This window comes from Homalodisca vitripennis, chromosome 1 (genome assembly GCF_021130785.1).
Source record: "Homalodisca vitripennis isolate AUS2020 chromosome 1, UT_GWSS_2.1, whole genome shotgun sequence".
Lineage (NCBI taxonomy): Eukaryota > Metazoa > Arthropoda > Insecta > Hemiptera > Cicadellidae > Homalodisca > Homalodisca vitripennis.
In genome coordinates this window covers 88413740-88557918 of record NC_060207.1, presented here as the reverse complement: position 1 = coordinate 88557918, position 144179 = coordinate 88413740, and the positions used below count along the sequence as shown (strand labels likewise).

Genomic DNA, 144179 nt, shown 5'->3' with positions numbered 1-144179 from the left:
CTATATAATTTTATAAGTTCGTTCTTTTTTCATTTATGCATACATTCACGGCTACAATGCAAGAGTTTCGTACTAAAGAATAGTCAAAGACTTAATCATCCTTTAAAACGTGTAACTACTTTAGAATAACTAGCTCTTTTCAAATTTAAAAAATTAATGTAACAATTTAAAGTAAGATCAACAAGTTCTAACACAGAATATTCCCATGTGTAACGTTCGCTAATAAATCCGCAAAAAATTTCAGAGTTCAAAAAGAATATTACAAATTGACACATGAATTAAAATCTAAATAAGCCGAACTATGTCTCGCTATAATGAACGATCTGGCTACACTAATCACGAGGCTACAGAAACTTTTCTAAATTCTACGCTTCTCTAAAACAACGAGAAAAGAAAAAATATCGTTAAGTCTTAGAAGATTTTTCAGGAACATGACGACGAACAACTTATCATTGAATAATATGAAAAAAATTCCGTTCCTTAGACAGCCGTTTTCGCTATTGGAAGTTCAATAGCGTAATTATATAACAAGTTCAACGTCAAAATAGTACGTCGAAATGACAGTTTTCATCAACTTTGACGCAAAAAAACTAATTATTCGACCAACGGACCTTCGATTGCAAGAGACAAACTGGCAGGTTAATTAAGCTCATTAAATTAAGAATTTAATGTGTTAAAAACTCATTATATATTCTACTATAGACTGATAACAAAATAAAACAATTCATAACAAGGCAATTTGCCTCTGCAATTAACCGATACAATAGTGTAAAGGAGAACCCTACAATACATTACAAAAGTATACCCGAACTTAAAAGCTATTATGAACGCCTTCTATCCGTTGACCGCAATACCAGCTGTCTACTGTATAGTGTGAATTGCATACAAATTAGGCGCATAGCCTTTTGACCTTTTTAGTGAAAACTTTTTTGACGTTTGATCTTTAGATCCCAAAATCAATAAAGTTCTTACTTGGACCAAGAGGAATCTATGTACCAAGTTTCAAGTCTGTGAGATTTTTCCGCCAGGAGTTATGTTTATGACGGACAGATTGAAGGACAGACATGTAACGACACATTAGGAGTTTAATAACAATATAATATGCAACAAACAAAACACATTTTTAGCTGTAAAATTAGTAGTAAATACATATAATACAAATAACAGTAGTATAACACTAAATTAACCTAATGTAGACCTTAGTTTCTTATAAAACCAATGCGCTGAACAGTTTTAGGCTACAAGGAAGGTCATGCACAATGTAGATCCCAAATAATTGATCCCTGTATTGCTAAGTTCTAGGTGAACTGTAAGACATTGGAGCTAAAGTGAGATTGACGATCATGCACCTCGAATTAAAATACTTTGGGAATTTATATTTTCAGCTGGTATATATAACTAAGTAAAACAAGGCACTCACAAATATAAAACAAATACTTGGTTGTTGCACAGTGTCAGCTTTTGATAAATAGGACTGCGTAATGAAGTGTAAAATCATTTTTAAAATTTCTCCCTCAAACAGACGAGAGAAGTTTGACATAAAGTTACACATTGGAAGGGAAGTTTAGAATCGGATTTGAAATTAAAATTATTACAACGGAAACAACTTTCAAGCCAAGTAATTCCCACAAATCAAGTTACTGTCTCCGGGTTGGTTAACTTGTCAAGATAATTGTTGCTGAATGAGTGGGACTTGATTACGCTGTGGGGCTCGTCGAGAGTAGCCTAACTGCTTTACATATTGTGAGTTAGATGCGCTTCATGTACAATAACAGCTTACTTGACTTACTAACTTATTTACTGCAACTTAGAAATCTGGTTCGTTCCGCAATTGATGACAAATGTTTTGTAAGTGTTTGATTTTCTTCACCCAGCCAGTAGAATAATGTTCACAGAAACTTCGAAGTACGCTTTAAGATTTTAGATAGATTATCCACTAAATCTGGGATTTAAAAAATATTATAAGTATATTTACATTACATATAATAAGTATTTTTACATTAAAATTTTGAATTTTTATGAAACAATATTCTACCCGTACGAAATCGTTGTAACCATAAAATACCGGGCTATAATTATATTTAATATGTCTTCCAAGCATACGCAGGATGTTCAATATAATGCAGACAGACATAAATCTGACCAAACTATTAGTTTTTCACTGAAGTGAACTCTTATTTTATTGTATTCCGCACGTTAGAACTGTGATTCATATTCATGTTTAATGATAAATGATTCAGGTTATTCACACTAAAATAACTTTATATACTTTACTAGCATTCTAACTTAAGAAACATTCTCTTGTTTATATTATCATTTTTGTAAGCGATTTGTATTATAACTAAGCTAAATGAGAAATGATTGATTTTTAAAATCTCACAGCATAAAACCAAGTAAAGAATTGTCATGAAATAAACTTAAAACTCACCAAGTGACCATACTGGGGAAATTAAATACTTAAAACAATTGCCTTCTGACAAAATTATTTTCATAATCTTGTGTGACATGGCAATGTTATTGAGCTAAAATATTCCAATGTGATATGTAACAAGGCCGGATTTAAATACTTTCGTCTTCGAAACAGGAGTTATAATATTTTTCTGCATGATTTCTCCATTTTATGGGAATATCACAAGTAATTCTCAACTACACCTCCTCAGCAGTGCGTGAGATGAGATGACCTCACCAACGCTATCCAATTAAGGTCCTTCGTAGCAAGCTCGCTTGCGTTCGGGTGTGTAGAAGCGTGTACTTGCAGGTATGTAGCAATTTTTAGGCCTAGGGCACTGAAGATTAATTTAGAATAATGAAAATTAAAAAGGTTTGATGCTGAGATCAAGTATCAGTTATTCTTAATCTAGGAGTTATGTTAATCTAGCTTTATTTTAAATCATTTTAGTTTTTTAGTCAACAGTATTTTTTGTTTATTTACTAACGATTATTTACAATGTAGGGTTTGTGAAAGTAACAAGACCGTTTCAGACATTTCCCATCATTAACCGAAACAGTAACACCACGTTTCAAGATTTACAATCCGATCTCTACCTCAGGTGGGTAACCACACATAGACTATAATCCAGATTAACACATTGGACAAATCAAGTGAATAAACATAGCAATGTGTTGTGATGCGAGAGTCGGAAATCATAACAAACGTTACATGTATCAAAAACAAAACTTGCATTTATTAAAACTAATACGAATTATATTATGTAGAGCATATGTCATAATAGTTCTGCTTACCACAACCACAACCACAACCAGAGAGAACTGACCAGTGGATAATAGTAATTGGCGAACTTTAAAAAATCATATTATGACTCAGCATTGCTTTTCAACTATACAGAGTGAGTTTTATGTCCTGGCACACCTGGATATAATTTAAACGGCCCGAGATATCCATGTGAAACCTTGAGCCTACCTATTATAACATTTTTTTTTTTTTAATTTTTCAAGTTGTTGAAAATTTTGCCCCCCTTTTCTAAAGGGGGGTAAAGGGGGGCAACTTAAAAATTTTCAAATACAAACCCTTATCATGTGACCCCTCATTTTAAAGGTAATAAAAAAGAAATCCAATAATGTAATCTAGAGGTCTCTACGTTTATTTTAACAGATTTTATGACAAATTTACAATTGAGTAAAAGGGGGGGTAAAGGGGGCAACTAAACATTTTCAAATACAAACCCCTATCATGTGACCGCGCATTTTAAAGGTAATAAAAAATAAATCCAATAACCCAAACTAGAGGTCTCTACGTTTATTTTAACAGACTTTATGACAAATTTACAATAATAAAATCAGTAACTGTCTTGTCTTTTATCGTAACATGAGTCAACACTAAGGCAAATTATAAAACCAGTTACCTGTTTTAATGTAGCAAGTGTTCAAACTGTTCACCTCCGGCTGTTTGACAGTGTGCTAGACGTGTGTAAAAACTTGAGACATGATAGGGTTTGTATTTGAAAATGTTTAGTTGCCCCCCTTTACTCAATTGTAAATTTGTCATAAAATCTGTTAAACTAAACGTAGAGACCTCTTGTTTGCATTATTGGATTTCTTTTTTTATTCTCTTTAAAATGAGGGGTCACATGATAAGGGTTTGTATTTGAAAATGTTTAATTGCCCCCCTTTACTCAATTGTAAATTTGTCATAAAATCTGTTAAACTAAACGTAGAGACCTCTTGTTTGCATTATTGGATTTCTTTTTTTATTCTCTTTAAAATGAGGGGTCACATGATAAGGGTTTGTATTTGAAAAGTTTTAGTTGCCCCCCTTTACCCCCCTTTAGAAAAGGGGGGCAAAATTTTCAACAACTTGAAAAATTAAAAAAAATATGTTATAATAGGTAGGGTCAAGGTTTCACATGGATATCTCGGGCCGTTTAAATTATATCCAGGTGTGCCAGGACATAAAACTCACTCTGTATATTCTGTGTGATATTGAGGTTTTCTGTGTAGTTAGTTTTGTAATATAGGGAACCAAGCGATCAAATGTCCTTACTGCAATTCACTAACAGAATAGCATGCTGTGAACAATTTACTATCTTTGTTCCACATACGCACCCTGTACACACATGCTCTACGCTACAGTACCTCATACACATCTGGAGTGTTCCTAAGTGTCCTCTCCACATCAGTTCTCCCCTCCTCCACTCATGAACGTTATGTTATCAATTAACTGATAAGCGCCATCTCCAGCCTCCTCCTAATGTAATTACCGCATTGTCAGTCAATAGATAACAATCTGTTGTGATGTGAGAATCGGAAATCGTAACAAACAATACATATATCTAAAACATGCATTTATTAAAACTAGTACTACGAATATTATCAAATGTATTTCAATTACATTCCATTTCCTAACTTGTCTGAAATTGTTGAGTGCACTTAATTAAAGATCATGTATTTTAATACAGAAAAATTATCTTTAACAAACATTATCAACGTGAACGGTTATTTTCAGTTTTTTTATTGTGTGTAATTACGATTTATAGAGCTTATTTTATTAGTTTTGGATAGTGAGTAATGCTAGAAGTGATATCTTTTTTTTATATTTACGTAGATATGCACTACTTTAATATAAATATTGCCGATTAGTTATTCCGCACAACTATTTACAGTTAAACCAAAATATGTCATTTATCAGTTCTACTGATAACTGTAGAAAGTCACCCATCTGTTGACTGTAGAAGGGTCTCCGCTATAAGGCCGATATATTTCAAGAATGTTTCTAAGCGATGTTAACAGGAAACTTAGATTTTTGTCTTCTGCATAACTTCCTCCTCTTAGTAAAACATTATTTAATATCCTAAGTAATGATTTTATTTTATTTCCAAATAATATAAAGCAAATTGGATTCAACAAACATAACATTATAGGTTATACACCATTAGTGCATAACTATAATTTTCTTACTAATATCAATGATAGCAATACACTTGTCATTCACAATTTGCAACATGTTAAAAATTTGGCGATATTGCACACGTAACTGTTTTGTTAACAATGAATCAATAAAACAATATGCAACAACACAGCCTGAGCCAGGCTGCATCTTGACGGGTGCAAGTATAAACTGGGGCAAAACCTAGAGATACTGCCGAAGTAATTGTAAACCGACGATGGTTAACCAGTAGTATTTAAAAATTATCATTGCCTTCAAATATCACAACAAATATTTACTAAAAACAAATATTCACTAGATGTATATACACTCTCAGCCCCACGTGAAGATCCATGGTCAGTATATTGACACTTGTTGAGGACTAACGTGGTTGTCTCTCAATACTTGACTAGCTAAAGTACACAATACTAACACTCTCATTCTCACGTAAAAACTCATGGTCTGAACATTAACATATAAAGTTTTAGGTCAAGAAATTAAAAATTGTTTTACAATATATTATCAGAAGTATCTGCGAACTATAACATCAAACTATAGAATATATAAAAATGATCGATTTATATTTTCCGTTTTCTCTTTAAATGAATAAAATTAATTAAAAGTATGTCCACAGTGTTAAAAGTAAACTAAACGTTATAGATTTTGTTGCCTGCAGCCCGATACAACCTGTATATACACCTGTATTTAAATGGCATACCTCCGTTTTAGAACCATACAACATACAAATCTATATAATCCACGCATTGACTTTATAATAACATTGTAAACCTTCAATAAACTAAAAAAGATCTGAACATCTCAAATATAATGTTTTGAAAACTGAAAATTATATCGATAGTTTGAAACGTAACAGTAATCAGTAAGGTGTCCAAAAGCGTGTTGCACCAAACTCATTCTGTGAGCGGCAGAACTTCGAACTCAGATCTCCTCCGGATTGCCGTCCAAAGTGTTTCGATTCATCACTTTCTCACTTCCCAAAGCGAGAGTAAATGTACTTGACCCTTCAAATGACCAGTTCCATCACCAGAGCCGACAACACAACAGCCCTCTCCAAAGATTCCGTCACACGATGAGATATATCTCGACCTCTGTGGTACACGTTTTCTACATTACATTTTATAGTTGCTATTGGTTGTTCTGAAGACCTTGCCGTCAAACATAGGTTTAATGCATTTTGCGAGTTATTATAATATTACTCTTTCATTTTTTGCATTTTGAAGCGGCATTTCAAATAATACTTATATAATACAATCATTATTTATTAATATTCATCAGTTACCCGTGGCCTTGCACACTATTCCTGTTATATAACAGAGACATCACAGGCGCGTCCTTTAAAAATGGCATACCAAATATTCCTAGTTTTTTTAGAGTTGTGTTAGAACAGTAGTTTTTCTAATCTCCTGATTCATTTTAGAATAGTTCAAGTTCATAGTGTTTCAATATCCTAAGAGCCGCTCGTCAGAGAGGGAATCAGTTTTTATAAGCACCCACAATATAGGGCTAACTCGAATTTCTAGCCAACATTTCGTAATATTTTATGGAACATGAAAAGCGATTTCAGTAACACCTGAAACAATTTAGACCAGTGGGGAGGAGTCCTATTCGGTACGGGTGGCTTAATTAGTAAACACATTATAATGCAACACGATGGAACCCTATAATAATTTTGAAATGAAGTAGGTATATTATAATGTACACATAATATCAGTTTCCTTGAAATATTTTAATACAGTTGTAACAGAAACACAAACTTAGAAATAATCACATTATTTACGATTAAGTTTAACTCCTTTAAAGGATACATATGTCTGCTCCCGACTCGCTGCCTTCGTTTGTACCAGTGACATTTTTTGCTCTTGGAAATCATAAATATTTTTGGACCTGATACAATACAGTGTATAATCCTGCTTTCCGACTTTTGTTTGCTATATCATCTTATTTCCTCCTTTTACTTTTAAGTTATTTTTAATTTTCAACTATGCCATCCCACGTACAAAATATTGGGATATAAATCAATATGTATTTTTATAGAAGATATATTTACTTAGTATAGAACTGCACAAATTTTAAGACTTTAATTACTAGTTGTCTTTTTTACCTCCACTGAGCAGTTGACAACCACTGTTGCATTGCGCATAGACGCAGCAGACGCTCGCCGATGAACAAATACAGACATAGAATATATGCACATCAAGTTAAATATTATTTATAAAGCACGATATTTCGTTACCTTGCTTGTCTAGTTTTCAGCTTTCTTATAAGAAGTATGATGCAAACACGTTATAGCTATCGGTAAATAAGTCTCGTAATAATTAAATCGAATGAAATCGACCAGCCAAGGGCTTGATTGTTGCTGGTAGCACCCTTTCAGGGCAACCTTGAAAATTAACTCGTATTCTAATTTATAACCTTCGTTGTCTAAACGTGAGAAAGATGAATTGAAACTCATCGTAATTATCACACAACATCTGCAGGAAATGTTTATAGTTTTAAATACTATTTTTACTGGCAACTCTGTTATATTAAAATCTGAATCCCTTTATTCCAGTAAACATAGCAGTCTTGCCACTGTTTAATTTAAATCTTTAAGCTTTCCCATTATTAATATATTTAATTAAATTTTTCTTCCACAAAATCCAGTTGTATGTATCTCTGGATGCATTCAGCTCTCTTAAAAAGAGTATTTATTACAACTGATTTTTTGTTGTCTTCCTCTATAGTGAAATCATTTTTTTAGCTATCCCCTTACTAGACAGGTTTGTTAAAATCTTGAAGGACTTATGGTGTTTTCCCAACTGATTTTTAAGATTAGTAAAGCTATCGTAACCCTATAAAATTGAAATTTTAACCTTGATAGATTGAGGTACTCTCAGGGAGGCTTTTATGTGAAATATTTGAGTCTACGCTGAGATATGTTTTTTGAAAACTTGTTTTCTTCAGAATTGTAATGTTTTCCGCGTGGACTTGAGGCTCGGACCGCGAGATAGTTTCAGAGAATATTTTCCGTCAGATAGCATCTTACAGAAGGGGGAGATTTATTAATTATCATTGCATTGATTTTCTTTTGGATAACAACAATTTGTATAAAACTGCAGATCATAACTCCAGCAACATAAACTAAAATTGGTTAAAAACTGATAATTTGAAGTTACACATTTATAAAAAATTCAATTCTTTACTTTGGTCCTAAATTATTAAACGTCTCAAAACTAGTACGTTATCTGGTTTGAAAGGGATTTTACTGTTTACATGATGTTCTCGAGTTTATTGTAATATGAGATGAACATTTGCTTTCTAATAACATTTTGTTATTATTATTTATTTATATTTTATTCCAGGCATTTGTGTAAACAAAACATACTCTAATGTGCAAAATAAAACATTAAAAAAGACAAACTCAAGTCGTATATTATATCAGAACAACTAAGGGTTAAATGTGTGTTATTTTATTTTTATACTGTAGATAAGTCTGTAAAAACATAACAAACTATAAAACATGTTTTGATCAGCTTCTAATTTTGCATAGCCCTATATCTTACACAACTTTATTTGAAACAATACCAGATAAATGTAACAGTAACAGCAATCAATTTTAGCACTATACAATTTACAAATTTAATCACTTGTATTTTTATTTAGAAAAATAAAATATTTCTAAATAATAAAATCAGTTTTGTAGTTTTATTTATTTATTTTGTGTTTATTATTACCACTACTATAGGTATTCATTAATAATACGATACACTAATGCACGACTAGCGCCAACAACGAAAGCGATGAGAACTATGTTAAGACTATTACAAATTGGCTGTTCAAAATGACAAAATGATAACCGATGGGCGTCCATGGCCATTACTCCCTGTCTCTCTCGCCCGAAGTGCGGGAAGTGTGGAAGCGACAGTGTCTGTATTATATTAATTGTCAATCCCTATGGGTCACAGACGGACTCGTCATTCCAGAAAATTACAAAGCACGAATATTGTATTTATACTATGTCAGGTTTTAAAGTTAAAGTATCAAAACAAATTAAAACAAAATTGAACTATGATACATTGTTCGACCACGAGTTCACTTTCAGTTTAACGCGAGTAAAAATACACCTTGAATATTTGTATCACTTGGGGAGGGAGTACAACCCTCAAACACACCCCCCTCCTCCGCTGGATACCGCTGGATGGTATGGTGCCCCTATCAGTGCAAAACTGACCTGCTGTCCCCTCGATAATTTTCTTTGCCATACAAAATTGCACGTCGTTTCTAGTATATTGCTTTGTGATTCCATTTGCAATGGTCACAGGCTCACTGCGCATGCTTGTTTTTTAGTAGTTATGTAGTGAATTATTCACGTCAGTGAATGTTGTTAACACCCGGTCCACCAGTCGTTACTACTTCTGCTATTCGGGAATTACTGCATTTAATTATATTTTAACCCTAGGTAAACACTTTAATTATAACATTCGTAACATTTTGAAATCTGAATTCCCTCAAGGTGCATTAATCTGTAATATAATTATGAGACTTGTTGGGTAGAATTTTTATATCAAAGTTACTTCCAGTTAAAAAATGTAACTGGAAACAGAAAATTTAAAACATTTTAATGATCCCTCCCTGAGGATTTATAGGCTTTTACATGAATTTTAGTCAAGAAAACCAGGATGAATATAAAATATGATTTTGTACAACATGTAGGATATATTAATTTTAACTTCAAGGAAAGATACAATAAGAAAGACATTATACATGTTAATTTAATATTACTTAATTAAATTAAAGATTTTGTAAATAAAACATACATTCCTTGTTCTTTCTGACATCGTTGTACAAAACCAATATAAAACATCTTTGATCCGCATATTCAGCCGTTTTTCTCTGGGCTTGATACGATATGGCTGACGTAGGTTTTTACATTTAATGCACTCATCATATGCATATGAGATCACTAAGTGAGATCTGACTCTTATTACTTACAGTAACAACGTACTATTGGTAACTACGTTATACCAGTTGTGTGTTGTACGTGTACTGCCTTTTCGACAGTAAGGAAAAAATTTAACCCAATTTTCTGAACGTCAAGATCATAATCGTCTGAATACTAGATAGAGCACACAGATAGGCAACTACTACCTTAACACCGTATGATATTAGTAGTACTAACAGTGCAGTAACAAATTATAAGAACTAAAGTAAAAATAGTACAGTAACTGTTAACTGACTGTATTTTGTCTCCGAGGTTTTATCTTGGATATGACTTCACTGTACTAACATTAGCATATGTTTGCCATGCGTCGCTGTGCCATGTTCACTGAGATAGCGCACGCCTACCCCTCCTCCCTCCCACCACATTAAACTTGTAAATACTAATCAGTTCAAATCCGCCTTATCAGTCCGCCCCTCTTACAATCAGACGGGTTCATGTCCCTGAATACTTATGAATAGATCATTGAGTTTCAGTTATTGCGATATGTCTAACCATTCATACTACACTGCAATACATATTTATGAAGCATTAATTAATACAAGATTATGACAGTGTGAAAGACCTGATAAGTTCTGATTCACTAACGCTCAGCCTATCACTCTGAGGACTGGTAAAAATTTACTTCTGTCTGTATGTCAAAGTCAAAGTCAAAAAGTATTTATTTCTTCATCAAAAATTATTTACATTTAGTTTACATGTATTTTCTTAAGTGAATAGAATATACTACAATAACTAGTTACGTTGCTGTAAATCTCTATAAGATAAAACTTAGAAATTAATTCCCAAACTAAGTAAGAACTTGTGTTTTGAGAATGAGTCTTTTGTACTGTACCGCATTGTTTACTTATACTTTATAGCTTAATTACAACAAACTAAAAAGGATATCTATCAAAATAATTAAAATTTCTGTAGAAATAAATATAAAAATATTTAACATTAAAATTATTAATTGATTAAGTTTTTAATAAATTTAAAAAGAATATACTACAGATTTGTTTGGTTACATGGAGAGAAGACTATGGCAGTTGCAACCCTCCCACCCCCCACCCACCACCTAATGACACGTCCCCAATCACTCACACTCACATACACCCAATACACACTACTCGAACACCGCGCGCGTACACACACACACACACACACACACACACACACACACACACACACGCACGCACGCACGCACGCACACGCACACCGCACACACTGACACACGCTAGCGCAACAAAGACAACACATTTGTACTACGTTAGGTTCGAAAGTTAAGTTTATAATTGTTTTTTTATCTATAGATTGATGTTATAATTTGTTTTCAGTTTCTGTCCTTCCAACCTCCAGTAACCATGTATTAATTTTCTTTTTATATGTCGTGCTTGTATAAAAGTTGTTGTGCTGTAGGTCTTCAGGTATATTTCTGTATAAATAGTGGGCTATAATGAACGGATTAGTGGTCGAGTAAGTCCTTGAAAGTCTTGGTACACGTATTCCAACATTGTCCGCATTTCTTGTGTTGTAGTCGTGGTTTATTTCGTCGAAGATTTCGTCAAATCGCTTGTGTATATGCATCAACAATTTCCTAACAAATAACTGTCGTATGTCAAAAAACTTTTAAGCTGTCAAAAAACGGCATTTGTAGAGTATCGCCTATTTACTCTTAGAGCTGCTTTAACTATTGCCTTTTGTGTAACTAATAACGGTTGTAGAATTGTTTTGTACGCTCCACCATATGCTATCAATCCATTTTCTAAAAATAGACTGTACATACGCGCAATAGGTCATTCTAATTTCCTGTAAATTTAAAAAGTGACTAATTTGTCTAAATGCATAAATAAGTTTTCTAAGTTTTTTATTTAAATAATCTATATGTTCTGTCCAGCTTAGCTTGCGATCAAAAAAAAACACCCAGATATTTATAACTCGTCACACTTTCAATTTCCTCACAATTACACGTTGTGTTGTCGAAATTTCCACAACTATGCAATTTAATGTTTTGGATTGGTATGTCTCCTCTGTCTCTTAATGATATCGGCAGGAATTTTGTTTTTCGAACATTAAAGTGTGAGTAGATTGTGGTCTAGCCATTTTTTAACAGACTCAATATCTTTGGTGGGCCTTGCCTCTGACTTCCTCCAACTCTTACCATCAAAGAATATCGCTGTATCATCGGCAAAGAGATAAAGCTTACCCGTTATATTTATTTTAGCAAGGTTATTCGCGTATATGAGGAATAATGTGGGGCCGAGCGTACTCCCTTGAATGACGCCGTAATCTATGGTGGTTTCCCTACTATTGACGCCATTAATTGTAACAAACTGCTTCCTATTTTCTAAATAAGATTTAAACCAATTTAATGAATTTCCTTTAACGCCAATTAACTCTAATTTACTTAACAGTTTGACCCTATCTACCGAATCAAACGCTTTTGCGAGATCCAGAAACACCAACAGACAACGCCTGTTGCTACTAACAGCCTCGTTGATATCTTTATTCGAACAAAAAAGTGCATCTGCAGTGTTTCTAGATTTTCCTGAAACCATACTGCGAGTCTGTTAAAAATATTATTGGTATTTAAATACTCAGTTAACTGTTCGTTTACTATCTTCTCAATTACCTTAGTGAAAACGCTCAATAATGATATAGGCCTGTAGTTAGATTGTATATTCATTTGATTTATAAATTTGGTACCACTTTAGCAATTTTGAACGCGTTGGGGAATTTTCCAGAGCGGATGCTTTCGTTTATTATATGTAGCAGCGGTTTCCCCAATACACTTAAATTGTCTTTTAAAAAGGAAGCAGATATTCCGTCATTAGCCCGGAGCTGAGCCACCACGTAGTTGGTTGACGTGCCGTTGTAAGTCATCCTCCGTGACAGTGTGAAGTGTAAAGGTCGAGTAAGTCGCATAGTCAGTGTCGTCTACTACAGGTGGGCCGCTTGAATCAATCGCATTCGCCAGATTAGAACCGACTTGAGAGAAAATATTGATTAAATTCTTCTGCTACCTTTAACTTAATTTCTCCAGATCCTACTGTTTGATTAGTTGTAAAAATGTTCCAATGGAAATATATCTTTTTTGTTTTTTCTACCCGCAAGTTCGTTGACAGTTTTCCAAAAGCTTTTTGGATCATACTTTGCTTCGTTGAGTTTTTCTCTATAGTATTGTATTTTAGCATTTTTAATAATACTATTCAACCTATTTCTATATCGTAAGTAAACAACTTTTATATTATTGTTAAAGGGTTTGCGATTTAACTACCTTACTAAGCTTTTCTCGTCTTCTTATAGATCGTACTATTCCTTCAGTAATCCAGGGTTTTATAGGTCTTAAAAATGCAGGTTTTACTTTCATGGATTTTTTTGATTTTTCTAAACAAACACTTATAGTTCCAAAAAATCTGTTGGTAGCGGTATTCAAATCGGTAGCTTCCGTAACACCTGCCCAATTGCTGTTATTTATCTCTGCGGTTAATTGTTTTTTTATCTATATAAGTACTACTGTTAAGTATCCTGCTAGCATTGCTTCTATTAAATTTTACTTCTAAAAACACTGCATAATGGTCTGTTATGTCTGTTTCGATCACTCCAGTCTGTACATTTGTGAAATTATCGTGATGTAGAAGACGTGGTCGATGCAGGTTTTACTCTCTCCCACTACTCTTGTTGGTTTTGTCAATCCCACACATAAACCCAGCGTCATACAACACATCCAGGTAGCGTTCAGTCTTGTTGTCAGTAAGTATCAAGTTAGCATTAACATCCCCCACTAGTATATACGTCTTGTTATTAATCATGTCCCCCATAATAGTTGTTTAGTGCTGTAGTAAAATTGTCAAGGTCACTATCGTGTGTCCTGTACACTGTAAGTAGGTTGCATTGTTTGTTTAGATAAGTAAAGTCCAGACTCATACCGTACACATCACCAAGCTCTAACTCTCTCACAGACACACTCACTCTCTCACTCACATACACCAATACGCCATCATTTTTGTTTTTTACTTTAGTACTTGAATAAACGTAATATCCCTCTAACTGAATCCCCAACCCTGTTCCGCCAAGCCATGTCTCCCCTAAAATTATAAAATCAAACTGTGTTTTAATTTGGTTTAAGTGTATTAATAGTGAATCAAAATTTTTATTGTAGCTTCTAATATTAAGATAAAAAACCTTAAAACTTTGTTCCTCTGAGGGAAAACACCAGATCAATATTTTGAAACTTTTCAACAGAATAACAATTTAATTTTCTATACTCTTCAACCTCAAGGTCAAAATTGTTCATTTTTATGAATAAAAATAATTAAGAAAAAATGGGGGAAATTAAAGAAATGTTTCAATAAACAGAAATTTAAAATAAAAGAATCATTTTCAACCCACCCGCCCTGTTCTAGTTCTTATATTATCTATGTAACATGTTTTATATTAAAACTGAAATGTAAACTTAATTTTAATTTAAAATACATCAATGAAAAATAACTTGTTTTCCTTCATAAAATTGTTAGACATATTGATAGGAGTTTAATAAGAACAAACGAAGTGTCCTATAAAAATAAAATAAAATACAAAGAAATTTAATTTGTGCATATATGTTTATAGGGTATGTTAAAATAGAGACGTTACAGTAAATAATCCAATTAGCATGAAATTACGAGTTACTGAATTATTAAATATGCTTGAAACTGGGTTAACCATATTATACACTAGGACTTACGAAAATAATCAGATTGTGGCCCTACATATTTATTACTATAATAATTAATATAGGCAATAGTTTCCTATCAGTGATAATAAACATTATTTAGTAAGTTATAACTTTATAATGTTAGGTAACTATTATATGATTACATACAATAAGAATTACAGTACACTTAATAAACAATGGGCAAGATTAAATACACAGTTCCTTTATTAGTAATCAAATCATACTAAGAATGCAAAGCATAATATTGTGCAAACATCTTCCTATTACACTAATAATGATGGAAATAAAATAAGTGTAACCTTTTAAACTAATTTTTATAAAGATTATAACATTAGCTTAGTTTAACATAAACACCATTGTAGAGTAAATAAAACTGATGTACTAAAAATCCTATTTAACTAGATATGTAAATTATTAGTAGCATCCTATCCTTATACAGGTTTTGTGTTCTTTTCAAATTTTGGATAACTGCTACTTGTATTTTGTATATATTCAATCAATAATGTATTCTATTTTTTAGCTGACAGTATTGTTACCACTCTTAATAATAATTTTTTATAGTAAACATGTTTTAGTAAATAACGTTCCAACAATAGTAAAAAAAACACACTAACTATGGTTTAACCTTTATTTTTAAAATTTCCTCTTAGATTTGTTTTTCTGTCACAAAAAAATTAGGGTTTTAATTAGTAATTACACTCTGAACCGTAACACTGGTTTTGCTGTGTATTCAAAATAGTTTGTTTTATATACGTTAACATATATAAGTATAAAAAACCATTTTTCAACCTTTAGTGACCCCCTTCAAAGGTTTCAAAAAATAGTTACACATTTATATCTATATACATTTAAGTTAGGTGACGTTTGAAATTTAAAAAATGTTGATATTGATTTTTATAATTGGTTACTATTAAAATTTACTCCAGTATATTCTAAACATATCTTACTTTTTAACTCTAGTTGAGCTGGGTGATGCGTCCATATGGCGCCTTAAGGTGTCGTGTTCGAGCCACCATACGCCGGTGAGGTGTCATCTGGTGCCGTGTTGTCCTCAGATGTAGTTTGTTCGTGGTCCCAGCAGCTACCATGTTGGCACCCTCGCAGTCCTGCACTCTCACAGCTTGCGAGTCTGCTGTCTTGCGTACCAAAATCTTGCCGTCACTCACCCAGGCGTAGGCGAGCTTCTTCTCTTTGACCAGGGTCTTCGCGTGTCCTAGAAGTTGTCTGTTGTGTGCCGTGAGGTGTTCATTGACGTACACAGGGGCTTGCTTGAGTGTCGGGGACACAGGTCCGTAGTCTCGATCTTCTTCCTCTTGGCTGCGGACAACCACACGGCTCTGGTGTATCTTGATACAAACTGTATTACTATGCCTGGAGCCAAAACGTTCTTAGTGGGTCTCGACAACCGGTGTGCTATAGAGATGTCCTCATTTGCATGATTCACACCCAGGGCCTGGGCGACCATTCTCACTACATTGTAGATATCCTCATTACGAGAGTAAGGGATTCCTCTGACTTCTATGTTTCGGTTTCTCGAATACTGCTGAATTTCGTTAATTTCATTTTGCATGCTGCCAACCTTCTTGTCTAATAGGGCGTTTTTATTGTATAATTCTTTACATTTAACTTTCAGGTCTGCATTTTTCTTTTTCAAGCGTAGTTAATTTTGTTTGTACTCCATCTAGCGTAGTGCTGATATTTTTGAGTGTAATTTCAAGTGCAACGAAACTCTCTTTGCTGTTTTTAAGCATTTCTTGTTGTATAGATTTCAGAATACTCATAGCTGCTGTATCCTTCAGACCGGGGCGTGTAACCCGCAGGCACCTCCGGCTTGCAGTCCTCACACCTCCACTCCTCAATCTGCTTCTCTGTCATACCCTCCAACTTAGCCACCGTTCTGACACGACAACACGCCACATGAAACTCCTTTGCACATTTCTCGCACTTAATAACTTCTTTGCGATTTGATATTAACTGTTTACACTTACCACAAGCCATAGATTACGCCTTTCAAAAAAATAAATGCGAAAAAATAAAATATGTCTGACACACCTCCACGCTAGTCAGTAATACACTTGTTATGAAGAAACAATAAACTTGTTAAAATTATTACTTGTAAAAAAATATATTACTTGTAAAATTGTTATAATATCACTTTACATGCAGTTGCATACTATTCATCAGGAAAGAACGGGCAGGTAGGTTGAGCAAACCTTATCAAAGCGGAGCGGCTTATCATACGACCTTCCGACTCAGTGGCCTGATAAAGACTCATGTATTCCCGCACAATATATTGAAAACAAACTGAACTATGGATAATTTTGCATGAAATTTAATTCTATAAATACAACATTGGGTTCGATTATGATGCATGTACCTACTGTGATGTAGCATTAGAGCAACATAGCTTTCTACAGAATATTTAGAGAATGAATTCATCTCTTGACGCTAAATTTTCCTATCACGATAAAAATTGCACCGTCCCACTTATTTCTGCCTGTATGTTTTTCCACGGAATATCTCGTGAAATAATTGAGCTATAGAAATTTTGTATAGCCTATCATCATTTCTAAAAACACAACATCGACTTTGATGATGAATACATTAAATGTTATACCTCGATAACATTCTAGGTAGCCTAACAGTCTGTAGAATGTCTCAAGAACGATTTGACTTATTGACCTTACATTTTACATAAAACTTCATTCTGTATTGCGAAATAAAAAAAAATCAAGTTTCATGATCGTGCGTGTTACTCTTTTATCTACTGTGTATACAGTTGGTAGATATAAACAATACAATGGAACTGGAAAGGCTGATCATCAACTCCGTCACCAGAAGGACATGCTCGTATTTACAAAAATGTAATCGGCCGACTGTGTAAAGTGGGTAAGTAGATATTTGGATGTTGGAATTGGAAAGGGTGATCATCAATTCTGAAACCAGAATGACGTTATCGTATTTCGAGAACAGTAATCGGCCTACCGCGCACAGTGGGTAGATAGATATTGGGATGATGGAACTGGAAAGATTGCCAGTAGGACGTAATCATATTTAGAGCAAAGACATGCACAATTCATTTTTGTCTCATATCTAATGTGCATTCGAATCTTTGGACTGTTGGAATATGTATTAGGTTAGATGGAGATCTGCGTTAAATAATAGTTATCTGGTTAAATAATAATTAATAAGACGCAAGGAAGAGAGTAGTAATCATAGTAATAAAATGTCGAAAACATGTTATTTGAATTGTAGTAGACAAATTTAGACGCTATTATAAATCAAAATAACTAGGGAAATAATAAAAAGTAAAGCAGCTGATTTGACGAGTATGTTGGAAGTGAACGTGTTCTTGCAGCACCAGATGGTGGCGTGCATTGTACTCGAAGGGTACAACTGGTGTAGAGAACAATAATCCTGTCTCAAGTGCACTCATGGAACAGTGCAAAGCCTTTCTGCAAGTAAGCTTACAGTTTACATCTCTCAAGTACTGAACTTCGATATTGGACTGCCCCAACTTCTTTTATTTGGCAGTGAAAGAACGATCTCTGAATGTGGATTGCTGCAGCAGCCTTGATGGCTCTTTTCTTTGTAATGAAGACCAGTACTTAATGATGATAATGCACTGATGCAAACACGCACTGAAACGAAAATATCACAGTGTGGTCTTAATATGGGTTCTTTATAAAACATCGTCTTACTGAATTTCATTAGTATTCATATTACAATAAAACTACTTGCTGTGCTAATTGCTATAAAATGACCGTAATTGAAGTTCATTATTCATAGCTTTGTCATCAGATCTGAAATATTCTAGAAATGTTCCAAAATATTCTAGACAGGTTAGTTAGCCCTTGTTGAATTAAGAAAGGGGATGCTATCAATTTTTGTTGGGATTCTTTTTTTATTTAATTTCATAGTATCTCAAGGTAGCTTCCTTGAAAAAAAAAAACAGACAATCTTTTAGTTAGATCACTCCAAGAAGAATAACAAGCATATGAAGTAGGAAATTGAGCCAACATTGTAATCCGACCCAAATTAAAATAACTGAAGATAACATTTATTACTGTTTGTACATGATTCATAGACTCAGAAAGATTAATAATGGAAACATTAATACAAATTATACAATGTATTAGATATAATTGAAAAAAGTGTATGCTTAATATAAAGGTTTTTTAAGGAAGCTAATCATTTTATTGAATAAAAAATATGGAATCTCTCTAGTCTTCTTTCGGTTACAGGTAACACATTTTTCGTATCCTTACATTACATCTTTGCGACTAGATAGCTAAGATGCAGTAAATTCTACTTCAACGCCTACGCCTACTAGTCATATTGAAATTATCAAAAACCTATTTTTCTTCTCTTTATGAAAAGGCGTTTTGAAAGTCTGTGACTAGACGTGTGTATTATAAATTAAAATTATTCGAATTGACAAACGGTTTTTTTATTTTAAACGAACAAAGCTACAACGGCAAAATATAACCTGATTCATTTTTGTTGTAGGATAACATTTTATTTATTCAGTCTGTTTGCTTTGTATAGTGTTTATTATATGGAATATTCGATGATTAAAAAAATAAATATAACTAACCACTTAAAGAAAATCCGTTATGATCGTATTTTCTTTGTCTAAATGCGATCTAAATACAATATTGATACAGGAAAAACTTAACGGTTATCCATGGTCAAACAACTCTCCCTATCCATCGTTAGAGCAGGATCAGGTAAAACCGTAGCCGTTGTATCGTATGACTTTTAATACGATATGAGCTATTTGGACACCCCACTCACACAGGATCGCTATGTTCCATTGAACCCGTTGGCACTTGAGCATGTGCCGAACATCGGCGATGGCAACTTTCCTCACTTTAAGACTGTGAAGTTTCTAGCACAAATATCATCGAAGCAACACATGCGGCAATCATTAATAAAGCTGATCTAAAATATTGTGGAGATATCTAACTGAAGTGTTGACGATATGCTTTTACGCGTAATATTCTCTATACACACAAAATTAAACCGGTTTACGTTACGGTACGTTATTAGAGAAATGTAATTACTTAACATAAAATACGATAGATAAAAGGATGCTGTAATACAACGAAATGTTCACTCAGATAATGTTACAATTCTCTGTAGTACAACGAGAACAAGGTTGCCAGTGAGGGAGTGTCACTGTAGTTATCGCTCACAGTGCAGGGGCGTGCCTTATCGTGCGGAGTCGTACGGCAATCTTATGACTCGAGCGTAACCCTGTATATTGTTTACCGTTTATGAAAACACAGCAGCGCAGTTGACTGTGTCATACAGATAATTCAGTGTGCTAGCAGTAGCCTGTTTACCTCGTGAAAGGTTAGCTCTCTCCATGGCGGTAAAATTATATAGAGTTACACAGTGTACACTGTCCCTGTAGCCTCATAGTGTCGAGTGTCATGCTATAATTATATTAGTTCTGGTTCGATTACTCCACCCGATAACAGGCCCAAAAACTAACCTAGACGTAGTGTAATCTAAATGCCTTCATTAACAAAGATAAATCATAATCTAAATTGTTTGTTGGTACAGCAGAACTTTTATTTACAGATTTTAAAACAAATTTATACTCAGTAACTCAAGGTTCGTTACTCAAAAGACACAACATTTATAAAAATATATTGGTTTGTACGATTCGTTGCCCAAACACAACTACCTCTTCGTCCACACGGGCGTGTGGGTTATAAGTTAATCATCGTACAGTCAGTCAATACGAGCAGTTGTACCGTCAATGAAAGCAATATTAACGTAATCAAGTTACAGTAACACGTTTAGCCCCGGAATATTGAAACTCGGCAAATTCGCGGAGAGCTTATTCGAGTAGTTTAATCATGATTATAAATTAATTTCACCCTCTCGCTACTATCGCAATAACCTATCGGCATATGTGTCCGCTGATAATATATGAAATGGTTCTAGATTAGTATTTTCAATTCCAGTTGAATTTAAAAAAATAATGTTCTGAAATTTTACAATTGAGTAAATTTGTTTTGTGCTCAGGTCTGTTCTATTGTTTAACAAATTTATTTTATAAAATAGTGCCTACATTTTTTGTATAAATGAGAGATATGATTTTGTTAGTTAATAAAGCTCAATTCTAAGTTAAGCTCTTTATTTCAAATGCGTGAATAACATGAAATGAACTTGAAAACCTTAAAATGTATAGCAGATTTAATTGAACTTTAAATATTTTCATTAGCACAAAATCATAATCAACAATCTAACACACAATTCAGCATACATACAACACACTCATATTTTCCCACCTCAAACGTGGAAGTCAATCTCCCGATTAGCAATTTAACTCGTGGTCGTATGCCGAAAACTCATGTTCATTACAAAATGCTTGTGACGTTAAAATTCGTTTTAGTCGAGCTTCCTTGGGCGTTGTGAGATTGTCATCCAGTTTAGCATCTTGGTGACGATATGTATACACCTGCCTGTGAGGAAAAATGAATACATCATCAACTTATATTTGTATATGTTACGAATATTTCTATGCCTTATAAAAAAAACAAAACATAGTTAAATATTTTCTTTTCCAACCCCGTTTTCTCATTAGTCCAGGTTGCCATGTGATTGGTTCTTAGTATAATTATTTATATTACTGTTCGTCGTCAATGTATTGTGAACCATACGGAATGCGTCCACTATAGATCCCTTCCCTCTTCCACTGACCAATTTTCATTGTTCTAAAATGACGTCATAAGATTCATCTACAAGATTGACGTAAGGCGATTCGGTTTGCTTTCCATGCAGATAGTTGACTCACTATGGAGATGTTTATTGTCATAGATTAAATGAGCTTCAGAATGAAAACGAAAGCTACTGTAAATACTAAAACAAAACACGTAAGAGTAATTTAGTCCATGTAGATTCCTACTCTTTCTATAAAACATATCAGAGGATCAAATATTGTCTCATATTATGGCGGGCTAATTACTGTCTGCATGTAATTATAGTGATATCCAATAAAGGCTATACAGATCCGGTGAATTGTGAATTTATTGCTCTAATTACAATTGAGCCGCTCTGTCTGGAATTGATGTTATCGTGATAATGATATTGGAACCTAAATTTTGGGATCAATAATTAAAACGTTCAGTTAAAAACTGGGAACTTTCAAAACTTAACTACTTTGATCTTTCTTGAAATTTTCTTTCTTGATGAGCTACCGGTACTTAAATTACGTACAACTGGTACTTTGTGGCCAAACTATTACCTAGTCATTTTTGAACAAATTTGTTTTCCACCTTCAACACACAATACTGTTCATGCTCTCTCTACCTACTCAATACAGCATATGTCCAAAAACATATAATACATATTACTGGTTTCTTCACGCGTAATTACCTGCAGTAAACAAGGACAGCTTCATGAGAATCTCTTCTTTAAATTTTCCTAACATTCCTTTGATAAGTGATGGTCACTGAAGGATTTCCCATCTCCAAATTCACCTGCAAATAGGATGTTCTTGACCAAGAGCGAGAGAACAAACAGTGTCTGTGAACAAAATGTAAATGTCCAACAAACATCTTGAATTTACAGACCAACTACCCATTTCAAAATATACCACGAATTAAATGTGACATTCCAATACCATTAGTGTGAAGCCATGAAGTTGTTTGAAAAGTAAATAGTCCTACATGTTACACACGTGTTTACTAATCTCAAATTCATAAAAACTTGTTCAATTTAGTTAATCGGTTCAGTAGTTTTTGTGTGATGGAAGGACAAACTTTCGTACATTCAAAAGTTCACTATAATATTAGTAGAACTGGAGTATATTGATTTATTATATAAATATTTATTTAAACTGAAAATAAACAGATTACGATTGCAGGTTTAAAACACGATTCATAAACAATTATTCTATTAAACACTACCGAGATAACAGTATTTATTTCGACAGATTTAATCAGTATAATCAGAAGATTTTGATTCCGATTGGAGGAATAAACTCCAAGTTCAAGCTCCTGGTCTGATATTGCTGATTCACGTTGATACACTGAGGCTGTATCAGCACATGCAGCGACTCCCTTCATTACTTCAGCAAACACTGATTACGCGTGTTTAATCAACCACATATCCTAGCAACCTTCCTATCACATTTTAAACACACAACTCGACAGATTTTAATCTACTTTTTCGTGTGTTTATTTTTAATTTAGAAATCGTTTCAACTTTCCCTGTCAAAGCATGCCTCTGAAACATGGTCATTTTTATTTTTTCACAAATATCGTTGAAATTAATATTATATATTATAAGAATATTACAAGAAATAAATTAAGAGGCATTTTTAAACCACCTTATAATTTTTTTTATTTCTATTAGTAATGAATAGTGATTGATTAAAAGTTTACCAAAAATATTAAGCTTTGAATATCACATGAGAAGTATATTAAAAACTGATGTAGTGAAAGATTAAATTACTTCTTTGATGACTAGGGAACTCAAGATTAAATCGTTTTCTAATATTACTGCGAAACATTATTAGACTCACTCCCAACAAAATAGTTTGGGAAAATAAACGAAAAACCTTTAATAACAAAACTTAATCCTACAAAAATAAACATTTTAAAAACATTAAAATGTTCATCGTTATATCAATAAACTAAACTGTTCCGTATAAGTAATATGGTGAAGTATTCCCCACTTAACAGATGTTGGTTGGTTAAGTGTTCCGCAGTGATCGAGCAAATGTTAAGAAATTGTAAAGTTTTCTGCTTTGTATCCTTGGTGGAAGTAAGTTGGTTTTAATGGAAAAGACATATTTTGTATACTTCCACATAAAATTTATTAAAATAGCGCTTTCGCCGGTTAAGGCATCATCAGTTTCTGATGATGCCTTAACCGGCGAAAGCGCTATTTTAATAAATTTTATGTGGAAGTATACAAAATATGTCTTTTCCATTAAAAAATTGTAAAGTGTTACTATACTAAACACTTAGGCACAAATGTTCCCTACTGAACTCGAGGGTGGTTAGCAAATTTTATTTTAACTGCTTACCATTTTTTTTCTTTAGGTAGGCAATCTTATTATGATCTAAAATACTAAAAAAGTTGTTCGAAAAATAAAACTAAAAAACTCCAAATTCTGCAATGATTTTAGTGTGTTTAATTTTCATAGAGTTCCATTTATAATTATGTCTTGTCTTATTATCAGATTAACGTGTCGTGTGCTTTTAATACAATGCAATTCAAAATGAAACAATTCGCTTTGTTTGTTTAACACTTTTAAGAACTCAATTTACATTTCCAAAACAGTTTCCAAGAAATCTTATTCCGTATACTATTAAAATCTTGAAATGTTTCGGCCCGTCATCTTTAGTCAGAGCACCTTCATTCTTACACGATTCAGTTTAATATTTCTTGAACTAAGCAAGGCCAAAATATCTCAAGATTGTAATTGTTTAGCAACAGATTGAAGTTGCTTTACCAGAAAACTTAAGAGGTCTAATATTTACTATTCAAATTTGAGAATTTTATTATTATTTACAGAAAGTTAAATACGAATTAAACTTTTGAGATTTATAACTGAATATTCATTAATCAGACTCTAAATTTGAAGATTTGACTCACTAATATTTGAAGATTAATCCAATGTTGTAAGTTTTTTGAATTTATCTTTCAAACATAAAATGAGATTTTCCATTATTTGATAAAACAAAACTCACAATTATCCAATAATTTTATTTTTCAAGCGAAGCCTTTCGACATGAAAGATGCCATTGTAAGGCGTGAAAGATGTATTTTTGATAACGATTTTTCTTTGATCAAATGATAGAAAATTGTTTTTCCAATAAGAAGAGCTCCTCCTTCAATAAAATGAAATGTTTATTGTTTAAAAGGATGTAATTATTATTTATCAGTTCCTAGAGCTGACATAAAAATAGTTTTTTTATAAGAAATTTTACTTCATCACAAAAATCCGGATTACCACCGTGTACGACACTGTAGTGAATGTTACAATTAAAAATAAATAAGCAGGTTAATACAAAAAGTAAGTAATTAAGATAAATACTGTCATCAATATTGTTCACGAATCTGTGTGTTTTAATGCGCATCACGACTGCCCCTGCCACAGTATCTCTGCATGCAGCAGTGTGTGTTTGCTAATTATCAATAAACATTTGTCAGACTGAGCTCGGAATTCGTGACTCGGAATTAATTATACTTTAGGTAGAAAATTAAAACTCATTAACTGTGTTCGTTACTTTTTATCCCTCGCTATAATTCTGATTTTCAAGATGACTCTAAAATTGCTTTTCACACAGTCTCCATCGCGTTTATTTTGAAAACAGTTTTCATTGTTGTTTCTATAAAAAGAAACAAATACATGATAATCAATGCGAATGTTGAGTTTAGCTCCAGTTCACCTTCCTCTTACGTGCGGCAACTGAAATCTGATGGATCTCCTGACGAGGGGCTACAAAAGTTGCCGGGAGATATAGCACGAGGACGCAGACGCAGAGTGCGGATCAGTCTTGCCTGCATCCACATCCTAGTTGGTACGAGCTTATAATTATAAAATATTATTCTAAATACTGATATAATATATAATATATGTATATAATTCGATTATAAATATAAATATATACCGTATATACATATATATTTAGAATCAAATTTTGTGAGATATTCCGGAAAACTTTACTTCAATGATATTGCCACTAATGACTAACACCTAATTAAAGTCTGGAACTAAATGTTCTTGAATAATGAAAATAACATACAATACGGTTGCACTTCCTGATTTTAATCATCTTTAAGCTCTATGACTGAAGACAAGGTTGAATGCTTACTTAGCTAAAGTAGTAGATTACCAAAACTTCCCCCAATGTTCCAATGTTCTCTTTTGTCAGTCGGTCTTGTTAGTTACGGCTGAAGGAAATAATGATATAAAACATGCTCAAAAAGAAGACAAATCTCTCCACCAACTAACTGCTTCCTCCTCTCTCCTCACAACATCGCCCAATTCTGATCACGTTTTAGTCCATGATGATTGTGTGTACCCGAACTGCATAAGAAAATTCACGACAAAAATCTACTTAAGTTACATCGAAAGTACATCGAGAAGAGAAAACAAAGATATTTGTGATAATTTACGCTTGGTTTCGAAGGAAGTGGTAATAAATATACATAAACCTCTCTCGTTTCATATATAGGGAAGAGAAGATGGAAGATGGTCACTGGGACATGTTCAGTTTGATAAGTTGGGAAGAGACAATGGATGCACAGGAACATGTTCGTTTTGATAGCTTAGGAAGAAACAATGGATGCAAAAGAACATGTTCGTTTTGAAGGGAATCGACGATCGATGCAGTGGAACATATTGGGTTTGATGGCTTAGGGATAGACGATGGGTGCACAGCAATATAATCGGTTTGATGGCTAGGTAAGATAGGATGGATACACAGTAACATGTTAGATTTGATTGCTATGGAAGAGACGATGGATGAACAGGATTATGTTCGATTTTATGGCTAAGAAACAGATGATGGATGTACAGGAACGTGTTCAGTTGGATGGCTAACGAGAATACGATGGATGCACAAAACATCGGTTCCTAATTCTACATTTTAGTGAGATTGTTCCCTGCCGAACATTGAACACATATTCCCACTTTCCCTAAGATTCTATTAACGGAATATGTGCAATAAATACATGATTGGTAACTTGCCGAATTTGCTCACGGTTCTTCCCAACGTAGTCAAAAATGAGGGGGCAACAAGCCAGTATGTCTCTACATTACGTTTGCCTGTTAGTATCCAGTAAAATGGCTGGGAAGGAATGGCGCAGAAACATTTCCTGGTTGGTCGCCAGACTTGACAACTTATAGTAAAGGATTACGAGCATTGTTTATCTCGAGAGAACAAAAACAAGAGATGACATGATAAGAAGGATAAGATAAACGATATTTACTATTTCTGAAGAAGAAAATCAGCGCTACGGTAGTTTAATGATATTAGCATCCAAAAAGAATTGTTATATTGAAGTTGAAGGTAGTCTCTTCAAGCGCTTTTAAACGTTCGAGACCCATGTTGCATCTGTTATAAGGTGTGTGTACCCAGTGCTTTGGTAAAACAGACAAATTTAATTTTCTCTCTTACTAGTTTTTTTTTTGCAAATGATAATTGATTATATAAAATAATTAACATTTCTTCACAGTATTTCTGTCGCCATCTTTAAAACGTTAGCTTAGGTAAGGAAAGGGTTATCGTTTAGGTTACGTTAGGTTAGATTAGATTTGTGTAGGGTAGGTTATGTTGGGTTAGGTTAGGTAGGAGATATTTATTTATTATGAATGTAGCGTAGCTTACATAATAAATATTTGTTTTTATTGTACTTTAATTTAGTGAATATCTCGGCATGCGTTGCCGTTTGGAAATTTTAACTTAAAGAGTTTTATTTTCTCAATGTTGAAACTTTTTCAGAATTTGAAATAAAAATAATAGTCCCTTAACTCTATAATTTGGATAAATTGAATGTCATTAGTAGTTCAAGAAAAAACATTTATTTATTTACAATGTACGAAGGAGTTATATTAAAATTTAAGTGTTTTAAAGGTTTGGTAAATACTGTAGTCAGTGGCGTAGCGACAGAGGAGCGAGTGGAGCCACCGCTCCAGGGCGGGGGCGACAGGGGGGCGCGGCGGACGTGCAGTGTCTTTGTGTCAGTCAGTCTGTCATTGACCTTGGCTGAGGCAAAAGGCGTCCGTACAGACCCACCGAGTGATTGACTTACTTCAATTTACCTTTGCGTAGTGATTGCAGATTTAGCGTTAGTGCAAAGTATTGATTATATTATTTATTTTGTTGTGATGTGATTTGTGTGGTGTTGATTTATTACCTTTGGTATATAATGTCAAAAAAAAACTAAGTGGTGCTGGGTATCGGAAACGAAGGTTAGAGAAAAGTCACGCAGAAAAATCTTGAACTTAAGAAAGTAAAGAAGTTATCTACCTACTTTTCGAGGGACCCTTCAGTAGTTGCAGTTTCTCAAGAACCCACTTGTAGCTCACAAGTACCTACAAGCGATGAGGACTTGGAGCAAACACCTGTAGGCTTACCTGAAGATGCAGAAGACCACGCCCTTCTTCAGGAACCTTTTAGAAAATGTAACAGCTGTTATAAGTTCTTCTGATAAGGGTAATTTTGAAAACACTCTTACAGCCGAACAAAAACGGCAAATAATAAAATTAGGCCCTCATCAGCCTAAAGGGCCATTTCCAAAAGAATCAGAAGGGAGAAATAAAAATAGGGGATTTGACGAGAAATGGTATTTTCAAAAGAATAAAGAAAACCAATTGAGTATAAAACGTAATTGGTTATGCTATTCAAACATCCTCAATGTTTGCTATTGTCAGCCATGCTGGCTTTTTCAATATGGCCTATACTGATGTGGGATTTTCGAAAGGTACGTCTGATTGGGTACATTTAGGTCGAAACATAAAAGACCATGAAGAAGATTCGCAAAGTCATGCAATTGCGTGTGAAATATACTATCGCTGGCAGTTAGGCCTAACAGTTGATAGTGAGAATCTGGAGGAGATTAAAAAAGCCACTGATTACTGGAGACAAGTTTTAAGGCGAGTGGTGGACGTCATTATTACGTTAGCTACAAACGACTTACCACTGAGAGAGCACAGATTGTGTAATGACGATGAAGATGCAACTAAATCGAAAGGAAATTTCCTTGAGATAATACATATGCTAGCAAGATATGACCAGGTCCCTGCAGATTTAATTAAGTTACCAAAACGTAGTGTTAACTACCTTAGTCCTCAGATTCAAAATGAGCTGATCAACCTGATTTCCAAAGAGATAAAAAAAAGAAATCAAGGAAGAAATGAAAAAAAGCCCCTATGTGTCTATTATCTTTGATACAACTCAAGATATAGCGAAAACCGACCAGCTGAGTACAGTGTTTCGTTATATAAAGATAAAAACTGACGCAGGCGACAGGCCAGTACAACTAGTCATAGAAGAAGCGTCCGGGGGATTTTTGGAAGTGGAAAGCCAGAAATCAGAATACTTATCAAATGTTGTTTTTAATATCATAGAAAAAGTATTCAGATATATCTAAAGTTCGAGGGCAAGGCTACGATGGAGCCGCTAATATGAGTGGTATATATTCAGGCCTTCAAGCAAGAATAAAACAACAAAATCCTGCAGCTAAGTATATTCACTGTTGTGCTCATGCCCTTAACTTGGTAATCAACGATTCAGTATCAAACATTCCTGAAATCAGAACCTTTTTTGATAATGTTCAAAGTCTTTATGTATTTTTTAAAACTATGTCAAGATGGGCACTGTTGACTAAGTCGGCTATGTTACAAAAAAACCAAGAAAGTGTGTGTCCAACAAGGTGGACTTCAAGAAATCAAGCCGTCGACGCTCTTCGATGTGGTTATTTTGACATAATGAAAGTACTGACTTTCCTAACGTTAGAAGGTAAAGACCAAGAAGAAGTACACCAAGCTAAATCACTTTTGAAATAATTTTGAGCAGTTTCCTACAGTAATATTGATAGTTATTGAAAGTGTGTTGCTTGAAACTATGGACATCATTTCTAAAAAACTTCAAAGTACCGAAGAAGACTTGGAACACGCAACAAAAAATGCTCTTAAATCTCAAAACAAAAATTAACAAACTTAGGAATGAGTGGCCAAACCGTTAAAGCAGATGCAACTAAGCTTTGTTTGCAATGGAAAGTTTTACCACATTTCATTGACTCAAGAACAAAAAAGAAGGCAAGAATGTTTGATGAAGTGCAAGTTGATGACCCTATTAAAGACAATGAGAAACGTTTCCGGGTTGAGGTGTTCAACCGTAAGCCTTGACATAATTCACAACACAGCTGACAGAGCGAGCGTTTTGAGGCTGTTACTCACATGAGTAGTTTCCAATGTCTGAAGCCTTCTTTTTTAGTTGGAGCAAGTGATGAAGAAATCTTAGAATCAAGCAAAATTTTGATATTAAACTACCAAGATGACGTCTCCCTTAACTTAGGTCCACAGCTTGTAAGGCTAAAAACTTGATTTTTTAAGTCACGTGGAAAAACTCAAAAGTATAAGGGATCTTGCAGATACTTTAATAGTGCTTGCTCAAATTGGTTCCAGCTTTCCAGATGTTGTGAATGCTTGTTTGATTTTTTGACACTACCTGTTACAACTGCAAGTGCAGAGAGATCATTTTCAAAACTTAAACTGATAAAGAACTATCTTCGCAGCACCATGTCCCAAGAACGTCTGAGTGCCTTAGCAACCATATCTATAGAGCGCAGCAGAGCCAGGCACATCAACTTGGACGACACAAATAACACAGTTTGCTAGCATGAAGTCACGAAAGAAGATTAGTTAAGATAAGTAATATGCGAGTTGGTTTTGTAACCTACTTAACTACTATGTTCACGTTTTAGATAATGTACTCAAAATTTAAACTAGGGTTTTCAATACATATTTATTAAGTATATTGAAATTTGTACTTTCATTCCAAACCCTATGGAATTGAATTGAGATTTAAATACATATTGCTATACACGTAAACTCTTACAATGAACAAAACTTTATAAAGAATAGTAGACTGTAAGTTATTATAAAAAATGTTTGTTTGGTCAAAGACGCCTTACACTGCTGATGAAATGATGGGCAAGAAACGTTTGTTACGGTAGTGAGGTGAACTGTCGGCACTGATTGATCATGTAGGTAAAAAAGTCGGGGAAGGGGCGCTAGGGACTGAGTCGCTCCATGGCGCCAAAATCCTCACTACGCGACTGACTGTAGTTATGGTTAATTGTAATTAAAATATTTTGTACTAAGATAATAAGGGTTTGGAGACCGTTTTAATGCGGTTTACCATGTTACCAATGTTTATATTTTACAATTTTCCAAATCCACAGCTATCTGCACCTAAGTGCTATTTTATTAAAAAATGTTAAAACATATGGGGTTACAGTTCGAACCAAAGATTCTACTTAAATCTTTTAGCAGAGGTGGTCTGATAAACTTGAGTGTTGATGATATGAATTAACTATTAAGAATTATTATTTATTATTATTAAGAATTAACTATCAATACTTTATTTTTTATCAATGCTTAATTTGTAGTATTCTATTTCTTTATTATAGTATCAGATCAAAAATATGATGATGATGGATAAAAATAAGTTTAATAAAATCAGCAATGTTAACAATGAATGCAAAGTTGTGCACATTAATAATTAACATCTGTTTTATTTACATATGTGTTCAACCAAATGTCAACAAACTCTTTTTGTTGTATTGTTCCTCTCTAAGTATTTCCATGTAAATGAAATTAACTCCTCAAATGACTGCTATGCATTTTTCTTCTTAATAAAAATCAGTTGTAAAGAACGCAATAATTAATAATAATAATAATCAATTCAATTATTACTCCCATTTTAATCCTTAGGATAGAATAATATGTTTTGAGTGATGATGTGAAATGCAGATTAATTCATATAGATGGAGAACCTTTTACAAATACACTATTAATTAAAAGTGTTCAAAAGTATATTGTTAATAGTTATATAAACGTAAAATGAAATGGGAGAATCTTTCGAGTTTCCAATAATGTTGATTCCACTACAGTTAACCTGATCCTGTATGAGAACACGTCAGCAGAATCTCCGTTAGATAACAGAATTGTAATTAAATTTCAATTTATTCAAATATAACCCTCCAGTACGTAGTAGGTTCCCTACACTATATATTTTTCAGTACACACAAAATTAGGAAAGTAATTTGTTAATATGAGTTTCAAAACTACCAAGTCGTTTAGTTTTACTGCCAAATTTCTTTTAGTTATTGATCAACTACTTAAAATATGTTCCAAAACAGTTTTGTTCGTGTTATTCTAAAATAAATAAGGATTTTTTTTATTTTAAAGCTTTCATAATTTCGTTACTTTTATGTCATTTGTTGCTTTTGTAATATTTTGGCATTATAAATTATTTAAATTAATTACCTGTATAAAAAGTTTGGGAAGAATTAAATAAAAACATATTTATGAGCATAGTTATTACGATTTTATATGCTTTGGAGTTAAAAAGAGATAATTTATTATCAAATTAAATACACATTAGCTTTCATGTAACACAGACGTTAAAAGAGGTAACGTAGAAAAATGTTTTTGTTTGAGTCTAGTCCCATGTTTTATCTAAAGTTTGTTACACCACGCGTATGTTTAATTAATTACCAAAGTCATATAAAAATAACAAGCTGTAACATACGAAATAGCTTAGCGAAGATTCATGTTAAAAGATCGCATATCATCTTGTATAGGACTAATTTTGATGATAATGTGAAATAAATTTGAAATAATTAGTGATTGGAAAATGCATTTACTTTTATATCCACACAATGGGAGTGTGCTGACCAATAGTCTAGCTCGAAATGTTGTTATGATGCTCATGGTTTAAAGTAATATTTTACACAAAAAGAGAATCAAATTCCTGAATAGAATATGAAGTTTTGAACTTTATGGTAGTCTCATCCGTTTAGTGCATTATGGGTTTTAAATTAATCTACATTATTAGACCTTTTAATTTCAGGCGAAAATTCTCATTATTTTGGATAAAATTAATATTTTATTAACATTTAAAAGCTTTAAGTTATATGAAAAAAATAAAACATAATATCAAAATGTTCATAAATTAAACTTACATCTCAAATTTCGTCACAACTAGATCATCGCGGTGTCTACAAAGTATTAGTTGCTTTTTACCCGATATCTAAATATTTTTATTGTTTTGGGCATCTAAAGGTGTATAAGTAGTAAAGAAAGTGTTTTTACAGTTGTTTTGGATAACGTTCGTTTTTGGCAATTACTAATCATCAATTTTTTTACCCTACTAGAACTTTCTCTTTTAATAAGTATAAATTGACCATTATCAATAATCGAAGAACTAACTATAATAACTAAAGATCGATTTAGTGATTTCTATCATACTAGGAATGAGGTGGAAAATAAAACTTATCTTTAAATAGCTTAAAATACTACCTGATAAGCCATCCACTTCAGTTGATGATTATTTTTTTTTTATTTTTTTTTTTTAAGGAGAAGCCGATCCTCCTTTTATGCCTTATTCTGCCCGTCCTCATGGGCCACTGGCCTGTGCGAGGATCTTATCAAACAGAATAAGGGGGAGAGTCGATACAGTACAAGGTCGATGGTACTGATAAAAAGTGCAACGGTCACAGACAGGATTCGAACCTGCGCTATCTCTAACTCAGACTCAAAGTCCAACGTCTTAGACCACTCGGCCATCGGCATTATGGTTCAATATAACAGGCTTTATCGATATGCACGTATTGATCTGCTAATATAAAGTGGCCCCCACATGACAAATGCTGCAGGGATAACCTCAAGTGACTCAGCAGCAGATAAGGCACGTCAGCGCCCTCTTCTCTCCCCTCACCCCCACTTACTCATTACATGTGTAAACAATGACCTCTCGCTCTTTATCAGCCCCAGTTCTGGACCGTCAGCAAAGGGTTACGATCCTACAGAATTGCGTGGATCGAACTAGTTGCGAACTCAAAATTTGATTATCAAAATTTTAAAAAGTAATACGTAGACATCCGCTATTAATTGCAATCATTCTTGTGAACCACACTAACACGCAGCACTATTCCTTTGTATTTTACCGGTCATGACCTGGTAGTACTTTAATTCTAGAATTTCTTACTTATCGAATTATACCTAATCTTGTTTTGGTAGGTAACATAAAAATTCAAAGATATTAAAAACCCAATTCAATTATAAGTTATGAGCCACATATGTGGGAAATATCTTTTTCACCATTAACCACTGTAAATCAAGGGTAAAAACCAGAATTCAGAAATATAAAGAAAACTTTTTTTGAAAGAAATTAATAGTTACCACGGTAGGTTTAAAGGAGACGATTTTTAGCAGTTTTATAAAACGTTAAGCAACAGACAAAATTTAGAATTTCTTATAATAAATTAAAATCTTGTTATTTCGTAACTCCTTATCAATCAAAATTTTCAGTGGATAGAGGATTATGGTCACTCAAAGCTTATAAAATATCATAATGATGATACGAAATGAATTTTACACATAGTTACATATCTCTCCCAGAAATCACAAATTCTAGAATATCGAGAGAAAGCATTTCGTTATCAATCCCCCCTTAAAATTTAAACAACTCTTATACAATACTATCCTATACCACATGAATAAAGGCCATTTTATTTATTTATTTATTTACCACCACCCTCGTCTTGTTTTGATGAGATCCACGTACAAAGTGCAAAGACGAATAGAATGAAAATAAAACAAATCTTCCAGTTATTGTAAACCCTTCACATAAATATAAATACTTTTCACATCACTATTTTTAATACACTGATTATCAAGCACAGTATAATTAATTATGTCTGGATGTAAAGATATCTTTCACATAAATTCTTCCATTTTATTATCTGGTAAAATTCTGTATAGAACAATTACATTGGAATGGTTTTAAACAAAAAGTGTTACTTTTATGCGCTTTCAATGAACACAAATTCCTTACTCAACATTTACATATACATGCAATCCAATTAAATGAGTCATTTAAATGATAATGGCACAGAGCCATGGAGACATGGAGTTAACAAACATTTTTTCCGGCATCTTGAAAAAAAACTTTAACCGGTCTTGATTCTAATAATATATGGACACCGAAAGAAACATTACTCTAAGGCACATTATAAGACTGCAGCATTCTTCAGTTTTACTGGGACTCTGCCAAAGATTTTCTACACTTCGAGACTACCAGATTTCTGCAAAAGTAACACGCATGATCTTCATCAGCTTCATCACTGTAATTCTAAGAAAGGTATCCTGTATCCCGATAGTTGGCGACTTTCGTGTATGCAAATCACTCATCAGAAACTCTACTGGTAAGCTGAGTGATAAAATAGAGATTATTCCGTCTTTTGCTTCCATATCGGAATTATGGTGTGGAGTAACTCCTCTGCCGCAGTCCTAGTTACATCAGATAAAGGTACAGTCACTGTACCACGTGACAGTACAGATACCATTTGTTGTACGATAACTTCGTTTTACACGAAGAGCCAGTCTCCGGTACGTAATACCTTATGCCTGATTGCCAACTTTCTCATATAATAGTTTACGTATTATTTTTGGGAACCATTTGATTCGATAGTGAACTAACTGTACATAATTCGAGCCTAGAATTCCAAGGACAACTGAAGCAGTGACATACAAACCGTCCACTGCACTGTGAAATATTCTGGCTCAGTTCATTTTCCGCAGACACATAATACATAGTCCTCCACAGTCTCCACGAGTTCAAGCTACTATCCTCACAACCCAATCCCTCTATAACGTTTGGCAATGTGACGTTTCGTACAAGATTACGTACCTGTGAAGGATGAGGTATAAGTTGTAAAGTCTGGAACTGAGAGAGAGAGAGGGGGGGAGAGAGAGAGAGAGAGAGAGAGAGAGAGAGAGAGAGAGAGAGAGAGAGAGAGAGAGAGAGAGAGAGGGAGGGAGGGAGGGAGGAGTCTGGCTTTATTTTCATTTAATTTCATTATTTCAAAGAGCAGGTACGTAACTATTAAGGTATGCTCCTTCTGTTGGCATTTCAAACATTTTTGTATATTCTCAAACCAACACGCAAAACCTTGAAAAAGATGATTATCAGGTTTTGTTGGAATTCTTATGAAACGAAAAACTTTGTAGTTCAAAAACTGCAAGATAAATTACACTCTTGCACCACCATCAATAGTACAAATCGGCGACAAGGTTAGATTTATAAAATCAACATTATTGCATTTATCAAAATTATATTAAAATTTCTAGAAGGGAATATCATGTACACATGTAGCTTAATACAACAAAATACTGATACAGAATCCGCTGTCTTCATTTATTTTGACTGAGCAGGAAAGCAGTTTAATTGGACCAAGAAGAATGTTCTTCAGCTCTATTATAAACTATTAATTTCCCGTCACTTTTAAGACGTCACTTGAATTTCTATCAAGATTAAAAGTAATATACAACACCTAGTGCCACAACGGACATGCTCTATACTGTCAGCGAGACACAAAATAACACTGCATTCCATAACTCATGCTGATAAACATCTACGCGCTAACATTACTCTTGTATTGGCTGTGTTCCTGATATGATGTGTAAAAGAATTGTGCTCGCCTTCAAAGAATTGTAATACATCTTGCGCCACACGGGGACCAGACCATCTCGTGGTTCACTGACAATATTAGTCGAGTTCCGGTATAGGGATATCCCACCTCAGTCCGTCTCTCGCTGGCAGTTGTTTGATTGTGTTGACGACGACAGCTGGTCTGATTGATACTATTCTCCTCTAGCTCACTATTTTGCTACAGACAGACTTTGATGAGCCATTCGTCCACGCACAGAATACAGTATGCATCTCGAATCATTACGGATGTTTTGCATTTCCATTCGTGGAAGACGTGATGACTCCCATCCAATATGAAGTTGCTCTAGCTCAACATCTCAGGAACTAATGACTACCATATGGCAATTTGTTTACCTATAGACCTCTTAATTGATTCCTTGTACTTCGATGTTACCTTGATTCGCTAATGCGGATCATTCTTGGAGAAAATGAAAACACTCAAAAGAAACTGTTCTGAAAAACACTGCGAGTAAAATTGAAAGATTTATTTGTTTACAAGCATAATGTTTTGTAAAATGTTATTACTTATTTGTTATTAAATAAAGTTTAAATTAATTTTAGTTTAGTTTAAACAGGATAGGTAGTCATTTTATTGTGATTATTTTGTGTGGTAAGTTTGTCACATTTGTTAAGAAAACCACTGTTTGTAATGTTTTCTTTTCTGCGGTTTGGTACGGTACTAATGATAGATGAAAGACAGAAAAAAAGTTCAAGGATCGCCAACCTTACCAATAGTATGGTCACCAACTACCTTAACGACTGGTTTTCATAATTACTCCTCCTCCGCATGTATGACTTTTGTGTTTTTAAATTAAATACAGTTCGTTTATAAAACACTTTTACTAAAACACAGCTAAACGAACTCTTTGTCAATTTGGTTCTCTCTTCCAAAATATTTCCGCATACAACAATACCTGGTATGTTCCTGTCGTGGAAAGAAACCAATTAAGTCTGAATTGAAATAGTTGCTCTTTCACTTAGTTACGCTTTCTTGTATGAACATAAAAATTTTCTACAAACATATCGATCAAAAGTTATATCCAGCTTTAAATTGCATCACGTGTATATCGGTATCTGCTAAGTTGTTAAGGAAAGGAAATTTATTTTACTGTTTCAACTTGGTTTATTAACATTGGTTTCACAAATTATTAAGAGATGCTGATGGAAGTTGTTTACTCATTTCACTCTCAGTGTAGTAAAAAAATTCAAAATTTTCAAATTTTGGTTTAATCAAAAGATTTTCAGTAATATATGGCCGATGGACCCCAATAATGGAATTAACAACATATATGAAAATTTAAACAATTCCTTATATATTTCTAATACAAAACTTCCTTTTGATAGTACTTTTGTAAAACTGACTACCTACCTTCAAACATATATTGTCCAACATCAGCTGCCCAGTACTAACCACCGACAAGTTATCAGTGATGTTTATTTTATATTAAATTTAATGCTCCACAAAATTCTGCTTACTCTCAAAATATCTATGTTCCTAAAAATCTGAGGTTATTTCTCAGCAGTAAAGGCGAACGGCAATAGTAACGGTCGGATTGAACTGTGGTGTATGGGCCGTAAAACATTAATAACGTCTGAGTGCAACCGAGCGGCAAAACTGTACAGTAACTTGGCTTCAGCAAAGGCATTATTGTTCACGGAAACAGCCTGAGATCACCAAGTGATCGTGAAGTTTTATCCTGAGAAAACGACTACAGAAACTTAAATTAAAGTTAAATTTAAATGTAACTGAACCATTGATGTAGGCCTAATTTGCTATACATACTACTGACTGTATGTCCGCATGAAATATGGAAATCGAGGTAACTCAAACTTGACGTATTGAGTAAAGCTTAATTTCTATGTTACCAATACTGAGTTCGATGTGGTGCATGTCACTCCATGGGATTTGGCTGAGCGTTAGCGAATATTTTTATATTAGTATTATGGACAACTGAGATGACAACGATACAATAGTTGACTAAATCAATTTGTAAATAAACTGAGTACAATTACTTGGACAGACAGAGAGTGAAATGAGCTATTGGCTTGAAATTTTGCATACAACTCAGCGAAGACTGTTACGTGATATTGTTTAATTTAAGACTACACGTACATAGATTTGAGGTTCTACCACATACGTAGTTTGCGATTAATAACGTTTCATTGAATGGAACCAGAAGGTAGGCAAAACTTGGCTCTCTATTGTGAATCGTATAATTACTAATTATTTTGTTTCTATACTAATACGAGTATAAGGTTTTTCGTATGAATTAAAACACAAAGTATATTTCATGTTGTGTATAGGAATGTAAACTATTTCAGTTGTTGAAATAGTAATACGGCAACTCCGGTGGTTAATACAAGAATTTAATACTATCAATTAAGAGTAGATAAGTAATCAACTGAAGAGCAAGAGACTTGGTGATTCATATTTGGAGCCTTGGGGAAATCTTAAATCGCCAAATATCTGTCATAATAGAAACTACACAACCATATTTTAAATTAACTTCATAAAAAAAGATTTCACGTATCATAAGTTTCTAGTTTTGGAAGAAATTCAAATAGTTGCAAGTTTATTCATAACGAATCAAATCAGTTTTATTGTAGCAACAATAGTAAATTGTATAGCAAACGTTATGGATTTTAATATAAAATTTTTGTATTCATATCACAAAATTCTCATTCACACATACAATTTTATAACTACGCCCCTTTCCCCTTTCATTCCTCGGAAATATAACCCGCTTTAAAAAGCAGAACCAGTCGTCTAATTGGGCGGGTTCCCAGTTAAATGTCCAAATCTCCCCTGCATTATAAAATGCTTGTGACACCAAAAGCCGTTTAAGGCGCATTTTGAACGCCTTGGGCGTTAGGGAATGTTTTATTGAATTTGGCAGTCTGGTAATAAAATTAACACCTGCCTACAAGGTTTCTTATGAGAAAAATCTTTACAAAAATGTTGCTCAATACTGGCAAAATTCAGACAGGCTGATAGTTATTGATTGAAAATGGGTCGTCTTTCTTGAAAAATGGACCAACTTTTGCAGTTTTCAGGGGGGAGGGAAAAAGTCCTCTTTGGAATGAAGAGTTTACCAAGGGGTCTCACCAAATGTTCCAGCATTGTTTGATGAGCTATGTGGACATTAGATTAAGATCGTTTGACTTTTTGGCTGAAAGCAGCTGCTGCTTATTATGTAGAAGAATCTATTTCTGTCTTAACAAAATCTTAAGATTTAGGATAGTGTCTCTCTTCCCTGACTAGTTGAACACTACCAGGGCAGAATACTATATTGAATACAACTTACATTAAAAATATTTAAAAAATTAAAATAAACTAAGAAAACGGTTGTTTATATCGAATAGTATTAAATATCTCTTGCTGTTAAGTTTTAAAAATTTGTCAAGCAAACTAATCAATATTGAATATAATAAACGGAATTGCGAAAATGAAATCCTAAGGGGGAAACAAAACCATAAATAATTTTGATGTAGATTCCCTTCCCCAGTTCGCTGATCCCCATTATGCTAAATACCTCCCATTTATACCGTTCAAGTGATTTTACGGATACAAATATTTTCGCAGCTGTTCTTTCAGGAGATAAATTGGATATGAATCATTATCAACCCCTAAAGCCACTTAACCGTCCCTATGGCTAAAATAACGTTTCTCTGTAATACATCATTGAAGGGGAGGAAAAAAGGGCGGCAAATTGCTCCTATATTTTATACAATATAAAGTTTGTGTTTCTTTGTATGATTTGTTTATTGTTAAAAACACATTTTTATAATTTCTTTAGTAGTAGTTAGTAGTAGTAATAGTTTTTTTAAATAGTAGGAGTTTTCTCTACTTCTTGAAAGTACGGCAATCAGTGAGAGAGTAGTGAAATTTACATTCTTAATTTCAGCTCGTGCCAGTCCACATTTCATCTATGGTATTTAACTCAATAATATTATTGCACACATTAATATTATAATTCTTATATAACGACTTCTAACTTGATATATAATACTATGAGGCCTTTCTTGGATTGGTTGTTATTCTTTCATTACATCACATTGCAATAATAGTGTGTTTTTCGGATTTTTTGTTTCGTTTTTAGTTTATCACATAAAGTTAGTTCTAAAACAATATGTATTAAATAAAGATTCTTATACCCTACTAGGATTAAACTGTACCTTTCATTTTACACCAAAGCCTTCTTTAAAATGATTTCACCTTGCCGTCCGATTAATACATTTTTAAATATGAGGGAAATGAAAATTTTATATTTATTTACAGTATAATAACATAATTGAAAACCCCTTAGAAACGATGTAAACAGGAATATTTATGTCCCCGCAATAATCCTACCCCTGCCCAGAGTACACAAGCTTCTGACGAAAACACCTATATCGATTGTGAGATCGGGCCCGACTCAGCATCCGCTGCTTATATCTACTCTATAAACAATTTCATTTTATCATTTATAAAAGCAATAAGGTGACATGAAGCCAATGATCATATATTTGTATGTCTCAATATTCAATCACTCTTTCAGTAAAGAAACCAATACATTCTATAATATCATAATTAAAGATGTAATTTTATAATTGATAATGTGGTATCAATTTACTTTCCTATCGTGTTGTGTCATTTCCAAACTTCTCAAATCAATGTTGCAAAGGACATCTATATGCAGTTACTATATAATCAATATATGTATGAGATTAGCCTTGAGCACAAATAGTTAAATTTACATAATCTTATTGACAATATATAAGTTGGTTTAACTTCTTACTTGCATTAATGTTGTATATGAGTATTAGGATGCTACAATGTTATCATTTTATTTAAAATGTTCAAAACTTCATTTATGCTAAGCAAATATAAACACCATTTCCGTTATGCCAAAACATTAAATGATCAAATCACTGCATGATAAAAGAAAAAAGCTTTGAATATTGAAAACTCAGCAACGAGGCTATAATGTTTAAGACTATGAGGAAAAAACGTCACAGTTATAATTGTTGTATCGTATAGGAAGCTTTGTAATGATATTTTTAAAGACCAAATCGTAACAATTTTATAGAAAACATTAACGGATATATAATATAGCAAATAATTAGTACTTCCGGATTTCTTCCTAAGAAATAGGTAGGATTTGTGAAAACTGAAATATTACTTATTTATTGTCTTGGAATATACATGCAATCAATATCACGAAAACAAAAATTATTTGTTACAAAAGCTTTAAAAATGCTATGATCAACCCAGAGCACTTTTTATTTAATTGTTTTTTCTACATATTTTTTCCTCTAAAGTCATAAATAACAGAGCTGTGATTTTTGTAATGTTAAAGCCGCCGCCATATTGAAACGAAATGGGATGACAAGCTGGTCAATGAACTTATTCGAGATATTTATAATATCAATATTTGTGCAAAAATTGGAATTGTACCAGCATTCCTGTCGCCAGTACTTTATTATAGAAAAATTGTTGTGGAGTTACTTGCAGTGGATATATAAAAAACTGTTAAGTTCATGAAAACACTGTATGTACGAACCGGAAGCTGAGGACTTCGACAACTCAGCTGCCAAGCTATCAGGAACAATATAATCTCAAGCGGGTTGTCGTCAAGAACTTTATTGGTGATAACGATGTGGTTTATGAAGATACCGTATGTACGAACCGGAAGCTAAGGACTTCGACAACTCAGCTGCCAAGCTATCAGGAACAATGTGATCTCAAGCGGGTTGTCGTCAAGAAAATTATTGGTGATAACGATGTGGTTTATGAAGATACCGTATATACGAACCGGAAGCTAAGGACTTCGACAACTCAGCTGCCAAGCTATCAGGAACAATGTGATCTCAAGCGGGTTGTCGTCAAGAACTTTATTGGTGATAACGATGTGGTTTATGAAGATACCGTATGAACGAACCAGAAGCTAAGAACTTCGACCACTCAGCTGCCAAGCTATCAGGGACATGATGATCTCAAGATTGTTGTTATCACACACATTATTGACGATAACGATGTGGTTTATGAAGATACCGTATGAACGAACCAGAAGCTAAGAACTTGGACCACTCAGCTGCCAAGCTACCCTGGAAGAGATGGTCTCAAGCGTGTCGGTATCACTCACAGAACAGCCCACAGAACGGCAATAAAAGCCAAAACCTGGGGGAACGGACTGATGAATACGGCACATTAATTATGTAGATTGCGGTACAACCGAATTGGATCGGTCGAGCGCGAGGCTCGGCAGTGGCGCGGCGTGGCACAATAGGACCAATGTTCGCGTAAATTGTGTTGTATTTCATTATGCAAATAAAACAATCCCGTGCCAAAATAATCAAACTACAGTTTTCATTAGCCCTGAGTGACCTCCGCACCGGGCAGGTATGGAGCTGGCTTTGTGTCACACATGTGCTGCTATTTTGAATGCTAATTTTTATCACCGATTTTTACAATTCATGTTAAAATACTTAATTAAAATTATATGTTGATCGCCATTTTAATAATATCCTCCACCATGTTTCATGTCGTCTGAAGGTCTCAGTACTCATTACTAAGATAACCGAATATATCAAGCTACAGGTATGGCCGCTCCTTGGCACGGAAGAGGACTCGTAATAGAGGGGAATTCTTAGCTCTAATTTTCCTAGTTTTAGATTTACTATTTACTTAGTTTTTACAAAAATAAGAAAAAGCTTTACTTAAATATGGTACTAATAACCACTGTGATTATTTATGAAATAATCATCATCTAGACCTTATCCAATATTGTGTAATTTACTTCGATATAAAAAACTGTACGTTTATATTTGAGTTACTATATTTAACCATGGTTGGCACTGTTATAGGGAATACATTATTAGAAATAATATGCTTGATATTTTCATATTCATTCCAATTCGCTGTGTTCATTAATTATTAATGACTTACTACCTTTAAACTAGAATAGAATTTAGAACAGCTGTTAAATAAAACTGCACTACATTGAAACTTAGTTAACATACCCGTGGTCTTACGTGTCTGGTGAGCCTAAGTTCTATTTGTGGATCAACTCAATAAAGCTGTAATCAGTTATTGTTTCATTAAGAAAACAATTAATTATTAATGAAAATTAAAAAAAATTATGGTTGCCTGTAAAGTCGGTTTTACGGGCGAAGATTTTACGTGACAACGTCTTTTTCTCGGTAGAATATTTATTGATATGAATATTATTAAATTGCACAATAGGAACAAGGAATTGAATGAAAATAAGAATTGCACAAATTTTAACTATAGAAATATATTTTGTTTACTAAAACATTGTACATAATTTGAAATTAATTAAAATTTGTTATTGTAAATGGTAAAGTTGAATAAAACATTTACTAAAATTGGAATTTGAAATTCTTGCTAAACACAGTTAAATTCTAACTCCGCGCGTGGTGATTGGTCGGTTTAGTTCGTTTGTTTGGTCGCACTGTTATGACAGGTTAGAGGTTATAATTTGTTATTTTAAATGTTTGACTAGCAATACGCGCTGTTTCTTCTCAATCGACTGAATTACGATTGATTGCAGAGTGATTTAAACTAATAATTTACTTAACACTATCAACATTTGTCAATAGTATGACATAACCTATAAACTCAGTTTCTCAACTTTTGTGTCAATCTAACCATTAATCAATCAATCATAGTTTACGATAATGAAATATCAGTGTACAATTATTTACCTTTATTGTTGTAGTTGTTGTAAATGACGAATCTAAGCACTCCACATTTTCACGAATAAACATAGTTATCTGCTTTATCCCGTGCGGCGGACCCACAGTTATCTGCTTTATCCCGTGCGGATCCCGTGCGGCGGACCCACTGGACGGGCATCGTAACGTTACCGGGCGTTACACTTTTTCATGAGTGACTCCGAGCCGCAACCTAATTTAAGACGTTGTCACGTGAATAGTTAATTTTTAGGTCTAATACATCTAGAACAAAAAGCAATTCATATTTTCATTATAAAAATTGTAACACGTATCTTATCGTTACCTGACACTATGGACGAACTCACAGTACAACAAAAGATGTAATTGTTTTTGAGGAAATGTAAACTTAAATTCAGAAACTATTTATTTACAATTGAGATTTAAATACAATATCCCATTAAAACATAGTAGAGAGATATTTTCTCACGGCCCTTAACCGGCTTGCGTGTGGGAATTCAGCATGAATGTTTAGATATTGATATATCAAAATTAATACCATTGATATAAACAATTTAACAACAATTTACAAAACAATGTCACAAGATACATATATACAAAATTTAAGTCTATTTCAATTTATACTAGGATCAAATAAAATTATGTTTAACATCTATCATATTAGCGTATTGAGTCTTTCTTTATAACATCTCGTATTCAATTCCTTGCCATAGAGATGAATTCCTTGGTAAACAATAGGATAAATACAATGTCCACTTTGACCATGAAGGAGAGGAACAGTGAAGCCGCCGCAGACTAGTACGTTGCTTGATTGTTGCATGGAACACCACATCGCCAGATGTCGCTCCCTCTAATACTAATGCTTCTACTAATGCTAATGCCTCTACTAATGCTAATGACTCTAATGGAATTCCATTGTCTCAACCCTGAGTCGTGTGTAAGGCCCCCACAACAAAATCCTCACTGGTAAGCTGTGTTCCTTATGCGTCTTTCTTGGCAATCTAACTTTCGATGACTAATCGTATGGAAGTTTGTCTGCTCATTTTTTCAATGGTCTGAGATGAAAACCCCATTATAATAAATAAGTAACTTCGAATGAGAAAATCCAATTTTAATTTCCACAGATTGTGTCCAAGAAATTCAAGAAAAAGCTCAAGTCAGACAGTAACTGGCTGAACGTCAACGAAACCAATCAATCACTCGACGGACTGGAGAAATATCATTTCTCATGATCTATTTGTCTATCTGTCTGTCTACCCGCATGATATTTTTGAATAACGTACGTGGCTTTAGAGACCAAGATGGTATTTTTCTTACTTAAAAGACCAGTGGGGCGTAGCCCGGAGGGATATTTAAAATAAGAATAGGCTTATATTCATACAAAGGGCTGTAAAACTTTCAGTACAATCGGTTGAATAGTTTACGTGTAAAAGCAAAACAAACAAGGCCACTTTCGTATTCACAATATTATTAGGTTGGTCGACGGATGCTGATCATGATGGCAACGGGAAAATTGCAGAATAAATACGTTTGTAAACAAACTGAGTACAATCATACTCATCCTAGATTTTAACTGTGACATATTAACGCAAGTAGCCGAAACACCAATACATACATCATATTTTAGTAACTTGTTGTTTAGACGTATAAAACCGTTATAACACCCATCTTAATGAATACAAATGGCAATGTATCATCCTGAAAAGGAATTCATCTGTAAACTTGAAAAGTTCCATGAATCTTTTAAAAATTGCAGAACATATTTTTTACAAAACTTCCTTTTAATAGTACTTTTGTAAAACTGACTACCTACCTTCAAACATATATTGTCCAACATCAGCTGCCCAGTACTAACCACCGAGAAGTTATTAGTGATGTTTATTTTATATTAAATTTAATGCTATACAAAATTCTGCTTACTCTCAAAATATCTATGTTCCTAAAAATCTGAGGTTATTTCTCAGCAGTAAAGGCGAACGGCAATAGTAACGGTCGGATTGAACTGTGGTGTATGGGCCGTAAAACATTAATAACGTCTGAGTGCAACCGAGCGGCAAAACTGTACAGTAACTTGGCTTCAGCAAAGGCATTATTGTTCACGGAAACAGCCGTAAACTTAGAGAGATCACCAAGTGACGTGTGTTAAGTTTTTGACGTGACAACGTCTTAAATTAGGTTGCGGCTCGGAGTCACTCATGAAAAAGTGTAACGCCCGGTAACGTTACGATGCCCGTCCAGTGGGTCCGCCGCACGGGATCCGCACGGGATAAAGCAGATAACTGTGGGTCCGCCGCACGGGATAAAGCAGATAACTATGTTTATTCGTGAAAATGTGGAGTGCTTAGATTCGTCATTTACAACAACTACAACAATAAAGGTAAATAATTGTACACTGATATTTCATTATCGTAAACTATGATTGATTGATTACTTGTTATATTGACACAAAAGTTGAGAAACTGAGTTTATAGGTTATGTCATACTATTGACAAATGTTGATAGTGTTAAGTAAATTATTAGTTTAAATCACTCTGCAATCAATCGTAATTCAGTCGATTGAGAAGAAACAGCGCGTATTGCTAGTCAAACATTTAAAATAACAAATTATAACCTCTAACCTGTCATAACAGTGCGACCAAACAAACGAACTAAACCGACCAATCACCACGCGCGGAGTTAGAATTTCAAATTCCAATTTTAGTAAATGTTTTATTCAACTTTACCATTTACAATAACAAATTTTAATTAATTTCAAATTATGTACAATGTTTTAGTAAACAAAATATATTTCTATAGTTAAAATTTGTGCAATTCTTATTTTCATTCAATTCCTTGTTCCTATTGTGCAATTTAATAATATTCATATCAATAAATATTCTACCGAGAAAAAGACGTTGTCACGTAAAATCTTCGCCCGTAAAACCGACTTTACAGGCAACCATATTTTTTATTGAGAAAATTATTACACAAACTTAAATTAAAGTTAAATTTAAATGCAGTCGTACCATTGAGGTAGGCCTACTCTACTATACAGTACGTATACTAGGCATGTACTCAGTCACAGGTATAGAAATTGAATGAATTTGGGAAATTAACAAATAGTAACAGCGATACTAATATTTATTGGCTGAGCATTTGAAGAGGCTGGAGAAATTTAATTTCTTTCTTTCTGCATGAAATATCGAAATCGAACTGACCCGTAAACTTGAAATGTTGCATAAAGCTTAATTTCTATAGCGTTAAAACTGAGTTAGATATTGGTGCATTTGACTCACTGGGATTTGGTTGAGTATTAGAGAACATATATACATTGGTCTTATGGGTAATCATTATGGCAATGGGAAGTAGGAGAATAGATTACTTTGTAAAGAACATGAGTAAAAGATTAGAGACTTCAAACATGTGACATTATATCACACTTGGCATAACTACCCCAACAAATAAAACATCATCTTTTGATAACTTTTGCAGACTTATATTATTTAAACATTGTTGTGAAGCCGAACTTAATGAACAAAAATATGTCGAGGAGGATTTCACCTGTGGACTTTAATTTTTGCATGTAGCTTCATTTCTATATGGGCAAGAAAGAGTGCGATGGTGCATATCCAACATTCAGTAGGCTGACTCAATTTCTTTTTGGATGCAGGGGTGGTGTAAACATGTTCTGTATGTGATTATCTGTTCACAAGACATTTGAGTATTAAACGATCTACAGACTGAACTTTTGCAAGCAACCTCGTTGAAGTCTTTTAGGCGACCTTAGCTTTGGCTTATTCTTCTCGTACCTTAATTTTTTAAAAACATTTATGTATTATCAAAAGATCATAAGTATTATCAAATATCAGGGGGTCGTCGCCCTCATGTGAACCGATTATGATAACAATCACTCACTGTATTGTTTATGTAAAGATATATAAATATTATGGACATTTTGAAACAAAAGGTGTTTAATCGTATTTCTTTGAGTCTAATCAAAATTCATCTACAAAGAAGCAATTCTAATCAAAGTAAAACTGTATTAGATCAAAAACCTAATTCAAAGCTCAGGTAGACTAGACGAAACACTGGCAAGGGTATCCCCTGCTCTCATTATACCGATGAGCCAGCTAATCATCATCTACGATGAGTTTCTCTGCCAAGGGCCTTACAGAGGGCGGCTAATCAAGATCGGCAGAGGGAGTGATAAGGCCTGCCCTAGCTGACCCGGTGACCGTCCGCCCTAGGGCTTTGTAGCGAGGGTCTTTTTGTGCGTGGGGATCGTATTCTCTCATTAAGTCCATCCGTGTAATTTGAGATAAACGCAGTCATTATTAAATTTAGTCTACATTTCCTACTTTTTCCCGTTCATTTTTATTATTAACAATATTAGTTCATCAATCTGTTATTGTAAGTTTGAAGTAAATTACAAGTTTTACGTCAAGTAAAAACTCATATTAAAAAGCATTAACACATACAGTGTTTATTTCAGTATAGCGAACGACTGAGGTAGATTTTGATTCAATTCGTAACTGACTGTATGGCCATTCTGCCTATAACCACTAGCACAAATGGCTGTATTATAAGTAATGTTAGTCCTTTATTGAGTTTCAAGTACCGGTACTGCTATTCTGATCTATAAACAAACTGAGGAGAGAGGCTGGTATTCCTCTCCTCTTTCTCTCCAAATTCCTCAACGCCATGCTTGTCACTACCTAATATTGTCTGTACTGAAATGTATCGTTCCATTTAGATTTAGTTTGACCTAATAAAAGCCGAGATATAATCTTTTGAAAATTACAGCCCTCCTCCAATCCATGGAACTATTAAAAACCCTTGCCGAGGTTTTAGGTCTATAAACAATATGTAGTGATATTGACTGCAATTGGTGGAATTTTCATCGAAATCTACCAGTATTGCACCTCGAACAAGCTTCACATTAATTTGCACAGATCACTAATAATATTTAATAAACACACACCGATTTTGATTCTTTATAAAAAATAATTTGTTATGTAGGTTACACACACAGCCACATTCACAATTAAATGTGTCAACGTAACAATTTGGAATCTTATTATAACTATATTAACTTCGTACGGGATGTGTTTTTTGGTGCTACGTAATAGTTCTCCATTGCTCCACTGTATTATCTTATAGAAATGATACTAAAACAAAAATAAAAAGATCATAATGTAAATATTACAATATTAGTTCAATAACTAAAGATTGGACCCCCTTGATCAAGCTAATTTAGCTCATTTACATATTTTGGACTTTTGGACGACCACAACAGACCCATTGGTCAATTATTACCGGTACATAATTATGGCCGATAAGGGAGGTGACTGTAATGTAGATTATAATCATTGTCTACTAGTAGTAGTACTAGTATGTTCACTACACAAGCCCAGAGAGGGCAGTAGTTTCATTACAAGGTACGAGTATGTCACACCACGTGTCACTTAATAGGCTTTGCTGAGATTTAATGCAAAATGTCATCTATAGGTAAATTACAGATGAAATGACAGGCAATCATACGGAAAAGGAATTTTTACATCTCCCGACAAACAAAGGAGTAATTGCATAAGTCTACTGAGTGATAGGCTTCAACTACGTAGTTGAACCTGCACCACCATAACAATTCAGTCCTGTCTATGTAGACACTAGGGTATAGTATTAAAAATACTATACCCTAGCAAATACTAAACTCTTTTAGTCTACAATATCTTCTTCATAGCAAATGAAATTAATAGAGTTGGTCGATTAAATAAACTTGCAGACATGCAAAGGCATAATTACATTTTTAACTGACGATCATAAATTTTCACTTACCCGGGAAAAATACTTAAATCAGTTTGGTAACGACTTTAGCCACGTTCTGTAGGGTCCTTCGTTACTCCGTTTATTTTGACAATTTCTATACAGTGAGCATATGGTATTAAATTAATGAAGGTATCCATTGAGCTCAAGGATTAGCAATAGGATAAACTATTAAAGATCAAACTATGATTACGGAGGCATCAAGCAATTGAAATCCTGTTCTGGCAGAGTTCCGACTAACATGGTCGGGCGGGCGTAATGACAGGGGGAAAAATTCCCGTCCGTGTTATTTATCCACTGATTTTGTCGCCTACACAAATCGTACATTTCCCAGCAGACAGTTTGTGATAATTGTTTTAGTTAGTGAATATAATTTCTACTAGACAAGGTTAAGTATCTTAAGAGAATTGAAATTATATTTTTAGGAAGACAATCGTACAATTACTGAAGAAGTGATATAAGTGGATACTCAAATGGAAAGACTTAAACACGCTCCAGTTTGCACCCGTCCGTTACCGCGGTACAGTGTCGAGAACAAACTTTAATCGGCCGACGTTCACCTAAATCTTGCGAAACGTGTTTGGTAAAGAAGAGAGGATCTCGCGGCAGACGATGTTCACGGGTTGTATATAACAAAGGCAGGACACGCCGGAGTGTGCAGCAGAGATTGCGGCTCGCAGGTCAATCTGCTGGAAAATTACCATATTGTCAAACACACATACGGTAGCACGAACGCTTTGTCCGCAACCCCCTTTCAATACCTCTTTACATGCGTTCTAACAAACCTTTAGCAAATCTGTTTGTGATCCCATCGCCGTAATTTTTCTGCTTTTAGCACTCAACTCGTCTTTATTATACCCGTTACAAATATAGAGAAAACTTTACTAAATTCATTTAAATTACCGAAATTGTATGTAATATACAGTAAATATGACATAGATATCATTATTTGTGTGGGAGTTATGGCCTGTAAAGACTTTCGGTTAGACTTTTAAAAACCATATTAAATTACAAGAAATAAATACCTCCTACATAAATAAATATATTTTTAAATTGATTTCACATTGTTGTCCTAAGAATGAGACAGTTTAAAATAATGTGCTACTTACCCCATCCCTTTCGAAAAATTCTAAAAATCCAAGATGGCGGTTTCAGAATGGTCACCGCTGTTACTATGGCTCTTAAAAGTTACACTTTTCGTTCATACATGCCGTACCAGACGCTATTATAATGGCTCGCACAATTAGACTTTTTTAATTGTTGTCTTTTTATGTGATGTAGACAACTTTAATGTTTACGTAAGCTATGTAATGATAAATTTCATGTAACAAATGCTATTGATGAAATACAAAGCATTCTATTTTATTCTAGTACAGAGATATATCTAAAATATTGCCTTACTCTGTTCTTTAGACTTTATCAGGTAATAACTCCTACTAAAATAAGGATGTGTTATAAAAATTTACATTTGCATTTCTGAGTATTATGTGGTTCATTGTAATGTGAAACATTCCTCCCTTCCTATGTTAAAAATTCTACTTATATGCAATATGACGTACGATGCCGCTGCCACCGTAGCTCCTAACAGTTGCGCGACCCCATGCAGATATCCATATCTTGCTCAATTACAATTCATTCTACTCTTCGACTTGTATCCAGACTTTTGTTGAATCCCGTACATTGATTGTCTGTAATTGTCTATCCAGTAAAAAGCGAATCGAAAACACATCTAACTATTTTCCAAGGTCGTAGCCTATAAGACCTGAATATAAGAAAATGGCCTAACGTTTAAACCACCAAAGAGCACGTCCATTTTAAACTTGTCACAGGTCCTCTTAATTTTGCACGAAGTAGTTATTACGACTATTTTACTGTAAAAAATCCAGGGAATCCCAATCCTAAAGAAATTCCTATCTGCCTATAAAATTTCGAAACTAATATAGATAAGGAGCTTCTATCTTTACCAAGTAATCACCCTGTTGATGAATTTACTTATATAAGTCGTTTCAAACAATATAGCACCTTATTCCTGCTAACTGAAGTACTACCAATTTTCTATTTAAAAGTTTCAGTAATCAATACACTAATCAGTAAGCGAAAACAGAGACAATTATTTTACAAACACATAATTATTTTACCAAGTGATAAGGACTATTTTATTGTTATTCTAAACACTTTAGATGATTTATTGAATCATAAAGGTAATTGAATGACACTTTGTACTAGATAGCACAATTACGGGTTAACTCTTTAATTAACATGTATCAATTTAGGTAGATAATCCTGACTATTTGTATGCTCTGTTATGTGTCACACTCACTATAACCAGCTAAATAAATAGTTAACATGATTAGATGAAACTAATCTCGTCAACGTAACGAAATAATCAAAAGTTATCCCATTCACAACGGTTCTGAAGAGGGATTGGCTCAATAAACAATTCAACACCTGACAACTAGATATCCTAGAACGCCAGTGTTTCACACTTTACCGACAGATTCATCATCACCAGATATGGATGACCAACAGAAATGAAAACAATCTGAGGTCAACTATATAATTAGACATTACAATGTCCTTTTAAAATGAGCTATCCTAAAAAAAGCTTTTCGATAAAAAATTGCAGCATATAAAAATAAATTAAATATTATCAACCCAAATGATTTATAAATCAGTATTTACCTGTTCTTCGTAAAGTCCACATCATTTTAAATGATTCTTTTCCCATTTTATAAGCTTTACTAGAGACGATAGAAATTTATTTTCTAAGCCCTATAAAGCAATTTTTAGAAAACCTCTCAATTTATGAAACATTCTTCAAGGCCGAAATTAAATTATTAAGGTCAGTCTAAAAGAATAACAATAAATATAACAAGTACAATCTTTATAATAAACCTACATGCGATACTTGTATAATATTTGGAAATTGTAAAGCTTCCAACAGTAATAAAACTGAATAAGAATATCTCATTAAAGGTAAAATCGACTGAACAAAAAACATAATGTATCAGTTAACCTGTACATCTTACCACAAAGATTATTTTGGCAAAACGTCACCCTTTTGAATCACTAATCATCGCATTGAAGTTGAAGTCAAAATTCTAAGACTACACATAAATCTGCAAATGCGATTCAATACAATGGAAAATAATCTTGAAAACTGTTTCATCTTGACAGAATTGACCATTATCAATCAAATCGTGAACATATTACAAATTTTATTAATTTGAATAATGTTAAAATTGCACATAAACGAATTCTAAAATCAAGACAACTAGACCGGTTTTAAAATAATCCTAATTTAAGGTTTAGTTTTTGGCAAATATTACAAATATATTTGTATAGAAGATGTTGGTAAATTTGCTGTTTACGTTATTAAACTCTTCGGCAATAATTTTCTTGGGTAAATAATTGTTTGAGCTCTGTTTTATGTTTTCCTCTAAGTGCTATTTATATAAATTTAAAGTATTAGTCCATTTTCAAGCATATGGCATGGTTTTTTAACATTAAGTTTAAAATACAAAAATGCGTTCATATGTCAAGTATTGTACACATTTTTTTCAAATAATCACATTTATTTGGTATAAAGTAAAGAAAAAACAAATTAACTATTTCATTTTGTAAAGACAGTTTTTTTACTGTCAGGGCAAACAATTTTTCATGGGGTATAATTGTTTTTATGTATTAATGAAGATTTCAGAATATTGCAAATTGTTTAAAATGTTGTTCTAAATAAGATAAATCTTGCACCACAACACGCTACGTTGACTGATTCAGTTAACTTTAATTTCTCATATTTCCCATAAACCTCCTAAGTAGCAATTACAGTTCTGTAGTGTACAGAGGAATCTTTCTTACATTTTACTTTACAAATAACGCAGGTATTGGATAAACCATTCGTTTGTAACATAGCGAAACAAAAATATATCACAAAAATGAGAGCATAAATTGCTTGGTTTAACATTATGGTTGTGGGGTGAATGCAAAGTATATCACTTATGCAGGCTCGAAGTGGAATTAAGAGAAAAGAGCAATTAAAACCTGGATTTTGTCAGCACCTTCTATATTTTAAGCCGCAATAACGTATACTTTACAATAATTATATAATATAAAAACATTGTAGGAACTGTCAACAAATTACAGTAATATCAAATTGTCATTAAACGTCCTCAGTTTTGCGACACCGCTAAAATCTAGGAACAAACGCCAAGCAATTGCCAATCAGTATTCAAGTTTGTTTCACTTCAAGCTTTGACTCTGTATCACTTCAAATTCACACAAATAGTTTTTTTTCAAATTAATTCTTATTGAAATATAGTCAACTTAAAACAATTTCTCAAACACATTTTTTAAACATGACATTGAATTCTTAAAATAACCATTTATATCTTTTATTGTTTACTATAATATATTGTAGTTTCATAATGCAATGGTAAATCATTAATCTATTATTTTTCAGACTCCTTCTGTATCCTATAAACTTTAACTGAAGAGTTAATTTTTTACTCTGGAATAGGCAACAATAATAAGTATACACGATTAGTCATGTTTGTGGTTGCAATAACACTTGAGCATATGTTACTTTGTGGTTTTAATTTAACAGTATTCTTGGTTGCCGGCAACCGAGAGCGCTGTACTTACAGTCTCTTCCAACTGAGACCACTGTTATTGAGTGTGAAACATTCTTGTCTATCATCAGAGTACCGCTGCAGTAGTTTCTTATCTTATCGAGAACAGTAAACATCCCTGTAGTTATTGCGTAAAATTACAATTGTCAGTTCTGACAGGGGTTGTTCAACATCGCATGCCATCGATGCGGTGGTTCAGGTGCACGGTGGAGTATTAAGCCCTAAAACGTGGCCAAAATTACTTCTTTTCTGAGTTTTGGTGAATATAACTGTTGTTTACTTATAATGTATGAACTTGTGTCCTATGTATGTACACACACATAAAGACATAAACCATGAAAAATGTACTTTTTGTAGTTTATCGTAACAGATTTGGAGTATTTTCGTTGTTAATCATTAGATTAACAGTAGCCCTATACGGCTTATAATCTAGAGACGAAAGCCAGTTTGCATTGTATTTGTACAAAACTTAGTTAAGAAATGTAGTAATGAGACAAGAAAGACTGAAAGTTGTCATTTTCAGCAATATTGTCAGTGCTCATGTCGTTATCTGACCTTAAAATAACAGAACCTGATATCCAGGTTCCTTAAAGGTCATAAAAGCTCGTAACGTATTTTTTGTCTAACAAAAATGAAAGACTAAAGAAAAACTATGGATTACTGTTTAGTTATAACCATACCGAATTTAAACCGTGTGGATTTTATATATTTTCAAATTTTTCTAAAACATTTATACTTACAAGTATTCATTTGTACTTTATACTGCCTAAAAATAAGAGATAATAAAATAAAGTCTTTGTATTTTTAAATATAAATTTAACCCCGAAGTATGTACATAATGGTCGGGTACGTTTGAAAAAGTTCTGTTAACGATTACAAAAATAATCCAAGAGTCTTGGGCGGTAATCTCAAAATATCTTGATGTGTTACGTGAAATCGCAAGAAACGTTGAAAATCAGATCAAAATTGTTCAAACCGTCCGACCTGTATATAGTAAGCTGGAAGCGAAATCTTTTTTATTTATAAACATTTCCATTTCCTTTTTATTGCTGATATAATATTAATTTCATTTGAAAATTATACAATTGTCTTACACTACATTTAATTTTCTTTAAGTTACAAATTGTACAAAGAACAAAAATATGTAAATTCCTAACGTCATAAGTCATATACATTATTATATGAAGAAATTATATTTTATCTTAATCCGTTTTAACTTGGGACTGGTTACAAAACTGTTAAAAATTCTTATTGTAAGTGTCTATAAATCATCGCGTACTGGCCAAAATATTAAAATAGTATTTTCTGTTGTCAAATCTGAAGAGAATTTACTCTAAGATAAAATTTAAATCAAAGAAAAATAAGTGCATCACCAGTCAGTAAATCTCGTTGTAGAAGCCAGAGTAATATTGATTTTGATACTTATGGAACAAACGTGATCCATTTCTCTTGCACTTATTATGATGGTGGGAAGAAAGATACCTATTTGGGATCAAATATTATAGTTTTGTCCCATGAAGATGTTCTCTTACTAAATGCCTAAGTTAATATAATTATGTTATGTTTGGAAATCGAAATATATTCTAAGTACTTTCCATACTATTGCATCTTTATTCCTGAAGAATTTAATATATACTCTCCGTATATATAGAATTCAATATTAGAATTAAAAGTTCATATTAATACTCGATGGCAAGTTTGATGCCATGCACTGGTACACTGTGGTATTATCTCCAGCTCTACGGAAATGTCGAACCTCATTCGTTTCCGGGATCAACCGAATGGCACCAATGTAAAACTTATGAATACGATATTGATTCGGATATGAAGTAACGATTTTGCAGATTTTTATCTACATACCTTCCGCTTCGGATACGAAATTGTTTTGAATGTTAATGCTGTTTATGTTAATCAAATAACTATGTGTTGGTAAGATACGGCTGAAGTAAAAAATAAATTATGTATAGCAAAAATATAACGTTCCATACATTAAATACAAATTGAATACTAGTAAATCAGGCTTACAGCTTAAAAATACATTAAAGGCGTAAATTACGAATACTAACACAATTTATTCGTAAAATGTATATTTTTAAAATTAATAGTTTAAATGGTTAAAGTTAGAACTATAAGTTATAAATGAAGTATCCGAACTTGCGCTTGTTCGGTTTAGGAACGGTGTTGGTAGAAGAAGAAAACCGAACCTTGGACTGGTCACGAAAATATCTTCTCATTTACCTAAAACTGTAAAAGTATTAAGGGCGTTTTAAAATCTAGAGTAAATGAATGTATAAAACTCTAAGGATTTTTGTTCGATAGTTAATGATAATTAACTATCGAACAAAAATCTTAACATATGGATCTTATATATGGATCTTAAAATATTTCCTCATATTGAACTTGATTTGAGTAGATTTGTATCCTTTATAAGAAATCACTGATTCATTCTGAAGGCAAGTTCAGTTGTACCCGTTTATACCCAAATATTAATATTTTCAGGTCAAAATGTATATGAAATGATCAAATGTTTTATTTACCGTTCTAATTATTTCAGTCCGGTTTCATTTAATCCTCGAAGTGGATATCTGGGCGTAATCTTTCACTAGCCTTATATTGCTAACGAAGCATTTTCAGACATATGTTTATATGAACTTTTTGTCTTTCATTTGGGTCCACAATCACCAGATAAAATGTTTTCTTTTCCTCCCGTACCGCCCTCTGTAGAACAATAGGCTATACCGAGGGTTCATGCAAAGACAACGAATCGGTTGCTCGCGAAGTATGCACATGTTTTAGGGAATGCAACTTAATCATGAATATTATTTATTTATGTGATTGTTTAGATGTACATGTGCCTGTCATGCAAAACCTACTATGTACTATTGTGTCAAGATTTCGCATAAGCACGCCTGAATATTATTCACCTTAAACATTCTATCTCAAAATTGTAATCTTAGAGCTTCTCTTCATACTAAATCATAAGATTTGTCATTAAGAAAGCTATGAATACGGATTTCTCAATTCACATTGGCCTGAAACAGTTGAAGTGTTACTGAAAACGTTGTAGCTATTCGATCAAATAACATGAAATTTTACATATAAATTCCAGTAATGTCATTAGTGCTTATAAAAACTGTTTCACTCTTTAATTCAGGGTACCAAAGCACTACTCTAAATTTATATTAATTGGAAATAATCAGGAAGTTGGAATATCTTCTGTTGACCATTACTCATGAGTGTTTTATGTTCCATTAAAAAGAATACGTTTAAGACGTACCTATTTATTACTCAACAGGAATTCGCGTGTGAAACCACAGGTAACTGCTAGTATTTTAATAAATATTTATTTCAATTGATTTATCGCAAAGTTACTTCAAGGAAATATGTTAAGCATTAAAAAGCAATACTATCACAAAGACATCATAGTTTATGAATTGTAATAAATTGGGAAAGAGTTTTGTATGATTATGCATTACCTATTGCTGCTGTACTTCGTGTAACTTAGCTCTTGAGATTTGCACCAAACCGAGGAAAGAGCAGAGAGTCTAATCTGGTAGAGAGTGAAATTGGGAAATAAACTGATAAGAGATAAACAATAGAGGATGAGAGATCCGGAAATCGGGTGAAAAATTCAGCGGCTATCCGGAGGAAGTGAGAGGAGCTGGAGGGCGGGAGAGGTGAGGCCAGGTAGTGGGATTCTATTCCCGGCCACATACATGTTACATGAACGTATTTCCGCTCTCCAGGCGTGCAATATTAATTTTCATTCACACGGCGGCCATGTTTTATTCAAGATGGCGCCGCCTCGTGCACTTCCCTGGCGGGTTGAGGCCCGTGAGCGGTACTGGAGACTCAGAAGGGAACTAAGAAATGTCGTCCGGGGAAATCCATATTTTTCCTTCTTTATAAAACTTCCAAGGCGGAGTGAATGGTGTATATACAAATGCGCACGTGCCACAATAAAACTACTTCACTTCCTCGACAGTGGGCAAACCACGGAACATACCGTCTCAACTAGTTCCTGAAAGTGATTTTGAAAGATTTTTCCAGGAATAATTTTAAATCCATACAGTATGTTAAAGTTGGACCAAAAGTAAACTTTACTCTCACCAGTTTCCTTTCAACCATTATTTATTTTAAAATAACTTATTACCCTTAGGCAACGATTTTAATTATTTTAGATAATACAAGGTAAGTCCATGTGTCGTGAAACAGGCTTCTCCGATATTGCATGCTAAACCTCAATATTATAGCCAATTCATTCTCGTGACGTTCTGCGGCCAGATAGACAGGCAGACCATCAAACAGAAAAGGAATTTTACATCCATTTGAATTAAAAAAAAAGAGAAATTGAAACAACCTACTGAGTGATAAACTTCAATAACGCTCAGCAAAATTCCATGGTTAGACACGTACCATTACACTCTTCCTTGGCTATGTAGAAATGTAGTTTCGTACTTCAAGTCAATAGATTAAATCTTTCTCAGGATATCTTTCAACAAAACACATTGAATTTTTTAATTAATTTAGGACCATTGCGGTATTTAAGTAATACAATTTTCGGTGAGCTACGGAGTATACTACAACGCAATAACACTCTGAAATGAAATCTTGTCACCGAATTGTAACTCTGACTTTCAGCACTAATATTTTAAATTTTACTCTATGAATAGAATTGTACATGGACTTGCTAATGTGTCACATGTTAAATACCACAGATGGTTGTACTCAGTTTGTCTACAAATTAATTTATTCAGCTTTTTTCTCGTGGCCATCATGGTTGCCAATAATACCAGTCAGTGTAAAAATATTCGCTAACGTTCATCTATAGGTTGATATGCACCATAATAAAACTCAGTGTTGCTTTTGTAGAATAAAAGCTCAATGCACAATTCAAAGCTCTATAATCTATAAAAAGGTTCGTTTTCGAGATATCGTGCGGACAGACTGACAGATAGAGAGACAGAAATGAAATGTTTTCATCCCTATGAGTGATAGATAGGCTTTGCTAACACTAGCCAATTAAGAACTATTTTATATAGGCTACTTTGACAACCAAGCTCACCTTCCACATTAAACATTATATACATATAATATAATTGTAAAAAGTAAGTGCTCTATGGTGTAATAATACATAACAATAATAAGTAACATTCACCCTGTAAATGAGTGATCCGGGTTCGAGTGCCGGCGGAACAAGTACTTTTTGTGATTCAATGTTTATTGAAATTAAATTCGGCTATTACCATTTATAGAAATTCAATTAATGTAAATAAAAGTCGTTTTACAGGTATTTGGTCTTCCGATCATATGTTAGTTTGGTTATTTAAACGCATATGTGACAGATACTGCCAAATACAAAATATTGAATCGTAAAAAGTAAGGGCACTGTGGTGTAATGGTAGCACATTCACCTCCTACTCCATGAGGATCAGTACAGCAACATCAGCAGCACTCATAAACACTGGGCGCTTTCAATTCACCCAGGTAGGCTGATAGGATAGCCACTACCGCATCCCTGCCTACTTCATGAGGGTCAGTACAGCAACATCAGCAGCACTCATAAACACTGGGCGCTTTCAATTCACCCAGGTAGGCTGATAGGATAGCCACTACCGCATCCCTGCCTACTTCATGAGGGTCAGTACAGCAACATCAGCAGCACTCATAAACACTGGGCGCTTTCAATTCACCCAGGTAGGCTGATAGGATAGTCACTACCGCATCCCTGCCTACTTCATGAGGGTCAGTACAGCAACATCAGCAGCACTCATAAACACTGGGCGCTTTCAATTCACCCAGGTAGGCTGATAGGATAGCCACTACCTCATCCCTACCTACTTCATGACGATGCTTCTCAGCTTCAACAGAAATATGCACTTGATTAGCACCTCTGGACATAGCAGCGTCGTAGACATAAGGTTACTAAGTGTTAGACCTGGTGATGGTCCTCTTAGCTTCAAATGTACTCAGAAATTATTCTCTCTTACATATAAAGAAATCCACGTTTTGTTCACACCCTTCAATGTCTTCGGTTCTGGAGATCCGCACACTTGGTCCCACCCAATATGTTTACAAACTATCCTCGTGCACGATAGAACAGAACGTTTATTAAAATCTATCTCATTAGGCATCTAAAGTAGGCATTTAGGACATTTGTGCCTCTATCACGCACAAAACTACTATTTATGTATTAAAAATGTGCATTATCAGAATGGACAATGCCATTATGTTTACGTAAAGTATGTGAACGTACTTACGTTTCAAAATATTGATTACATTAAGCCTCCATCACAATACAACATAGGTTCTCGCTAAAAAAAGGCTTTGGACCGTGCGACGACGTTAGGAATTTGACCAATTAACCTTAAATAATTCAATACAACTGTAAAAAGCTATACAACGAAATGCTGAGAAGTTTTGCTCTAAACGTTGTTATCTTATTGGTGCCCTTAAAATCCTTTGTCTCTTCATATTTATAAAACTATTCTACTCAAAACTAAATTAAAACTTCAACTACTTTAAAATATAATATGTCTTGCTATACATAAAACGGTTATGGTAGGAAGAGTTAATTCAATGCGAATGTTGAGTTTATGTAAGACAATGAGAACAGCTCTTCATCTAAGTGGCACTAGATTTCTATTGGAAGAACCAGATGGAGCTCTACAGTGGCCAAAATAATAGGAATTCATTGTTTTGTTGAAAGTAAGTTTTGAATGCAAATAAAAAGAAGTATTGCCAAGGTACTCAACTGATTTGGCCGAGCTGGATCTCTTCAGACGGACGTGAACTCTTGGTGAATCTGAGCTCCAGATGCTTGTCACGAGACAAGTACTATTAGCAACTTTCTTCTGCCCTAATTATTTATACCCACATCTCATACAGAATTCCACTTTGGAGAGGCTGTGCAGACACTGCATTCGAAAGGTTATTTAGATTTCCAAAAGAGTTGTTCGAGTTATCAAAACTTTAAAACATAAAGAGTAATACAAGCCAGATTTCAGAGTTTGAGATGTTTAACTTACCATGTCTCTAAATACTAGAAACTACTCTGTACTGTATGGCTAAAGGTAGCTTCATACGTGGGCAAGACGTACACACTCGGGAAACTAGATGCATGGATAACTTACGAATTGGACCCTACAAGACGGTAGTCTTTACACTTTACACCTTTCCTCTCTCGGGCCGGTATTGTACTACTCAACACTCTTATTGATTCTTTAAAGAGAGCTCATATGACAAAGACATTCGGTAAAAAGTCAATCAGCTTCTTCTGCAGTCTTCTACTGAGCAAAGAAATTCTCTGCTAACAACTGGGAAACGGGTAATACGTACATCGGTACGGTGTGTATCTAGCTAGGGGGGAGGGGGCTAGTGGAGAAAGAGTATGAAAAAATGTGTAAATGTTAAAATTTGTATATCTGATTAGGGAACATTTGTCTATCGTTTTTACAAATAAAAGGTTCGTGTTCTATACAATGCGAATTGGCGCTCACTTCCGGACTACAAACTAATGTTTCGGGAGCGGATTTTTGACGCTATAGACAATATTGTCTCTGTACTATACTCTGTACTTTGAACCATACATTAATAGACATGACTGTATCGAGCAGTAGCAGCTGTGAAGTCTGTCAAGCTCTGCATGTTCCTTCCCGCCCGGGTGCAAGCTTGAGCGGACGAGACAGCAGGCACATGTCGGCAGAGCATAGCAAGCGAATGCTCCGGATGGTACTCGGACTGTGTTCTTGGTTGCGATGGTTATTTTCATCACTTTGTTTCATCAAGGGAAGTCAGATTTAAGAGTTTTAGTTAAAAATCATTTTAAAATGGTCGTTTTTAACAATAGAAATATCATGATCTCTTCGCATGAGTGCTGCAGATAGGCCTATAACTTAGGCAGGTATAAACAGGCTCAGGCCTGTTTAAGTGATTGAGTACCACTCGTATAAACACAGCAGAGAGTCGCACCAAACATTCCACGCATAAAATAGTCATAACCGAGTTTTACGCGAACCAGAGGTCCGTTCCGCCGGACGTGGCATGGCGCCATGCACACTTCGAGACACATTGTTGATGCTATAAATAAACAACAAGGAAAACCATTTATGTGCGCTAAACCCTTCCGGGGTAAATGTTTCATTAGCCCTTTATATCCGCAGAAGGGCGCAACTGTGCTAACACTGTGGCTGAAAGGGCTTACAGTCATTTATCATAATTACGTAAGTAGGACCCTTATGTGTGGGTGTGGGGGCTCCCGCCGCGAACACGATGTGATGTGCTTTGCAGAGCGAAGCGAGTTGATGTATTGTTATTTGTTATTTTTTCTCCCCTCCTCACCATCTTATGGGGTTTCACCCCTGAAAAAAAAACACATTGTCACATAAACTGAGGGGATTCGCTAAATAGAGGATTTGTTGAATTATTGTACATCCTGCATCTGGATCTTCTTCTAGGTCAAGCGTTTCATTAAATGATTTAGTATGCAAGTTCTTATGAAGAGCAAGTAAGTAAAATAACTGTTTTATTAGAATTTTTATATAATTAGTAGATTATGTCTAAATTAAATTAATCATAAATAGCTTTTTCTATCTCAACTAATTAATTATGTCATCAATATTTCGAATTATTTTTGATTTTTCTTCGTTTTCATCTTCCTATACATTTATGTCAGATACTGCCATCTCTATATACGAGTAGAAAGGCAAAGCTCTCGCTAACTCTACTTCACGATATCTTAGAAAGTTGAGATTAGGCACGCGTATGACTTAGTTAGAAAAACAACATGTTTATGAAGATCAAATATCTAGGGGTTGGATTACGGCTGCAACCCCAGAATAACTACAAGTTTCGTGTTTTTAACTTCCAGATGCCCTAAAGATGAATTTTGTTACATATGTGCCTTATGTTCTCAAAAGACAAAGTACAGATATTTCATGAAGATAAAAACCACCCATGGTGGAATAAATGGACTGTAATTCCTAGAAGACCTATGTATTTCTTTCTACATCTGGATGCCCTCGAAAGATAATAGTTAACGCACATATACCTTATGCTCTAAAACAACTAAAGCATTCTCTTGAGGAAGGAAGTATGGTATACAAGGGCAGAAAGTATATACTTGATCGAAGTAGGTTTCTAAGACCCACTTATGTATATATTCTTGATCAAAATGTAAACTGACATGTGGCGTCAAAAATATAATTAATTCAAACCAGAAGTGGCGTTACATGCACAAATTCTTAAGTAAGAGTCAGTCGAAATGTCGATTAACCTCTGACTCTCTTAACTGTAAACACTGGAATAATATCAACATGTATATTTGATATTGATATGTATTGATATATGTATATTTCCGTAAACTCCATCATATTACATTATAACTATTTTCACTAAAAATACTATGGATTTCAACTTTATTAGTACTCCTTACTGGCCAAAATATTTCAAATGTCACAGAAATCTTTGGAGCTATTATATAAAATATCATGGAATGTTGCAGAGAAATTCCAGTTATATCATTATTGTTATACTTATAAAAATTGTTTCACTCTCCGACTTCAGGGTCTCAAAACAGCAAAATCTTAAACACCAATTATTCGAAGATTGTTCAGAAGATTTTAATATCAGTACCATCACTAATCACAGGTGTGCTTGGTATGCCATGACTATGACATCCCAGTTGTTCAGCAGGAAATTGCGTGCGAAGCTATGACAAACTGTTAGAAGGATATAGCCTACAAGAATATATGCAAAATAAATAGTATACAAATATATTAAGAAATCCCTGCAACAACTTTAAAATGTTTAACATGCAGTGCAATTTATGGTAATAGACTCCATATAATTCAACTAGATTTGAGATTTCATGACAAATACGCTGACTGATCAATAGCATACCGATATCGCAGATCAGCTTAGTCTATGGCGTATTTTTATTGAGACTACAATAAATCCTCTCATTAAACTGATGACTGATAGGGTCAATTACCCTTTAGCCTCAATTAGCGTACTGAAACGACTACTGATAATAACAAGATCTGGAACTCGGCAGTAATATCTACGAAATTAAGCCAAAGTTTGTGAAGTTTTTTTTTTTTTTTTTAATCGGAGTCTTGAAGAGGAAGATGACGTAGGGAAGGGTTGATTCAATGTGAATGTTTAGTTTAGCTCCCAGTATGAGTAAAAAAACTCTCTACAGTGGTTAAGAGATCGTGTCTTAAACATCGATCGTAGTACACTCAATTGTGAACCTGATGAGACAATGAGAATACCTCTTCACCTAAGGAGTTTATTTTAGAGTTGGATTATATTAATGTTTAAGACTGCACATTTTTTATTTTATAATATAAAAGGCTAACTTTGAACGAGTTTTGGTTTTGGTTTATACATTAAGTGGGTTCTGGTAAAAAACTAAAAACTTAAATTACGAGTAGGCCTACATGTGTCATCTAAATGACTCAAGACAATGTAATGAGAAATGTGTTATCCATTTTGTTTGTTAATAATATATTACTCTTAAGGCAACGCAGCATTAAAAACGTTTTGATGATACCTGAATGTGGTTTTCGGGTGGATTGATGTCTTAAATTTTTGTAGTCTTAGCTCTCTAAAATGCCTTTTTACTTTCTCACTATGGTAGGAAGGTTAGGCAAGTTAGTTATTCCTGCCATCTTGAAACCAAACCCAGAAAAAATTAGTATACAAGTTTTTGATTGTTTTCAATATTTTAATATTAAATACAATAGAAAAAATAAGACTTTTTTGTACATATAGAAAATTTCATCCAGTTATATTTAACTAAAAATCTTGTAAATGTCTTATACTAATTTATTTATAAATATGTAGGCCTACTTACAGCAAATCATCTTCAATTCTATAAAAAAAATTCAAATCCATTATTTTCAGACATCTTCGTAAACATGATCACAAAATTCCCCAAACCACTTCCGAGTACTTAAAATGCCTATGATTCAACATAGAATGGCCAAAAAATAGTTTTCCTGAGTTATAGCACTGTTCCTAATGTTAATTTTATCTGTTATCAAACAAAACATATGTCTTGCTGATATAGTGATCATCATCTTTGTCTGTCCACAATGTTGGCTTCAATACTGAAATACAAATATCATAAATCTCGAGAACGGTTGGACTAATTTGATAATTTTTTTTTTATATTAATTTTTTGAAGTCCAAGGAAGGTTTATAAGAAAGGAAAGATCGGAAAATTGTTCCCGGAACACTGTATAATTTGGAAAATGATGATAATATTTAGGTCTCACAATACAAATTCAACTGACAAACAGCTGTTGAAATTTTAAAACTTTCTTTGGTGTTTCAGCTGAAGTTCGTCAAAAGGGCTAGAACATTTGTTAACATTTTAATTTTATAAAATATTGAGTACACAAAGCGTTATCAATAACGGAATGCAGAAAACAAAGACCAAGATACCCTATACATTTTATTCCAGATTGCATCAATGACGTAAAAAACCCCGCTAATTCATTATAAACAATTAGGTTAAAGTTAGTTTTTGGAGATGCTATTCAAATACTGTTATAGGACCTACCTTAATCAACAAAGATGTCAATGTTTTCACGTAAGGTAATCAAAACTAGTTGGCTTTCTTGACATTGTGATGTGGCATTTTTAAGTTGGCTTGAAAGAAAACAAAGGAATGAACATTAACATGTCTCAACAACCCATTCCTTCCCCCCCCCCCAGAATTGTAGATCCAAAAAATAGCAAAACCGATAAAACGTAAAACCTATTATATAAGATTATTTCGAAGTGTTTTATGAACTTGGTAAGGATTTCCCCTTAATCTGGAGTAGATGTATTTCGACCGTAGTATGCTTCTCAGTCCTAAATATGCATGTATATTTTCTTCATCGGGTCAATAAAGCAAACACAACAATGACACTGAATATATCTTAGACCGGAAGTAAAGAAAGCTGGAAATGAGCGATTTTTAGCGAAGAGTGTTTAGGAGATCTATGTTTATATTTTCTCAGGCAAACTCAGCTGTGACGTCGGTTATGTCATTCATTCGAACAAGAAATGCCCATATACGTGCAAAACCTGATACAAGGGTTACTCCCTTAACCTCTGATCGTCTTAATCATGAACACTGAAATAATAAATACCTGATGTATGCTTACTTAGTTTAAAAAATATAGGAGACCATCATATTACATCATAAATGCTTTCTCCAAGTAGGCTAAAGAATTCGATTTTAAAAATTGCGTTCAATGCCGCTTGTAACATGTAGAGCTAGACAAAATTGAAACACACACGAAACGAACACTCGAAATCACCTGTTGACAGTGGATGGGTGCCGGCAGATCATATCATTGATATACTCGTACTTGTTACAGTTTATTTCCTATAACCTTTTTAACGCATTATCGATAGATTTTACTATGTTGACAGTTTAACAGAATACGATCATTAGGTACCGCACCAGGTAGAATCACCGTTTTATACATTTATTTCAAATTAAACTACTTTATAATTTTTTAAAAGTTTATCTAGAAAAGAGTATCTTTCGAATTATGTTAGTACGATATTATGATTTGATAACCTACTGTTCAATCACTGGTGTTTGATTTTGAAAATAGAATGGAATAATTTGTAATTAAGAACTTTATAGTGCAATATTTTATACATATTTTGTACATAGCACAGGGACAGATTAAAATAAATTAACTAATTACAATACAAATAATAACTAGTTATAGTTTCGCATCACAACAATTGTGTATAAATGTAGTTATTTTGTTGCACCTGCACAGCTAACCTGCAGTTTCCTTATTATTTAACATTTTCATATGTTTTTTTTTTTTTTATATATAAAATTGGTTTCTTATCAACAGTTTATAGCTATATTTAAATTAGAGCACTACTCTGCGTTGTGTGTTTTGGTATTTGAAACTGGAACAAATCCCGCCACAAGCATAGCACATGGAGTTACTGTAGAACTACTGACGGCAAAGTTTGGAACTATAGGCCAACACAGTGTTGCTCCGTTCCACCGCAAGGTACCGGTATGGTAGTTAAACAAAGCTGTGTGTGCAAGTACATTTGATTAATTCTGGTTACACCGGACTAAAGTTTCAAATCAGTCGCCTTTTATTTAAATAATAATACACTTGTAACGATAATATGTATGTTCTTCACAATAAGCTATTAATAAATATAATAAAATAAATTATCAAAGATTCAGATGATTCTCACGGGAGTAAAAGCATGTACATTAGTAGTCTAGCCTAGCCTGGACTTGTAGCAGTTGTCAATTGTCATCTGTATGGTATTTACTTACCTCAGATACCGTGATGACTGTGCCACCCCATGATCTCAGTGATTAAGGGGTTCGGACCTAGCCTCTGCAACAGGCTAGGTTTCGAGCGTCTGAGAAGACTAGGAAGTTAGTCATACAGATGACCATAATATTATATTAGTGATGAGAAGAACGGGTCTTTGGAATGATCCGGCTCGAGCCGGATCTTAAGATAACTGTCATCACTCACTTCGTCTGCTCCATCCTATCAGATCATGGAATAAACTGATTAAAAGTAAATTTAGTAAGTTATTTTATCTTTATGCAATCGATTGTATTGGTTGGTTAAAATCATCAATTTGGTTTTCATTATAATGTTAAAAAAAATTTGTTTTTCATCCTGTGAACCATGAAATACAGTATTACTTACAAAATAATCATCATTAATATTATCTGTACAATAAAATAAATGTTAATGGATCAAAGGCTTTATAAGTTAAGTACAGTACAATAGTTTTCAATGAGGTGTAACTGTCCTTCATAATAAATTCAGATTTTAAACAGTTTTCTTCTATCTCTAGCAGATTATAAAGAACTAAGAGAACCGAAGAATGTGACGCTGGCTGGGGAATCTCATCTCAAGGGTCGCGACGCCATGGTTCAGATTATTTTAATCAGGAATCGGCTCACCAAATGACACGGTTCATTGCATCACACGATCTGACGGATCACATATCATTTCGTGACCCGGTTCGCTCATGATCTGAGCATCACTACCACTTATACATGAAGAGAATGATTGTAATACGTGATCAGTAAAGTAATCCTCAATAATGTTACTAACGGCTAGAACAGGGGAGACAAAACGTAAATTTCTGCAGTTGGAAGTTCAATTTCGATAGTTAAGACTATATTTGTCTATATCTACTTTATTCACTGAACAATGGCAAAGCCTGTGACTCCTGGCAACAACGTAGCCAGCGGGGGTCCAGACCAGAGAGTGTAACACGTGATATATTAACATTATATAGCCTAATTATTCCAAGACATCTAAGGCTAACCTAAAGCAAACCCAAGTAACATTTTTTCTATGTCAGGTAAAATCAGTCTTTTCAAGCATGTAGCTTGGTCCAGTATTATATTTATAATATGTTATTACTCTTCAACCAGTAAACCACAAAACCAAATACATAGTAACAATTCTAAGCTTCCCAGTTTCAAGGCTATGCTGAAGGTGATAATTTTAAATGCTTATTTAAACATGATAGCTGTAGAATGTAAAAACTCTTATGTATAAAATTTATTTTATATGTTACCTTTATTTAATATATATATACACATTACTTCAAGTGGGCTGATTTTTTAAAATGTCATGGTATCATATATACATAGTTATTGTTATAATTTCCTAGGGACTTGTCTTATTAGGGTTTATGGAGTAAATATTTAAAAAATCTTCACAATTCATAAATTTTTATATTAGAGTACCTAACTAATTTCCAGATAGGCTATGATAAATCATTATTCATGAAGAAGCATTGTCAAATCAGATTGTGTTTCCCTTTGGACAACAATGAGTACCTACTCAAAGAACTGATATAAACAAGGATTGTTTAAACGTGATATATTTTAGTCACAGTTATGTTAAATATGGAATTCAAGGTAACAAAAGGTTGGATGGTACTAGTAACACAGTGTATGAAGTATTTAGACATTAAATGGTGGCAATAACTTCCTGCTCCTAGTCATACCTAAAACCCTGGATTGATTACAGGGTTAGGTATCTTCCAAGTTGTTGAGACTCCATGTTAAACTAAATGTCCATTCAAATGATTCCCACTTTTACTGGACATATGATGTCCTTATTAAACCTATAATTGGAGTTGCATAGCAAACAAACTCTTTACGGTGAGTTCTGAAACATATCTAGGTTGATAATCAATTAACCATAGGTATTGTCGAGGCTTTTCATTTTGTGTTATCAGAATACTAAAAGCAATTGAGATCTCAACATAATGATATTTCATTGAAGTATTAAATATGCAAAATTAAATCACAGCCTAACTTTTTGTATCAGCCTTTTTTATACAAACTAAGTTTTATTAAAGAAACCTAATAATGTTTTGTAATGAAAAACAATTTAAGTTACTTGAAAAGTAATCCACAATAAAGATTATTCCAGTATTTTCAAATATTTAGTGTCAAAACTATTAATAAATCCACTTCTAAAGTTAGGAGTTTCAATTTCTCATGCAAACCCCTCCTTTATAAAGTACAAAGTTATTGAAAAATGAAATTTGTCAATGCTCAGAACATAATTTAATTTACATATATGAATCCTATTTTATATTCATTAAACTGATGACTGATAGGGTCAATTACCCTTTAGCCTCAATTAGCGTACAGAAACGACTACTGATAATAACAAGATCTGGAACTCGGCAGTAATATCTACGAAATTAAGCCAAAGTTTGTGAAGTTTTTTTTTTAAATCGGAGTCTTGAAGAGGAAGATGACGTAGGGAAGGGTTGATTCAATGTGAATGTTTAGTTTAGCTCCCAGTATGAGTAAAAAAAACTCTCTACAGTGGTTAAGAGATCGTGTCTTAAACATCGATCGTAGTACACTCAATTGTGAACCTGATGAGACAATGAGAATACCTCTTCACCTAAGGAGTTTATTTTAGAGTTGGATTATATTAATGTTTAAGACTGCACATTATTTATTTTATAATATAAAAGGCTAACTTTGAACGAGTTTTGGTTTTGGTTTATACATTAAGTGGGTTCTGGTAAAAAACTAAAAACTTAAATTACGAGTAGGCCTACATGTGTCATCTAAATGACTCAAGACAATGTAATGAGAAATGTGTTATCCATTTTGTTTGTTAATAATATATTACTCTTAAGGCAACGCAGCATTAAAAATGTTTTGATGATACCTGAATGTGGTTTTCAGGTGGATTGATGTCTTAAATTTTTGTAGTCTTAGCTCTCTAAAATGCCTTTTTACTTTCTCACTATGGTAGGAAGGTTAGGCAAGTTAGTTATTCCTAAAATAAAAATATGCATTGCAGGATTTAATTCCTATAAAAACTATACACCTAGTAGTAGTGTACACAAGGTGCAGCTATATTTTATTACTAAAATACCCTTTTAGATTGTACTATAAAATATTTAGTGCTTGAGATTGGAAATATAGTATCAAAATGACACGTTCGATGATGGCATCTGTAATAATGTTCCAAAGTGTCTTTACATTCTTGAAGGCATTGGAAATAGTTTGAATTTGGGATATGGTAGGAATGAAACAAAAGTAATAATTGCAAATGAATATATTAGCTATGCATTTTGATTGCGTCCAAATTTAAAACTATACTACAGAGAAAGCTGTTGTAACACAATAGTATTGCGCTGTGTCTAGGACACTTATTAACTAACTAATCTAATTTAAGAATTCAAGTTCCTTTCTAAAATCATATAAATATATTCAATTTGATAATAAATATACATTTTCAGATTTTCTAGACAGGAAATAAATATTAAGTTACCTAGCCAACATGAGCTATATTACATCAGTCTTATGATAGAAGTCAACAAGAAGCACTGCCCACTTGATATCTGGTTCAAGGCACACCTCGCAACAATCCATCACTTCATCACAATAGCTTCTAATTATACATTAGCTTACAAATTAGTTTCACAATATTTTACTATATTCTTAATTATTACGAAAGAGTAATCAGAAATATAAAATATACTTTTTCCTATTTTGTATTAAAAATAAAATTAAACAATGCTTTAATGGCTGAATCTGTCACAGAGCATACAAGGTTAATGAATTTAATCTTAATCTTGCTTGTCGCACATGACCTCTCATTTCTATGCTGAGAAATTTATTAAGGGTTGTCAGTTTGCACTAATATTATCACAAGTTTCAGAACTCCTTTCCCCATAAAAATAGTATTTCAATTAACATTAGGCATTTGATTTTGCTTTGTTCTGTATTTGTTATTGTTCATTAAATCAAAATGGTATTTTAGTTCATCTATAAAACTTACCTTGTTCATATTATAAAGTGCACATATTGCCTTACAAATTTTGTACTTACAGTTTTTCATGTTTTATGAGTAAAATCATTTTTCCAGTGACTATTCAAACACAGTGTTTAAGACACAATGTTTCAATCCACGCTCGACACAAAGCAGGAGTATAAATGGATTTTATTAGCAAGAACATCATACCTGTGTAGTATGATGTATGCTTGGATGTAAATGTATACACAAGTGTGAATGTTATCACTTTCACTGCCGAAAGCGTAATTTGACGCTGCGCATGGAATGCTATTGACTGCCGACGTTTTTTGACAGTGCCAACTTTTACAGTAATAAAAATGCATTTAAACGTATTTGGACTACGGCATTGATAGCCATTCACTATTTCCATGTTTTTATTTCTTTCTGTATGGATTATGATCTATAAAATGTTTGTTGTTGGCAGTCATCTGAAATATCAGAAAAAATTGGTTTGTTTATGAACTGGTAGTCGCGTTGTATCGGCCGTTTGTTGTCTTTCTGCTAATTTGTCATCTGCATTGTTGTTCTGCTTGCTATTATTACTTTAGTTTACGATTGTTTTGTGAGTAATAAATGCAATGGATCGTGGTAGCATTGAATACAATCAAGTGCTTCAAGAATTACTCAGATTTTCAAGTGACAGTGATGATTTATTCTAAGATGACACATATGATGATCCTGATTTTACTACTGATCGACTTGTTGACATTGTTTTTTCACTCAAATAACAAATATAAGCAAAACAGTAATAACAACTTTTATTCTTGTTTGTTGCAGAATTTTATAGTTACATACAAAGCTAATTGTTGTTTCATAGTTAATTGTTTTTAGCTTCTGATGATGGTCCTGACACAAGTAGGTTAGGCCTCCACATAACGTAAGTGGATTCCAATTGTAAATATGTGCAGTTATAGTGAAAGTAATTACAAAGCTAAATACAGCAAATAATAATGAGAAAAATATTTATGTTATATACTAAGTGCATAGTGATGTTTTTTGGTCAACTTTTTATTTTTTGTTTTAAAACAAGACTTACTGTTTGTAAATATTTATGCATGAGCATTTATGTAGAAAGAGGAAGAACTGAGCTTAAAAAACCTGAGTCCCATGGTTTTATTATAATTAGCTACAATATAATTGGAGTTGCATTATTTGAGTTTGTTTATTTCTAAGTTTTGATGTATAAAGCAAATAATTTACAAACAATAACTTCAATATTTTATGTTTAAAAACAAGCACCAGTTTTTGATGCTTTCCAACTAAACTGGAGAAACTGCTGATCAATTAAGGCAAAATTTTTGTGCACGATACAGTAGTTATAAGTGTACAGTTTTTGAGTATGTAATTTAGAATTATATGAAAACAAATTGTTATTAAAGTACAATATTAATTTTATTCTTGTTAATTTGTAAACCACTATCTAAAACATTCAAGTTTTAACATAGATTTTATTGAGCATATTTTTGTTAGTTAAATGTGACTGGCACCTGCTCGCGTACACTACCAGAACACAATGGATGGGTCACTTCCTTTCCATTATGCAATACAATTGACCAGAAATGCACCTATTGTTAACTGATGTCATATCTTTGAACTCCGTTAAACCTACATAACCTGTGTTGTACATGTTCATATCAGCCAAAATGCCCAAAGCTCCTCAATGATCAGATTTTTAAGTTTCAATAATTATCATATATAATATATATATTTATGTATAAAATTTCATCAGTGAAGGTATTAAATGAAATCATACAAAGTACCTGGTGTACCACAAAATGTTTTGGTGTGGATAATCATGTCTTAAATTTAGCAAGATCACTTTTAACACATTCAACTACACTTCAATAACTATGAATAATATTCAGATTCTAGTCAACAAATATTCAGTTGGAGAGGAAGATTCACAACACTGCCAGAAGCAGAAGTTATATAACGATCATGGTACAGTACAGGTTTTATAACCATAAACTCGGCCAACATGTACTAACTTGCTTGATAATATCTCAAGCACAACCACTGGACCTATCGTGAATGTCAGCAGTGCATTTCTCTGTTCAATGGCTATCCCGGCGTGCTAGTGAGAGGTTACTGTTGCTCCTTGTTGAAGTGATTACTTCTTTTGGCGGGATATGGATGTATGTTTTGCACTGGGGAAAAAAACTGTTGATTTTGGATCTCACCTTACATCTATTTAAACAATAAAATACATAAAAACAAATTTTAATACAAATTTTGCTGAAGAAAAGTCAAAACTATTAATTGCCTTTCTTATTCAGTTATCATAAACCAATAACTTCTTTTTTAGAATATAATGTAACAAAAATGAAGTAATTATTTCGGAAATACAAGATTTTTACTGAAAATGATAATGACCAAATTATAGAATCTAATATAAATTATAATAATGAAAATGTATAAATATATCTTACTTTAATATTTAGACGTAAGTGACTATTGTAATATATGAATGTAAAAAAATTATAAAAATATGTAGAAAATTCATAGAAAATTTAAATCATTTTATGGTAAAAGTGTTTAGTTTATCTTATTATTTTAAAATATAAGAAATAACCATTTAATAATTATGAAACATACTTTTTTAAAGATATATTTACAGCCCGTTATAAGAAGTAGCTACTTCTAATGGTCAGTCCCGCAACTGATTATTAATTTTTTTGATCAGGGAAAATTTGTCAGAGAAAGTTTTTGGAAAGAGATTCATTCATTTGTAATTTAATTTGTTTTCATTGGATGTTTATTTTAACCTGTATGAGCTGTAGAATTAATAAGTGGATGTTCTTCTGGGTCTGGGAACAAAGTTGGCATATCCACTTACTGATCCCATATTTATTCAAGAAAATGGTTTTTATGTAATAAAAATAATTTAATAAAATTACTAAGTTAATTTAATTAGCCCCCACTCTTAATAATTGTGAATTAAAGTGTAATTCATCTGTATATGTTATCTATAGTTAACTACATTATTATAAGTAGCATTAACTTGTATTTTAGGTTTAACTGTTTATTATTGAGCAATGAAGACAAGTGTAAAGTGCATTACATTTTTGATGTTTAAAGTATAATAATTTCAATTACAGTGGAGTTTTGAGGATTTCCTCTCCATCACTATCCTCTTCACTACAGCTGATTTCAGACTCACTTAGTCATTGATGTTTATTATGAACTGCTCAGTTACATCATCTAATACGTGTTCCTTTTCAAAGTATTCTTTTCTACTTTTATAACTACATCACAAACTTGTTTCCACCCTTCTACAAATATACCTTTAATTTTATTTTTATAAAACTGAATTGTATTGTCTATTTTAACAGTCACATTTTTATTTAGTTACAAAGTTTTTAATTATTTCCTACATCATCTTGATTGGATTAAGGCCAGAATGGTGTGGCAGTAATCTAACAACATACTCAATGACCCAATTGGTTGAGGAAATTGTAAACAAATGTTATATCTGTCTTTGTAGAGTTTAATTGGTCCATACAATTCAGGTTTTGTACATCTGCACGTGTTCAGTTATCTTCCTCCGACTACATGTCTCTACTAGTGTACGATTTTGAGCTTATGTTTAACTCCCTTTAAACCACCCCCTTCCTCCTCAGCCTTATGTCTCGATCACCACTGCTCTTCAAGCATGGTTATAAAGATCTTACTGTATCACACACAGTCCTCTGCACTTTGGTGGAGTGCCCATTCAGCCAAGCAGGCCATGGTAAATTAAAAAAAACCTGCTCACACATCAGTATAAAAAAGAAAAATTTTAAATAGTGGTTTACAAAATTACATCCCCAAGATAAGATAATGATTCCATAACATGACCAATACTGAATATTTTAATATTTTTAACTGTCCAATCAAGACTTCAAGTTATTGTTTGTAAGTTATTTTCTTTATTTTTCCAAATGCAGAAATAATCAAGCTAAATTTTAATTTAACTCCTGTTATTGCAGCTCTATAATGGTTAGTTTATGGTTAACTTTCAAACTTGTGCATCTAACTTTTTTGATCCGTAAGTTGATTTAAGAGTAGACAATTTTCAATAACCTTTTTTTCTTTAACTTCATCCAAATTGTGTTCCTTGGTCCTGTAACTACCAACCCAACTCTTTTTACTTCTTTGTTAATAAACACATGATACCAAAAATAAAATTTACTATTACAAGAGATTTTAAATCATAAATTCTAAACTGTCAGTTCAAGGTGGTGCAATCAATATTTTTTGGGTACATTTTTTGTAAGGTTACAACCTCTTAGGATATCTTTTCTGAAGATATGAAAAGTAGAACAATATTTTTTGGTTACACCATGAGATGGGTATTTAAGGTAGGAATTTTACAACCAGTCCTCAGTAAAAATAGCTGATGATAAGAATGTGAATATTTTTATACTAAATAAAGAAAACTAATCAAAATTACAACTTTGTCACTATAGATTTAACAACTGTTTAAAATTTCAAAATGATTATATTTAATTATATTTATTTTGGAGGTTATTCGAATGTACAATGAAGATGGTTTAACTCCATACACTTGAAGGCAGTTGTTATAATTTGTCCTTGGAGCTTGTATGGCCACTGCCATTTTGTTGGAAGTGCGGATTAAATTTTGCTATAAAGTTATCTCAGCTCATATGTCCAGCTGTATTGGTCAAGATATAATAAATCTGTAGCTCATAAGGCCAACACCATTGGCCACTAAAAAAAGTTATGTTCTATTCTCTTTGTTTTATAATGAATGGTGACTGCTGAAACCTATCGAACAGCTTTATTTTAAAGTAATTTTTAAGTAAAGCAGTAAATTTTATATCAGTTTATAATTCTCTAAACATTGACTGTTCAAATAAGACAAATGACCTATACACTAAAGTGATAGAAACCTAGAAAATTATATTTATCTTTGTTAACAATATACGTAAAAGAGTTAAATCCCCCAAATGTATGTTTATCTTTGTATAAAAAAATTCATTAAAAACAAATTTTTAATTTCTTCTTTAAACATTTTAAATTACTATGCATATAACACGGAGGGTATTGAAAAATAATTCTGATCTGGAAAGACAAACAACAAATCAAGCCGCCTAGGTGTCAATGAAAGTATTGCGCTCATCTACACTGGCCATTCAAGCGCAAAAGGTTAAGACCAAAAACATGTTTGTACAATAAAATGCTTAAAAAGGATTCTAGTTTGATATTTTTATACTGGAATTTTATACAGTGAATTATGACTTCAGTGAGAGGCATTTTTTTAATGAATTATGATTTCAGAGAATTACATTTTTATTAATAAAACCATGTTCCTTCCTTCAAGTAATATTTATATATGTATACATTGTGTAAAACATGGAATGATCTAAACAAATCCCCTTGTTCTATCTAATAAAAGTTTTTTTAATCAAGAACAAAAGGCTGACTGCACCACCTTTATAAAAAATCTTGGCTTTCAAGAAAAAATTAAGACGGAGCAATTGATAATGATAATTACAAAATCATCAACACTAATAACGTCTACTACAGGATAAGTCTATGACAATGTGTACAATGAAATATATTTGTCATTTATCCTGAGTATCTTATATTACAAGCTGAATGTTAACTGCTTCTATAATTGTTGCAATTTATAAATCAATATAGACTAAGACACAATAATAGCTCCTGTAATTTTAACAGCTGATATTTTATTATTGTTTATAACAACATTCTCTACTGACAATGTCAATGCACAATTACAATACTGTAATTCTTGTATCCGGCACACATACAAATTCTACTAAATTTCAATATACAAGTTGTTTGCATAACAGTGAATTGATGACTACAATAAATTTGTTTATTCCTATAAAATATTGATGGTAAACAATAAGTGTAAATTGTAATTCTTTTGTTGGATAATTGACATATATTATTATCTCTGTAGGAATGAAACCTTCAATATTTTATAATTAGGATAAGATTAATTGATATTACTCAGCATATAGCTAATGTAACCAAACAAAAACATGAACTGAAGACTGGAATGTTAGAAGCTGAGCTGAAACCTTTAGTATGACACAACAGTCTCATGATAGATGTTTCACAGAACACCTGTAGACTTCACGTAAAAACAAGATTTTATTTACAGCCAATATCAATAATTTTCTTTGCTTCTGATTTAAAATTTATCATTGCTGAAATAGATAATCATTTATATGTTATGTTAACTATATATGCAAAATATTTTAAACTAAATGTTTATTACAAAAAATATAAATTAAAACAATAAAAATCACTTAAACCAATGGTTTTTATGCATGCAGTATATGTATTTACTGTTATACAAATCCAATGTTTAGCAAAATGATAAGCCCAACCAAACCATATTACTCCAAAATTACTAAACATATTAAATAACTGTGGGTTTTAAAATAAAAGTATTAATAAGAAAACAATAGTTTTATAAAAATAATTTAATATTAACAGATTTACAGTTTTCCCTGAAGCATTTTATTCTAATGTGGTACATGTCTGGATCACAATATTCATCATTTTACATCGCTTCATTAAACAGCAACAAAATCAACTAATATTTCACCAAATTAATTAATAAATTCAAAATAATATAACAGGATTATATGGCACAAAAAAAATGTCGTTCATTGGTCTTAAGACCAATGCTTCGTAATTGTACAAAGCAAGTGTAACTATTTTTATCAATAAATTTTACACAAGATTTCATTACAATTAAAACTTCTACTTTTAGTACTATGCATTTAGTTAAATAGAAAAAAAATTAAATTTTTATTTATCATTTATAATGTAAATAACGTAATGAAACAACTAATCATATAAAATCTAATCAATAATGTATCTTATTTAGCACGGTTATACAAAATAATTGTGTGTTCCAAAACAATAACCACATCTGATAAAATATTTGTTGTTTTGCTGCTATTTATTGTTTAACACTGTTAGTAACATCTATAAAATATTCAGTGAATTACAATTTGGTAAAGCAACCAAAAAAATATTTTATGCAATCCCTGTGATTTGTGAAAATATTTTTAATACTGTTAAAATTACTTATGATTCTTCATATACAACAAATGGCAAAGTTTTAATTTCACACGCTTTTGTGCTAAACTCCAAAAACATAAATTACATGGGAAGTATGAGACAGAGACTTACACTACACTTAAAGTTACTAAGTACTTTACGAACCTTAAAGGTTTGATGAATATAAATATGAAATGTACAAACATGAAATATAAAATTTAGTTTATGTCAAAAAGACAAAAACAAGTTTATATTTTTTACAATGGATACGTAAAACAATATACATAAATAAATAGATTCAAAATACAATAGACATGGTTTTATCACAATATTAATATCTACAGTTAGTTAAGGTAACTCACTTTTATTTTATCATTGGCCAAATTTAAATCTCATGAACCCAATATCAAAATTAAGAAGACACTGAACAGTAAAAAGCTTTAGTTCCTAAACTGGTTTCACTCTTCAGTGTCTCATAGAAATTGTCAATTAACTGTTAGTAAAACTTATTTGAAAACGGTAAAGTTTCAAGTCCTATTTTTCGAGTCTAATTTTCTTTTACAAATTAGGAAGAGAATTTAAAATGAGAAAATTGTCATTCAAAACTATTACAGAATGCATCACACATTTTTGGACAGTTGTCTACTTGGACAATAAACAGAACTTGACAATGCATTGTCAATATTTTGCCAATGTAGATTCCTCTTCATGTGTTAAGATAAGTGTTAAAAAACACATCAAAATAATTTTACTTTCTCTTCTGTACTTATGTGGATCTATTAAGCTTCGTTACTTACTATCCTGTCATGACATGCATGGATTAAAATCAACTTATACATGATTTGAAATACTTCGATAGATAATAAAAACTTTATTATGATCATATCAATTCTTTAAAATGGTTTTGTACGCATGTTTTACACTGAACAATTTTTTTTTTATATGAGAGAACATTTTACCGTTTCTATGATAATAGGATAATAGACTAGCACCATATTTTTTTGTAATAAAATGAAACATAAGACTACATGTTGTGTATAACTGTCGTTGAGCAAATAAAACTACAACTATTAGGATATACTTCTATGAGAAAGTACACAATACTAATAAAACCACATTCTTTCTTGTTAAAAAAAGTACTATTTAAAGCTTCTGTTGAAAAACAATCCAACAGATTCTGTAACTGATCATAAACTGTCACAAAGACTGATGCTCTGATTTTAACTCCTGTGCGATCGAGTGCGGCTAACTGTATAGGGAAATTCAACATGTTATAGTTTGTACTACTATACATTTATAGTAGTAAACATATGATAAGGCTCACACTAAGATACTTTTAAATATTTGTGTTTGTTCACTTTACTATGACAACTCCTGCCCACTCTTGACGCAAAGTTATTTCTTCATTATATCTCTTCTGAAAGAGGATTAAATCAGAGACACACTCATTTGATTGGGTACCCATATTTGGACTGGACTGTGTCATCAGCATTTTTTGTAATGTAATAGTGTACTGGAATTTTATGTCACAGAAAAACATTAACCCACTGACTACCAATTAAAATTTAAATATTTTATTCTCAGGTACTGAATTAATTTTTAATTTTGTAATAGAAATCGTGTTAGTGCTTAGGGTTAATTAAAAATATTAAATGACCATAATATAACATGTTAAAATGTTATTTTTCTATTATATTATATTTTAAGTATTTAGTTGCCTAGCAACAGTTGGATTTATACCAGATCTATCACTAAAAATAAAATTATTAATATCAATTAATTATAAAATTATTATGGATCATTTAGCTTGCCTTAGCCACTCCAAAGTGTGAAAGTTAGGCCTTGTCACATAATTTTCTAAAATTTCTTCATTGCCAAGAAATACCTCTTACTTCCACTACTACTTTCAATCAAAATTCATTATTAAAGTTACAATCACACACTTTTTACTTCATTGAGTATGTTCTTCACAAAGTTACTAAAACTCTTAAGAAAAGAAATGATCTTACAGCAAAGTCATTTCAGAATTCAGACAGCAACTAATTAAAACAAACAATCAATTTTGAGTCAACCAGCTTCAAAAATCACCAACAAGTTATATTTTAACAGACCAATATAACAGTATAGGCAAATGCCAAAATAGGCAATATCAAGGATATGTTTTGACTCCAAAATTACGAACTTAGCATGACATGCTGCACCCGATATTAGTAATTACGCTGATGGTAACTGATGACGGGCAATATGTAGCCAGTGGGTTAACAAGTAGTTTTAAAATTAAGTAGAATATTTTGTGTCCTCGTATTGTGTCTATGCATGGACGCTATTAAACTAGGCCGCTGAGAGGCGCAGCCTTAAAAAATGTTGTGATACTGAATTAAATTGACTATGACTAGGGTAGGGTGGCCAGCATTACTACTGATTTTATGAGATTTTGGGCAATTCATAATGCATATATGCAGTGACAAAGATAGAGACAACAGTGTGAGCTATGGCATTGCTTATTAAGCTGACAACAATGTACAGGGAAAATCCAATTTAGAAGTTTAACGTGATGACAATATAGTAGTCTTGACAAGCATTGGGCCCGACAACTGAATTTTGATGCTGCACCACCGGCAGTCCTAGTAGCACAACACAGCGGCGCCACTAAGCGGACTAGTGTAAAAGTGGCCAAATGATGCCTCTCTGATGACAACAGCCAAACTTAGAATTCCCCAATCCGTCCCAAACTGAAACATGGATCTCAGTTCTGACAACTTTGTAGTTACTGTTGTATTGTTATTATAACTTAATGAACTTGTTTCAACTGTTTTTACAAATTTTAGATTTGATTGCATTACTATAAAGCTAAACAAGAACTTCTGATACTTGTTACGAAAATTATACATTTCACCATACTGCAACAAATTCACATTAACCAATAAAAATTTGAAAAAATTATTTCATAGTGCACTGCACTGATATGTTTAGTTTGATAAATGAAACTAAAAGTTAAAATATCTGAGCAACCAACTCGTTGACATGTGAGTAGCCATACACAACATTTTATTGTATCACAACAATCGGATTTGAATAAATTGGAAACAAAATAAAAACCATGTCTACAAAATCTTATAGATAAAAATTGAATTGCAGATACTCTGCAGAATGCCAACTTTAGGTAATTTCAAAACTGGTTTACAAGAAAACATATCACAATGACAGCGGTAAACTAAGGATCAGTCTGGGCAAAAAGAGGAAGGGTAAGGTAGGTTAGTTGTTATTTTCTCCATCACACAAGGAACTGATGATATCATTACACTCTAGTACGTTGGTCTCCAATGATTCCAGTTCCTCGCTGATGTCCTCCCTGTCTTCGCTGTAAACCTCTGGCTTGTCAATCTCTGTGAACGACTTCAGTGGTGGTGGACGTTGACAACGTCTGAAGAACAAGCCCAGCTCAATTTCATCTAACGGTCCAGCAAAGGGCACTACCTATAACAATTTACAAATAAGTCACATTTCTGCCTTCAATCACCATTTCCATTTTTCACCACTCTTGTTCCCCGAAATAGAGTGTAGACTCTACAATCGGCAGTGCAAACTCGATACCTCAGGTCTGCAAGATTTTTCAAGCCAAAGAGGGGGTGGACGAAAACACTACATTTACCCATAAGACCTGAGATATATTCAGGTAGTGCCAAGAGCTGCCCCGCAGTATTTCTTGTTCTGCCACTAAATTTCGATCATACTTCATCGTGCTATTAAATGCATGATGTGTACTTTATTATTATACTATAACCTTATTAATCAATATTTATATCATAGGCCTACATCAAAATCCCTTTTTTATATGACATAATGTACCAGGTGCCCCACGAAGAGGTTTAAAAGTTCGATTTTATATTACTTGCCCATTTACGCACTGAACATATTGAAAATTTTACCATTTTGCTTCCTACAAAAATTCATTTCTTGAAACTACCTGATTTGATTACTGCATTGCAGTTTTAAAGAACAGCTGTTTAATAACACTCATTGTTGAAAACAGCTGTTTGATTGAAGAAATTGCTTGTGCTATAAAAACAACCTAACCTCCTCCATTAGAGATTTACTAATATTGAAGTTAGAGAGAAATGGGTGTTAATGTTGAACAAAAAGTGAAGCGTTTTGCGTGGGCTATTGCTTTTGGCAACATTACAGAAGCAATTAGATAATTTCAGATTGCCTACCCAGGAGTTGAACCCCCTAGCAATCCAACATTAACTATGTGGAAAAAAATCTTTGGTTAGAGACTGGAAGTGTCGTAAAAAAGTACTCTAGAAGATCAAATGAGGAAAGAGAAGTACTAGTATGCGCATCAATGCTCCGCTCTCTAGGTAAACCGAAATCACTAAGGAAGGTTGAACTTGAAACTGGTGTTCGAAAGTCTTCAGTACAGAGAATAATTCATAAAAACAAAATGAAATTGTACAAAAGACACCTAGTCCATAATCTTCTTGAAGATGATCCGGACATGAGAGTGGAATTTTGTTTTCGTATCATTGAGTTTCATGAATTAGATCCTAATTTGGCATAGTCAAATTGTTTTGCTGTGAGTGCTGTAAATGGGCATATTTGTAATTTTTACAACACCGGTAGTCCACACATTCTTGAACAGACTCTACTCAAATCAAAAGGAATTACTGTTTGGGCAAAAGGAAATAACAGAGAACACCCGGTAGGTTGGCTGGCCATGCATGTGACAACACATCGTTGTAGCTGTGTAGGTCGTACATTTCGTTTGAGAAGAGCACTCACAGGTCGGTTTGTCATGAACAAAGCTAGTATGGCCACACTCAAGACCCACTGAACTACGTTGCTATTATTTGAAATACAAAATTAATTCCTCGACCTATAGGGTTCAAAATCGCTGCTTTCTATTGGGAAATGTTGCAACTATGTAAATCAGTAGTTCACATTATTTCCTATTACCTTAGTTTCATTCTGAAGCCTTGTGTAGTACAACGTGCTTCTACTGCTAACTGCTAATGATATAACAGCTAATTTTATATATTTACTAATGTTATTTTAATAATAAATGTGTCATCATGGTTGATAGTAGTGACCTAGGTTCTGAGGGGATATGATGAATTATTGAAACCCTCAAGTCTGAAGATAGTGATGGTGATTTTGACCATTTCAATGGATGTGAATCTGAGCAAAATGGAGAACAAGAGATGAACGTTGACAATTTCTTCTACAGTGACCACGAAAGTAATGTTAGTTAGCTTAGATGATTCCTTGGTACCCGAACTTAACATAGACCTAGAAATTTCCGAAAATAGAGAAGAAAATCTGCACCAGATCACTCCACCACAATCGACGAGTGGCGTGAGCGGAGAGATAATAAGTTTTGAGGAGTTTTCTTATAAAAACAAAAAAATCAATGTGGCAGTATTGAAAGAATACAACACTTCTAGAATTGTAAGCATTCCTAGGAGTAATCATGGGGTTATATCTAAAACCAGAACTAGATCATTTCTCAAATGACTGGCTAGATTCCCAGCCATTTTTCAAAAATGTTTTCAGCAATAAGTACTACATTTGTGCTCTCCAACGGATCCAAATTCTTTAGGTGTTTTTTCACTTTCTTCCAAGGTAAGATATGTGGTTTAATATTTGGAAAACAAGTTAGAGAGTATACTGTCCTGGAAACAAAATTAGTATCAATGAAAGCACAGTAGGCTTCAAAGGAAAGATAATGTTTAAAGTATGCTAGGGCGAGCCCCAAAAGTTGGGAATTAAAATGTTCATCCTCATTGATTCTGCAAATGGTTACATTTGTGCTCTTCCACCTTACTGGGGGCAGCTACAACTAAATTTCTTGTCAATAATCCTGATTTGCTGATGACAAGAGTCGCGCTAACATTGTTAGAAAGTCTTAAAAACACATATGGAAGCATAGAAGTTTGTGTTTTATGACAGGTGTTATTCTAGTGTTGAACTTGCCACAGAGCTAATTAAAGAAAAGGTGCATCTAATAGGAACCATTGTTAGGAACAGGAAGGGTTTAGCCGTAGATGTAAAGAAAAAGAAGAAAATTGTAAAAGGGGCTATCACTGTTTACAGGAAAGATGATAAGATTAGTATCTTACAGTGGAAATACAAACGGAGAGTTCTTATGATAAGTAGTCTCTATGATTCATCTACGGAAGAAGTGAGATGAACAGTTAAAAATAAAGTTGAAGAGGTGTTGTCTGCAGGTACAACGAATCGATGGGAGGTGTCGATATTGTAGATTATTTTAGCTTCAGATACATTTACAAAGAAAACAATTAAGTGGTGGCGCAAAATTTTCTTTTGGTTGTTGAAGGTGGGTGTTGTGAATGCCTTTATATTATACAACAGCAACAGGCCCCCTGGGATGAGAGCAATATGCCAGCTCCAGTTTAGAAAAAGTTTGATACAAAATTCATAAGAGGAACAAGAAATCTGAGAAAGAGAGGGAGACCCGCTAGTTCTGATGAAGATGAAAGGCTTAATGGGAAACTTCATATTCCTTATGAAAGGGAACAGAAGAAAGACTGTGCCATGTGTAGCAATCTATCAGTACCAGGTGGCAAGAAACGGATAACATTGTACTGCAAGACATTCAATATTGGTTTATTTTTTCAGCTTATATTGCACTACACCTTTTTATTGTTCGTAAGGTGCATATATGTTTCTCTAATATTGAATTAATTCTCAATAATGAAACTCAGTGTAGATACATTTTTTAACTTTATTAACTGAATTAATAGATTAAATTTCTACATTTTATACTATACTTGTTTTTTATATTTATTACACTTATATAAATACTTTTCTTCACTCTAAGCTACACAATGTAGTTTTTACTTTCTAACACTAAAATTATTATTATATTTATAATTAATCCTAACTTCACAATTTTTGACATTTATATTTTGTATTATGTTATAATGCAATTATAATTTGTAAATAAAGTTGACCATGGTCATTAGCTAGCTACAAGGAACATGGTGGCGGAGTCTGTGAATGTAGCCTCACAAAAAGGGGATAAAGAGGTTAATATTGCCTCAGATTACTTCCCCAAGCTGTCAACACACTACCCACCAGTGGAAATACACAGGCTACTGCAGCTCTGTGGAGAAAGAGGGGCACGCCTCATCCTCAGCTGTGACTGCAACATTCACCACACCTTCTGCGGCAGCACCAACATCAACCCCAATAGGTGAGGAGCAGTTTTTTTTTTCTCGAATGACTTAGTTCTAGAAAATAGAGGATCTAGTCCCTCATTTATTATTAGAGAAAGACAAGAAGTTCTGGATATAACTTTATCTAAAGGACCCAAAAACATAAACATAGAAAGGTGACGTGTTTCACAGGAAGCCTCACTATCGGACACCACCACCCCATTAGGTTCGACATAGAGGCAGGAGTTGAGGTGAACGTGACCCACAGGGTTCCAAAATCCACCAATTTGGAGGGGATACCGAGGACATCTCTAGCTACAATGTTGGAGGAAATAGAACCTTACCAGAAAAAAGTATTGCCTAAATAAACAAAACACAAGAAAAAATGCCTGCTTAGATAACATCATAACTAATGAGTTGCCAAATAGAACTAATTGCGAAGTCTTTCAAGCTCATCTGTCAGACCATTCTAGTGTTATTGCTACATTTAATAATAAAACCTTGTTAACCAATGAAAAAGAAGTTATGTATCGTAGTATTAGGAATGTAAAACCATGTGCAATTGCTGTATTTAAAAATCATCTTGAATTATTGGATTGGTTAGAGCCAAGTTCTTTTAGTAATGTAGATGAAGCATTTAGTTATTTTATAAAAATAGTATCAGATACTTATAATTATTGTTGTAATGTTAGAGAAATTAAGTCTACATCCTTAAAAAGAGAACAAAAAGTCAAATGGTTTACTCCTGAACTTAAAAAATCAAGAGAGATATTGTTGTTGTTGTATGATAGGTTTCTGAAATGCAATAGTGATTTAGAGAAAAATAGGTTTAAGAATGACTATATGGTGGCAAAAAGATCATATAGATTTAAAATAAAGCAGGCAAAAATAGCAGCAAACAATAACTACATTGAAAAGTCTAATAACAAGTGTAAAGGAGCATGGAACATTATTACAGCTGAAACTTGTCAAAATGGTAAAGGAGGTGAAACAAATAATATTGAATCAAAACAACTTAATTATTTTACCGATGCTGCTTATCTTTTGAATAATAATGTCATAAATGATGAGACCAGAGCTTTAAATTTTTTAAATCAGTACCTTATATCTAGTCATAATAACATATCTTGTAATTTTAGATGGCGCAACATTACAGAATATGATGTCTTAAAATGTGTAAAAGAGTTGAGTTCTTCTTCTTGTGAAGACATATATGAATTTTCAAATAAGATCTTAAAGGAAGTAATTCTATTTATATTGAAACCCTTAGTATACTTATACAATATTATGCTTCAGCAAGGTATTTTTCCAAGAGTTTTGAAAGTTGTTAAAGTCACCCCTATCTATAAGAAGGGTGACAAGTCTAATCCTGCTAGTTATCGTCCTATATCATTGGTTCCAATTTTTAGCAAGGTATTTGAGTACTGCATTAAGAATCAATTATATTTTTATATGTTAAACAAGGGGTACATTTGTAAAGAACAGTTTGGTTTTATACCTAGCCGTAATACAATTCAAGCTGTGGAGTCAGTGGTTTTGGATGTTTTAGATGGCTTTTGAAAATAAAATGATTTGTTCAGCTACCTTGATAGATTTATCTTAATTAAGATAAAGCTTTTGATTGTATTCCACATGAGGAATTGAAGCTCTTTTCATCATATCTCTAGAAAACAAATGGTAGTACAAGATAGAGACAAATCGGATCTTAAAAATGTTACAATAGGGGTACCACAAGGTTCAGTGTTAGGGCTTTTTCTGTTTGTAGTGGCTGTGAATGACTTTGCACACAATATACCATGTTTTTCTGTACTATATGCTGATGACACCACCCTAGTGAGTAGCAATGAAAAAATAGACCAGTTATTGATAAATCGTAGGAGGCTGCTAGATGATGCAAATGAATGGTTCAGATCTAATTCTCTAGTTGTAAACCGTGATAAAACAGTGAATATATGTTTCTCTCTTGATAATAATAATTATGATGATTTAAATTTTAACCCTGTAAAACTTTTAGGAATATATTTGGATAGTAAGCTAAGCTGGGATGTACATGTGCAAATGATGTGTAAAAAATTGGCAAGAGTCATCTACTTACTTAGAAAATTAAGATTCTGTGTTAGCATGGATATGCTCATGACAGCCTATTATGCCTTCTTTAATTCACTTTTAATGTATGGAATTTTGTTATGGGGAAATAGTAGCGCTGCTCAAAAAGCTTTTATATGGCAAAAAAGGCGCTAAGAGTTATTAAAGGTTTACCTGACAGAACTTCTTGCAAGCCCCTTTTCAAAGAATTGCAAATTATGACTCTGCCAAGTATGTATATATATTCATGTTTATTAAAATGTAAAGAAAATTTAGAAACATATCAGCTCAAACAAAATATACATAATTATAATACAAGGAACAAAGGCAAGCTAGATATGGTAAATTTTAGGCTAGAAAAAAACTAAGAAAAGTCATTTATGCATGGAAACTAAACTTTTCAACAACTTGCCTGATAACGCATGGAGAGTTAGTATTGTCAAGTTTAAAACTTCTATTAGTAGTTGGTTGAAGGACAAAGCCATTTATTCAATTGACGAGTATTTGTCCTGTGGCACTAGTGAAATAAAATTTTAGTCTACTGTTTTTATCTTTCTTGTTTCTTTTAAAGTTTATTTATTATTTCTCATTGGACAAAGCCTTTTGATGAGCATTTGTCCTGTTTCAATCTTGACGCCACCGTTACAAATTTGTTGAGTTGTTATTTGTTTTATTCTATGTTATTACTTCTTATATATTCTATTTATTGTTGTTATGTTATGAACTTATTTATTGTAGTTGTAAATTAGTTTTTAATTATTTATTTATTTTATTATAGGCTTATTGAACAATTTTGTATACAAGAAATTAAGGAATTTGGTATTGGCTAGTTATATGAATATTCTGACGATGTCAATTGCATTTATATATGTTTAAAGACAAATAAACAATATCTTGAATCTTGAAAAAAGAACTTGAGGTCAGCTTAAGTAGTTGTATCCTTAAGGCCTATGAGAAGAACTGCTCCCTCAGACAAAACAGGCTAAAGAAAGATGTGCCTTGGTGGACTTGGAGGTTAGAAACACTTGGAAACAAAACCCAAAAATTATTGAAATGGGCAAATGGGCAGATGACTGGATCTCTCATCTATATGTCCTAAACGAATATAAAAAAGAAATTAGAACAAATAAAAGAAGGACCTAGAAGAATTTTTGCAAAAACATACCGGAGGCTGCCAGATTTTAAACTCCAAACAGATCACTCTAACCCTCTGAGGTCCCTAGAAAAGGCCAATGAAGGCCTTACAGTGAACAAAAAGGAGACTGGAGGTGCTTTTAAACACGCACCTTCCAGGTGGTCTTTTGAATCGAAATGAGGATCTTTATTCTCTAGTTGGGGAGAGATCTGGTCGGGAGGTAGCTAAATCCAGACAGCAGGAAAAAAGAATTTTTACACCTGAAAGAATTAAATGGGCAAGAAGATCCTTAAAGCCATTTAAAACTCCTGGGGCAGATGGAATTTTTCCGGCCCTTCTCCAAGATGGGTTGGAAATGTTATTAAATGCGCTGATTACGAAGCAGCTATGCCCTAGGATTCATTCCAAAGAACTGGTGGATGGCACTTATGGTGTTTGTGTGGAAAAAAGACAGGGATTCAACTCAACCCAAATCGTACAGACCCATAAACATAACCTCTTTAATGGTAAAAACTATAGAAAAAATAATTAATAGACATATTAGGAATTACAGACACATACTCAGTCCATATCAACATGCGTATGTAGAAGATAAGTGTCCACCACCACCGCTCTCCACAGTCTAGTGGAAGTGGAAGAGGACTCCTACAAAGAAAAGGAAGCCCTAGTCAGTGTATTTATGGATATTAAAGGAGCTTTCGACCAAATAGCATATCAATCCATGGAGGCAACTCTGGAATGGTTTGGAGTTCTCCTGAATGCTGTCAAGTAGATAGTGGCCCTCCTAAAAAGCAGATATCACGGACCGAAATGGCTGTCCCCAGGGGGAGTTTTGTCCCCCTCCTTCTAATAAAAGCAGAAAAGAGGGGAATAAGTCTACTATGTTACACTGACGATCTAGTGCTTATGGTTAAAGGGAAAAACAAAGGTACGCTGGAACGCCTCATTCAAGAAGAAATCAATTTCATAAGCAACTGGTGTCATGGGGAATGTCTTCGGATTAACACTAAAATATATATATATATATATATATAAAAATAATAATAATAAACTTTCCCAGGAAAAGATAGTTTCAGCTAGTACAACCTGTCCTGGAAGGAATCAGGATAAAACATTCAAAAGAAGTCAAATATCTAGGTGTAGTCTGGATGATAGGTTGACTTGGAACCCTCATATTGAGAACAAATATCCAAAGCGACAAAGGCCTTGAGGGCCTATAAAAGACTCTGGATTGAAATGGGGATTGAAACCCAAAATTATTTACTGGATATATGAAACCATTATAAAACTAATGGTCACATATGCTGCATTAGTGTGGTGGCTGAAAGTAGAAAAAAAAACAGCTGCCAAGAGGCTACAAAGTCTTCAAAGGCTAGCTTGTGTAAGCATCGCAGGAGTAATGAGTTCCTGTCCAACCCTGGCACTTGAAACAGTCCTGGGATACACTCATCAAGTGCAGGAGATAATGAAGACAGCAATTAAGCTTCTAGGCACAAAGGTGATAAAGAATACCTCCTCAGAAGGCCATATGAAAATAACTCAGGAATCTCCTGAGGCTGAAATGTTAACCAACGTGTCAGAAGCAATGGTTAAGAAATACTGCTTTGAAAAACCATATACAGTCTCTATTGAAGAAAAGGAGAAATGGAATAAAAAGGAGGCCTACCCTATTAAAGGAATCCAGAAATTTATACAGATAGTTTGCGCCTTGACTCTAGGGCGGGATTTGTAATATATAGACCAGGAGTTAGTCTAGTTGTACCACTGGAAAACATACCATGGTCTTCCAAGCATTGGCAATAGAATCATGCACCAGAAGACCCATACAAATGAGGTCAAAAGGAGCAAAATATTTAATACTCTCCGACTGCCAGGCTGCACTAAAGAAACTTGACACCTGCATGTTTGTTGCGATGCAGTCTGGGAATGCAAGAATGCTCTGATAAAACTGGAAAAAAAGAATAGTTACACGTGGTTGGGTACCGGGCCATGAAGGCATTCATGGTAATGAAATTGCGGATACCCTTGCCAAAAAAAGGAACAAAGTACGGTAGGGCCAGAGCCAGACTGCGGGTCCAGAGACAGCAAAGCTCTTGTAAAAGATTGTGAAAAGAGGATAAGATACATTAATTGGAGTAGGACCTCAGGGTTAAGACAATCAAAAATGTTTATCTCTCCTTATGCTAAAGGGTAGGCATCTCTCCTAGATCAGAGTAAAGATGATATAAGGAAGATTATAGGAATGCTGATAGAACATGGCCTCCTTAGAAAGCATCTCATGAAGATGGGTCTTAGCCAGACTGATGTATGCAGACTCAGCTGAGAAGCAGAAGAATCAGTGAAACATATATGGATAAATTGCCTTATCATAGCTACAAATTTGGAAAAGATTTCTAGGAGCATATCTCCTCAGCTCCAAGCATATTATCAGAGAACAGGAGCCCTCAAATCTGATTAGGACTAAGTGCAGGGACTAAAGCATCTTTCCCTCAGGATTTGTGTATATATATATATATGTAAAAGGAATGATCATCAGAAATTAAGGCAGGTGAAGCAGATTTTGAGCTACTCAGGAAAATAAATAAGCAGAGAATTCTAACTTGATGGGAGAACATGCAGTGGGCCCTGAGCATGGCTTTCCAAGCACTAAGGGTTAAATAGTAAAATAGGCCAAATACATGTTTTATCACATTTATGATTGCCCTTGATATATTAATAACAACAAATAAAATTAAAGAGAAGTTTTTACTACACAAAGGTAGTAATGGACGATTTGAAAATATGTTTTAAGTTATGTTAAAGGAACTAATTTATAATAATAATATGACGCTCATTAGATATAAAACAATTAAAAACACTGAATTAATTTGTTTGTATTTCCAACAAAATAGATGAGTCAAAAATAAATAGTATGTACATATTTAGTATCATGCATCCTAACCGACATACCGGCACGACATCATCCATACTGAATGGCTCCTCATACTGTGAGCCCAATGACCCAACTTTTGGTGTGACATTGCCATTCTGACTGTCTGCGCTGTCACTGCAGTTCTTGTTTCCGTTGACCGCCACGAATGAGCCATCATTATCAACGCTCTCGTTACCGTTAAGAGCTGCATCTTCACCATCATCCTGTGTCGGTGGTGATTGCTTAGACTTTGGCTTGGGTAAGAGGTGAGCAAAGGGGATTTCTACAGGCTCAGGCTCTTTCCATCTCAAGTCCCACCGATCTGCAAAGGCTGGCAATTTCACCATCGGTAGCCCATTGTTTGCCATCTTCGTATCAGAACTGTAAAACACACAAACTAGTTATTATACCGATACAAAATCATACATTACAAACAAATTTCATTTTCTTATTTGGCTACCATGAAAATTACCAGTACATATAAAATCCCTTATTGAGGCAAATTTTAAGTAAAGATTCTTTTGTATAGGCCTACTTGAGTGTTACAAATTTTCCGGCTGTGGTGCACAAAACTAAATTAAAATATTCATATTAATACAGTAAACATTACATTTCCAATACATTCTAGAGCTAATAAAAACTGTAGAAATAATTTGAATTATATAGCTGCATTGCACTAACAATTTCTCCAGTATTCCCTCCAATATCTCTCAAGAAAAATCTTTCATTCTCTTCTGATTTCCAATTTCATTTACCCCCTTTAAACCAACACTACTCCTTGTCTGATCACATTATTGCTCAGCTGCCCTTGGAACATTTTTTCTATGAATGGATACCTAATTTTAACAACTACACCATTCTTCCTTATCCAGCTTTAACAAATTGTTCATTTTCAAAGTTCCAGAAGAAATTAAATTCAGATCAGGGGTACAATTGTGTATACCAGGTAATCCATCCATGGGTAGACTAAAGAAGCATTTCATAATGAAAAACCCATCCAATCTCTTGCTGGCTTAAATTTCATTTACAAATTTATCAAAATTTGGACTGACACCAATAATATAAACATTGAATTTTGTATCCCCCAAAAATTTAAATTCACATCAAATTCACAAACTAAAACTAATATCACATTTTTCACTTGTCATCCTGAAGTTATTTACCCTTGTTGATGTGGATCCAATATGATAGATTAACCCTTTGATAAGTTACTTATTTCACCTCGTTCACTCTCTCCTGCAAATTTAACTGTGCCCGTAGATCCAATATTGGAGCAGCAAGAAACTCCAGAAAATTGTCAGCGGCTTGTAAAATTCTCTAGGTCTTGGGTTGATATGGGTTAAATGGTTTAGTACTAATCAATGGAACGGTAATATAAACATAACCAGTACAATTCAATAAACAGACAACTATGCAATAACATTGTTTGGGTTCAATCTCTCCAGTCTGGACATCAAGCAGTTTGTCAGTTCAGTTTTGACGTGTCTGTGCTCTTGGTTCCTATGCAATAACATCGATTGGGTTCAATCTCTCCAGTCTGGACATTAAGCAGTTTGTCAGTCAGTTCGGTTTTGACGTGGTTGTGCTCTTGGTTCCTATGCAGTGACATCGCTTGGATTTATTCTCTCATCTGGACTTCATACAGCTCGTCAGGTATAACTTAATTATTTTAAGTTTTAGAGGCAGTCCCTTGCCAAATTTTTTAAACATCTTTTATACCTGAAGAAGATGGTATTTTTCAATCCTCAAAACGTTATACATTTTGGTAACATGTAATGATGGCAAATGTCCGAAATTCTATTATCCTTCCTAGCTTCCAACGTCAATAACAAACTTTAAACAAAGGAGTATGTAATTGTTTTAAAACCAACCAAATATAGTGTTGTTTCAGTATTCTAGGCTAGTGAAACTTCAGCAAAACAGTAGTTTTCTTTTATTTACTCTGTCCATTTAAAAATTAATTGTAGTGCATAAACTACTGATTTTTACACAAAGGATCCCCTCTTTCCACTAGCACCAAAAACACTGCACCATTCATAAGATTATAAGGCCCTTTGTAAGAAAGGGCCATGAGGCCCTAATTTCGCCTCAAATAAAGAAATATTTCATTTCATTGTTTCTTAGCTGTTGAACATAACATGTGGCCACACTAGACCCATGGTTAGCCTTCTTTTCATTGTTTATTCAAGATATTAAATTAAGTATACTAAATTTAGCAGACAAACAACTTCTTTATTTACAAATTCGTTGTGAATTGTAATTAATCAATATTACAGAAATAAAAATTAAATTTAGTTTAATGTAGTTATAACTATAATATATTGTGTTACGACTTTGTATAATATAGTACATATGGCCTATCTGTGAGCCTTGTGTTAGTCTGTGGTAAACCTCAATATAGCTTAGTGCTGGTGGCTAAATGTTTCTAAAAATTATGGTAATATATTTTTCTGAAACTTTTTAGTTACTTAAGTTTAAATCAGAAAATCTGTTCATAAAAGTCAAAATGTTTAATAAGGAATGTTTTCAATTACATTCTTTTAAAACTAATGAATATAAGAGGTTTTGTATTGCTTGTTTCAATTTTTAATTGTAAATATTTCTTGCATACAATGTATCATAATTTATCTTAGTCACACCATTTCAATTGCTTCATAATAAAATAGAACAAGTAACTATACTCCCTGATAAGTTTTTTTTAGGTACGAGAAACTTACCATAGTTCCATATTAACTAAGTATTCATAACCCAAGTCAATAAACCTCTAACCAAACAAGAATACATGTGCACACACACACACACACACACACACACACACTCATTTTATTACAGTTAGGCGTCATCCTTGATAGGTAGAAGATCTTATATACTCTTCACTCTATCACATTCTCTATTACATGTTGTGCTATATTGGGTAAATAGTATTTGATTAAACCTAAAGCAATAAAAATTCGTGATATGCGAAAAAACTTCAATATGGTTTTATTCATGCTTTCAGCGAAAATATACCACACATTCACTAATATTTTAGAGAAGTTCTGAAAAAGCCTGTTTCAATATTTTCAATTAGGAAAGTTGATCTAGGAACTGACTTTTTTAACTAACTTTATTTAACCCTTTGAGTGCCACGCGAAGTGGTGGAGGTCATGCAGCCAGTGCCAATCATTTGTGACAGGCCGTTCCCCTCAGTGCCAAGCACTATTTTTATGTTACTGCAGTATTTTACTAAAAAATTAACACCTTCCATAAAAATTAACATAATGGGACTTTTTGCTTTATTATTTAGGGCAAGATACAGGCTACAAATTGGTATATATATATTTTGACCATAAATAAAAAAAAAATTTTATATAAGTGTAAACAAAAATACGAAAAAAACCACATTTTTTTGTTTAAGATACAAAAAGTATTTATTTATTTTTGTTTTATTACGTATATGTGCCAATTTTATGTTCCCCATGTTAGTTGTAATAAATGTACGAAGTTTCATAAAAATACATTTATATATAACTGAGTTTTGATTTTTTTTTTAATATTGCTGCAAAATGCTGAAAACCTGCACCAACATGCACGCTTAGTCTTGTTCATGTAAAATATATTTTACAAGTTTTAAGAAATTAAATCAAGGTAGATTATACAACTGTTATTTATTTATTATGAACAGACTTAAATAAATTACTTTGGGCTTATTTCATTAGGCCTATTATACTAAATCCTTCAGATGAAATAACTGTGCATTTTATCATATAGGCTAAGAATGAATTAATGTATTTTCACGGTCAGATTCCGTTATATGCCCCCAACGCTTAAAACTTTTTTCAATGAACTTAGAACGTCATAAAACGATGTAGTTGAGTAACAGAACTAACATTTCATCAATCAACAAGCATTTCCAGGTATTGCGATCGGTATTGTTGTCGCTGTTATCTTATCTTTCTCGAGAATCCCGATTACGGCAGGCCGCGCGGCATCACATGACGATAAGATTTTTGCACGGAACATAACTGCCTTTCCATTACAATTCAATGTATATTTCTGATCAGCCCCTCTAGAATTTGATATTTTACTGATAGGTATATATCGTTATATCGTTAGTTTGTCTTTTAGACTAAAAATACCAACTAACGATTTATCAGTAGTTTGGTTTTATGGGTATAAGAAAATAATTAATAACTTTGATTCAACCAAATTTTGACTCCACATCTATTGATAGTTTCTACATTCACAATCGTCTTTGAATTTAGTAAAATTTTAATCCACGGAGGAGTGGGAAATGATAAATTGCGCAGTTGGTAGCGCTAGCTCTCAGCCGCGGCCTGCCGAGTTTGTTTACGTTTTGTTCATTGTGTTTAGACGATTATCGTGCTTCAAAATGACTAAAAGACAAGATGAAGAGATCCAGAACTGCCTGTGTCAAATGTAATAAAGGCTTACATGGAGTGTGCCTCATGTTTGTTAGACTTGTCAGCAGTTCTGTAACATTTCTTCTGTGTGCAAAATAATTTATTTTTAGTTTTTTAGTATGAGTAAGTTTTAGAATAGTTCTCATGAACTTTCAAACTTAATAAGACCATGAAATAACTGAGTTAGAGACAAAATATTGTTTCATTACTGCTTAATTGGCCTGTTCTCTGTCGTTAAGTTATCTTTTTCTGCTTCTATCTATTTTCTAATTTTTACCATTATTATTATTTTTCCTCGTATCTCAGCCATTTATTGAAGAAAAGTATTGAAATAAGTTGCAATCTCCTAAGCAATAACTTGTACATACATGTATCTATATGTGTGGACTGTTCTATTGTTTTTAGAGTACACAATATTCCTGTAAACCAAAAAATTTTTTTTTTCAAAACCCTTTTTTTATTTATAGGTGTTAACAAACCTTTTTTTGATTTGCACAAAGTAAAACCTATTTTCTTATTGTTAGTCACTTCATGCAGAAAAATTGTTGAAAAAATTATTGAAATATCTCCACTACTTTAGAATATACAATTTTTTCCCCAAACCCTTACACTTTTTAAAAATACAAGGCGGTCTTTTAGGCATAGAAAATCTGAAAATGCGCAGTCCTAAAAGGGTTAATTTGATACGTTTTACAAAATCATACGTCAATATTTAGCAACAGGATGACCAATATTGGAAAGGCCGATCTAGTCGGCCCTTGGCAATTTTTGTCAATACCATCGGGCCGATTACATCGACCCTTGGCACTATGCGGAAACGTTGCTAGGCCGATTAAATCGGCCCTTGGCACTCAAAGGGTTAAACATCTCTAAACAATAAACAAGTTATATTATGTATATAAATTACTATATGAATATAAACATAAAAAAGCTGATACACAATTGGCAAACAGGTGAATCAGGACGATCAAGAATTAAGAAAGAAGAATAACAATTAGAATATTCCTATTAATTGTAAATTTTAAAACATTTAGTGGAACTAGATTAATAATAAGAATGATCAGTATAAATACATCATAAGATGAAAGGAAAGTGTCCATACCAATTTTTAGTGTTGTTGTCTGATGGACTGCTATCAGATGGAAAATGATCACTTTTGACCATGATGGCTGATGTTTTGGTGTGCTGAGGAGATATAGTCAGCTTTGTACGATAAGCTACAGACATCTGCAGGGTACCCAGGGATGTGCCGACCTGACCAACGTTCATCTGCGTGTAGCCGGAACCTGTCAACACAAAACAACATTATTATTTGAAGCAATGAATGATGATATATACAGAGTATCCACTCATGGTGATGGCTAGTAAGTTAAATTTTTTTTGGCATTAGGTAACCCTAACCAACAATACCATAAATACCTTGGTTGTATACCATAAGTTTAGTGCCTCCAAAAGTGAAGCGAGAAGTAACTGTTGTTAAATATGTATTGACCTAGATAACAAATAAACAGTCACTTTGTTTGTATTCAGGGGATGATATTACAAAACCATATCCCTCTAGACTAACTAAGAATTTTAAATTTATTAGTTAACTAATTAATTGAGTATGAATCTGTTTAGTTTGTTATAAACATGAAATTGTGTGCAGAGTCGCAGGTAAGTACTAGTAGTGAATCTCATTTGAACACTACATATACACTGTAAGAACATCAATGATATTTTGATTTTTTTTTACTTAAATTTTCTTATTTATAAATAACCATAAAACTGTTGCTGTATTCTTACAAGATAAATATGTCTACAGAAATATATTATATGTGACACGTAAAAAATTACAAATATACTTCATAAATTAAAATTTTAAAGAAAACTCTAAACTTACTTTGGTTTTCTAACATTAAAATTAAACAGAGGCATACAAATTTCATGATACATATAAATGTATACAAGTTAAAGACGAACAAAACAGAAAATAGTCTACTGTCTAAATACAGCTATTCTTGAAGTGGATTTATGACTGTTAACAGATGTCAGCAAATTAATGATAAAAATCACAGCATTTTTCAGTCATTGTCAAGCCGGTAACCTTCAGAGGCTCAGCTGACCGCCCAGCGGCCACTGTAATCCGTGTTTAATATGTCTGTGATGATAACAGGGTTAAACCATTCATAACACTACATGACACCCATGAAGTCCTACACATATACTTGATTTTGTAAGAAATGTCTCCATAACAATTTTGCAACATTCATATCAAAGTTTAATAATTACCTCGGTTTTTACTCTCTATAATTCAGTGGCTGTACCTCACCAACTAATGTGGTCACAGAAGATGTGAAAATGGCAATTTCTTGTCAAAACCAACTACTTGGAGCACTCGCTGTACGCATTACTATGAAATCTCGGTTTCTTTAAAACATACCTTATGTATTCAAACTCAAGACAATGAATACTAACTCATCTTTTAAAATTAGGCAATTGAAGACTTATTGTTCTTTACTTATTGAAATTAGTGAAATTAAAAAATTGTACTAAACCTTCCTTATTTAACTACTTTTTAAGTGGCTTTTTTTTAAGTGGCTGATTTAAACATGTACTTAACACTCATAGTGATAACCATGTGATATCAGTGCGCCACCTGGTTTCCTGCCATTGCTCTTCATAAGGTTATTTATGTTGACTTCTACCGCAAACTACATAACACCCACAATTGATATTTCTCAGTGTATTTTTTATAGTGATAAACTAGAAAACAGCACTATTAACCCTTTTAGTGCTATAGCGTCTACGTCGTAGACACTGCGTTTATGTCGAAAAGTGCTAGCGTCTACGTCGTAGACGCAGTGTATTTTTATATATATTGGTTCAGTTTATGCAAGTTACTGGCTGCAAACGATGACAGTTCATCCAAAAACCATAGAGTAACGATATTTGTATATTTAATTGCCGACGACCAGCTGTTTTACGTCATTGACGTGAAATAGAAAGGTCAGTTCAGATGTTTATGTTGTGAGCGAACTGACGCTGTGCTTTGTTTACTCTGTTTTATCTTATTTTATCCATTAAATTGTGAAGTACTACTTCATTAGTATTCCAAATCATTGCATTACTTCATTTTTCATTTGTGTTTTCCGTGTGTATTATATTTTACTAAGTTACAATGTCTAATAAGAACATTGCAGGTTATGATGAGCTACTTCACCTTTTTTATAGTTTTATTACTGAATAAAACAATTATTTAGGTAAAATAAGTGTTAACTGTACTTGAATTTCTTCTTTTATAAATAATAATAAAGTTAGTAAAGCATTTATGCTAATAATAGTAAGTGTATTACTTTTTCTCTTGAGCGTTTCAAACATTAGGCCTATATGTAGGGCAAAATTTGGCGCGCGAACAACATATTATATTTTTAATCCACACGTCTTATTTGTTGTGTAAAAATAAAATCAAATATATGTAATTTGTTTAGTTTTAGTTGCTCTTTCCGATGGTAGCCTCAGAAAAATAATATAAAATTGTTTACCTACTAAAATTGTATGCCAAAGTGAAAAACAATTATAAAAAACATTTATGTTATAAAGATAATTTTTTTTATAACAATCCAAATATGTACAAATGTATTTTTTTTATTTATTTCTGTTTACTGTTTATTTATCTTCAATACAAAAAAAAGTAATAAGATATGACCTCAAATAAGGAAATAGTAAGGAATTTACTAAAACTCTGCATTTATGCACTAAAATGCTTAGCACTCTTGGGTATGGCAATGCGCCAGACCCCTCAGCACTAAAAGGGTTAATAATATCCATACGCTGTCTTTATTTTATCTTAAATGCTGTTGCTAGACTACGGATAATTTTTGCGTTGCATAGCTTGTTTGTTTCATATTGGAGTGGCTCTTTACACAAATTATTTTATTGTTGTTGATAACTAAAATAGTTTTGTCTTTCCTTTAATGTTTTATTTATGATTTGCTATCTTTTTTGTTAATCATAATACAGGTCAAAAATATGTAAAATACCAACAAGGACTCTTTTTGGATGATATACAACTCATCTGTTTAAGTACCGTAGTTGTTTGACTGCCAGATTTTTAAGGGTTTCAGCTGGTACAAATAACACAATTTTTATTTTTATTTAAGTAAGTTTAGTAGAGTGCTATCCAGTGCTAAATGTAAAAATCGTTTCTCCAAAAACAGTTAATAACTTTTTAACATGTAATAGCAAGTGATTGCAATTATTATTTTGTTATTCTGTATCTTTTATATATATATACATACATATATATATATATATATATATATATATATATATATATATCTTATATATATAAAAATCTTGAGTCACGATGTATGTTGCCAATAAACTCCAAAACGACTGAACCAATTTCAATCAAATTTCACATGTATCCGTAATTTAGTCTAACTTAGAAGATAGGATAGTTATTATCTGAATTATTCGCTTATGTCGTGAATATAAACGAATAAAATGAAGAAAAGTTTTCAAAGCGCCTGCACATTATAACCTGCAATTACGAGATAGATACGTATATTAAACAGTGAAACACTATTTGAAGGCGCTAAGTTATGATGTATAATTGTCTAAACTAAATTTTTGGTTGAACTTAAAGGTTGAGTGGTAGACCACTTTGTAATAAAATACATTATGCATGTACAATACATTTTTGACATATTTTCTTGATCGTGACATCAAGGTAAAATCTACATCGGGGTTGGAAATATAATTTACTTCAACCAGAAATGCTCATACACGGGCAAAACTTACGAAAAGCGTGCGAAGCCGCGGGAAACAGCTAGTATATATATATATAACTTTATAATTTTTATGCACTTGTTATGTACTTTCAACATAAGCTTGCAAACTTCCTAAAGACCAACACATAACATAACAAGTAAATAGAGTCAGCACTTAATTGGGTCGGCACATATAGAGGGTTGATCTGTTAGACTAAAAATTAGCCCTCTCTCAGTCACAAGTCAAATCCTGTGAGCTCTTGCCTCTACCAAATACAACAAAGCTGGAGTGGAGCCACAATACGGGACTTCTAGTTTATTCATTAAATTGAAAAATGCAATCAACGGAAGTTATTATTTCTAATATTAATGGAGGACATAGTGAGAATTAGTTGAATTGTTCATGGTTAAAATTAGGTTATAATGCCAGGGCATTTAGAAATCAGAACATTTAAGAAGTCAGTGGGATTTGAGTATCATGTATATAAACAGTATGGTGTAATAAAAAATTATCATAAGCTCTGAAAAGGCAAAGTGTGAACCTCACAACTCGGTATGCTGTTTAGGACTGTAAATACAGGAAACAGCTGATATATATAACCCTATTACCTTGTAACAAATATATTGGGAAGAATATTTCAACAATACTAAATAATTCAATAAAAAAAGTACATGGGTCAAGTATAAATTTGTATTTAAATCAATTGAACTTGTTTTGATATAGAGTAACTAACCTGAAGATGTTGTCTTGACCAAACAGAACTAGTCTCACCTACCCTTACTTCTACTACTGCCAGTCTGGGCAAGTTGACCAAGGTCTTAGTCACTGCCAGTAAACCAGGTTCATACAGGTCATTTAATTGTTAACTAACCGCAATGCCAGTAGACCAGGTTCATACAGGTCATTTCATTGTTAACTAACCGCAAACGGCCAGCTGTTAAGATAACAGATGCATTTTCTTCATTTGCTACTGTTAGATAAAACCTGTTCTTAGTTCACACTACTTGGACTGAATAAAATTTTAACCAATGTACAAATAAATAATATATGCAAAACTGGTTGTGGGTATTAATTGAAATAGAAACATAAAATATTCTGGACAATAAATAATAATATTGATAAAAAAACTCTTCGTTATAAAGCATTTAACTAAGAAAAAAACCAACTCACATACGGAAAACCTTCCACTGCGTACTACCAAAGAAATAAAATATATGTTAATTGAAAGAGATTTAACTCAATCAAAGCACATGACACACATGTACAACACCGAACAATGTGTGTTTTGTTTAGCATTGTTGTTTTACTGTGAAATATGAGTTTTAACCCTTTGAACCCCAGACCAAAATATTGATGGTGGGAAAAACATACCAAAACTATTTGATCTAAGAACTACAGAGAATCCCCGGAGCAGAAACAGCTGTATTGCATACTGCTCGTAAAAAATTAATATTTTTGCTATTTTTTATGCTATTGTCTTGTATTTACACACCAAAATGGCCAGAATGAAATTGTGCACACAGAAAAAGTTTAGTCTGAAGTATAAAAAATTGTTTAACAACATTAAAATATATGTTTATAGATTTTTAGTTAAAAAAAAAAAAATAGATTTTAAGATTTTTTAATTCAAAAATAAGAAAAATTTTTACCATGGGCACCCACATTTTATTCTTTTAAATTTAGTTTTATGTATGTACAAAAACAATTATATTGATATCTCTAAAGATAAAGATTTTGCAACCGCGATCTCACTGAGGCCGGTTGGTCATTGTCGGGAGTAGGCCTAGCGGCGGCATTACCGCGAGAAGTAGATAGCTGACTAAATGGCATTTCTTCGTCATCTGAGTCCGAGATAGTTGGCCTATAGGTAGGATCAACATCAGTGTTATCACTGAAAATTGATGAGACGTCAGACCAATCGTCATCTGATAGGTCAACATCCAGTTGTCTGCCCAATTCACTCGGGTGATTTACAATGTTGTCACTCATTGTTCACAGAACTGATTATTACTATAAGATTAAAACTAAAGAAAAAGTGACTAAAAACAGTCCTCAATTACAACATTTAACTCAATTCACACACACAAGACAATATACGTAACATTAGACCGCTTTGTAAACAAATACAGCTGTAGCAACAAAGAGTAATATATTTTTTGGAGCATAGATGTTATTTTAACCCTTTAAGCGTTATGAAAAATTGGACCTGATCTTTGATTACGTTACAATTTTTTTTTATTTCCAATGTGTAAAGTCAAATTTTTTTTTGTTTTTTTATGTCAAAATAGAGATTTTTAACGGTAAATAAAATTTGTTTAGCCCTTTTTGGCTCTGCTAGGTAATTTTTAACTTTTTGAGAATATCGTAGAATAGCAGTATATTTGTCACTAATTTTTTTTATCATTTATTCAAGATGTACTGGAATGAAACACAGTTTTACAGATAAACATATACTAGCCTTTATTACAAACTAATAAAATTAGAAAAATACAAATTAGACAAAGAGTGTTTTTATTTTTATTAAAAGTTTTTGTTTAGTATGATTAATGTTCAAAAACACTCATCTGGGTGGAGAGCAGGTTCATTAGGACAGGTCTTGCAGACGTAGGTTGTTTCTCGACGTAGACCCTTTCTTCTTACAAACAACACACCTGTTCCATTTCTTGTCCCTTTGTTTGAGAAAATGCCTTCCGGTTAGCCGTTCCTCTTCCGGTCTTTTTGCAGGGCGCCCCGGGACCGCCTTTTGTTTGGTCTGTGAGCCATTCGCTCGGATACAAGGTCACGCACAAGGCTGCGTCTAAAACTCCACATGTGACATCGGCTTCAAGTCTTCTTTTTTTTTGAACTTCTGTGTACATTATGTACGAATTCACAACTGATACCTCCAATAGCCAGAAAAATACTTTTCTGTACCATTTCCTAGTACGCCTCATGAATTGGTACGAGGAAATAAAAATGGTCACTTTCGATCGACCCCTCCCATATGTTTTATGTAGTCTAACACTACCATCTGGTTTCTTTGTCGGGGGTTATGTTAGGCCACTTGCTTGGCACTTCAGTCATTTCATTTACGCTTCCTTTTCCTTTAGTGCTCAACATGTTCACTACTCTTTTGTCTCGCCAAGATAAGATAAGTAAATTGTCTTTCCTTTCCGATAAAATTTTGTCCTTTTTCTAGGTGCTTTCCTTTTTCTTTCGTGTTGTTTGGCAGTCCTAGACGATTTGTCATAAACCGTTCCAGTTGTGTAGCACTTCATAGCTAACAGCTCACTTGCTAACTCAGGACTGGTGTAATAACGATCTGTATATACGTGAAGGCCTGTAATTGGTTGTGCTGGATCCTTCATAATAACAGATTGAGTTAGGAGTTTTACTATTTGTGTGGTTTTTGAGCAGTGGACTGTTGGCAATCAAGTCTTCTTTTCCAAAGTATGGAATGAAATCATATATGTACCCATTATTTGAATCTGACAAAACAAACAATTTGATTCCAAAACTTAACAGGTTTTTGGGGATTATAGACCCTGAAACTGATTTTACCTTTGAAGGATATTGTAGATTCATCCACGGCGACGAAATCCCCAGGCGTGTAAAACAACTTGCAGACATCTTTCATATGACTTACTATTGTTGTATAAGGTAACTTTTTTGGGTCTATTTCGCTCTTGACTGTGGTTTGAAGTGAAGGCATCCAAAATATATTCAAAAACTCACGTTGCGAAAAGACATCACCGAAGAACGGAATCATTGCCTCCCAGCTTTTGGAGAAATAGGATTCAATGTTTGGAAGGGAAATAATGCCCATGTTCAAGATTGTACCTAAAAATGCTTTTAGTTCAGTGTCGGTAATTGGGGTCCAATGTTTCCATCGAGATAAAGGTGTCAAAGGTCCATTTTATTCGCTTGGTAGCAAAATGGTTTGTTTCGTCGCAAATGTACTGCCTGATCTCTTCGTTAAAAAACAAAAGAAAAATAATCAATTGGAGATGTATCAGAGTTGAAAGATTCGGGTAAAATTTATACCTTTATTTCATGTTGAAAATCGGTATAGATGTCTTTGGACCTGGGTCGTTGTGAGTGACATCCTTGTAGCCATCATCTTCTGGTTTCTTCTTCCCTTTTTTCTTATATTGACGTGTGCGTTTAGGTGCAGGGCCCAGGTCTTGGTTGTATAGGTTGGGTATGTCTACGCCGTTTACATGGTGTGGATGTGGTAGGTGCAGGTCTAAGCTAGTACAATGTCTAGGCGGCGTGAGCGGTACAGGTGTGGGTGGAGTGTGTGTCGACAGTGCGGGTCCCGAGTGTGTGAGTGTAGACGGTGAAGGCGGCGGGGGGGTGGTTGGAGTGAGTGTGAGCATTGCAGATGTGGTTGGCTCAGGCGCCAACTCTTGCTCGGGCAGCTGAATAGGACTAAGAGCCAGATTCTCCGCCTCCTCCATACCACTTGATAGATGTTCATCATTATCACTTTGTTCACTATCAGTTATATTATGAAGCAAAATGTCTTCATTGTCACTTTCCATCCGGTCTCCGTATTCACTTACCAATGTCTTGTCCATAACACGGGTAACAAAATCTTCAAACTCCGAATCGTCTGGATTCACCATTGTACACGAGTAATGGTAAAAAACACTAAATAAACACTGGACACTACTGTATATAATACTAATAATTTACTTTAAAAAGATTAGGACATAACAGAAAATTAGCGATAACCGAGAAATACATGTGCGAGTACCGGACGCTTCTCGCTAACTAACTGGCTAGATGCCTTGACGGAGCTCCCGTCAATGACTTTGTGGATGCCGCGGGGGCCACGCCCACTAGACAGTGTTTGGCCAATTAGAAGCCACTGCCACTCCCATTGTAATATAATTCGAGGCGGGGCAAACCGTCTGTATGTCGCATGAATACTAGAAACATCTAGCAGCAAAATATTCAACTAACATAGCAGTAAGAAAATAAAGAATGCAAAAACGCGGATCCACGGCAATAACGTTTCGAGCTTGTAGTGGCCCTCCGCGGATCCGCGTCAATAACGCTGGAAAGGTTAAATACACTATATTACTAACAAATAATTTGTATTTTACTAAAATACTCATAAATATGTATTAATACTCGTAAAATAAGTATTTTACGGTTTCAAATAAATATGTATTAAACGCATATTTCACGGCAACGATATTACGTCGCCTGGAGATTCTCGCATCTTCATTGGCGACGATACATCGTCGCCGCGGGGATCATCGCATATTTACTTGGCGACGATATTTCGTCGCCTGGGGTTCAAAGGGTTAAGATATATCTGAGTTATGGACACACTTGTGCCAGGTTTGAAATGGCTTTTCTGATGGCTTTACCAATAGAAATGGTTTGATTAGCTTCTACTGACTGCAAGTTGTTATCCTTTAAATAAAATATTTTATCAAGTATAGTATTTTATCTTAAAGAGAAGATTTCTGTTCATTTTGATAAACACAATAGTGATAAGAAAAACTAAACAATGTTCTTGCTTTAAGGCTGTTTGTAATAAGTTAAAAAAAACTTATATTTCAACCAAAATTTTCCCAATTTATGAGACATACTAAATTTACATATATTTAAATTTTATCCATATTTGTCACATTACATATTTTATACACATGAAGCTATAAGTTCCAACAGTATAATTTAAGAAACCTGTTAATCTTCCGACATATACACTTAACCCAAACCTGACATTTTACAAAATGTTAATGTCTGTGCAGAAAACAAAAATTTCTCAGGAATATAGAGATGTGAATAGCTTAAGTAGTTTAGGTTGTTCATATAGATGGAAAGAGCCAGATTTAGTGCTGAGAAAAATCAGAACAGATTATCAAGTTCAAGAACTTTGAACTTCGATATACATCAATGTCAACAAACATTTGTGACCTACAAATATTACATAAATTCCTCAATTTGTTCATGTACTTCGATCACTGTTCACTTGTACTTATTTCAGTTACAGTAAATTTATCATTAACTTTAGACCTTGTTGTGACCAATACCAGTGCAATATATAAATGAAAAATGTAGCATTAATTCCACTCCACCTAAAATTTACCTCTACATACTTACTTACTCTTACTCCCAGGGCCATTTATATCGGAGGTGATATTTAGCCGCACCAACAAAGCTCCATAGCTACATAGCTTGTATTATTAAATACAAGGGCTGTATAGAAAATAACAAGACGATATACATTTGTATAGCCATAGTATCTAATAATATAGTACGTTTGACATAACATGCATAAATCAGTACTAATTAATTAATTAATTATATAAATATGTAATTAATTATTTATTATTAATTATTTATTAATTATTATAATTATATAATTAATAAACTAATTAATTAAATACAGTCAATAAATGGTTTGTACTTACTGCAAGAAAATATTGAGAGCATAAATAAAGGCTTTTGGCACATCTGAACTTGTCCAAGCCTAAATATAGGCTCTTAGCATTTCACCACCAACCTAGCTTGAGCCTAAATAAAGGCTTTTGGCATTTTATGACTTAAGAGGTAGAGCCTATATGCATATAGGCTCTTGGGGCTAAAAGGGTTAAACATTTTTATTTCTTTGTTATAATGAACTTCAATCAGACAATAAAAGGTTTTCTCTAAAATTCTTTATTAGAAGAAAATATTTTTAGTTTGGTAACCATAAAAGTCTGACCAGTGTGGCAAAGGAAAGTAAATGGAGGAGTTGATATTTTTTACAAAGTATCAGAGATCCAATCATAACAGGCTGAAGCAAATAATGTTCTTCAATTCAAATCAATTGGGAATCAATATTAGCATGGCTTATCCAACTAATCCTTCCACACCAACTTTTTTATACCTTCCATTCCTGATTTTAACTCCCATTTGATCCCACTCTTTACGGTTTCAAATGGTTACACAATAAGCTAATTCTGTTAAGTTGGTATCTAGACTCTACAAAAGAAAAACAACAGCTTACCAAGTCCAAGAAGCTGTGGCTCACCCACGTAGATCCGGTAGCACATAACGTAGTCGGACTTGTTGCGTGACAACTTGTAAGCTGGCGTGACACGCGTCAGTGTGACCAAAGACTTTAGCAGTATACCCATCCTAGTATACAGTGGGTATGTCACTCGCATTGTTGGATCCACCAGATCAGTGCGTATTCCGATACACCACGTCTCAAGCATCATAGTTTCCTAGACACATGTGTCATCAGTTGTGGGTGCAGGTAATAGATCAACTAATATTACCGTAATTACGCTTTTAAAGTTGTAACACTATATAACAAATTTCAATTTATTACAAGCCGTTCTTAAATTAAAGATATGTGAAAAATAAAAAACAGAAGATGTTTGGGTGATTATAGAGATTTCAAAAGTTTGAATATTATATGATGTGCATAAACATCTCAGGGACAATGAGCTCCTGTCATACTCTGGCACTTGAAGGGGTTCTGTGATACACTCCTCTGGTTGCAGAGTTAACGTAGCAGTGCTCCTGGGAAAACACGCCATGGTCTTCCAAGCAAAAGTCATGGCAATAGAATCGTGCACAAAAAAACTCATACAAGAGGCCAATAGGAGCAGAATACGTAATCCTCTCTGATAACCAAGCTGCACTAAAGGCACTTGACGCTTCCTCGTTAGACTTGAAAGCAGTATGGGAATGTAAGAATGTTCTAGTGGAACAGACAAAGAAGAACAGAGTTACTCTCGGTTGGCTGCCGAGCCACGAGAGCATTCGTGGAAACAAAAAATCAGTTATCCTACCCTAAATAGGTACATAATCCTTTATGGTAGGGTCTGAGCCAGGCTGTGGAATATCTTTCTCGTATAGCAAAGCTCTCCTAAAAGATTGGGAAAAGAAGACTAGATCCTCAAGATTAACCTTTCCCGCGCCATAGATGGATATATTAGAATGGTAAGACTTTGACCAAAACACAAAATACAGTTATATCCTATATTATAGGTTATGTCTCTTGGAAATTTTTTTCAGTTCACAACAGGCCTTTGAATGCCCATTGCATGCTCTGTGCTTATCGCAGTTGGCAAGGAAGTATTTATAATCGACCTCGACTCTGCTGCCCTTTGTCCAACTCCGACCACATGCTCGTCTTCTTCTTCTTCTATGGGGCAGCCTATTGCCATGTGTTTAAGCCTGAAAGGCCTGTAGCGCACCCCGGAAACACACCATGTGGCCGACCAGTCTATGGTTTCAGCAGTTTTACAAACCGCTGAAAACAACCGATCAGATCCTTATGGTGAAATTCGCCACCCTTGTCCAAACTACCAAATATGGCATACCGCTCCCTTGCTATTGCAGGGCACTCAAAGTGCAGTTGTTCAGCAGTTTCCTCCTGCTCGTCACACATTCTACAGAACAGATCCTCCTGAAGGATTACATACTCTGTGAAGATGCTTCCTCAGGTAAGCATGTCCCGTAATCAGACCCACAACCCGAGAAGACACTGATCTACTTAGTGAGAGAAGGTCAGACGCCTCCCTAGGGGAAGACGACTGTAGAACCATTCTGCTCATTCTCAGACCCAGATGCAGCTTCCGTCTCCTATAGACGGAATAAACAAACATATCTGTGGCAAGTATTACTGCTTTTCAGTTTAATTACATTTTAATAAAATTAAAATTGATTTTAAATAAACATTTTTTTTATATAGTTCTTTTTTATTTTTATCAATAAATATACTAATTTTAGTAAAATACCCTGTTTTATAATTTTGTTATAATAAAAATTATCTTTGAACTTAAATAAACAAAATTTTTTACTTGTCTTCATAGGACAGTTAATGGATTTATTAGTGGCGTGCGAAGAGTTAAGACAATCTAAAATGTTTATCTCACTATTATAGGGTGGGCAGCTCTCTCAATAACATCATGTTTGGAGTTATTATCCTAACTCCATTAACTTGTAAGCTTTTAATCAATCACTTATCGGAAACATATTAGTCATAATAGTCACCTTTAGCCAGACTTCCACTGCGGAAGCTCAATGTTCCAAGTGACGGTTTCGTTATAACACAAAATACAGGTTTCCCTTGTGACACTTGTTATAAATCATGCCACTAATAAACTACCTTGAAATATTAGTTTTGTAATATCATTTTACATTTATAATGTAGTTTCATTGTCATATTGTTATACAAAGTTAACTTTATTGTTACAAACTTTAAACAGACTACCTACACTATCGTTTGGTTTTTTATCATATTTGCTCTTGTCAGGTAATAAGGTTTATTTATCTAGTGAGGAAGCTAGTAGGTGAGTCATTAAGGAAACAGCTACCGGCGGCTGAGAGTGCCGGGAAATGGCCTGGGCCAGTCACAGGTAGCCGAGGGTCCAGGAGCCAGGTTACATCATTCTGATTATACTGATCAAGCACTCTAAATGTATTTAATATTTTCTAAAACTTAAATATAAAAAAATGTATAAGCTTCTTTGAGAGACTTCACCTGAAACGATCATTAGCTGTGTATTGTTAGTTAGGTTTGAATTGTTTTATGAATATTATAATTATTTTCCTAAATTCAAAAATATTACAGAACAATTTTTCAAAATTTTCTTTATAAAACCCTTCCTCCGGCTTCAACATTGTTTTTACTAGCCGAATTGGTCAAGCCATTCTCAAGATAGCGCTGGCAAACCATTTAGCAATGAATTTTAATCATACACAAGATAAATATAGGAAAACAAAGAAAACATTTGGAATAAATAAGAAGAAAATATGAAAGGGTCATGAAATAATGCAATAATTATTTTTGTTACCCTTTCTGGAAGGAAGTAATGATAAGCTGTTTGTAGAATATGATGACTAAGTTTGCCACATAAAAATTGTTGGTTGCCTTCACTTTTTGAAAACAAAGGAGTCTCTTTCCCATTTAAATAATAATGATATTATACCAATAACAGAAACTGGTCTAAAGTTTGAAGGGACTTATTCAGAGTCAGCATAATATTACAAAAATAAAAGTAATGTGAACTCTATAAGAACAATGATACAAGTAAAGTAGCAACAATACAAGATATACCTTTGACAACAAACATAGAAATATCAATAATCTAACAGGCTGAGAGAATGTTACGGTTCTTGATAGTGACCTATTAAGTGACAATGATATGGGTGGAAATTTCTTGAGATATGAGATATGTGAAAAAAAGCTTGAGATATGTTTAAAACCTCAAGTTCCTCTTGATACTGCTTTATGGAAGTAAAGTATTCTTCAAACTTAGAACTCAGTACAGCCACATTAGTTATAAAACCACCATCAATAATGATAGCTGCATCCAAGGCTGCTTGGGCTTAATAAAGAAGATAGGAGTTTTGTAAAACAACAATTTTAATAGACTTATGACATTTACCTACACCACTTCCCATTGATTCATCTGTTATACTTTTACAACTCTGTTTGATGAGAAACCTGATATACATACTTGTTCATTGGTTCTGAGAGATATCTCCACACAGAGAGGCAGCCGAGAGCCAGAACTACCCATCGCCTTCTTGGCCTCAGCTAACACTTCCGGCAGGTCTTTGATGGCCAAGTTAAACTGAAACAGAACATCTTCATCCGACCAAAGAAATACAAGAGCAAAATTATGTAATCTGAATGTGAAAAATCAGTTAATATATGATAAACTTATCCTGAAAGGTTAGTAGTGTAAAGAACACCTATATTGTGTTTACACCATAACATAATAAGCATTGACAGAAAGTTTATTACGCATGTGAAAAATGAGGTCAGCACATAATTTATAAATAATAATGCACTGCCTCAACTGACAAATAAATTAAATACATTCTTGCCTTTGTCCTAACCAGAATTGATCATTTGGAATGATCAATCAAACTTCCAGTGCTGATTAAATGTTTTCCAGTGCTGAGCCATTTTTGCTACCCCATGCATACTTGCATATTTTTTCAATATTATTAATTTTTTACCTAGTGCCTTAAAGAGAGGTTGCATGACATCTTAACTGATATCTTGGATATGAGATAATTTTCAACAAGATGGATGCCACAACAGCTGCTTCCAGACCAAAAATATTAAACTATTTCAATATCACAGCATTGCTAGATATACTGTAAATTTGCCTTTTGAGAAACAATTGATGATTTACCAGACCACTCATGTTGATAAGACATGTTTGCTAAGGTTTTCTGCCACCTCAGGTAGTTAAGAAAATCACTACTTGACGTGTTTACCTAATCACTTTATTTTTTGCACTGCTAACGAAACCGTTTACTCCATGGTATCAAAATGTTATTTTATATGTCTATGTGCATTATATGGTTTGCGTGTTAGCTGCATGCAGTTTATTGCTATGTTGGTGTCATGTTGTTTTGACTTGTGCTTTGTTTATAAGTTAGTGTTTTAAAACTATTATTGAACCAGAAATAATAGTGGTATAAACGTCAACAGAAAGTGTATTTGTGCTTTACAAGTGCAAAACCGACTGACTTGCTAATGTTGTCCATGTGTTCTCTTAAATGTAGCCTAAATATAGCCTATACTAAATGTTTTTGCCTACAAACTCAATTTGTTGGTGTTTTATATAAAAACTGTGAGTATTATTCAATATCAACGTTTGTGTTTATATAGTCAATAGTAAATATTATAAGAAGTGCTTTGCTTGGCCTATCTTATGTGATGGTAGGCTATTGTTTGTCACATGCCAATAAAATGGTTTTTCTTATTAAATTTTAATATTTTTAGAGAAAATGCTCTTAAATGTTGTCCTTACTTGCAATCACACATACAATGCAACACAAACTTAAACCAAAACAAAATTGTTTACAAACGTTTTGTCTACATATTATTAAAAAATAAATTTTAAATTAGGTTTTAATAGGCCTTAATTGTACTAAAATAGCTCTATTCTATTGGTAATATAGTAAAAAGCATGTTAAGAGTATATCTTTTTTTTAAACTTTACACAGGGAAGAGTGAACCAACAATTTTTAAACAAAAAATGAACGGTTGACAGAATTCAAATAAAAGAAGAGTACCTAAAAACCACCTCAATACATGACACAAAATCATATCATCTAAAGTATAACTTTACATGATCAGTAAAGAAATTTAAATAACTGGAGACCATGTTTGTGAACAAATTGTGATGAATAATAAAAAAAAAGTGTAACCTGAAAGAGTAAGAAATTTGAGGCAGAAGATTACTGCAAACACAAGAACAACTTAAAAAAAAATCATCAATGAAGATAGATGAAAAAGATCCAGTCAGAAACTTCCAGAGGAATAATTTCAATCTAAAAGCAGCTATATATAAGGTTACTGCGAGACCTCAAGAATAGATGAAGCCATAGCGAAACCTTTAAAACAGTGTACACTCAAGAAGTAATAATACTTGCAAACAAGATAATACAGAACAAATACAAATTATGCTAAAAAAGACACAACACAGTTTTAGTCTCAACGTCCCAACATTTAACAACTGCTTAAAAGAAAATTTTGTTTATGCTGAACAGAAAGTTTTCAACCTTCTACCTCAAAATACCAAAACCCTTAATCCCATCACCCCTATATTGAAATTGTGACCAACTCCCAAGTTCAATCTGTTCTTTTTAGTACATCTACAACAACTTTTTTTAAATCAATTGATGCAATCATTACAATTTATGCTACATATTTCATAAAGAACTCTACTTGTACTAAAAAAATATTCTTGTATATTGTGTATTGATTTAAAAAAATGTGTGTATATATATATATATATATATATATATATATATATATATATATATATATATATACCATTTGTTGCTTAATGGTATAATAAAGGTATAATCAAAAGTAACACAGCAGACATTAGATAGAGTAAAGCCTGCAAGAAGGCAGCTTAGGAAGTGATAATTCTTCACTCAGATAACCTTCAAGTATTTTCAACAATAGATAAGCATATCTCAAATTTAATCTTAAAAGTGCAAAACAAAGTATTTCAAAAGCTTCTCCACATTTCCTAATCAGCTGTTATTTAAGTCAAAAATATCTATCAGACATGACCTCTCCTATAAAATGATAAATTTAGTCAAACAAATTACTTAATGCAGTGTCAACAAAACATTTGACCACAAAATAAAAGTCAAACAAAGCAATGAACTATTATGACATATTTTTGTTGCAGTTTTAAGTTTACTAAAAATAAACTTAATGTTTAACATTATTTACAAAAATTTCTCAGAAATTTAGTCCTCCAAAAGTCATGGCATGGAATCTCCCGCAACCCAAGTGGAACTACCAAATCTTGATGTAGTGCCAAAACTAAAAGCCAGTTCTTATTGCAGTGTTTTTGTTTCAGCTCATAAAACAAGAACTAGCCAAAATAATATTTTATTTACACTTAGCTTGTTCTAAAATAAGCTTTAGCTTATTTGGAACAACTGTGTTAATGGGGATTTGGAAACAGTTTATTACCCTATTACTAACAATATATATCCACAGCCATATAAATTGTATTAGTAATAGTTTAGTAAAATTGTAAAACATAACAACAGAGGTTACAGCAAGGCACTCAAGGGGTTAACGGAAGCAATATCATAATTGGTTATCTCTTAAAATTTGGTTAGTAAATGTAAAAGTCCTAGTAAATATAAGTTAGTATTTGGTTAGTCCTTTACTTATATTTGTCATAATTAATCTTGTAGCTAAAAGTAGTTAAACATGAATAAAGGAATTCTGTTGATAACCCGATATGCATCTGCATAGTTATGTCACAAATCTGTATAAAAGAAAGCTATTTCTGAAATACATGCAACAAAAAATAAATCTATAAATCCAATTTTAATGTAGTTAATAACTATGAGTGGCACACACATAAGGAGTATTTATTGTAGAGAGAAGCATCAGATGGCAAGTATTTACAATAATTTTAAGAACAGACGTATAACAGTTATCTTACTTTTCACTTTAAAGGTACATAAACCATTACAATGAATCTATGTTCAATAATGGACTATGGATGATGACGTGGTTACAATATTGAGTAACTTGATCAAGTTTTAAGATAAGATACATATGAGTCCATTTTCTGATTAAATCTGACAGGAAAAATAATGATTTTTTTGTGTCAATAGTAGGCCTACATTGACAAATGGATCAATCCAAACAAATTTTCCAACATAAAGTTTGTTGCTTGACTTAACTTTTTAATATATAATATTTATCCAACAAATAATTTTAGTCTATAAACTACACAAAACTGCACATATTTGAATTTTTATTTTATTTTGCCAATGGCAGCTATTTGTACCTATTCAATACCTGAAAAAGGCATATCTGCAAAATATTTGTTTGGAAATAAATGGTATGTATAATACAGTAAAGTAAAACTTAAGTCAGGTTGGATGAAGTCCATGTGGGTTCTGCACCAACATTGAAGGCTCACACTTTTCAGGCACAACCACTCATAATGTTTTGTGTATACACTTCATAATTTATTCTGACGGTGAGTTTGAGATGCCTTTACACTTTTAGTGCCAAGAAAGCAAATAAGAGCATGTACTTCACAGTTGGCAAGATTCTCAGTTTACGGAGACATTTTTAATATTCATTAATAGATATAAAATGGTTGATTTTTACCGAAGTTGTGTCAGTGACTTGCTAACAGAAGGTAGACAGAGTGGACACTGACCGCAGAGGCAAAATTTTAAAAGTATACTTATAAAAAAAAGGTTAAGATAATAAGATATAAAAAGCATACGATTATAAAAATTACTGGAGAATAAAAACTTCCCATTTATATAATTTTTATTTACAATCCCTTATCATCAAAATAATAAAGTTGTTAAAACTGACTTTGTCAAAAACATATATACAAGGATAAAATCTAGAGATTAATAATCATCTAGTTGGGGACACATTCCAGATAGTTAAATCTTTCTTACCTTAGGACCTATAATTAGATATAATACGAGTTTAATGTTCTCTAATCATATTCAAAGTTATCAACATTGTTGAAGAGGTCACTTGATTTACTAAATGGATTTATCTGTAAACACTTTGATACTACTAATGCTAAATTACATTCAGTACAAACAACTTCAGTGTGACCGAGTTAAGCTATTGTACAAGTTACTTTAGCCCACTCATACTACACCCATCAACATCCTTGAACAGGAGTTACATATTTTTCTAAATGGATTCATCTGAAACACTTTGATATTACTAGACTACTGCTAGTTTACGTTGAACATAAACTACTTCAATGTACACATTTTACCAGCTTCTTCTTATTGGAAACTAAATGCTTAATATTAAGCATACTTCAATGTAATCACATTAAACTAACATACAATTAACCCATTAATATTTCACATAACATCCTGAACAGGATTGAAGTATTTTTCTAATAATTAATGAAAGAAAAGTCTCAATTATCCAATAATTTTATTTTTATACACGAGGCCTTTCAGCATCAAAGATGCCATCATCAGGTGTGAAAAACCAACTTGAATAATATAAATATTTAATATTACAAATTAATTATCAGCTGAGTAAAGCTTAATACAAGATTTGTTTAATATAAAGTAAAATAAAATAAATAAGAATATACGTATAAAAGTATGGGTCAAAAAGAATTTTATTATATTTTAACCCTTTCAGGGCCAGGACCAAATATGAGATGTTGCAAAATTTTTTCACATATCATATCCCTTGTGACTAGTCAAAAGTGCCAGGCTAAAATTGGCGATTTTGCAGTCTCTAAGATTAAAATTTATAACTTTTCATAACAATTAGAGAATGACCTAAAAGTTGCACCAAATTACTCGTATAGATGTATACTATCAACAAGAAATATATAGATGTAGTTTTAAGTAATTTAAAATTAAAAAAAAAATAGTGTTTTAATAGATTACAATAAATTTTTTTATATTTTTATTTGTAAATAACTAAAAAAGGAAAAATAATTTTACTGTGGGAAGCTATTTTATTATATTGTACATTTAGAAAGGAGCAACCATACAAAATTTTGTGTTATTTCTCTCATAAATAAATTTTTTATGACACATTTTGTATAAATACGCATAATTGTACTTCGCAACAAGTGATAAAGCAACTGACTCTTACACTGCAAGAAACTTAAAATAAATATTCACATTATGGATTTACCGGTAAACAGATGATTGTAGGATCCATAAACAGTTTCAATACAGTTAAAAACACTATTTACCAAGAAATATTTACACAGTTTTATTTGAAACTTACTTACACTTTTTCTATTTACAAATATGCTACTTACAATCCCGTGAGATCGCAAATTGTCAGTCATTGTAACTACTACACACAATAGCTAAGCACGTAACTACTAACACTACTAATATTTACAACCACAAAATAAAATAATAAAGGAGAATCCAGCATAAAATAGTACGATTACACTAAAGCATAAAGAATTAACAACAATAGATCGAGTCAGCTGATAATGTCACGTGACAATTACGAAATAAAAATGCATAGACCTCCAAAATAAAAATTATATTCATATTAATTATCTATAAATATACCAGGGAATAAAAAAACATAAAACTTTAATCATTTGACGTCGTATTTATTTAAGAAAACGACGAATATCAAGGCTGGCGCTTTTCGCGTATGTCACCGATGGCAATATATTGCCGCCTGACACTTTTCAGACACGATCTGTGGCGGCAATATATTGCCGCCTGGCCCGGAAAGGGTTAAAGGAAGGGTGAATTTTGAATCGGTCCAAAATCATTGTTCAATATTTTATCTTTATGTTTTGTTATGTATAATGTTTCATAAGCGTCAAGTTCTTCTTGCTTATGGACTTGTTTTAATAATGTTTAAAAGTGTGATTTGTTTCTAATGCATGTTTGGCAATAGCTGGTTTTTGAGTTTGTCCATATTTATAATATCTTTCGTGTTCTTTAAATATTGTTTTAATGGTTCGTTTTGTCTGGCCAATGTAAATTTCATCACAATCTTCACAGTTAATTTTGTAAATTCCTCTTTTATTTCCATTAAAATCCTTCAATGAAAAATCAAGGATTTAAGTAATTTATTAAATAGATTTACATTTTTACTTTGGGACAACTGCTGCTAACATACTTTCAGCTTAATCTACTACAACAGTGTGATAGTGCTAGCGATAGATTGGTAATTATTTCATCAACTTTTCAGGACCTTTCATATAGTACTTCTACTTTAATAAGAGGAGATATATTTCTTTCATATTTATTGGCACACAAACTAAAAAATTGTCATATACACAATTCTATTGTTATTTTATAAATATAAATAGAGAGACAAATCACTTAGCACAATATTAACTGTTGGAGAATTAAGTTTGTTATCCACTATATGTTTACATTCATGATCCTTCACCAAATTTTGAGTATTAAGATGAAGTTTGAGGTCAGATAAGAGGTGGAAGTCCCTTGGATCACAAATAGTCAGTCACACAGATTCTTTGCTCCTGATAAGTATTAGGCACCAGATTACTGTACTTATATAACTTACATTTAATGAACTTTTATATGTAAATATCAGTTTCAACAAACCTGACAACACAACAAAATGTGTTCAATACTGTATTGAAACATATTAACAAGCTATTTGTAGCTGGTATGTCACATAACTCAATTGGTTAGTGACTCACAACTGTAAACAGAAGCCCCATTCATAGAAAAACTAATACAAATATTCCATTGAGATTGATGGTCCTATCTCTGTCGGATTTGTTGGATGATGTCATCTTAGATTATGCCATCATCACCTATATGCAACGAATTGAGCTGAACTTTCCTTAATAGTAGTAGCATCAATAACATATGCTATTAGATGAGCTAGTTCATAGTGTGCTATCAGTTTTGTAAAAGCTTGTTAACCCTGCAACTGGCACACAACTAATACCAGCCGTTTCAGTTGCTCTTGATAGCTGCACCAAATATCATGGTCTACGGTTTTTGTAATTACAAATATGCTAAAAGAGTATCAGTATTGATACTAACCGAATAAAGACATTGACCATTGATGTTGATGGATGTTGAGCACAATTAAATATATTTTACAGTACAAAAATATCTTTTTACTGAAATCTGTTTGATAAATTATTGACTATGAGTAGGCTATTGAAAAATCACTTGGTTAACATTCATTTCACATAGTTTGTTATTGTTTTTCACTTACTAAACATTATTTCCAACACTTAGTTCTGAAGTAACAATTTACCTTGGTAAATAGATAGTTTTCACAAGAAACATATTTACTGTAATTTCTTTGGTTATATATATGATAACCGTTTGGATCATCCTAGGATCATTATTTGTCACTTATAAATGGTTATTTAAGTAACCAATGTAGTTGGAATAAACATGTTGTCTTGGTCAGATTATAAGAAATTAATTTTTTCTAAAATATTGGTGATAAATTAGTGATTTATTGTAGACTACCTTTACTGTGATGGATTGTGCTATGACCAAGTGATTTGAGGGAACTGGCAAAGCAGGTTTCAGAAAATGAATCTAGTGATGGGTCAGATGTAGACAATATCTTAGTGAAATCATATTATATTGAATATACCTGTTTGATTTTCTTATTAGGCATTCCAATTTAGCAATGTTCAGGCTGATTTACATAAAGATTAGCTAATTTAGGAACACTGTGTATGCTATCGTAGATTAAAATTTTTCTTTTATTCTGTAAATTTGGTATTATTCTATATATTTAGACATAGTTAATGTAGTAAAACTACATACAATTTCCCATCAGTTATAAACCATAAATTTATAAATTTTGATGTAATACAAATTTAAAATACACATTATACTTTGCGGTATACAAATTTTTCATGGCATAATGACAAAATGTAACTTTTTTTATACTTTCAAAAAATGAGTTATGGAATTTATATTATTGCTGTTGTATACATTTCATTTTGACTAGGAACATATGCAGTATAATTTATATTCATTAACAATTGTATTAGCAAAACCTGTATTACCAAACTTCTATATATGCACCCGATTTGCATAATTTATATACATAACAACTTTTTGTTTCATACCTTTATTACGGTTTCATATATGTGTATAAAGTTTATGGTTTTCTGAACTAGATGAAATTTGACACAAAATGGCTATCTCACATTTACATTATTCTCACAATGGCCGATTTCATAGGCATGGTCCCCCCAAATTTTATAACATTTTTTCAAAATTGTTATTACATTAAAAATTTGTTTCAACTAAAAGATGGTATGGCCAATTTTGTTATATGTTAAATGCAAATATTATTCTTTTTCTAGTTCAGAAAAAAATATATTTTTATACATATAACTATATGGTTAGCTTTATGTAAATCAGCCTCAACATTGCTAAATTGGAATGCCTAATAAGATAATCAAGCAGCTCCTAATTTATATTTTCAATTAATAAAAAAACCTTGTGTGCTCTAAAACATCTCTACACTACAGGATGAAATGACCGCCAGTTGTAGGGTTAATTCTTCCAACAACTTTCCATCTGATAAAACCTGTTATACCAAATAAAACAAAACCTTTCTCACATAAGGATGTTTTAATATTTTATAGTTAAGAAAAGTTTAATCAAAATGACCAAATTTTAGTATACATTCAAATAAAAAAAGAAAAACATACTAAACTTCCTAAATACTAGTAATCATTTAAATGAATATTCTTGTAAGAAACTGATTTGAAATCGAACTAAATACAAAAATAAGATTTATAATAATTTTACAACTTAATTTACATCAGTAATATCTGAATGTATAATATATGAACTGGCTCTTCTGTTACTTGATACTGGGAGTGTGAGAGCTGTGAAACATACAAGGCTCTCACATAACTCTGCAATAATGAAACTATCTCAAGTTGACCTTGGCAGTCTCAGTTCAGACCTTATCTATCATATGAGTCAACAATTCAGAGGAAAGCAAAAGGGTTAACTTGGTGCATACAATCAGAAAAGTCTCTGTATTCCTGCAACATTAGCCAATTATCTTTTTAGAAGCATATCTTATCATTGCACTTTGACAAATGAAAATCACTGATAAAACTTGTATCTACACCACAACTCAAGGTTATTTTTTGTAACGTTGGTGCTGTATTTTTAAATTATTGCAGGCCTAATTTAATTATTTGCTTAGAAGTAACTAATGTTAAAATGTTCTATTAAGTAGTGATAGATCAGTAAAAACCTATAGTTTTTATAACTTTGAGTGACACTTAAAGAAATTATAATAAATACAAATAAACAAATGAATCACTTGTGACTCTCTTGTACAAAAAGAATGGAGAGAAAACAGTTTACAACTGAGAGGCTAAAAGAATTAATTGAGAGTTAGAAATATGAATTTAACCCTGAAGCTGACAGCTAAAAGTCCTGTAGTGTCAGCCTATTTTTTGTCAGTTTACAAAGCACTTATTCTAAATTATCTCTACACTTCAAATACTATGTCTTTATAATGATACTATTAGGTATCTGCGGCTTCACACACAATTTTGTTGTTGAAAAATAGGACTATATATTTTCACATATTCTTTTAATATGACATTCAAAACACTCCTAAGATAATTGAGTCATTCAGAGCTATTCAAATTTCCTGATATTCAAATTCTAGTTTTATATAATCATTCATAACTATTACATGAATTTTTTATATAAAACCCTGTAAATGTCTCAGACATATCACTGAAAATAATTAATTGAGAAAATAAATTATAGTGATTAGCTTTTCTAAAATTAATTTGTTGCCAGAATGGTTCATTTGTTTCACAATCAATTACACTTTAAAAGAAATCCAATTAAATTTATTATGTAAATAGAAATGTTTTGTAGAGTAATATAAAAAATATGTCAATTTAAATTAGACTGGAATGTAGTTTGGAAACAGAACAGTACAAATTATTTTATAAGAATGTATTTCTTCAGTCCAGTATAGTTGATCACTGTCAGAGAAATACAGATGTAGTAGACACAGTCTGTGTTATGTAATATAGCTTGTCTGTGATGCTCATGTCCGTCCTTGGTTACGCAAGTAGTAATGGCTGCAGTGGGAGGAAGACAGTCAACTGACTTACACACCCACTCACAGGCTGTGCATCTATAACCTTATCAGGTCAAGTTTGCACAGTCACTCTTTATAGTCACTCTTTATTATGTAAGATTGTGCATCTACATCATATCAGACCAATAGTTTGCATACTTGTGAGACATAACTCATTAAGTTATACAATGTTGGTATTTCCTCCACACTTACAGTGTTTCCTCCTCATTAAAATACAAAATAAAATAAAATTACTTTGAAAGGAAAGTTCTAAATCTGTTTTGTACACTATCCTACAAAATGCTAAATGCATATCAGCCATCAGATCAGTATGGGAGGCTTCACGTTTGCTCCACAGCGGATTAAGTATACACCTAAGTGATAAATATATATTTACATAATATAGCTGTTCATAAGTTTTCAATGAAACTGCTGTAATGACGTAATTTTTTAAATCCATTTTTCAATGAAAGAACATTTTATTAGCTGGGTATTAGTAAAATGAGGTTAGAAAAATGTCTTCTGCCTCGCTGTCTGTATGTCCACATGACATCAAGAGAAACACATAACCTAGACTTAAGATTTTGAATTGACTTTATTCTATATAGAAAACAGTTTCATGTTGGGAATGTTCCTCCATGGGATTTGGTAAAAATTGGCAAAGGCTGATTTTTTGCAGGATAAAACAAATTAAGGTATAAACTTGAAATTATGTGTATTTGTTATCACTCAACTAAAGGCCTGGTACCATTTCTCTTCTATCTGTCTGTTATCCACTGGATAACTCAAGAACTAATTGAGTATGGATTTGAAATTTTGTTATGTAACTTCATTTTTTACATAGGTAATATCATGCTTAACAATGTTGCATGCCCATTTGTATCCAACCTCTCTGCAGAATATCTTGAAAACAATTAAAAATTCTGCAACAATAAATCATAACAAAATTAAACTTTATAAGAATTTGAATTTTAGTATAAATTTAATTTATATGGAGAAAAGATTCAGCTTGATGAATGCGCATGTCTTTTCATGGATTTGGCTGAGAGTAGCTCTTAAATCTGTCTGAGAGTTTGAAAAAATTCTTTTCTGTTAATTGTCTGGCTGTATACAAGAAGGATATCTCAAGAATGAAATGGGCTTTAGACGTTTGTTTATTTTCATCAATCATTAACGTTCTTCAATTAAAGGTTTTATTTGAAGTCAAGTAACCTCTGTGCCTAGGGCACTTTTGTCAGGCAGAGCTCTGATGTAAGTCACTATAAAATCCCAGCTGACAACTGACAAAAACATTTCTGCACATGATGGACTGAAGTGACTTTTAATATAACAACTCCTGTACTAGAATTCATGTTGCAGGTTTCTGGTGAGTGACCTATAATTTAATGACAGATTTATCACATTCCAAATCTTAACCTCAAATTTTATGTTGGAGTGATAAATTTGTATGTGCTACTTTATTTAGAAATGTATAAGATATTAGAACTAAATACTTATTAAAACTTAAATTTATTGATTATATGTTGGTTTCTGTGTAATCTCCTCTACGTAACATGATCACCATAATAAGTCTGTTTTTAAAGTATAAAGGTTTACTCCAATTCCTTAAAGCACAATATTTGAATATTGGAAAGTTATCTTAAATGCTTTATGTACCACCTGTGTAACAAAGAATTTTACCTTTGCAATCGATCCAAATATTTTTCACTGCTTTAGAAATAATCAAAATTTAAAATGAATGTTATACACCTCTCCTCCACTGGATACGCTCATTTTTCAATTTAGTAATTAAAATAAGAAAAGCTAATATAAGCTCCACCTTCAACATGTTTTACAATTGTTTCTAAACTCTGTTAAAGGATTATTAATACTTTCAGTGCCAAGCACTTACTTTTTTCAAGATTAAATTTTTCAAGTCTTTTTTAAAATTTTTGTTTATTGCAAAATGCCACTCTGGTTTAAAATGTTATGTGTATAAGAAGTTGAAGTAATTTAAGTAAGACAATAATAGGAAAATGTATATTTGATACACTGACCACACCAATAACACAAACATAAAGCAGTCCTTTTCCTGTCACGTTCCCAAGTTCTTAAAATAAACAGCAAGCAGGAATGCTGAGAATCGGTCAAGGTCAACCGGAGCCACGGTGAAGGCCATCAACTAACTAGCCACCAGCATTGCGGTTCACAAACAGAGCAAGGCAACTGGCGTCATGGCTCTACAATTAGAGGCTAGGGCTTATCACTGTAATTAGGAATAATTCACTACCAGGAGAAAACTTTCCTGTACCTATTCCATTACATTCCACGTTTCTTGATTTTTTGTTGTAAAAATAATGTCTATGTTGAGTAAGTTAGTTACATTCTTTGAAAACAGATTCGACTTACAGAAATGTCACCATTTTGAATAAGAGATATTTTGTAATTCACAAATATAATTCTTCATTGGATGAAGAATAACATACATGGATTATAATATATTTAGAAATACAAAATAAAAATAATTACTGTTTGAGTTTAAATCAGTATAAAAGGGATTTTTATGTTAATTCTCACATGTACAGATGTTATGTTCTTTGGACTAGCTAAATATTTACTTTAGTGCAAAAGGCCTTACACAATAACAAAGTATAAAATATTAGTTGCTGTGGACTTGAGTATCGTGGAAGCATAAAAACAATAGAAGCTCCAGCTACAACATTTATGTAACTGATATTGTCTTAGGTAATAGAACACAAATATCTATTCTTAACAAGGAACTGGATGATGGAGGAATAGAAGGTCATAGAGAAGGTAACAAGGCAGCGATTCATTGGAGGAACAAGACGTTGGTTATGATACCCTCTACAAAACAAAAGTTAGATCAAAACTCACATGGTAGAGCTTCCTATCAAGTTTAGAAGAACCAGAATCTACTATTACAAAACCAGAAGCTATTGCACACTATGCAAAAGAACAAGGGTGTGGGGTAGACCACAGTGACCATTTTATTTCCATAAGCATTGGGGAAAAAGTAGTTCGTAGTGCTAGGACATTAAATAATAGCAATTTAAGTCATATGTGATTCCTGAGGAAAGTTGAAAGGCCTTCAGAAAACTTTCACTCTAAGTGTGTTAGTGAGTTTGAGGTTCTTAATATTATGAGATCCTTTAAGTCTTCCTGGAGTGAGGATGTGTTTGGTTTTAGTAACAGAGTGATTAAACACAATGCTAATTGTATTGTTAGGCCCTTAACATTTTTAATTAATCTTTCTTTTCGTTGTTCTACTTTCCCAAACTGCTTAAAAAATTCCAAGAGTATACCACTTTTTAAAAAAGGTAATAGATCTAATATAGATAATTATCGAACAATAACTAAACTATACAAGTTTCAATGTTTTCCAAAATAATGAAGACGTGTTTTAAAAACCAAGTTTTTAAATTTTTGGATAAACATAATATTTTAAGTAATAGTCAGTATGGATTCTGCCCTGGTCAATCCACGATAGAAGCTTTGAATGAAGTTGTAACTAGTATTTTAAGTAGTTTTAAGAAATATGAGTATGCTAATATGACTCTTGTGGACCTAAGAAAGGCCTTTGATAGTATTTCCCATCACACTCTTCTCAGAAAGCTGAAATTTTACGGTATTATCGATGAATCATTGCACTTTTTTTAAATTTGTCTTGGTTGCTGGTACAGAGTCCACATTTCGAGAGGTCCTTGCAGGGATTTCACAGGGATCTGTTCTGGGTCCACTTTTTAAATTATATATATATTAACCCTAGAACTGGCGGTCATTTCATCCTGTAGTGTCGGGCTGTTTTGGAGCTTCGTGCAAGGTTTTTTTTAAAAAAATTATTAAAAATATAAAATAAAAGCAATATAAATAAGAGTATATATTTTTGTGTTCAGAATTAAACGTAGAATTGCACTATATTGTAAAATTAACCATCAAAAATTTTCTAATAAACACTTTTTTTAATCAAATATAAAATTTACGAAAAATATTTCTTAAATTTGGGGGGGACCATACCTAGCAAATGAAATGAAGTTATAGTGAGAAATATTTATAAGTGAGATAGCCATTCTGTGTCAAATTTTATCTAGTTTCAGAAAAACATAAACATTATACACATTTATGAAAGCATCATAAAGCTATAGAACAAAAAGCAGCGATGCGTATAAATTCTGAAAATCGGGTGTACACGTAAGACTTTGGTAAAACAAGTTTTGCTAATACATTTATCTATGAATACATGTTATTTTGCATATTTTTATTACTTAGAATAAAATAGAATATACAGTAGTAATGAAATAATTACCATAAATTATTTTTTGAAAAGTAAAAAAAGTTAAATTTTGCCATTATTTACAAATTTTGCAAAAAAATTTTCATTCAGCAAAATATAAAATAGTTTCTAAAGCTTGTACTATATCAAAATTTATAAATTTATGGTTTATAAGTAATAGGAAATATTATGTAGTTAGAAAACTATAAATATAACTAAAGATATTGAAAAAATATAGAATAACCCAAACAGTTATTATATATAACCAAAGAAATTACAGGAAATATATATTTTATTGTGAAAACTATCTTACCAAAAATAAATCAGAGCTAAAAGAGTGCTATAAATAACGTTTAGTAAGTGAAAAACAATAACAAACTATGTGAAATGAATTTTAGCCAAGTCATTTTGCCATAGCCTACACAAAGCCGGTAATTTCTCAAACATATTTCAGTAAATAGAAATTGATTTATTCTAAAATATATATGTTTACACTACTATGACATCAAACAACACACTACACATTAAATACGACACTAAAACACGCGTAAAACTATTAAAACTTACAAATATCCACAGCTCGGCACGAAAGTGATACAGAACGGCAGCGGCAATATGGCGGGTCACAACAAACGGCGACGCGTTTTCTTTTACGTTCAAAATAACAAGCTTGCTACGTCATAACCATAATACAAAGAGGAATAAAACTCATCTGTTCCTTAGCATTTTTCTTCCCGAATCCAATGGTGCATGAATTATATCGATACGTTACCGGAGTATATTATAAAAAGTAATTATACGAGGGAATGTTTGATCGACAAAATTTTGACGGTTAACACCACAAAAGCGGCATTAACCGACATAATTATGTCGATTAACAGTTCTAGGGTTAACAATCTGCCTTTCAATGTTCCATGTAAGACCACTATTTATGCCGATGACACTTCATTTATAGTTACTGGTGAATTACTTAATGAGGTAAAAACACATAGTGATGAGGTAATGGAGGTTGCTTATTCTTGGATTAATTGTAACAATCTACAAGTCAATACTGATAAAACAGAATCAATTTGCTTCACATTGAAAAAGTTGAACGTATTGGAAAATTGTTCTCAACCAGTTAAGTTGCTTGGAGTGGTTTTTGACCAGAAGCTTTCTTGTGAGGCTCACACCAACACATTAATTTCTGCCTAGAAATGGTTTTCTACTTAGAAAATTAAAATATGTGTAATAATATAAACATTCTAAAACAAAATACAATAGCCTAGATATCACACAGGCAATTAGCGGCTCATCAACAGGTAACTAGTGCAATTGGATTAGTCCATGTAGGACTTTAAAATTATTTTGAGCAGAATAAAAAACTTTTCCTTTCACATAGGTTTGAAAAAGAGTCAAGAAAAAATAGAAAAATTGTTTTTGAAAATTAAGTGTCCTTTTTATTATACAGACTCCCCCTCCTTAGTGAAACCCTTCTAGACACTGAGTTACACCCAAAAACATGCTCCTCAGTCAACTCCCAGTTAAGTTTCTCAACAATTCATAACCATATGATTAACAATTAAAACGAACTATTAAGAAGCGTACTCCAAACAAATAACTCTAACAATAAATATGAAACAAGGTCACGAATTTTGTAATAATTCTCATGGACACACGTCACACAAGACCACTTTTGATAAGCTAACAAAAATATTCAATGATTAAGACACAAGAAACTCAAAAACATCTCAGTGATTGCTACTAGTGATATTGTGTTTATTGCTTTAGGTTAATCTGAAATGAAGTTTTGATGGAATTTTATGATTGACAGGTTATAAAAAGAAACACTCTCTTTTGATCATTCTCACTACCTAAAATATAATAAACTAAATCTAAAAATTGAATTTTGAATCATCTGTAAAAACCACTTGACGTCAACACCACACCAGTACCCACCTCCGATTCCTGTGTTTGTCCCAGCAAGTTTGGCCCTCAGGGTCTACACTACTAGACTCCTTCGGAGTCCTGTAGGCAGCACATGAGCCCTGAAGGCCCTTGTACACGCTCCCTCCCTCAGATCTACAATCATAAACTCGTTTTGAAGATTTGAAGCATACTGTTTCAGCAGTAATGGGTTAGTTTAAACAATTAGTATCATCTTTCATCACTAGTCATTTATCAAGTCAATATTACCCACTATATTGAAGCATTCACCACTATGGATGTGATACCTTAAAAATATTTAATACATTTACTGATTGTCATCTAAAGGAAAAAAAAACCATTATTATCTGTAATCACATTTCCACAAGCTACTTTGTTGATCACATTATTAGACATGTAAGTGCTATATTTCTCATTTTTGTATATTTTATAAAAGTTGAGAAAATAATACCTACTAATAATAGTCAATTTAGCTTTTGCCCAAGGGTTTAAAATGTTTACTAAGATTACTCTGTGTTGTAGGGAAAAAATAAAATTCTCATTCACATAAGTCTACATGCCTGTTGAACCAATGGATTGAGTGTGATTTTAATTAATTCCATACAAAGCAAATTACTATTCAAATTGAATTATACCTTTTTATTAATACCCTTTATAACAGGTATTAATAACAGTTAATACCTTTATATCAACACCTAAAATTAAAATTTAAAATGTGCTATATAGAGTTTAGTACTAGAAACTAAAATAGAAGTATATTTTATGAAAATATGTGTCAGCCACGAATACAAACAATGCACCTATCCAAATAATACAGATTACTTCAAAAGCTGCAATATTATACATTACGGTACATAAATCAAATTATTTGTATTTTATGTTACACAATAACATACTTATATTTTATTGATAATTTTATTTATGTTGGTTAGTGCTTTGTTATTCGTCCAACTCGCAATTAAAAATTCTACAATAATTTTCTTGATGTCTGATAATTTTTGTTGGTTTCAGAATATCAATATGCACTTTTGAGGTCCATTGAAAAAAAACCGATTTTAACAAATTTGGTATTGTTAGTTTATGGGTGGGGGGGGGGGGGGGTGGGGGGGGGGGGGGGTGGGGGGGGGGGGGGGTGGGGGGGGGGGGGGGTGGGGGGGGGGGGGGGTGGGGGGGGGGGGGGGATAATTGGCTTACAAACTTCGTGTTGCTTGCAAATTTCTAAATGATCTGTTAAATCTCCAGATTTGTAGAAATGGCTTTAAACATCTCCTACATAGAAATTTCCTTTCTTTATGCTTGGATAACTGTGAACTCACTAATCTATTTAGATCGGTTATTAAAACATAATGAGATTTATCTTCTTGTTTTACATACAATAAATCAACTTCTAACTCGGCGTCATACATTTCTGAAATTTGCAACGGAACAATGTTAAATTTCTCATCATAACTGTAGATATTTATTGACATTTTCGGATACTTGTACTTAGAATTGTAACTTCGTTTTTCAAATGATTGTATATCTTTTAAGGACATTGGATACTCGAAACCTGAAAATATCTCGTCATTTACAAATTGTTCGTATTGTTTTGCTCTATCAGCATTCTTTTCAGGTTTTTCAATAACACATCGGATAGAATAAATAAAGCAATAATCATCTTTATTTTTTATATTTATACAAGCTTTTTTATCTTTGATTTTCTTTGGTAAATCGATATATGATCCTGCGTTCATAAATTCGTGTTTGTTAAGGCTCAAAACTAGTTTGTTTACAGCGTTTTAATGTCCATCCAGAACCTCGATTTGGATGATTCGTTTGTTCTCGATGTGTTAATTTATTAAATTGCTTAGTAATAAAGTCGTTTATGTCAAAGATCTCGTCTGCTTTTATAGTAAAGTACATTGGACACGTTTGTGTTTCACCGTTCACTAAAGTTCTTTCGTATTCGCATTCCAAAGAGAGATATCCTTTACTGTTTTTCACAGTTTCTTGAAATTTTTCTATTAAAACTCTTAATCTCTGGCCGCAAAATAGAAAGATATTTGTAAAGTGGCATGAAATTATCGTTTAAATTCGTTAAAATGTATTGCTTGAAAAGACCGTGTATTGAGGATAAAACTTCTACATCAATGATATTTTCAGGTTTCTCATTAAGAGTTTTGTCAATTTCTTCGATCATTTCAGACTTAGTTTTATCGTTTGTTTCAATGGACAATTTCTCAGCGATTGATTGAATTTTTTCATCTTTAAATAGATTGAGATCTTTTTTAATTTCCTTAAAATTTTTCTTTAGTTCACGCAATTTTTCTATATTGTACATCTTTTCATGATCGACAATTTGATTTTCTTTAGCCCAATTCCTCAAATAATTTAGTTCTTTCTCATAAAGTTCTTTGTTTTTTAGATGATTTTTCGAATTGTAATGTCGAGTAAAGTGATGTTCGAAAATGTCTTTTTTGCAGTATGGGCACTCTATCTTTTTCCGCTCCATATTTAAAGAGCAAAAATTTTAACTAGCGATTTTTACTATATTGGTTTGCAGGAGGTAATTTAAATTCTATAATACTATTTTTTCAATATTTTTAGAATTTGAAAAAGTAATGATTTTTACTTGAATTTGACAGAAATCAGCACAATTTCTGGTGAAACAGTGATGGATTCTTCTATTTATTATAGAAAAATCTGTAAACTAAGACTTAAAAATTATTGAAAAAATAGTATAATTATAGGACAAAATAGTACTATATTGGTTTGTAGGAGGTAATTTAAATTCTATAATACTATTTTTTCAATATTTTTTTCTTTAACTTTTCCAAGATTTTTCATTAAGATTTTAATATATTTACAACAGAATTTTCGAGAAATATCGTTCACATTATCAACTTTAAAGCTAAAAATTCGCAATAATTAGAGAAATTCAGTAGATTTTCAGGATTTTTCAAAAAAACTCTAGTATATGCACCTTAAGAGCTGTGGTTTTGACCCTAAAAACACGTTTTTTAGGGTCAAAACCCCGGTTTTTTGTGTATTTTGGAAGTATAGTTTTGATTTTTCACCTTAAAAGTGTAGAAGTATTAATTTTTTTCTATGTAAATGGCGCTGTTACAAGAGTTGAATAAGGTTGGTGATTTAAAGTTCAAAGAATACAAGAGATTAATAGAATTAGAAGAAAATAAGAAATACAAAATTGTGAATCTGGAGAAAATAAAAGATAAATTCGGGTTTACAATAATTGCCGAGTTGGAAGATTGTAAAGTACACTTGCCAAACAGATTTTTGACTGTTTTGGATGAAAACAAGATTAAAGAATTGAACAAAAATGAAAAATTACACTTGGTTGTTACTGGAAAGAAGACTATTAAAGATAAAGACTGTGTTACAATTAACTTCGTGGAATAAAGATTTCGAAGATTTCTGGATTTTTTCATTAAAACAGCTTAGAAATTAGAAGCCTACAATGAAACAGTAAAACAGCTAAAGATTCGGTTAATTTTTCATTCGTGAGTTACAGATTAGTTTTATTGTCCTTTAAACAGTATTTTACGTTGATTTTCTGACTGTCCCAAAAGTGAGCTAGAACCCTTACATTCATATCTACTTATATATATATATATATATATATATATATATATATATATATATATATATATATATATATATATATATTTGAGCAATATTTATAGATTAATGCATGATTTGCCTTCTGGAATTATATTTGACTGAATATAGAAGGTTACATACCTTTCTGTTGTCAATCCAACTTTTTTATTTCGATAATTACTAGTTGTGAGAATACTATCCTATTGTCAAATCGTAAAAACTGAACACGTAGCCAAAATATATAAAATTACACAAATCGCAAATAAGTAAACAAACTCACAAAAGGCCTTCTCAACAACTAATTTCAATCCATGACCGGCTGTATCTAAAAATTAAATTACACCTCAATTTATTTTGTATGGAGTGTTTTCGTGTGCATGTTTTATTATTGTTTGGTGTTATGTGTAATTTTATTTATTTTGACTACATATTTATATTTTAATGATTTAATGATGTGATTTGACAATAAGACAGCGCTTCTGAAACTAGTAATCATATAAATAAAAAAAGATAGATTGACAACGGAAACGTATCTAACCTTTTTTTTCATATTTAGATTGAGAATTAATGATATAACAAGACAATTAAATATAAATTAAGGCACGAAAAACTGACTGAACTATGGTATGGTAATTTAATGATACAAATAAAATTTGGGCTAGGAAGAGGAAGAGTAAATATTGGTGAAGAGATTTATGCCATATTATGAGAGTGTAAATATGTAGATTCACAGAATGAATGCTTGCCACAAGTTCTAATGGGCAGACGGCTGGTCTCCTCCAAGATAGATTTCGATAATAGGCACAGGGAATTGAGCATTATTTATAGATATTTCGACTGATGGCCTGGGCAATCTGTAAATACACTCGAACTTGTGAACATTTATACTGTCTATGGCAGCATTGGGCTTCAGAAGACCTCAGAATTTAAGCTGTAAACTCATGTAACTGTGTACATATTCTGTTCTGTCATTAGGCTCTGTTGGTGATGTCGAAAGTGATGAAGGAGTGTTGGTACCACAATGCGGCTGCTCGTCTTACTGCACTCAGAATAAAGAAGACTCTGGCCAACCTTGGAGCTTCAGAAGACCTCAAAATGTGAGCTGTAAACTCATGTAACTGTGTACATATTCGTTGTATGAAACAGCTGCTAGAACCGCTGATATTCTCGTTTTGGGCTTTTCGCTACAGCTCTATTTTACAGTGAGTAAGACTTTGAACAAATGTTCGAAGTGAACTACTTTCCGCCAGTTGATTATAGTAATTATAATCAGCTTTTTGTTATGTATATGTCGCTAACTTTTATAAAAGTACGGTATCGTTAATATTAGTCTTAAGTATTTACTACATCACATTATTGATATTTAAACCGTTATCTGTTATTTTTAGATTTTATTCTAAACATTTGGAACTAAAAGTATTTTGTTGCTGTTGTAGTTGACTTTGCAGAAGTATAAACTGCCAAGAGTGACAATTTATTTTTATAACTTTACTGTAAAGCAATGTGAATGTAGAATTGTAATAATCTATACTCCCATTTTATACGTAGTTCAGTTTTGCTGAGATGTTTTAAATTATAGTGTTATTGTATTTGTCAAATGTTTTTCTCTTTTTTTGACAGTTTATTAAGTCCATAATTGTCTAAAAATTTTATTATTGTTAATAATCGTTGATTGGTAGTTTGTCTAAGGGTTTTTATTTAGGTAAGTAGATTTAAATTTATATAAATATAATTCTTCAGTGTTTCTTTATTGTCAAATGAATGAGTACCTCACTATTTATAAGTATTTTTCATATAGTTAATTTTGTTCTTATTGTCTTGAATCAATCCAAAACAAGTTAATAATAACTTATTTTAAAATGTAACCTTTACAATTTGTGCCACATTTTTGTTTAACACTTAAGATTTACAATAGTTGACTGAGTTGCAGGAAAGATTATAGAGATCATGCCTACTATAAGCAATTCATAATGTCGTTCTCATTTACATGACTCTAATATTGTTACTTTACCTGTGTTACATGACTACAATTTTCAGTCAGATAAGTAGTAATATATAAAGGAAATAATTACTGTATATCAATGCACGTGTTTTATGTTGAGCGTTTGAAAGTTTAGGTAGGGCAAATCTCAGTCTTCAATATATAAAACTTGTGATAATAATAAGATTATGAGGTGATAGAAGAAACTGAATGTGCAGGTGGTGTAGGGGGTTATTTAATTATTTACTTAAAACTTCATGTTGAAAAGGAACATTAAAACCAGTTTTGCAATCATGGATATCTTACCTATTGGTAGATTATTATTTTATGATTGGTTTGTCACTTCTAATGGCAACATTTCAGACACATGTAAACAGGTAAAAGTACCAGAACCTTGGTGTATCCCTACATTAGTTTATTTACTCATCCCATGGCCTACTGCAATCTTTAAAATCGAAACTAATCCAATTTTGATCTGTGAATATTGTCCAGAGCTAAGCAACTAGCTACAAATCATTTTATTATACTAAAATATTTTTAAATTACCTTAGTCACTTGTTACTATAATAAAGGATTGAATTTTAAACACATTTATTGCTTTTATTACATTTAAAATTAAATATCTAAATAACTTTTACATTAGTGAGTTCACAGCTTAAATGTTAGTAGTAAATTTCAAGGTGTTTTGAAGTAGGCCTCTATTCATCTTTTTTAGTAAATAAGAAAAATTAAATGTCAATAGTTGAACTGGCTTAACCGTTATTTCACTATTCTATTCAATATACTTTTTGTACCTGCTCAAAATTAACAGTTTGGGTGATTCAGAATTATTTCTTCAGCAAGCATAAAATGTTTTTAAAATTTATTCTAGAGAATATTATTTTACTTTAAGAAATTAACATCTTGGTTGTTACCATCAGTGAGATTGTGCCTTATATCGTTACAGATAAAAATCAGTATAAAATTATGAATGTAAAAATAATATATGCTGCCCATTACAGGAAATTAAAAATTATGATAGGTTTTAAATGTTATATAGATAAACTTAAAAGCCTATCGCATTCTTGGAAAAAATTCAGTATTGTAGCAATTAAGGTGAAGTAGATTATCTCTACTAAATCTTCATTTTTTGTTGTAGCCGAACATTTTTTAAATATCAGATCATTTTAGGAGACATCCATATTTTCAATGCATTGTTATAAACAGATATTTATTATGAACCACCATTTTTTAATAATAATTTCCTTTATATAACTAATATGTAGATTATTGTTGAGTGTGAAACTTTACATAAAAATTAAATGTAAATATGTTTTGCAGGTTTTTATTGCAAAACACATTGAAAACACATTGAAAAACTTTTGAGGAAAAAAATCTTAATAATGTTATTGTTATGGACAAAACTAAATTAGCCTAAAATTTTATTAATAGATCCAGATAACGTTTCGTCTACAAAAATTTATATTTGCTGAAAAAACTGAAGTGAAAGGCTAAATTTGTTACTTTTTTACATTTATTTATTTTAAAGAATTCACAAAAGTTCGACATAAAAAACTATTGGGTATATTATAAGTGTCCGCATAAACATCTTCTGTGTAGAGACTTGGTAAATAGCAATACAACTTACATGTGTTGAACCAAAAGTTTCAGTAATTGTTATGGTAAATAGCAATACAACTTACATGTGGTGAACCAAAAGTTTCAGTAATTGTTATGTAGTTATTCAATACAAAAAACACAACCTTTAATAAATTGCACTAATTTTACAGATATTTCATTATCAAATCATCACTAATAACTGAAAACCCTGATTTTTATAACTTAATGAATTATTTTGACTAATGATCAGGTTAATGCCACTTAATAACAGCAGCTGGTGACCAGACTATTGTCATTTCCAAAAAAATTGTATTGATGATATATAAACAGTTACCAATGAAAAAAAACTTGTATCATATAACCTTAACTAATACAACATGATATCAACTGAATAATCACGGTGTAGCTTTTTTGTTGACTAATAACAACACAGTTGCTACTAGTACAATTATTGTTTAACCCTTTTAGTGCCAGAGACAAAATCAAATCCATGTTGAAAAGTGTCAAGTTATTTTTTGTGGGATTATGCGAAAAGTGCCAGAGGGTTTTGGATGAAAACGCAAGTTTTTAGAAAAAAAAAAATTACCTACAATTTATTTTTGATCATAAGCTCCTTTTTAAAGATAAATGAACTATGTATCAGAAACTATTCAACATTTACATATTTATATAGTTCAAAAAAATTAAAACATCACTTTAAACACCAACATTTCCACGGAAACAAAATAAAAATCAAGTTTGAGGTAAAATAACTGTTATAAAAAAATTTTATTTTGAAATTTCAATACTTCCATCACAAAAAAATTTAAAAACAACCCAAAATCATGTGTAATAACCTAATATTGTACCATAAACAAAATTTTTATAAATAGTTACTAGAGATTAGTTTTTACTAAAACGCAAGGTTTCAGAAAAAATTCACTTAAAACTAATTTTAGATCATTAAAAGCTCCTTTTCAATTCATTTGAACGGTAAATGAATTGTCCATCAGATAACATATAACTATAAGATGTTTATATAATAAAAAAATTATAAATCACTTTAGACAGTGACTTTTCTATGGAAACAAAATAAAAATCCAGTTTAAGGTAAAATAAGTAATATAAGAAAACTTTAATATTTTAATATTAATACTTTTAGGATAAAGAGCATATAAAAACATCCTAAAACCATGTGTAATAACCCAATATTGTTCAATAAACAAAATTATTCACATTATTCAAGAGCTAGAGGTTTGTTTTTTTTAATAAGCGGTGGGTTTTGGAAAATATTCAGTTAAAGTTTATTTTTCACCATAAAAAGCTTTTTTAAATTTTTTTTAAACTTCAATACTTTAATGATAAAAACCATTTAAAACCATGCAAAATCATGTGTAATATAACAATAATTACTAAAACGAAACTCAAAACATAAACATAACCTTATTCAGGCAATTTTTAAACAAACTCTACAACACTGTCTTCATGGACACTCTAAAGTGACTGTCATCACTGTTTTTATTAATTTTAATATTTAATATTACTTAGAAACATTTTAAATTAATAAAAATGCACAATTATACAACCTAAAAAACGCTCTCCGCTACTTGTCTTAACACTGAGATCGTGATCCAACTGAGAAAGTGTATTTTAGTTAGTTTACGTCACCTAACAGCATTAAAAAGTAGAAATAATAATTTAAAAGGTTAGTTTATGGAGGTACTATAAATGAAATAGATAGAATAAATGAAAGTAAATCGTTTTGTTCTGTGACTCCGGCACTTTTGCTTAGGAACATCTCAAGCGTCTTTTTACATCGTCTCGTAGCAAGACCCTTGGCACTCAAAGGGTTAACATCTTAATATTTTAAATTTTTTTGGAAAGTTTTGCACTGGATCGGAAGGTCTGTTTTAGGGGTATTGAATAATTATATACTGACTAATTTTGGTAAGTGTGTAACCCTTTTCCCTTTTCAACCGGAACTGTACCATTTTTCTTTAGGTTATTCTCAGTTAATTATTTATTAGCGTGAATTCAAACTCAAATCTCGCTAACCACCCGGCTACAGTAAACTAGGTGAGGTCACATAGTGAGAAGTACAGGTTAAAGCTGAAATGTTGACCTCACAATTCTGTCATGTTTACCAATTCATAGAGCTGACCCCGTCATCATGATGGTCAAAAAATCACCTATATTTACTTATTATATTTCCTGAATATCTGGAAATCTTACTTTTTATTTATATTTTGTTTGTTTGTGAATTATATGTACATTTAATTGTTGATGATTTTTATATGGATGTTAGGGCCAAAGTAGGCATTGAAAAGCTTTATAGCAGTGAATATAAAGAAATAATTTATGAATTTAGAGAGAGAGAGAAGTGATATCAAGCAGGATAACCTAAGTAGCAGCTGTAACCTATGTTTTGAGTTAATAAAACATATTGAGAAGAGGGTCAGATGAGTAATAATTTTTACAAATACCATGTCTAGTAGTTAACATGACATAAAAGGATAATAGGATTTTGAAAATTTGCCATTGTTGTATGTTACAAAAATAGAACATTGTCTCGAGAACTGGAATGTAAATAAGGTTACACATATACAAGAATAATAACAAATCAGAGTCAAACTTGACAATAGAAAAATTTGTTAAATAAAAAAAAGCTTAAAAGTCCAGGTACAGTCATGAGAAGCACAAACCGTATCACACAACATGTCCCATAGAAAATAAGTGGAGACACAAAATGGACTCTTGTGTCGTGTCACTCAAACAACAAAAAGTAGGATGATGATGGTTGGGTGGAGGGGGCAGATGACTTTGGTCTTGCTTATTTATTTGTAATGTCAAAATTATATTGGTAACCAACCAAAGTGACTTGACTTTAATAGAAGTTTTACCTAGTGGCTGATCCTCTATTTTTATTTTTGTAGTAGTGTTTGTTTGAAAAAACTTTTCACAATGTACAACATTGGCTTGATCCCACTTCATGTAATAATTTTCAGACCAAAAATTCGAAGCAATTTTAGACCATACTAGCTCTTTTCTTTTACTTTCTTTATGTTTCTTAAGTCTCACATTTACCAATTCATCAAGAGCCTCCATTCATACCATTCACTGTTCTAAGGATGGTATGATTGCATCGCAGTAGAACATATGTAAAAACATTACACCACATAAGCTGGGCATGATTCAAAGTGCAGTCCAAAATCTTTTGATTTTGTTGATTTATTGGCTGAGCATTAGATCCGTCTGTAACTTGAAGGGCTGGACAAATTTAATTTTTGCCTGTCTCCACATTGAGAAGAAAATACAATAGATGTAGTCAAACTCCTCTCTTGTACTTCAAGTATTACTAACCACTTTGCATAACTACGGACTGAGGCAATTTTTTGACACCTCAATAGTTAAAATAAGTAATGGTGGAGTTGGGTTTACAAAAATCGTCTTAGCGTACTATAGAAATAGATTCTTGTATTTAGATTAAATTTAAATTAATACTTTGATTTAATCTTCATTGAATTATTTCTGTAAAATAGTTTGAAATGTGATTTGAATGATGGCCTTGACAAGAACAATCTGAACCTAACATATAATTTGTATAAGTTTTCTAAGGTTGGTGGTGAGGCTTGTTTTTGTACTTAAACTAATTTTTGTATGTTGCTGTAGCAATATGTATAACAATATATTTTTGCCATTAAAGTGTTAAGTTTTTACTATATTTTGCTGCTGTAGCAAGTAAAAATGAGGCTCTAAAAGGAAATGGCCTATCTTGATAACGATGTTTGGGCTTTCTTGATGTACAAGCAGCAAAATGTTTAGAGGTATCCTGAATAGATATGTACAAATAGTGTTTCTCTGTAATATTCTACTGTAGGCTATGTATGTTTTTACTGACAGCTCTGCCCGGCCTGTACCAATACCCTGCTCAACGAAGCGTACCGTGGCTACAGTAATAGATTTAATGACGCAATCTTATGTATATAAGGTGCACATATTCCAGTTAATTTTTACTTAGGCATAACATTAGTAATTTATAAAGCAAGCATAGTTGGTAACACAGGATTGTGAACACTGCTTTTGATATGCATGTAGTCTTCCTGTTTATTTGATTTTAAAGGGTGAGATTAATTATCTTATAACCATTGTTATGTATTTTAAATCAACAAGACTTATTGGATTTGGATTCAGTTACTTTAGGGCTGCAATAGAGCCTCAACCAGTTTAAACCAATGAAACTAAAAACAAATATTAAACAAAATCAATTTGGTTTAGTTAGATTTCATACAAATCTGTCCAGTGCACAATTACCTGCGCAATAAAATTTTATGAAGACTTTTTTTGTAGATGATGATATATGTGCACTACAATGTTTTAGACACGATCTCTAAGCACTGTAGAGTAACCGACTGATTCAATTGTGCACCTGATGAATCAATGAGAGTATCTCTACACTGTATTTTGTAGTGTAGGTGTCTCTGATGTCAAAATGATGTAAAGAGTTATTTTAAGCTTCTTCATCAATAACTTTCTCTGGATCTCTTCAGACGAACATGACTCCAGCCAGATTCCTGTAGTCTGTTACAAAATAGATTCCAGATTCTGCACTAAGGGGAAGGTGAAATAGAGCTAAGCTCAACATTCACATTGAATCAACCCTTCCCAGCATAGCTACGTTATATGTAGAACATTATAAAGTATTACGGTTCAAAAATTCGTTAAGTTTCATACTTCTTGTAATTAAATATCATCAGCTGTTCAACAGATTTGGTTTCGACTTCAAATTATATATCACAGCTGGTTGTTAAAACTGTACAATAGTTTACAGTAATTAAACAATAGTTGAAGTTTCTCCTGTTTATGTGTGGGTGTGTAGATTAATAAAATGTAACATTCAGAAATAAAATTTGAGAGTTAACCCTTTGATTAATATGTTTGCTTTTTACCCATTGCGGATTACTGACGAGCTGCACTCGTCACGCAGCGGCCGGGTCTAACGGCTCGATGACAAATCAGGTTGCAAAAGCGGTTGTTTTTAAGTTTCCCATCAAATAGTTCTATTAATGTCTGATAGAGTGGGCGATCGTCTTTACTTGTCAACTAAGAGTGTTTAACAACGGTCTATGTTCAGAGTTTTCAAAAGTTTTATAAATATCCTACAGATCGCAGTTGTATGTCGAAGTTGAAAAATCATTCATATGAGTTATATGAATATATACAATATATGAATATATATTGTATTTAATTATTATGTTTTTAAGAATATAGATGGAGATATTTTTATAAACCGGAATCCAGTTCAATGTAGATATGAAGTGAGTATACAATAGCGAGCGATACGATGTTGCACACCATTGCTGTTCATTCGGCCGCAGACCGTAAATTAATTCATGCCCGAGCACTAAAACAATATGATCCGTAATGGGTTAAACCAGACCTGTCTTAAAAATCAGCTGTCTTTTAATATATGGATGATTCTTATCAAAAGCCAGTTCAGAACTTTAGAGTTCTCAATGGAATACTCACTAGAATAGTTTTACTACCTCTTTTACAAAATAATGTACAATATATTGAACGTGTTACAAACTATGCTTGCCAGTTTTGTAACAAACTCCAGTAGGACCATGTTACCTCAAATATGACCTCAGTGTCGGAACCCTTTTCACCTCGTTTTGTATAAGACAGATTACTGCCATAATTCAGGAACATAAACATTTCATTTATATAAGTACAGTTTAGTAGTTCTAATCGGTTTGTGTTATATCTGTGTATTATGTTTATTTAACGAGCTGGTAGCCTCTCGTTAGCCAGAGTTGTTCCTATTATTGTTTGGTGTTGTTTTGTTGATTTGTTTTATTAAATTCTTAATAATTTGTGCTTGTTGATAAAAATAACTTTATAAAATTCTAATGGTTTTGTAAAATAAAGTTTGTAAATATAACAAATATATTACTTATAAAATTTGTTGTTGTGGTCTTATTTAATATTACCATGTTCAACAGCAATATCTTGGAGGTTTTACATTTATATAAGTCTTTCAATTCAATATATCGTTATTCCATAATTATAAAATACATTATAAAATACATTGAATAGGATTATGATTCTTTGTGGAAAGCCCAGAATGGTTTATAATGACTGAAAATTATGTTTATATCCTATTGTCAACCTTGTACCCTAAAACACATTACCATTTTATTGTTCGATGGTTGGATATGAACCTAAGTTTTAGTCATAAGTATAGGAGTTAGAACAATATTTAAAAATTCTCTATAATCTAAATGTGTCATAAACATCAACAGGATTGTAAAGGTCTAGAAGGAGGTCCTTTAAAATTTTCTGCATGTCACAGAATAATTAAACTTTTAGTAGTTCCAGATGAGGTTATAGGTTACCTTTTTTTAATAGAAGGTCAAATTGTTTTCCCTCTGCAGTTTACAGTGAGCAAGATGCTTGTAGTAACCAACCATAACATTTCAGCAGATATGTCTACTGCTTCATGTAGTATTCTTTGTATTAAGTCGTTTAGGTTAGAGGGCTTGGTCTTATAAACTTTGTTTTTTAAATGTCTCCAAAAAAGTAATTCAAATATGATCCAGCAGGCCATTCAACTGGACCTCTACAATCTGGAACCAAACTATTTCCATTTTAATCCATCCATGGTAGATTTCTCCATTCAAATTTCCATCAATAACAAAAGGACGTATAATATCCTACAATGCCTGCCCTCACATTCACCTTTTGGGGATGCTAGGTGTGGGTCTCGATCATCCAGTGAAGGTTTGTATCTACTGTTATGTCGATTGACATTTCCATTTAATGTAAAACTTGCTTCGTCAATAAAAAACTATGTTGTTCACAAAATTCGGGTATGCATCCAATTTTCGCATTATTGTATCGCAGTATGCCAATGTCAATCAAAATTGTCTTCAGATAGTTCATGCAAAAGTTGTACTTTGTAAGGGTGGTATTTGTTACATTTTAATATATTAACCATAGAACTAATGCTTATGTCTTGTAGAGTAGCAACTTTTGTAATTGAAGACTGTGGATCTTTAACGAAAGATTGAAGCACATCAATAGCCATCTCATCACAGGTCATTGTTTTAGGTCTCACTGCGTAGACAATCTTTTACAGATCCAAATTCTTCGAAGCAGTGGACTGTAGTGTAAACTGCATGTTTTGAAATAGGTGGTCTTTTCTGAAATCTATCATTAAATAAATCAGCCACCTGTTGGTAGGATATCTGAAGATTGCCATATCCTCTCATAATCAGTACATTCATTCATTATTTCAACTTCTGATAATACCAATTTGGTTTTGTATTGACTATTTTCTTTACACTGAAAATTTTTAAGTAGAATTAATTACAATAATCAACTATAGGTGTGCACACTCCACAAAAACTGATCGGGAATGACAAGAAATAGGAATTTGCCAAACAACAATGATTAAATGTACTCCTAATAGTGTATTGTTGGCCAAAACCCCAGCTGATAAAGTATATCAACATCCTTAGGAGATGCCTGATAAAGTCAGCTTGACTGATGTTATTTATTTTAAATCTTCTAAACATTTCTTAACTTTATGATCAAAGTCATTGCTGGTCACATCACTCTTATTTTCATGTTTTTTACATTAACTCAAATGGCAGTTTCATTCAAGGTAATTTTTGGTAAAGAACTACATTAAAAATGTTCATAGTCTTCATTTTAGACAGTTTCCGAATGTGGTGTTGTCATTCGCAGTTCAGAAAAATTGTTGTTTGTATGCTATGAGATTTTATTATTTTAACTAACACAAGGAATGACAACTAAGCTTATTTATCAAGGTCACAAATTTGTGGCATATTGTTCTCCTAAAAGGACCCTTAATTTAATACATAAGTTAAATCGATCTTTGCTATTATTCAAGATTTTCTTCCAACTCCTTGTATGATGGAGTTGGAACCAGCCCAGTATGATGGAAAATTGATATTTGCTTTAAAAAAAGTAAATTGTTAGGTATAGTACTTATATGTAAAGTTTAGCTGCCTTATCTGCAATAGTTAAAAAATAAAGCACCGTTCCCAGACTTTTTGTAGATCCTGTATGTAGGAATACACCATTATGATTAGCAATAGTTATATTATGAACATCAGAATTTTATTTTTTACTGATTTTTCAAAATTTGTTTACATTATTATAAGTTGTGAGAATGCTGAAATTGTAAACTGGTAGACTTCATAGTACATTTCAGGGGTACATAAAAGGCTTCAGTGCATAGCAGTAGGCCCCCATGCAGCCTCCCTTACATCACCAAACTAACATTGCTAGAATATGCCCTGACTTTACTAATTTAGAATACTGCCACCTGTATCAGATTTTCACAGTTTGTTAATAATTTTGTTTTGCTTGAATGACAGATTTAACCCATTGGCCTACTAGTTGAT

At 32.7% G+C, this 144179-nt stretch overlaps 1 protein-coding gene across 1 annotated transcript; it reads right to left on the bottom strand.

The window, feature by feature from the left end:
* Window positions 1-78254: 78254 nt before the first annotated feature.
* On the bottom strand, window positions 78255-140697 carry LOC124369009 (autophagy-related protein 13 homolog). Its single transcript, XM_046826680.1, has 7 exons — window positions 140694-140697; window positions 128601-128635; window positions 111783-111899; window positions 108314-108533; window positions 97673-97856; window positions 92206-92548; window positions 78255-82335 (listed from the first exon to the last, which is right to left on the bottom strand). Exons 1-7 carry the CDS (start codon window positions 140695-140697, stop codon window positions 82114-82116), a joined length of 1125 nt encoding a protein of 374 aa, XP_046682636.1. The 3' UTR covers window positions 78255-82113.
* Window positions 140698-144179: the final 3482 nt, after the last annotated feature.

Coding starts and splice junctions, on each gene's coding strand:
- LOC124369009 (XM_046826680.1), bottom strand. Junction 111,900..128,600: donor GACAAACACAGGAATCGGAG/GTGGGTACTGGT, acceptor GTTCTGTTTCAG/TTTAACTTGGCCATCAAAGA. Junction 92,549..97,672: donor GACAACAACACTAAAAATTG/GTATGGACACTT, acceptor TGTGTTTTACAG/TTCTGATACGAAGATGGCAA.